General features: G+C 43.3%; 10 protein-coding genes across 13 annotated transcripts; 3 read left to right on the top strand and 7 right to left on the bottom strand.

Moving 5' to 3' along the window:
* Positions 1 to 22,033: 22,033 nt before the first annotated feature.
* On the bottom strand, positions 22,034 to 62,656 carry tyw1 (tRNA-yW synthesizing protein 1 homolog (S. cerevisiae)). Of its 3 annotated transcripts, XM_037466432.2 has the most exons (18): positions 62,497 to 62,656; positions 62,193 to 62,371; positions 61,813 to 61,940; positions 61,462 to 61,575; positions 61,070 to 61,171; positions 59,368 to 59,562; positions 58,943 to 59,221; positions 57,825 to 57,947; positions 50,948 to 51,080; positions 47,773 to 47,825; positions 47,548 to 47,666; positions 45,691 to 45,800; positions 42,140 to 42,317; positions 40,310 to 40,445; positions 37,434 to 37,544; positions 27,284 to 27,451; positions 23,352 to 23,578; positions 22,034 to 22,900 (listed from the first exon to the last, which is right to left on the bottom strand). In XM_037466432.2, the coding sequence occupies exons 2-17, from the start codon at positions 62,332 to 62,334 to the stop codon at positions 23,357 to 23,359; spliced, it is 2,313 nt and encodes a 770-aa protein (XP_037322329.2). In that variant the 5' UTR covers positions 62,335 to 62,371; positions 62,497 to 62,656; the 3' UTR covers positions 22,034 to 22,900; positions 23,352 to 23,356. The 3 variants fall into 3 exon arrangements, with proteins under 3 accessions (XP_037322329.2, XP_037322313.2, XP_037322321.2); XM_037466416.2 differs by having other exon boundaries at positions 22,034 to 23,578; XM_037466424.2 differs by lacking the exon at positions 62,497 to 62,656 and having other exon boundaries at positions 22,034 to 23,578; positions 62,193 to 62,451.
* Positions 62,657 to 63,062: 406 nt separating this feature from the next.
* Positions 63,063 to 65,073, top strand: sbds (SBDS ribosome maturation factor). Its single transcript, XM_037481454.2, has 5 exons — positions 63,063 to 63,319; positions 63,500 to 63,629; positions 63,727 to 63,927; positions 64,252 to 64,416; positions 64,541 to 65,073. The coding sequence occupies exons 1-5, from the start codon at positions 63,192 to 63,194 to the stop codon at positions 64,664 to 64,666; spliced, it is 750 nt and encodes a 249-aa protein (XP_037337351.1). The 5' UTR covers positions 63,063 to 63,191; the 3' UTR covers positions 64,667 to 65,073.
* Positions 65,074 to 66,621: 1,548 nt separating this feature from the next.
* Positions 66,622 to 67,293, bottom strand: LOC119224522 (claudin-4-like). Its single transcript, XM_062560882.1, has one exon. The coding sequence runs from the start codon at positions 67,291 to 67,293 to the stop codon at positions 66,622 to 66,624; it is 672 nt and encodes a 223-aa protein (XP_062416866.1).
* A 1,354-nt stretch (positions 67,294 to 68,647) lies between these two features.
* On the bottom strand, positions 68,648 to 85,761 carry cldnj (claudin j). The gene is made up of 2 exons (XM_037482726.2): positions 85,655 to 85,761; positions 68,648 to 69,289 (listed from the first exon to the last, which is right to left on the bottom strand). Exon 2 carries the CDS (start codon positions 69,266 to 69,268, stop codon positions 68,648 to 68,650), a length of 621 nt encoding a protein of 206 aa, XP_037338623.2. The 5' UTR covers positions 69,269 to 69,289; positions 85,655 to 85,761.
* On the bottom strand, positions 69,667 to 75,879 carry LOC119224750 (claudin-like protein ZF-A89). The gene is made up of 2 exons (XM_037482066.2): positions 75,283 to 75,879; positions 69,667 to 71,452 (listed from the first exon to the last, which is right to left on the bottom strand). The coding sequence occupies exons 1-2, from the start codon at positions 75,763 to 75,765 to the stop codon at positions 70,793 to 70,795; spliced, it is 1,143 nt and encodes a 380-aa protein (XP_037337963.2). The 5' UTR covers positions 75,766 to 75,879; the 3' UTR covers positions 69,667 to 70,792.
* On the bottom strand, positions 76,703 to 77,953 carry cldnf (claudin f). The gene has a single exon (XM_037481337.2). It carries the CDS (start codon positions 77,895 to 77,897, stop codon positions 77,142 to 77,144), a length of 756 nt encoding a protein of 251 aa, XP_037337234.1. The 5' UTR covers positions 77,898 to 77,953; the 3' UTR covers positions 76,703 to 77,141.
* On the bottom strand, positions 79,368 to 80,575 carry LOC119224854 (claudin-4-like). The gene has a single exon (XM_037482338.2). It carries the CDS (start codon positions 80,484 to 80,486, stop codon positions 79,851 to 79,853), a length of 636 nt encoding a protein of 211 aa, XP_037338235.2. The 5' UTR covers positions 80,487 to 80,575; the 3' UTR covers positions 79,368 to 79,850.
* LOC119224989 (claudin-4-like) lies at positions 81,414 to 82,383 on the bottom strand. Its single transcript, XM_037482597.2, has one exon. It carries the CDS (start codon positions 82,300 to 82,302, stop codon positions 81,679 to 81,681), a length of 624 nt encoding a protein of 207 aa, XP_037338494.2. The 5' UTR covers positions 82,303 to 82,383; the 3' UTR covers positions 81,414 to 81,678.
* A 5,693-nt stretch (positions 85,762 to 91,454) lies between the features above and the next one.
* LOC119224578 (claudin-4) lies at positions 91,455 to 92,480 on the top strand. 2 transcript variants are annotated; one of them, XM_037481808.2, is made up of 2 exons: positions 91,455 to 91,470; positions 91,825 to 92,480. In XM_037481808.2, the coding sequence occupies exon 2, from the start codon at positions 91,842 to 91,844 to the stop codon at positions 92,478 to 92,480; it is 639 nt and encodes a 212-aa protein (XP_037337705.1). In that variant the 5' UTR covers positions 91,455 to 91,470; positions 91,825 to 91,841. The 2 variants fall into 2 exon arrangements, with proteins under 2 accessions (XP_037337705.1, XP_037337616.1); XM_037481719.2 differs by lacking the exon at positions 91,455 to 91,470 and having other exon boundaries at positions 91,812 to 92,480.
* A 2,301-nt stretch (positions 92,481 to 94,781) lies between these two features.
* On the top strand, positions 94,782 to 99,388 carry LOC119224800 (claudin-3-like). The gene is made up of 2 exons (XM_037482209.2): positions 94,782 to 95,490; positions 97,669 to 99,388. The coding sequence occupies exons 1-2, from the start codon at positions 95,010 to 95,012 to the stop codon at positions 98,328 to 98,330; spliced, it is 1,143 nt and encodes a 380-aa protein (XP_037338106.2). The 5' UTR covers positions 94,782 to 95,009; the 3' UTR covers positions 98,331 to 99,388.
* The last annotated feature ends 15,228 nt before the right edge of the window (positions 99,389 to 114,616 follow it).

Raw genomic sequence — 114,616 nt, 5'->3', positions numbered from 1 at the left:
CACAATGTACCTAAAGGGGGGATTGCGGCACAACGGGTTGGGACACAAAGCGGGAAGTAAGATTGGAAATTCAAAAGACAGTCTGAGATAACGGGTGTGGATCTTAAAAGTCCAATGAGACTAATTGTTTGCATTACAAAAATATCTCAATAAGTGGGTCTGAACCCGGCAGCTCACGCACCACCACACGCACGCACACACACATACACAAAAGCTAAGAAATGCGGTCCATACTCATTTCAGTCCATCCACTTGTGAGTCATTTCACATTACAAGTGCAGTTTGCATGGTGACCTTCATCCTATGTTGAATTGCACTGCCTACAGATGGCCTTTCAGCATGGTTTGAAGGAGCTGAGAATGTGTGGAGAAGAAAATGTCAACGACTGATGTATCTGAGATAGCTCTGGCCACTGATGCTTCAGGAGGCTTTATGTCACAATCAGGGAGCTGGTGCAGGAACAGGAAGGGAGGACTCGTACGCAGAGTTGCAAACCAAGACTTCTTTTATTGAACCGAACGGTGAATAACGCCGACAGGAACCAAAAACCACCACATGTAACACGCAACAATATGCAATGACGCGACAGGGGACACCAGGCACACAGGGCACAGGGCACAAACTGAGTGAGCGCCAAAAACTACAAAATAAAACAGGAAGAAGACCCAAACTGTGACACTTGAGTATATATGAACATTTTCTTTACTTTCTTCCTGCCTGGTAAACGGAACCACGCCATTATTATTATTTGGCTGGTGGTATTTCTGCCGTGCTAGTGGATGCAGAGCATGGTTACGCCCCGTTTCTCTGTCACTGAGCCTGTGTGCACAGGCGAGCACAGAAGCTCTCATATCACAGTGCCATTCTTTTCATTTCTTTTGAAAAAATCAAGGACATGCTGAACATACTGTAAACGTACATGCATATACTGTACACATCCACACACAACAACAGCTAAAGGTTTGTTTGTCCATGTTCTTCGCTGCATTTGAATTTCTGTGTGTACAAGGTGAGCACGAATGGCCGCTATGTGAACTCTTTCTTCGCCAATGAAGCTGAACTGAGAACTAAAAAGGGGACAAGAACTTTGTTGACGCAAAGGAAATTTTGGCTGGAACAAATTAAAAGGATGCAGGTGAATTTGCAGCAGAGCACACTGAGGATTACAGGCAGATTCATTATGCTAACACGTTGCTCTCTCTAATAACTGTTTACAAATAATAAAAACACTTTCTGTTTACAGATTTGCATTGTAATGAAAGAGAATTTACATATGATACAGACAATCCATCACTGGCTGTCTACATTATTTGCATTGTGTGTTACTAATCAAAGTATCACATGTTTTTGTTTTATTTACCGATGACAAAGTCGATGAAATGTATATAACTACCCTTTCCTAAAGCTCACATATCTGACCCACACCACAATAAAGGTCCTATTGGTTCTATTTTCCCCACATTAATTGGACTGTTTAAGGCCCGAGTGACAGATGGATTTCTAGTTTGAACCGTATGAATGGTATTAGAAGAAATAGTGATATTATTGTTGTTAGCTGCTTTATATGCTTTAACCTGTTACTGAACTCATTTCCGGCAACGGGACGTTGCGGCTCTCTTCGATGGTGAAAGTGAGTACATTAAGAAGGTCTGCTTTGTTTCAACTAGCATCTAATCGGTAGATCAGATACAGTAAAACAGTTTCACCATCCCGACTCTTGCTTTCACTCCCAACGTGCCACCTGCCTGAGTTTGACTCCTTTTCAAGGGAGGTCTGTTTCTTGCTCTGCTGCATCATGCTGACCTTGGAAACTAAATTGTGATACTTCAGTAATGTTCTGGACACAACAGCTCCTCTTCAGATGCAACGAGGCACAGCACACAGCCGACCTGTTCCAACTTTCAGTCCATTACGCAAAGTCCCCGTTTACACCTCTCAGCCTTGCACGGCCCATTGGGAGGGGAAGTACGTATTTATTTTGGTATTTTATAGGTTTCATCTGCAGTGTGTGGTAGCACACAACAAGGAATAGGAAAAAGAAAATGTAAATAATCTGAAATGTGATACACAACGTTTGGTGGCTACAACTATTTTTTGCTGAAAGGCAACTATTTACTTACCATTCATAATTCCGCTGGTAACCGTGTTATAAAAGCAATAAGGTACTTGAGGCAGTTCTTTATCTTCAATAATGTAACTGTTCGAGGGTTGCTGGCCCTATTTTTCAGTATCAAAGCATTTTGGTCATGTTTGACTGGGAGGAGAAGCCCATGAGCAGCCGGAGGCTTGGCTCCTCTCTTTAGTATGCAGCCACTTCTACGCCGATCAGATTAAGAACAAAACAAATGAATGAATGGATGTCTTTGTCTTTGCTGAAGATGTTGTACAGCCGTGTTCTAAATGACAGCAGCAGTACGACCCAGTAGAAGCTGGCATAACACTGCTAATACAAGTGTTTGAATGAATTAACCTCTAATGATTGTTTGGCTCATTGGGGGCAGAAGAAGCTAATGAACTCAAAGGCGTGTCCGATTATCCCCTCATTGTTATGGTGAACGTGTCAGGGAACAGCTTCCTATTTACACATCCAGCACATGCATTAGCATTCACTTGATGTCGTGTTGCTGTCCATCTGATGAATTCACTACTATATCCCATCACTTTTTAGCTCTGGTTTGGTCAGGAGAAAAAACATCAGGCTCTTTAGCATTTAAATGCTGCACTGTGTTCCCAGCCGAGTCTCTTTCTTCAGTGCTCCTGTGTAATGGTGCTCAGGACACACGGTACACTGGGTAGGTCAGAGGTGTTGCTGGAAAGGGGATTGTTGCAAACGGTTGATTAACCTCAATGAGCTAAATGTGCTGATGATGATCCACGGATCCATCACCTTGAAAAAACTGCTTATGCTGAAACCTGCTCATTGCGTTCAGTGGCATTAAGCAGTTACCTTGGGCATTAGTGGATGCTATTATTACAGGTCAGGGTGCACACTAGTTGCAAGTTATGAAAACACGCACAAAGGTATTGTCTCGTCAGATGATCGTCAGCGTACGAAACTAGCAATCAGCATTGCACATCTGTATATGACAAAAATAGAGAAATTAAAGAAATTTTAAGATATATTGTAATGAACCATGAACGTGTTAGAAAATGGTCTCAATGTAAAACCGATGGCTCTATAAGACCTAGATCAGTAGATGGGACAATCTCACAGTATGTTGGCTCTATAAAACTATTTCTTGATTTTATGTATACTGTATATATGTAAATATATCACACAGTTTACCCAGAAACCTCTTCAGCTCAGACTCCGATGGACCTCTGACACTGACCGCAGACAGACCACATCCAGCTCAGCGCTCGGCAGCAGCAGCAGAGCTTGGTCAGAAAGGTCCTCTCATGCAAGCTGAGCGCCGACTTGTTCTTCACACGGCTAAGCGCAGAAAACACAACACAACCTGTGTAACAAAACACATGTGGCATCGGCAGCTTTTCAGTTTGAATGGCCAATCCCCCCCCCCGCCCCAAAAGTACTCTCCCTTGGAGCAGATCGAGATCTCTGACTGTGTGGATAATAATCATCTCGGTGTGATTCAGCTCACGGGTTCGACCCGGCGTCTCGCCTGCTCGCTGGACCGCTCTTCATTCATCAATCAGTGCATGCGGCCTCGACAGCGCGTCACACCCGACAGGACATAAAGGGTGCTGGGAAAACGGGCTCCGCATGACACCCGCCGATGATGTCGCTGAACACACACACACGTACACACACACACTCACTCTCTCTGCGGGACACTGAGATACCCAGATGTTGGAAGCCGAGGATTTCATTTTTGATCTTTATCCTGTTTCAGGTTGATTTTTGTCTCTCACTTGTTAGACAAAAGATCCAACATGAACATTAAAGCAACGTGCATTACTTCTTCTTCTACTACTTTGACGTTGAAAATACCAAATACCATTGCTGTTGTTTATGTTTTTTACAGTCACTAGGACACACTTCTCAATACTTAGGTCACTTTTTCAAAACTATTCACACAGTTCTCCTAACCAACTTTCAGCTTGCCACAGCAGTTCATTTCACATTCAAAATGCACTAAAACTACCAAAACACTTCATTCATGTCTCAAATCAACTCATTCTACCAGAAAACTAGCAAAGGTTGACAACCGACAAACATACTTTGTCACCCACAAAACAATGACTTAAAAAACACTAACAACATGTAGCATTATACAATGTTTTCTTGTGTAAAACAAGGACACATCTCTGTTAATAGTTCACTGTAATATACAGTATGTTAATGATGCAGAATGCTTCAATATATTTGATGTCTTTTATTAATTTTTTATTCCAAAATACAAGAATTTGTATCCACACCATCCACTGATACAGATAGAATAGTAATGCTAATCTACTCGGCCCTCTCTATTTGGCCACAGGTTCTCATCCACATCACATCTTATGTCATCTAGGGCAATACACCTAGGAAAGATCATGTGGATGGTGGTCATAAACCTTCCACCTCCATGAGGAACAGAATTCCTCTATGGGGTTGAGGAATGGAGAGTAAGTTGGGAGGAAAAGTGACACCCTTCTGGGATGGGCTGCAAACCACTTGGTGGTGAAATGCCACATTCTCTCATACAATTATAAATGTTGGCTGATTTCTTCTCTCTGCATCCCTTTCCTCACCCAACATAACCCTTTCATAGAGATCATGCAGGAACGCAAGGAGACGTTCAGGGTTGTATGGCCCAATTAGTGCTTTGTGTAAAAGTGCTGTTACACATTGTGATGTTAGCACCCCTCTGGCCCGGGACATCCACTTTAGTAATGAAATTGAAAGAGTAACACCTGTGTAGATGTTCATCTACAATGAGAATCAGGTGGGGTTGATCCAATTGTCCACATTTTTATAGCATTTCATTTTCATTTTACAGTAAAATATGTTTCATTCAAATAATACTTTAGAATTGTAGCAAATTGCTGTCTTATTCAGTTTTGTATTATATTATTGTTTTGAACATAAATTTAACAGAAAACAGTATGTTATCATGTGCAAATTGGCCTGTAGGTACGCAGAGTTTTGGCGGTTGTTGTGTCTGAGTGAGAAAACAAATGATGTAATTTGAAAGATGTAGTCATTAAATACATTTTGAGAAATGTGTCCTAGCGACTGTAAACTGAACAGGGTCATCAGTGCACAGTAGGTTTAAATTCCTCATTGAGCTCAATTATGACCAAAGCTTACTAAATGTCTCACTGCCCCTCAACACCCTGAAGATAAGAAGGGAACAAAGTCGTTGCTATGTCACCAATTGTTTTATGTCCTGCCGTTTTTTAAGCTGTGATTTGGGGGTTTTGGCTGTGCCATATTAATCAGTGATTAGAACTCTGTGGTATAGAAAATGTTGTATAAGTTCGTACCACAGTGGAGCAGCAACCTGTCAATCACAGAGAGCCCGCCGCTTCCATTTAGCTGGCTTGCAGTTGAAGTTATCTGTGTGAAGTTGATACGTAAAAGCATAACACAGACACTGAAGAAAGCGAAGGCCTAAACGCTTAAACTGATATCTTAATAGCTTCCGAAGGTGCAAAGCAAACCGCTCCCCTTTATTCAAGGAGGTGTGAAACAGACAATATGACAGCTGAACCCGTGAAGGGAAAGAGCGAGCCAAGACACGCAGCAGCCAATTAGCACATATTTCTCCTAATCTCTCTGCATTTCAGCACTCATTACCCAGACAGACGCATCGCAGTGTGATGTATAAAGCAGTAAAATCTGTTGTCAGGAGAGAATTCATTACGTCGTTAGAATGCAAATCTTCATTTGCCCTTTGTTAGGCGGCCATTTGATTGATGGAGTGACATATGAACTATGTTGCTCCAACTTCTATGGGAACAGGGGCGGGTTAAGTGTCACAATTGATCAAGTTGCATTTCGAGCCAAGTGAGTGAGCTGCTATATTTCGTTGTTTGTTTGTAATCACAGTTCAGCTCCACTTTAAGGGTGAGGAGTGGAGGCTCTCCTTAACTGAGAGGCATCACCACAGCTGGAACAGGACCAGATCGCAGAGACATTATCAGCTGCAGCTTTTCTTTTCGCTTTCTTTTCAAAACCGTATTCATTATTCAACACATCAAACCTAAGCAACAGGGAGTAACATCCAATGAAGTCAATGTGTTCTAGTTTGTTTCTGGGATGTTGATGTTATTTTCAGCAAGTTCCTCTTCGGCGGAGGCAGCGTAAAGCTTGGCTCTCGATGTGCTCACATCTGTTGCTTTGACAGAATGCCGACAAGCAGTTCCGTCCACGTCTGAATGCGTTTGTGTGTGAACGATCAGCCGAGGCCTCAAATGCATCATTGTAAAGTTGATTATTTTTAAGGCACGGAGGTTCTAAGATGCAGGGCTATTTGAGCTGAAATGTCCTGTTAGTGGTACTTAATAATAGCCCAAATGCATTGGCTGATGCCATTTGCTGATTGTGTTGAGTTTATTTCCTTATCTATTGGATGCAAACGGTTGGTATTTGTGTTTTCATGTATGAAATTGTTATGCTGCTGTCTTGAGCAGTCTTTCTACAACGATCTGTAATCTGAATGGGACTCAACTCATTAAATAAAATCAAATAAATGAATATATGGTGGTTAAAATCAATCTGGAGACTAACAATAGTAGTCAGAAATTGTGAAAATAAATGAATGAATTAGAAATGCATTGAGCATTGTTTTTAATGGTAATTACTGTATAAGAAACTATAATAAATGTCCCCGTGTTATGCTTTTCATAAGAAATTCTTTCCACAAAGGTAATTAAAAAGGTTTTAAGGTTTTAATATCAGTAATTATACAGTATACAGTGAACATAAAATAATAGCATTGCTAATATTACTACGAACTGGCAGATTTTGCGAACTGAACACATTGAATTTGTCTCTGCAGAACACCTGCATTTAAAGATGTAGTCACGTCGGTCACAGCCAACTTGACCAACTTGATTCATTATTCTCAAGCTGATATGAAAGAGAAATCTGCACAGCCGGATAAAAGCTGTGGCCTCCAGGTGAGTGCACCTAGATCAAAGCATATGCTGGGGCTGCTTTATGAATGCCTGTAGGGGGCGCTATCAAGCCAAAATGCTATTTGGAAGATTACTGTAGGAGCCATATTCATTTGGTATTATTTAATTTAATTTTGCTCTGTGCCACTAGGGGGCTGTATGTGCTTTGTGGCTCAGCTGACCTCGGATCAGCCCAGGTAGGCCATTTAACCTGCAGGAATCCCAGACACAGGTGTTGCTAATTTGGGAAGCAAACAGTTTTCGACTGTGCCAGTGTGCGTGTGTGCCTTTGTGTTGAGCAATGCGGTTTGTTATTTTGGGGTAAATGTATTATGAGCAAAGTTTGCCGCTATATAAAATTGCATGTAAAATAAACATACAAATTAATTGGAACAACCAAAGAACTCTCCGTTTTTGCTGTGTACGAGCGCACCGGGCGCACGTCTAAACCTATCCGCCTTATTAGTAACCAGTACTAGACTTCGTTTAGGACTTCGTCAGTACACTTTAGGTCGAAAACTGCTTCGACTTGGATAACTATTCATCGAGACGACGTGGACCTGTTAAACTGTGGATTAACGGAGTTCGTTTGGAAACCACGGATGTGAGGTGGGCAAAATGTTTGGAGTTGCCGATGGTTGAGTGAAGCTGCACCGGAGCGAGCTGCAGGGGCAGAAATACCAGCATCAGCTGACCGGGACAACATTCATCAAAGCCGGCCAACGCTCGACTGGGGTATGTGGTGATCAGCGCTGATATTATGAATGGCCATGGTAATTTGTGTGCACACATTCGCGTAAATCCAATGCATTGGTAGCAAACGCGCAACCGTCTAAAAATAACTTTACGCGTCTAGACGAGTTGTTGCGCAACACAAACAATTTTGCGGGCTTGCCAATTCACTTTGCGTGGTCATTATGGCCGAAGAGCAAAAGGGCCAACTGGGACTTGAGACTGAACTTGTGGGTGCAGGGGTAAAATCTGTAACTGAAAAACGTGTGGTTAAATTAACACCCAAAGCTTTGTTGGAAAAAATAAGCATTTTAGAAAAGGAAAGAAAGTCTAAATTTTGTAAACTGTCGAATGCAAAGGAATCTATTGCTAAATTGATGGGTGATAAAGAGAATGTAAGTGAGGTTGAAAATGAATTTAACATGTTTAATGAGTTGAGTGGCAAAATACAGCAGGTGCATACATCTTTATTGGGTTTATTGCCTGCTGATGAAGCAAGCAAACATGAAATATGGTACCAGGCTAAAATGTTGAATATCCATGAGTTTATTGTGGGTACAAATCAATGGTTGTATGACATTAAAGGATGTCCAGCCACCAAAGTAGGTGATGATGATGATGATGATGATTATTTGCCAGGTCAAACTGAAATTCAAGCTGAGCAAACTGAAACTGTGCAAAGTCAAAATGTAATTGGACCAACAGAAAAACACACAGTTGTTGACAACACTTTAAAGGAGCATGAAATGGATGGTTCTCAAACCGTTGCTGGCAATGCTGGAAGTGGAAATGAGGCAGATGCCAGCAATGGAATTGGAGTTGCTGGTGGAAAGGATGAGGAAGAGGAAGATCAGATTCAACCTCATGATAGCATTTCAAATGTGCAGTCAAGGCACCATGGCTCAAAGGGCGGATCCTCAAGCAGCAGATCCTCCACTTCTTCAGCCAGATGCAGGGCGAAGGCGGAACAGGCCGCACTCATGGCTCGAGCTGCCGCTTTAAAGGATAAGCATGCATTGGAGGAGCAGGAGCTCATCTTGAGGAGAAAAAGGGAGCAACTCGAGCTGGACACTGAGATAGCTGCCACTTCTGCTAAGCTAGCAGTGCTACAGGCTGGTAGCAGCGTCCATTCAAGGCAATCTAATGGAATGGCTTCCTACATCAGGAAAGTGGCTAGACCTAAGCTCCCGTGCACCCCTTTCAATCCACAAGCCTCGATATTTGTGTCTCAGTCCTCACAGCAACACACATCTCTACCACTACAAAGCAATGCTTCACAAGTAGCCATGCCAACTATCATGCCAAAGCCAACCGTCATTCAAGGCTCTCAACCCCCTCCGTTACAAGCAAAGACAACCTTCAGTCAAGGATTTCAACCCACTCTAAGCCAACAAGTGTTTCAACCCCTGCAAGGCCAAAATCAGACAACAGATCTCTATAATCTGCTGCAACAGCAGAATGACATAACAGCTCTCCTTGTTCAAATGCAAACCTCGCAACTGCTGCCACGCCGAGAAATTCCAATTTACGATGGAGATCCTCTAAGGTTCAATACATTTATGAAGGCGTTTGAGCACTGCGTGGAAGCAAAGACCAGCTGTAAAGGAGACTGTTTGTACTACCTTGAGCAATTTACTAGGGGGCAGCCAAGAGACATTGTGCGCAGCTGCCTTCATATGACTGCAGATAAAGGATTTGCCGTTGCTAAAAAATTGCTCAAAGAGCACTTTGGAAATGAGTTTAACATAACAGCGGCCTACATGGAGAAGGTCACAGGATGGCAAAGTATCAAAGCTGAGGACCCCAAAGCGCTGAAAGCTTATGGACTTTTCCTCCTTGAGTGTTCTAACGCTATGGATGATCTTCAGTACTTGGAAGAACTTAACATGCCAGCAAACATAAAGATTCTGAGTCAGAAGCTTCCTTATAAACTCAGAGACAGGTGGAGAGCAAAGACATGTGAGATACTGAAGAAAACTAGTCGAAGAGCACAATTCTCAGACATTGTGAAGTACATCGAGCGCCAGGTCAGAATCACTTCAGATCCAGTCTTTGGTGACATACAGGACACTTCACCTGTTATCAAAGGAGCTACCAAAGCAAGCAAGTTACCGGTGAAACAACAGCTGAGAAGAAACCGCTTTGCAACACAGGTGGTCATTGAGGATGGATACAAAGCAGATGCCCACAAGATTGAGGATGGATGCAGCAAACCAGATGGTAACAAGAAGGAAAAGGCTCAGAACAAAATGACATCCTTTGCTAAGACTGATTCTATTTCCTGCCTGTATTGTGCTGCTGGTAATCATGTTTTGGAACAATGTTTTAAACTGGGAAGAAAGACACACAGGGAGAAACTGGACTATCTAAAGGAGAAAGGTCTGTGTTTCAGTTGCTTGTGCACAGGACACTTAAGCAAGAATTGCGACAGGCGCATAATATGCAACAAGTGTAACCGAACGCATCCCAGTGTTTTGCACATAGAGAAGGAAAGGATTATCCGAAAGCTCAGAAGGATGGCGAGCAGAAGAATACTGACAAGTCGAATACTTCAGACAGCTGTACAACATCCTCCGCTTGTGGTCTTACAGGGGCTGGCCACTGCAATGGAATTCTTCCCATTTTGCTTGTTAAGGTGAAGTGCTCAAAGGGAAACAAAATTATTGAAACCAATGCTTTTCTGGACCCAGGGAGTACAGGAACTTTCTGCACCAGGAAGCTCATTGACAAGTTGAACGTGGAAGGACGCAAATTCAAAATTCATATCCGCACTTTGGGCCATAATAACGCAGTAGAAAGCTCTGTTGTTGACAGTCTGGAGATTTTAGGTATAACTGGTGAGTGTTTCTATCCACTTCCCAAAGTGTGTACCCAGAAAGAGATGCCTGTCTCTACAGCCAACATAATCAGCGAAAGGGAGCTGAGAAAATGGCCTTATTTAGATGATGTTAAAATTCCCCGCATAAACGCTGATGTTGACCTGTTAATTGGCACAAACGCCTCCAAGTTGATGGAGCCTTGGAAGGTGATTAACAGTCGCGATGGTGAAGATGGACCCTACGCGATCAAAACCCTACTGGGGTGGGTAATAAATGGTCCGTTACGGGGAAGTAGCGACTGTGGAAGTGAACACCCATCCGTTTATGCCAACAGAATTGCCATTGACAGAATTGAAGAACTGTTAACTAGCCAATACAATTATGACTTCAATGAGCGAGCTTCTGCAGAACAGGAAGAAATGTCAAGGGAAGAAAAGAAGTTTGTGGAGAAAATGGAAAGCTCTGTTCAGCTTCAGAATGGACACTACGTGTTTCAAATGCCTTTTAAAGAGAAAGATGTTTCGATGCCGAACAACCTCTGTGTTGCCATGCAACGTGTTCGTGGGCTGAAAAGGAGACTTCAGAAAGATGCTAGATTTCATGAGGAGTACAACAACTTTCTTGCTGATGTCATTGGCAATGGCTATGCCGAAGAAGTACCGCAGCATCAGTTGGAAACGCCAACAGGAAAGGTGTGGTATATCCCGCACCACGGCGTGTACCATCCACGGAAGGGAAAGCTACGGGTGGTGTTTGACTGTGGAGCAGAGTACCAAGGGATCTCGCTCAACAGTCAGCTTTTGCAAGGACCGAACCTCACCAGCTCGTTAGTTGGAGTTCTTGTGAGGTTCAGGGAGGAACAAGTGGCCATAATGGCGGACATAAAGGCTATGTTCCACCAGGTTAAAGTGGCAGAGGAACACCGGGACTACTTAAGATTCTTATGGTGGCCTCAAGGTACCCTGGAACAAGATCTTGTAGAGCATCGCATGACTGTCCATTTATTTGGAGCAGTTTCATCACCCAGTGTTGCCTGCCTTGCTCTTAGAAAGACCGCTGAAGACAATCAGGCCAACTTTTCAACAGAAGTGATTGAAACAGTTAACCGAAACTTCTATATGGACGACTTATTGAAGAGTCTACCCTCTGAAGCGGATGCAGTTACCATGGCTAAGAATCTTACAACCATTTGCGATAGAGGGGGGTTCACCCTCACTCAATGGATTAGTAACAGTCGAAGAGTGCTTCAAAGCCTCCCAGAGGATCTCCGGTCCAAGAACCTGCATGGGCTTGATCTGGACAGGGATAAGCTGCCATTGGACAGAGCTTTGGGTTTGCAGTGGTGTATCGAGACGGACACTTTCAAATTCAAGCTGATAGTCAAAGAGAAGCCGCCAACCAAGCGAGGCATGCTATCCATCATCAGTTCCGTCTACGACCCATTAGGTTTCCTGGCACCTCTAATACTCCCGGCCAAGCTGCTGTTGCAGGAGTTATGCAGGACAAAGTGTGATTGGGATGATCCAATACCTCCAGCTTTCCAGCAGAAGTGGAAAAAATGGCTGACAGATCTTGAGAAGGTGGCATATTTCAAGATCCCTAGATGTGTGAAACCTGAAGGATTTGGTAGGACTGTCAGTGCCCAATTGCATCACTTCGCCGATGCAAGCGAGAACGGCTATGGTACAGCTACTTACCTTAGGATGCAGAACATGGATGGGAGGGTTCATGTTGCTTTCTTATTTGGCAAAGCCAGAGTGTCCCCCCTGAAGCCTGTCACCATTCCCCGGCTGGAGCTCACTGCTGCCGTTGTTGCAGTACGAGTGGACAAGATGTTTCGATCAGAGCTCCAGCTTCCACTGAAGAAGACCTGCTTTTGGACTGACAGCACATCAGTTCTTAAGTACATAAAAAATGAGGACCGAAGATTTCAAACCTTTGTAGCAAACAGGGTAACCACCATCAGGGACAACTCTGAAGTTGATCAGTGGAGATACGTTCCCACATCCCTCAACCCTGCTGACGATGCTTCACGTGGATTGAAGGCAGAAGATCTTGTGAAGCAAAGATGGATAGAAGGCCCGGAATTCCTACGGGAACCTGAAGAAACATGGCCAACATTTCCTGTGGATTCAAGTGTCACTGCCGACGACCCAGAAGTAAAGCGAAGTCTGACGGTCAATGCAATACTGGTTGACAGCAACGCCACATCACAACTGATTACCCATTTCTCTGATTGGCAAAGATTGAAGGTTGCAGTTGCGTGGCTCATTAAGCTAAAGGGAACTCTGCTCAAACTAAGGATGAAAAGAAAAGAGTTAGAGTGTGCAAACACCAGTGCTACTGGAGCAGCCAGGGTTGATGTGCAAAAGGAGATGCAAGCTTTCTCAACATTACTTGGGAACCAGAAGGTGACACTGGAAGATCTCTTGGAGGCTGAGACCTCCATAATAGCTTTTTGCCAGCAAGAGAGATTTCCCACTGAATTTGCTGCACTAACCTCTGGCAAGCCACAAGTGCCAAGAAGTAGCAGCATCCTCAAATTAGATCCAGTTCTAAAAGGAGGAATTCTACGAGTTGGGGGACGGTTGAATAAGGCAGCAATCCCTGAGGACGTTAAACACCCCCTCATCTTGTCAAAAGACCAACACATCTCCGACCTTATCCTCCATCATGTCCATTTGCAGCTTGGACATGGAGGCAGAAATCATGTTCTTTCTGCTATAAGGAGAAAATACTGGATCACAAGTGGACCTACTGCAGTGAGGAAAATTATATCAAGATGCCTCATCTGTAAGCTCCATGGTAGGAAAACCGCTGAGCAAAAAATGGCAGACCTGCCAGAAGAGCGAGTGGTTCCTGATCTTCCGCCATTTACTAACGTTGGCGTAGATTACTTTGGGCCAGTTGATGTGAAAAGAGGGCGTAGCATCGTGAAAAGGTATGGAGTAGTATTTACTTGCATGACAAGCAGGGCCGTTCACCTAGAAGTGGCCTATTCTCTGGACACAGACTCATGCATTAACGCATTGCGAAGGTTCATCTGTCGAAGAGGACAAGTCTCGCACTTGAGATCCGACAATGGCACCAACTTTGTGGGTGCAGAAAAGGAGCTGCGAGAAGCCTTAACCTCTTTGAATCATGACCGCATTGAAAAGGCCTTGTCCAAGAAGGGAATCAAGTGGAGCTTTAACCCTCCAGGTGGGTCACATCACGGTGGTGCTTGGGAGCGTATGATACGGATGATCAGGAAGATTTTGTGCTCTGTGCTCCGTCAGCAAACCTTGGATGACGAAGGGTTCCATACTGTGCTCTGTGAGGCTGAAGCTATGCTCAACGATCGCCCTATCACAAAGCTGTCAGAAGACCCCAACGACATTGAGGCGTTGACGTCGAACCATCTGCTACTCCTCAAAGGGAAACCAGTTCTCCCACCAGGACTGTTCGACAAAGAGGATGTTTACGCAAGGAGAAGGTGGAAACAAACACAGTACATCTCGGATCTCTTTTGGAAAAGGTGGATCCGCGAATATTTACCACTTTTACAGGAGCGTCAAAAATGGAACCAGGAAAAGAGGAGTTTTCTTCCTGGAGACCTGGTCATGGTTGTGGACTCCACAGCACCACGTGGATCATGGATGCTAGGAAGAGTCCTGGAAACCTTCCCTGATAAGAGGGGTCTGGTACGTGTGGTTCGTTTGAAGACCAAGACAAACATCAATGAACGACCCATAACCAAAATATGCTTGCTTAATGAAACTAAAGAGTAATTGGTTCTATTGGTAACCATTTTTTTGTGTTTTGTTCATGGCTCTTTTGATTTGTGGTAATTGCTCTGGCAGACGCAATTAGGGGCTGGAGTGTAGGAGCCATATTCATTTGGTATTATTTAATTTAATTTTGCTCTGTGCCACTAGGGGGCTGTATGTGCTTTGTGGCTCAGCTGACCTCGGATCAGCCCAGGTAGGCGATTTAACCTGCAGCAATCCCACACACAGGTGTTGCTCATTTGGGAAGCAAACAGTTTTCGACTGTGCCAGTGTGCCTTTGTGTTGAGCAATGCGGTTTGTTATTTTGGGGTAAATGTATTATGAGCAAAGTTTGCCGCTATAAAATGCCGCATGTAAAATAAACATACAAATTAATTGGAACAACCAAAGAACTCTCCGTTTTTGCTGTGTACGAGCGCACCGGGCGCACGTCTAAACCTATCCGCCTTATTAGTAACCAGTACTAGACTTCGTTTAGGACTTCGTCAGTACAGGAACTATTAACTGTAATGTGTTTTCCAAATTTGGTAAAGATTGGAGCATATTTAATCCCTCAAAAGCACCTCCTTTTTGACAATGAACAAATAATTGTCATGGCAACACAAAAACACTTTTTTTAATAACTTAATCACCAAGGCCTTGTAAAATAATAGAGGGAATATTCAGACAAAAAAAGGACTTCTTGTTCATTTTAGAGCATGTCCCAAGAGACCTTCATTTGAGTCTCCGTGATATACATATGTCCATAAATAAAAAAAGTCAAACATGTTGGTCCACCAGGGCGCTGGGGCTACTTCATTGAAAATTTCCAGGGGGCGCTATGGAGGCAATTTACCACTTTTGAGCCAAAACTCCACATCAGCTTTGTAATGGTATTACCTAGGACACTGACATTGCTTTTCAAGAGTTTTTGAATTTGCCAAGGCACCGAAATATCTGCTTGAACTTTCATGCGAAGACCGTGTTGTCAAGGCAACAATGTTTTTCAAGAACTCCCAATTTTCACTGTGAACAATCATCAAAGTCTGAAGGCTTATCAAAGTGTAAAATGTTTGCATTTGCATATCATTTTTTTTAATCAGTGCATGGAAGAACTTTAAGGCCTACACAAGCATCATAAATAAGACATTTTGGCCAGAAACAAAAATTGAAGTCATAACATTTTACATTTTCAAGAAAATCAACCAAAAAGGATGCCAGGCCATGCCGAATTAGTTGCATGAAAACTCTTGATTTTGATAACTTTTGACCACACCGGTGTCAGCATCAATTTGCCCGAACCTGAAATCAATCGGGTTCAAACTCTCGGAGGAGTTTGTTAATTTATGAATCAAAAATAGGAGGGAAATTGTAAAAAAAAACAAGCAAAAACATATGACTGCAGCCCCCCCCCCCCCCTAATGTTCAGATATTCTGAAAGAAGTAGGGTAGAATTTCACAAAATTCAAAATGGTGGAAAATTTTGTTGGGTGCATTTGCATACCATGATTTACTTTTTGTAGAGCATCTGTTTGCACCTGTTTGCAAAATTTCAAGTAAATCGGTGAAACTAGGAAGCACTTGCAAGGGGGTGCTAGAGAGTCATTTCTTCATACCCAAATGCGCGACCCCAAATACATACATTTTTTGCATTTCAGATGCACACCTCAAAATTCAAGATATTTGAAAAAGATAAAGGCCTCAAAAGGGAGCTGAGCAAAAGACTACCCACAGTCTGACACGCACATGCACGCACGCACGCACGCACACAGGTAATGGTTTGAACACTCTTCATTTACGCCCCCCCCTCCATCTCTCTCTGTCAATATCCTATCCCCAGCTATGTGCGAGAACCATTATCACTTTCACGTTTAGCTTTGGGCATATTTATTATGACGCCCGCATGAGAACATCATACTCCTCATGAAGTGGACAAGCTGCTTTTCTAGTGAAATATGACCGAGCTGACCTCTGCTCCGCAAACCTGACCTGTGAGAATACAAGGTGCACTTTGATGATTTTACCTATTTTGATATTTTGCTCTTATTTTGTAATTGATCCAGGTTATTGGACATGAAATAAAATCCTTCCATTTCCTAGACATAAAAAGGTCTACTTTAGGTTCTTGCTTTCAAATAGAATTTAACACTCAAAAAACACAACAAAGAATTTTGGATTAATGGAAGCCATTTAAGTCTCCATCTGTTGTTGCCTGGGCACAGCCGAGTGTCTAGTTTAGCTTCCCATATGTTTGAGTCCAATGCTTAGGATCCTGTTCTTGAGGGACCAACATTTTGTAGATTTTTTCAAAGATCTCACCTTTAATAATGTTCCTGTGAACGTACTTGTGCCAACAGGATTACTAAAGAATCTGTTGTTATCCCTCGTCTGCACTCCTCTCCCAAAAAGCATGCTCTCTGTTAAAAAAACAAACTTATCTTTTCCAATTTGTTTGGTCTCAATTATTATTTGTTCTTCTCTCTGTGGTTGAGGCAGAGATGCTGAAGTATGATAAAGAAAATTAAAAAAAAAATTCACATTCGGAAAAATGAATCTAACACTTCTTGGTCACCATGGTGCACTGCCAGGGAAATGTGTGGATGAGAGTGTACAGTACGTGACAATAAGCCAGAATAGTATCAGGTTGTGAACATGTGACACTGGTCTTTATTATTATGTTCCGTCAGAATGTTTTACTCTTGTTCTATTAAATTTGTTGTTGCAATGGAATTTATTTGACATGGTCAGAGGCATTTATACATTTACACAAAAGTAATTGGAGTCGATACTCGTCTTTTAGCGTACTCCTCGAGCAGGAGTACTACCGAGAAAATCCAAGAGCATCTGTGTAATGGAGTGGTTGCCTCACACAGCTCTCAATATGGCGACGGCTGGGCCGGCGGCTGGGAGCTAACAGTGCGAATAGCGCAACGGTGAAAACAGAGCGACAGGAGGTAGTGTGTTTGGGTGTGTAAGCAACGCTTCTGCGACTTTATCGAACCGCCCAATCGAGCACAAAGCAGATATCATAAGGGGCGCTCACATTGGGTCGTGTGTACTGTTGTTATGTTCAAAAATGAAGAAACACCAGACGGACGGAAGACATCTTGGAATGAACAGTTAAAATTAAAAGTATTTAATAAAGGAAAAGGTGAGGAGGCGCTGGTCTCTGCCCTGAACAGGTCACAGGGAGTCCTTTGACCATCCCTAGTGCCTGTAGTCTCCACCAGGGAACTTGAAAACAATGGCTGCCTACAGGTATTTATACAGATCAGTTAAGGTGCGAAAGTCGGTGTCCACTCCCCCTGGGAGTGGTAAACTGGTGAGTTCAATGTAGCTGGGATTTCGAATGTCTCTCAGTCAATATCAGTTGTGGTCAAGTATTACATGCATGCATCTCGGTTGATTACATTACATTGAATACAATCATAACTGTACATTGGTATTATTCTATTGATTGCAGTTTCAAAATGAGAGGTTTTACAATATTCTCATTGCTTTTTTGAATACATTTTACCAGAATCATGGTTTTATTCTGGTGAACACTAAATGCATTTTATTTATATTTAATTTATGAACCTGGTCGTTAATTTATTTCTAATATCCTACAGTACCGAAAGGCCTGTGTGATGTAAACTAAGCACAGAGAAGCTCAGATTACAACTCAAAATGTAAGAGAATGACTTTGCTCAGGTGAACATCACTCCAGTACATCCTTACATACAGAGAAATCATCTTTGGATATTGTATATGTCAAAATTGGTACCTTTCAACACACGTGGAAATGTATCTGTTTAGCGTTTTGAAGTTGAAGACAGAAAATCAGTGGACAAAAATCGCAGCTCGACACATTGTGTTGGAAGCGGCACTCACTGAAACTAATCAAAGATGGAGAAGAAGCGCCAAAAACTGGAACAAAGTGCTAGAAAGCTGCAGGTCTGAGCAGCCTCTCGACTGCTTCAAAATAATGCCGAAGAGTTTTGCTGTTTGCCGCTGCCTTTCATTGAACCAGATTTAAGGATGAAGTGGATGGCAGGCCTGTAAACTCAGGTATGACAAATGGGGTGAAAAAGGGGACAATGAGTAGGTGGGGATTTTGAGAGCGGAGTCGAATAATCTATCTTGGTGCAGTTTGATTTTCTTTAAACAAACTTCACATTGCTGCAATGTCGCTTGGCCTCCACACCACATCCAAGTCATGTGATAAGACCTCAAGCTAACCTCAACCAAAAAATCCTCTTTGGATCTACACGATTCATGTGGATGTCATATTTTGATTTAAAAGCGTTGTCAAGTATGGTGGATGCGTTGTGGTATCCACACACACACATTTACAGGAGTGAATGTCGATCGATCATAATGCCACAATGCTGCAAGAGACTTCGGAGACATTAACAACAACTGTCAGATTACTCAAGCACTTCTGCAACCATGTGTTCTCCAGGCAGGTTCTCTCCTGAAAATTTGCAGCGTGCTCCTGCATTTATCTCGCTACACAAGCGGGAGCATCGTGGAAACACCTGCATGTAAACTGGCAGAGTCCATTTTGACCCGTAACCTTTATTCAATCAAGGAGGATTTGCATTCTTGTTGTTGTTGCCGGATCAACTCCTTCTGCCTTTTTTACAGCTGATAAAAGCAGTGCCCTCCCTGCTATAAAATCATGGTTACTTGACTTCACACCGAACAACCTCAATCATCGTGTGCGTTGTCTCTCTTGTGCTTTCTGAAATCTCAAATCACTTATAGTGGTGGGCATAGATTCATTTCTTTCATCTAGATTAATCTCACTGTAATCTTGGAATTAATCTAGATTAATCTAGATTAAAATGGCTCATTTGAATTCTGCCGAAGGCATTCAGAATATGTGTGCTACCCAAATAATTACTAAAAGTAAGTCTTTGAGAACATGTTTCTCAAGCCAGGTGGCACATTAGATCAGGGGCTCATCTCCTGTTTCCAAAATGCATCACAAACTGCTTGAGAAAGCTGTTCTACTATGATAATTGGTGATGAAAATAAATCATGCTCAATAAGATGTACTTGTGTTTACTAACTGTTAATTCAGCGAAGGAGTGAAGTTCCCAGCTGGCATCGATAAGGTGTACAGTAGTTATTGTTTTTGACAGATGTCCAATGGTCCCCAGCCAGTGCTACACACCTCGCCTCTACCATTTTCTCATCTTTTGCGCTTTCTCTGCTGGTCATGTATTCTCCTCATGATAGTTCGCCTAGCAGGTATTTTTTAAGATGGAGCACCTGTGACTGCCTGAAGATCAAGCTCGAGCCCGTCATCTTCTACCACGCTGAGGGGCCGGCAGCTGGTGGCAATCCACTGAGCGAGGAGATTCGTTAGCCTGGCCGATAGAGCTGTGCTGACGGGCTTCTTGCCTCGGTTGCACTCAAACTCTGACTCTTCCTCTGCGCTACATCAAAGCGTTTAGGTGGTATTTGAGACTTGAAGAACTTCTACAGTAAACTAATTCCTCTTTGCACACCTTCGTCTTGTCGAGGTTTCCATTGGGAAGCTTCTTAAAAATAATTTTTCCCTGAAGCAAACCCGGTGACTTCGTAGCTGCATCCATGCTAGCACGTCTCGTTCTCGCCCCCTACAGTGCAATTTGGCTAGGTAAACATCCGCGCTCGTATGTATACATCCGCGCTAGAATATCAAGGTGAAAATCATCATAGCTTGCGTAGTAGAGACCCAGCTCCCAACCCAACATTGAGAATAGATTATCGGCGCTATTTTTTCTTTATCGCCGATAAGTCTCACCATAATGCAGCACGTTACCGCCGATAACGGCCCACCACTAATTTAAAGGTTTATTAGTTGCTAAAGAAAAAAACGTAAATCCAAAAACCAATTGTATTCCATCTTGTTGATTAAATTGCACAAATAGAAGTGAAGTTTAAATTGCACAACAGCCTTGATTAACACATGCACAGCAGACATGCCAAACCTCCCGATATTTCCGGGAGACTACCGAATTTCAAAGCCACTCCCGAAAATCTCCCGGACCGACCTTTCTCCCGAATTTCTCCCGATTTCCACCCGGACAACAATATTGCTACACCATCCGTCACTGGGCGCGCCGTTTCAGACCGAACAATAATAAAGGTTACACCTTAAAGTCAAGCGCGGCAATTAGAACGGAAAAAGATGAGACTGGCGCTGCAAAGAAACCCCCCCCCCGTCGACCGCTAGCACCCCCGGTCCTTTTGAATATCTCCCTAATTCTGAGGTCTCAGGGTTGGCAAGTATGCTGCACAGTTGAATATGATAGTTCTGCTTTTTTTAACTCAATAATTAGTCAAAGATGAGAGAAATTAAAAGAACTAAATCAAAATAAATCAATAAAAACAAAGCCAACCTTGACACAACATTTATCATAAATTTAAAGCACATTTAATGCCATCAACACTTTTATGTTCGTAAAAAATCAGCTTTGCAGAATTTTGTTGTTGAATTCACCAGTTGTTCAGTAAGTCACTTAAAGTAATTGTATCTAAAACTAGAAAGGATCAAACTACCCTTAAAGATGCTAAAGGATCAAACTACCCTTAAAGATGCTACAGTATGTCGCTTGAAGTATTGTGCATCCTTGTTTTACTTGAGCAGACGTGAATTCAAAGCACAGGTCAAACAAGCAAAGTTCTCATTGAGAGAAAGGAGTTGGGATTTTAGAACAACATTTCTTTCATTTGAATTCACAGAACAAAACAGGATGGTGAGCTCCAATACACCTGGGCAATCAAACCTTCCTTTGGTATTGATAAAATTCAGATAATTAGTCAGTCGGTCTGTGCCTCCACACCTAACACAGGATATGTTGCATCCTGAATCCTTAATAACATCTGTTCAAACACCATGACACAATTTAATTAAATCAACCATACAGGCCTAGATGACATTATGCAAAATCTTCTAGTCATCTTTCTACTGCTTAAATATTGCTCCAACACACTTTTTCAAAAATATTTCGAACTGCATGACCACTGAGCTACAAATTGTAAACACATCCCTCCTCTCAGATGTCTTCCCACAAGCCCTAAAAACTGCTGTTTAAATTAAACCACTCCTAAAGAAGGATAATTTACACCCTGTTACAATAAAAATCGATAGGTCAATATCAACCCTGCCTTTTAAGAAAAATCATTGAAAAAGCTTTTTTTTTAATTAGCTAAAGCAGTTGTCCACAACCTTAGTTTCAATCATCAATGTTCTTTACTGTTTTAAATCTCCTTGATTTATGTTTGGATGTTGTTAATGGTAAGAAGTACTCTGAAGTTCCTTGTTAAAATGGGCTATACAAATAAACTTGCCTTGCCTAAATCTGTAAATCCTGTACATTTCACTGCCCATTTGGGATTATTTTATAGTACAAACTAAAATGGATAAAAGGCTGCTGTACAGCTGTATTCCTTTTGAACTTTACCACCGTCTCCATCCTTGTTCAATTAGGGCTCTGTTGTTGGCTGGAAGTGCATCAAAGAAAGCTTTCACCACAATTATTGTGATCTTAAAATGTCAACTTCCCACTTTGTCGCCAGTAAAAAAAAAAAAAGAGAAAAGGAGGAAAATGACAAGACACTGTCTTCCAAAAATACAGTATGACACAGCCAGTGTAAACCAGTGTGTACGTGTGCTGCATAGAAAATTCACAAAATCACAAAGCAGCTGAATCCACAAACATTTATTACAGCGATATATCACCACACCTGCCGTTTCCTTCAAAGGGAGTAGAAAACAATCAAAACAGACTTAACGGTTCACATCTGAATTTACATTCAAATAAAAAAAAGAAATTAAATTTTTTTACATCTGGATTTACTAAAATATCAGGCTTTATTCTAGCATGCAATATGAAGCCACATCTCCCCCTCATGATGCTGTTCTTCATATTCACACCTGATCCTGGATGGACAGCAGACATTTGGGAGTTGCGTGACCATATAAAAAAACTGCAGTACGATAAGAATTTATTCATCTGTGTGCCTGAGAGCCGATACAACACTTGACTACCTGAGAATATGTGCATCTCAATTTTGTGTTCTGGGAGGAATTCTTGCAGGGTGAACCGCAGAACAAAAACGTGATGAAATATTTTCCCTTTTAGTGGCCCCACTACCGTATTTCACGAGAGCGACCGATGACGTAGTTTTTTTTTTTAACGTCATCCTTAGGTATGTGAGCTCAAATATCTCAAAATCAGTAACAAACATAAGCGACGTGTTCTCATATTTTATTACATCATGCTACTCATGAAAAGAGTAGAGTTGGGATGGCAGAACTAGTAAAAAGCCAAAGTACAGTCTGAAACCCAGCAAAGCTGACAGCAAGGAATGTGCAACAAAACCCAAATAAAAATAGCACAAAGGCAGCGATAAGAAGCCTGAGTCTCCCAGCAGAGACGCCCCTCTTTCACCGGCAAATACCACCAGGGTCCTAATGAGGAAGTGTCGATCCCACCGACGACACGAGGAGGAGAGCTCCTCCTTAACCGCCAATCAGGTTGCGGGACTTGGCGTCACCTTTATTAAAAAAAAAAAAAGAAATGACAGAAATAATGACTCGGATGAACACCACTCCCAAGTTCACAGTCAGCTGTGTAAACCCTCCCAAGTGCTGCCTGATGGCTCTACGGATCAAAGCCGTCGCCATTAATAATAACGACCCGTAGGAGGACAGAGAAGGGAGTAAACAGCTCTATGCACATACGGGAAGCAGGAGAAGCACTTAAAGAGAACGCAAAGGGGGAATGTCAAGAAAACGATGGATTTTTGATTAGTCTTCGGCTGTTCAAGCCAAATGATGGATCCACATTGAATACACAATGAAAAGAAGTGTTCGAGCAAGAACGAGGTCAGCTGAGGACGGTACAAAAAAGGAAGGAGGATAAAGAATAAACCCTTCCCTCAGATTTTTTGTTTTTTTTTCTGCTATAAGGAATTGTGCTGGTCCTATTTATCCTGCCTCTCTCACATGGATTAGCATCCTGAAATGTCTTTGGTTTTGTTGCGTCGTTGGAAGCGTGTGTCGGCGGGGTCGAAGCCTTGCTCGTGGGCCCCAAACAGAGCCCAGCCGGGGGTCTTGGCCATGTAGTCCAGGGCCGAGAAGCCCAGCTGTCCCCCGCTCTCCTCTCGGACCTGGACGAGCTCCTGGAAGCGCTCGTAGTCAATCCACGTCCACCACTCGCCGTCCACCTTAAACTGGAAGCACACACAAAGAAGAGGGTTTGGGAGGGGGGGGGGAGGGGGAGGGGGAGGGGGAGGGGGAGGGGGGGGGGAGGGGAGGGGGAGGGGAGATGAGTGTCAGTGGGTCTGCTAAAAAAAAAAAAAAACAGTAACAGAATAAAAGACACCAACGTTGCTTCTATTGTTCAATTAGGCCTTGTGGTTACTGAAAGATATCTTTTTACAAGCACATTTCATACGAGTAGATGCCTTACACAGAAGGAGGAATAAAGGGCCAACCAGAGGGATTGTCCTTGATGGCTTTCATGCCCCTTGCTCTCAAAGTTGAGGATTTTAGCGGCGTCCTTTTGAATCCTCAAAAGGACGCCGGGGGGGGGGGGGAATAATGTTTCTAGTCACAAGAAGGGAATATATTAGTTTGGCCGCCCCTCTTGGCAAACAATTTCGGTCTCCAAGCAACAAGGAGAAGCTGTGGCGTCTGGGATGAGAACACCGGTGGTTTCCACCAGCGGAGCAGATCGCCAGGACGGCTTCTTCTACGAGCACCGCAAGGGGGCCGGGGGCAATGAGCCGTGCAGCGCGTTACCACACAATCACAGAACTAATGGGAGGTGCATCATCATCACCCTTCTCAGTCTTCAGGAAATGAGACTTTCTGCTGCACTGCCGAGGCTTGCTCGTGAATCACATTTCACAATCAAATAATTATATTTATTTATTGAAATACTTTGTTTTTTGTAGTGACAGCCGACCCAGTCTGTGGCGCATGTAGTTGCCATATATTTTTTTTTACTTTGAACTGTGACCTAAATTCTTCAATACTGATGTAATCGCCTAGTCTATAAGCAGGGACACATGTCTTTGTCCTTTGTAGGTGAATCAGCCACAAAAAATAATGCTGCCTTCTGCCGGTCTGCAAAGTAGTGATTCAACCAACTGAGATAAACCACTTACATAAACCACTTAGTTTCCCTTGTCAAAAGACCACAATAAATACAGTATTTCCTACAACATACAACAGCAATTCTAGGCATAATTTCCAGTTCCCGGGCAACTTTGAAGGTCTCAAAGGCAATAAGCTTAAAATAATGCATGCTCCTATTTTGTAGTAAGGATAGGTCACCCAGTCATTCGCATTGAACTGACAGGATCAATAAGGCCGCAGGTAGTTGGCAATAGAGGAGCATCAATATGTTTTCTAGTTGATGAGTCAATTCTAAGAAGTAAATTGTGGATCAACAATTTGTCATTCGTTTTTTTTGTGTAAAATTGGCAGAAAATGCTGTTTACAGCACTTTGCTTTTGGACTGAAGTTTAAAGACATTTCTTTTGGTTGACAAATGTTTAATAAAATCGGTCATTTTATTGACTATAAAACCATCAAAAATAATTTGCTAATGAAAATAATAAGTGAGGTGCAGCTCTTGTTAGGAGCGGCTTTGCTTCATCACTTTGAACAGCTTAAATAACTGAGCGTAATCATCACTCAGCTCAATTACTTATGCATCTTTAAGTAAGGGGGAACATGAATGAATAAGTCTTTCAGAACTTCTGACAGCAAAAGGGGATCACTTCATCCAACTGATTTGAGAGTCAACAGGTTTTTCAGAAGGAGCATCCACTGCGTTGCCTTAATCCCGTCCTGAGAAAAAAAGGACTGAGATGAATTAGAAGAGGAGAGAGAAAAGGGGCGAGGCAAGGAGGGACCAAAGAAGGGGAGATGAAAGAGAACAGGCCGAGAAAGTAGGACGAGGGGCAAGAGAGGTAGAGAAATGCCCATCAACAGGGAGAATGCCAGGGGTTGGAGAGGAACTAATGATGATGATGTGTCAGTGCAGGGAGGATCTATCACCCACACACACACCTCTGATGTCTTTAAAAGAACAACATCAAACGGTGATATTGTCCAACTTGAACTAGAAGATCTGAGGACTGTGAAAGCGCGCATGCACACACACACACACACACAGTTTCCTGTGATGCATTTTAAACTCTGCCGTTGTTGCACAAAGAGATGTTCAGGATGCTGAAGACAATAAAGAGAAAAACATCAGACCCACTGCTGGAGGAAGCTAGAAAGGCCTCTAGCTCCCAAACCGCTGGATTATTCATGGAGGGCCCAAAATGAAGAATACGTCAACATAAATTGTAAAACTAAAAGGAAAAATGTCGCAGTCGGCCAGTACGTGCACACAGAAAAGGGAAAAAGCTGGACGGCCCACTGTGTGTGTGTGTGTGTGTGTGTTAGTGTTAGGAATTTTTTGAATTTGAATTTGTTTATTTATTTGAGCAGTACACATGGTGCTCAAAAGGAGTGGACTGAAGCAGGAGCTTATAAGAGCCCACACCCAGGAATGAAAGCTCATCGTAAAAAGAACTTGGTGAGAGCAAAGCGCCGCCACCTTGCCTCTCCCGCTGGCTAGTTAACAGGCTGCCAGAGCACTCGCACACAGATCTGCCCGGCTCAAAGCAGGAAGCGGAAAGGTGTGCAGAGAACGAGAGGGTGTGTTAGGGAGGAGGTGCAGATGAACGGAGGGGTCTGGAGCAGCCGTGCAAGTGTACAACCGCTGCGTCAGTGTCGGTGAGAAAAGGATAGACGGAGGAAAGTGGAGACAGAAGAGGAAAGAAGCGAAGGAGGTAAAGAGGGAGAAACTTCTTTCTGTAAAATGACTTTACAACCCATCACCTCACTGTAGAACCAGACATAAAAAATTATGCATGATTTTATGTCACAACTAATGCCGCAGTGATGTCTATAAAAAAAATAAAGACGTTTGACGCATTATTTATGTCAAGTGATCTGTGTGTGTGTGTGTGTGTGTGTGTGTGTGCGCTAAGAAGGTAATTATAGTGACAATAGAGTTAATACACTGCCTACATGTCAGTTCATGGGCCCAACCGGTGCTGAAAACAATTAAGTCTGAAACCCCATTTCCTCTCAGTTTAAGGTGACTTTTTGAATGGTTGGAATTACAGAAAAACAGGATTCATTACTTCATGTAGGAAAAAATAATCCTATCTCATTTTAGGAAGATACTTTTGCAATTACAGAATCTACAGTTCTACCCTAGGTACAGGTAGAGCCCTGACTGACAAGTCAAATTCACATTTATAATTAAGATTAAAGATCAGAGAACATAGGGCTCCTGCTGTGTTCACACCAAAAGCGAAGCGAATTTTCACAACGCTTCATTCGCGCCTGAAAGGGGGCGTGGCTCATCGCCGCCATTCCACCGTGGAAATAAATACACTATTTCTGCTCTTTATTTGTTGTGTGAATTACACAAACATCGGGACCGCAAACGGGTTCATGACATCATCAGTCGCTGCACACAGCTTGAATTCCTCCAGGAAGTGCGTCTGGATGACCTGTTGTCTCTCGGTTAGACACAAACTAACTTTCGGAAGCTCAGACTCTGAGCTGTGTGTGTCTCCGGTGTGCGGAAGTTTAATAAAGGCAGTGATGACGAGCAGAGCATCTGAACGCTGATTGGCTTTTGCAAGACAGCAAATTTTTTGCCCAAAGTTGAAATATTTGAACTTTGACATATTTGGCGAAAAAGCCATTAATTCGCTTTTGTGCCGCCCGTTTAAATTACTATTAAGCTTCTTAAAGCCCAGTTTTTTCCAGTCAGGACTTCTTTGTGGTTTGCTGCGAGAGTGATGTGTGTGTGCGCGTGCGTGTGTGTGTGTGTGGGGGGGCCTCAGGCGCCCTCTTACCTTGGTGTGCGCCATGAGCAGACAGTTGGAGTGCTCGTGCTCACAGGCGATCTCGTACTCAGGCAGCATGTCGGCCAGCTGCTGGACGAAGGCGACCACTTCCTGGTGCCAGGGCACATTTGCCATGGTCAGACTGCTGGCAGAGCTTTCCCCGCAGTACGTCACTCCCTGCGCACACACACACACACAAGCACGGGGTCAGAGACCAAGCAATTAGTTCACCCATAGACAAAGAGAAACTATGCAAGTAACAGGCCTGACCCGTACGAGACCTGCGGGCCGGATAGAAACGTATCACATAGGGTTTCCGGTATCTAAAAAAGCAGTCCTAACGGAATAATTGATCACTACATTATGAACAAATATAACTAGCAAATATAATTTCTTTAGGCTATATTTAAGATTATTCCAGGTCAATGGAATGTCAATGATTGACAGAAAAGCGTCACACACAGCAGTAGCTTGAGGGTTCACATTCATCTTCCCAGTCAGTGGGTGTGAGAAATAGAGCAGGAAGCGTTAAGCCATCTGGTCTCGGCCATAAAAATCCATCAATTTGGACGCTGAGTGTTTTCAGATCAATGGCTGCCGTGCTGTGGTTACAAGCCACGAGCAGGGAAAGGCAATGAGAGGCAGAACAACAGCTCCCCCTGACAGACACAAGCTATTGACGAGTGGTGGGCAGAGAGTAGCTGTGAGGGAGCCTGTTTTGTTGCAAGGGAAGGACTGTGAAGGGGCCCCACGTCAGGACACTGATATTCAAGGGGTCAATGCTTCAAGGTCATTTGTTGTCACCATGCATCAAGAGATTCAGCCGTAGCTTCATTTGTAACACAAACAAAACATGGGCGACAAAACAGTGTCATACAACTGCCACTTCTCTTCGGCAGGCAGAAGTATTTACGATTACACCGCATCACCGAGCGCGTAGCGGTTGGAGCTGTGTATTGAGATTGAGTCATTGTTATAACTTTACAACAACGAATAGCCCATAACGCTCTTTAACAGGGTGAGAATCTGTAACACTAATAATTGTACATATAAAATGACCCCGCCGAACTGCATGCTGGGTGCAGCTCGCCCGCTATCACAAGAAGAAACTTTGTCACTACATGAAAACACAGAAAAGAGCGATGCAGGAGGACCAGAGGAATCAGGAAACATGTATTGCTATAATATGTTAGACATACAAGGAATTTGCAGTTGGACAACAAGACAACATAGAACATGGAATAAAATAAAATATTATAAAATATAATGCTATGGGTTAGTAATCTAAGGCTATGGGTTAGTAATCTAAGGCTATGGGTTAGCTCAAACGAGATGCACAAACACTTCATGTGCCCAAGAGACGAGGCTTGTACGGTTGGGAGGGTTTTTGGTTTAAAAAAAAATCAGACAAGTTATCCAAAAACTATTTAATGCAAAGTTTGTCGAGCCGCTGGTATTGCCTCTGGTGGCAACATTAGCAGCCACAACAGCGAACACGCTAACAGGCTAACAAGCTAAGTCGCCGGCCTTTTGTGAATGAGTTGGACAGCGAGCGGTGAACACTTGTTGAGGTGGCCGGCGCTCCTTTTCGGGGTCAATGAATTCATGTGTTTACTTTCATATACCGGAATACCGTCAGAATCTTACAAAATACCGTGATATGAGTTTTTGGCCATACCGCCCAGCCATATTCAGCGTGTGTGTACATACCTTCGTTGCCATGGCAAGATCATCATATCAGAGCTGCACCAACAATCATAAGATGGCTCATTACTGGGCAGTAACACTTGGATTTCTAAGTCTCAGTCCTAGAGAATCATACTAGGTCAATTCTTAAAGAACTTTAATGCTTACAATGACATTCTTCACACACACACACACACACACACACACACACACACACACACACACACACACACACACACACACACACACACACACACACACACACACACACACACACACACACACACACACACACACGGCAGCAGCTGCTACAGTGCTACCGTAATTATCTGATGTCTTGGCCAGAGAGCGCTGTCTGATCCTCACCCAGCTCACAGGAACAGTCTGTGTCTGAACAGTTGAGGGAGATGACTGTAAGCATGGTTTCGATGAAGTAAAGCATTTAGCCCGTCCCCATTTGGTCTCTCTGAATCCTCTGTGCAGCGGGTGAAGAGAAACCTGCAGAGGCCCGTCCATCGAGGGATCCGTTCAGAATCCAAACCTGGACTGCACGGCTTTACGCCCAACATACCCTATCAAATAACAGTTGTGCTTTGGAATATCTTTAGTGGAAATAAAGAGGCCTGTGGAAACGAAGAACATTCACTCCTCCTCCTCCTCTTTACCTATTTACTTGCTTTCCCTTACACGCCGAAAAAAACGTTCTTACAACTTTTTTTCTCTCTTACGGATATTTTTCATCTGCTGGAGCCTGTCCACTCAGAGCCCTAATGCGCTCTCTGCATCCAGTCTTAACCCGCAGCAGTTTCTCCAGTAATTTCACCACATGGGTCTTTGCAGGAGCTGCTTGTGAATTCAGAAAAATAAAACTCTAACAGAAAGAGAACCACATCTTTAGTGGGTTGGGAGTCTGAAAGGAGAAAGAGTGCTGCTCGGGCGGTGGAGTGTTGGACAGAATTGATGGAAGACTTGTGTTATCAGCCTCTCCCAGAGGCCCCGCTGAATACAGATTGACTCTCTGGGACTTAGGATATATCACCGGGAACCCGCCCGTGAGCAGCTAGCAGCAGGACCAGACCTCAGAGGTACAAGGTGGACTGTAAAGCCTGGGACACACCAAGCCGACGGTCGGCCAGCTTTCGACTAAATCTCCTCAGTGTGTTCCGCACCGTCGGAGGAAGTTGGTCCTCGTCGGCTTTGTTACGGCCGATTCGACATGTTGAATCGGCGTCGGGTCAGTCGGGCCATCTGATCATTCTGATTGGCTGCTGAGCCAGCGAACCAATACTGCCACCTGCTGGTACGGAAGGTATTTACTCTCACGCAGGCGCAGAACGGACGTGCTACTTGGCCGTCGGGTGTTGACAATCGGCTTGGTTTGACAGGGCAACTTTGGACCCAGACGCTGCCGACGTGAGCCGATTCTGCAGTCTGCTCACGTCGCCACTAGTTCGTCGGCGTCGGCTTGATGTGTTCCACGCTTAAAAGAGAGTGGGACACGTGAGGGGAGAGAGTAGTGCACAAAATTAGTTACAATTTCGGAATTTAGAAAGGGCCGATTGACAATGCAACCCCACCCTTGGCAGATTATTCAAATTTCGCACGACGCCTTCTTACTCTCCCCATTTCCTCCCTGTGCGAGTGAGAAGCCGCTGGAAGGTAAGTGGTTATGGATGAGACACTGACACATTGGACAACAATTGGACAGCAGACGGTAAATTGCACAGGATGAGAGCGCTCCAGCACATAAGATGATGGAGTAATAATTAATAAGTAGATAACACAAGGTTACAGCCACTGGTGACGGGGGAGACACAGACACCCAGGGGCGGTACATCATACTGACAGAGCAACCCTTCATCTCGATGAACACACGGCACAACGGATTAATAGATAGACGTGTGTGTGTGTGTTTATATATATATGACGAAGGGTTTAATCCACCTCTTCTAGAGATGGATGGATAGTCGGTGGACTGAAGTAGTCTGTTGCATATCTATGAATGGAGCACCAACCAATATTAGCCACACTAGATTTCCCTACTCTAATTCTTACCTATTAATCTAAAGAGAGAACAAACCCAACATTGGGAAAAAATGGTTCCAGATAGCAAAATTATATAAAAAAAGAAAGATTTGAGTCAATTGATCCCAAATTCCCGTCAATCATTTTCTATGTCAGCTTTCCGATGCGACTTTTTATTGGATTTCCAAATTCATAATGATTTGTTCATATTTTTTTTCATAACTATTTTCTCACCCTACAGTAAGTTTTAAAACGCCCTGGTCTCTCATCAGTCAGGGCTAATTTGAGAGCTACTGAAATGATGGTGGCAGTAAGATGGATTCCTACCACCCTTCTTCCACTGGTCTGTCTGGGGACGCTCCAATCATTAAGCCCCCCAAGACGCAGTCCAGAGCTCAGCAGGCAGTTCATCAGTAGTAATACAGTATGCCCTGCTCATAGACAGAGGAAGGGGGACGCTGTACTGTAAGAGAGGAGATGGCGACCCGTTATCTGATGCTAGTGAGTGACGAAGTGATGGCTTGTCAGGATCAAGGGGAGAGTTCATTGGAATTTTCACAGACATGAAGGTCAGACTGGGGAAGTGAAACACTAAGCATGAAGACTGAGATTAACCTTGGGAGTTTTGGACAAAGGCCGAGTCAAAAGGTGGGTGTGAAGTACGAAAAGGAAAGCAGTGCTGCAATGTTGGCAAATGATCATTCGCTAAAGAGTCGCACTGAAACGTTAACGCCATTAAGCTCTTAATTTGTTTTCCACTTATAGTTGATAAAACAGATGGGTTGGTCCATTTTGAGCTGGATATAATTATAGAGCTTGTTGGACTTGCAGATGTTTTAATGTTAACAGGCTATTGACCCAAGAGCATCTGAAAACATTCTCCCACATGACACGAAGGAGGTTTCTGCAAATGTTATCCACAAAAGCTGTTTTACGTTGCCCTCAGACAGGCCTTTCAGACGGGAAACTTAAGAACTGAAGTCTTTAAAAATACGAGAGTCCTCTGGAGAAATCTGAAATATTACCTTGCAGCACGTGAGAAAAGACATACAACCTTTCCAAACCAAGTAAATCCTTATATTTGGAGAATACGGAACCAGAAAATGTTCAGCCCTATGTTCAGTTACTCGATCATCATAGTTATTGAGTCCATTGATGAACAATAAAGCCTCATTTGGGTTTGTGGGTTTACGCTTTTCAGTTTCTATCTTCATATCCTTTGGCACATTAAAAAACAGATTGACAGGTTAGAGCTCTTGTTCTATCTTCATCTCTTCGGCAATGCACTTTTACACAAAGGGGAAAGTGGGAGTGTGGCTTAATTATGCCAACATCTCAGTTCCACTTCAAAGTCTGTGTGCGCTCCCTGCAGAGACGCATGTGATGGGTATCACTGATTTCCGGTCCGATCCAATCCGATGCTCCCTGCGGTCTTGTTATGCTCCCTCTGATATAACAAAATGCCACGTGGATCAATACTCACTCCTACAAGAAATCTTTAATAGCCAGCCAAGTCTCAGGGGAGTACATAGATTCAGAGTTTTCCTTCCACCCATTAAAAGCACAACGTAAAACGCGGCGGGGAGTCCTGTTGATTATTTAGATAGGAACAAAGCGGACCATGTAAGTAGGAAAGACTGGCGTCATGTAGAGGGGAGAAGGAGAGGAGATGGAGATGAGGATCCTTTAATTGCCACACTGTCACACTGCAAAAAAAGTAAAATTGCTTTGACATTTACAACACCTGACAAATTTGAGTGCAAGAGCAGCGTGAAAGGGATCGAACGAGGCAGAGAGAGAAAGAAATGAGAGGAAGTAAACAGAAAAGAGCTGAACAAGGATGCACCGCTAAACCAGGCATTACGTGGGGGACGAGGTTGGGGGGGCCCCCTAAATATAATATAGTCGCGTCTGGTTGCAAAAAGAAGTCTGATTGTATGTATTGTATAGAAGACTATGAGAAAGCTCCCCTACTCCTCTGTTGATTTATTCCCTCGCTAAATATTGTAAACACGAGTTTACCATTTTGAGTGAGATGGACCATAAAGCAGAAAATGCTCCAGGGCCGGCTTAAAGTGATTGACAGGTTACCTCCCGCTACCACAGGGCTTCTCCACATCCCTCCTCTGCTTTCCAAATATGGTAACTTCTATTCACTGGTTACAGAAACAACAACATGCTGGCGGCCCTAATGGTGGCTTACTACACAGCTTTGCACTTTGTGTGCAAGTTATGAACGGCGGCAAAGATATTTCCCCTGATGGGCAACGGACGGACGGGAGGAAACAAAGCCTTGGGACCAACGCAAGTCGGATTAGGGCAGATGATTGATGGGGAGGAGAGTGTGAGCCTGTTAATTTTAACATGGGAATATGCTGCCAGGCCATTAAGATTCCCCAAAACACTTCATTAATATGAAAAAGAAAATCTCTCTCCCTCTACATCTGACATTTAATTGATTTGCTATCTCAGTCAATTTTGGAAATTTCAATAAAAGGTTAGCTATCCAGTAGCACCTTAAATAATCTTTGAGTTCTCTTTGATCAGGATGTGTCCTTTAACTCTCAGTTAAAGCACACTTCAAGGACCGCATTTTTTCATCTACAAAATATTTCGAAAATCAGGCACTTTCTGTCTCAAAGTGATGCAGAAAATGTGTCATGCATTTGTTACTTCTAGACTAGATTACTGCAATTCTTTATCATCAGGCTGCTCTTATAAGTCTCTTAAGCCTCTCCAGTTGAGTCAGAGTGCTGCAGCACGTGTATTAACAAGAACTAAGAGAAGGGATCATATTACTCCTGTATTAGCTGCTCCGCACTGGATCCCAAGAAGAGAATTTAAGGTTCTTCTCCTCACCTACAAGGCACTTGCTGGTGAGGCACAGTCTTATCTTAAGGAGCTTATACCATGTTTCCCTACTAGAGCTGCACTCTTTTACACTTTTCATTCTGTACACATGACTTCTATTGTAGTCTGTCCATTCCCGGGAGAGGGATCCTCCTCTGCCGTTCCCCATCGAGGGGTTTTTCATCTTTTGGGAAGTCTTGGCCTGTGCTGATGTGAGGATTTTGGGACAAGGGATCTCATGTGTACAGACTGTAAAGCCCTGTAAAACACATTTATAATTTGCGATGTTGGGCTATAGAAAAGAAAATTAATTTAATTAAAAGATGAGATCTGGTGCTTATTAAATTTGCTTTATCAGTGTGAGCTGTGGGCTAAGCTTAACTAGAATGTTTTTTTATTGGGCTGTAAAAAAAATCATCGCGGTAATCTATCTAGATTATTGGTGCATGAGACTAATCCAATAAAATATTTTAATGCAATAAACACAGCTTTGTTTACTTCCGGTGTGCTTTGACCCCTGAAACTAGCGCGCCCCTGCAGGCAGTTAGATCGCACCAAGACAGTAGTTAAAGATGGAGAGCTTTGCATTGGAAGCAAAACAAACAGAGGTGCGACAAAAAAAGTGAGATCTTTGGAGAGGAATTCCTCTTTGTGTCAAACAGAAGGGGGACGAGTGGCAAACGGACCACTTAACGCAGTGCCAGGCCAAGCTAAGCTAGCTGCTATGCTACTTCCATCTACCCACTGCAGAGGACCATCACTGTTCCCCTAAAAGACCGTGGTTTTGAAAACGTGGCGTCCTGGCTAAATGTTGGGATATTGTTGGCACGTCAAACACAGCCGTCAAACAATAGAGTTGAGATCAAAGTGCACAAGGACAGCAGGAAGAGTCACTGGTTCAACATGTTCCACCGGATGGAATTCTGCCTCTATGATGATCAAATGTGTGCAGTTTTAAGTTTAAAAAAATACAATTAAACAACAGTGTCTAACATACCCGTTAAGTGATTACTCTTTGATTGATACGATTTTGTCTTTAGAAAAACAAACGTTTACTTGCGATAAATCTAGATTAATGAATTTCAAAATGTTAGATTAATTAGTTAATTTAAAAAAAATCTATTGACATCCCTGGTTTTTTATCTTCACTGTACTGCAACACTGGCTAACTGATGATCTGCAGATAGTGCTGAAGGGTCTATTGAGAACAGTTAAATCAAAAGGTTGCAAATGGCAGCAATATTATTACTTGCATGCGCCTGCAAAACCGACAAAATAAGTTGGGTCATAACTAATTCTGCTGTGCTGTTATTTCTGCAGCATCAGCACGATGATACAACACCATAGGAACTTGGAAAGGGAGAAAACGTTAACAAGTTTCTTCTTGCCGCTTTACAGAAAATAGATCAATGAGTCTCCTAATTAAATGCATATTTTAAATGAAATATGAATGAAAGAGTGTAATTACATTTTCTTGCAATTCAAAAAAGTGAGCTGAACCGACCCATCTCTCCAGTCTTCACTAGACTATCAATAGTCTTACTTTGTTCAGTGTCAAATCAAGTTATCCACTGACTATCCCCTAGAAAGGGGACAAATAGCATAACTCGGAAAGTATGTGTCGGTATACAATCTTGCACAGGTGCAACTACGTACAAAATGGTAAATGTAAATGGGTGGCGAAATGTAAGAAGGCAAAGGGTTTATGATGCGGTTGGACACTGTTCCTCTCTGTTAGGCTGTCTGTAAGTGAGGCACAACACCAAAAAAATGCTCCCACTGCTGGATGGGAGCGTTTTAGGGTTCTGATTTTGTAACTCCAACTGCATCAAATGTTGGAGTCAAAAGGGAAGAAACAAGTGCGATAGCTTGGAGCTACGGAACTCCGTTTCCAGATAGCACGGCAAACATGAGACGGGCTCTGGATTGTGTGAGGAGGTATTCCCATGAGAGCGCTCCGTGTGGGGCGAGGCGCTTCCTGGTATGTGCAATAGAAGTTGGGCCATATGGCACCTTTCTCATCTCGGTCCAGGGTTACACTTCGGGTGTGAGGGACACATTGAGCAGAGAAATGAAAGCGATATTGAGACAGACTTACATGCTCACTCAAACCTATTTTTTCTAATATTGGTCAAGGATCAACTCCTAGAGGGGGAGGGGGGGCAGGATGAGAATGAGCAGATCTCCCGTCTACACCAATTATCTCACACCCCCGCAGTGGAATGAAAATAGAAATCAAGTGAATCTCAGTTTAAGTTGACTTCAAAGGTCAGGCCTCTCTTATGTCTGCTATCTGAGGTAGAGACCATTAATTGGCCTTTTTTTAAGAAGTCTAGGCAACGTTTGAAAGGAGCGGAGAATAAACTGCAGCAGACAGCAAATTTACACTACCGTTTTTACAGTGAGGAGGCAGAATACTTCAAAGTACTTTAAAAAAAAAAGAGAAAGTTCTACAAAGTACACAACATGCAATAACAAAGAACGGCCCCCTAAAAGCCCACAGATATTATCAGCAATAGCAGCTAGATGGGAAGACATGCGCAGCTCAATAAAAAAAAAACACAAACAAATAAGTCACACCACAGCACAAAAAATGGTGATTATTACAACATTCTCAGGTTCCGATTCGGTAATTATGAAGGCTTTATTGTATCAGCTGCCGTACCACCGGGCTTCAGAACAGCTTCTTTCCTCTGGCTGTGAGGCTCTTTAACTAAAACTACTTCACCCGTACATTTTAATCTCGTTTTTGGGCCGTTTTTCTTAAAGAGCAAAAAAGTTAATTTCATTGGTAAAACACTGTTTAACAACCTCCACAATGCCGAGGAGGTATAGTAATTATCTGTAAACTCATACGGCCTCTGGTGCTACTAACTACTCACCCAACAGTAAACAGACAAATATAAATTTGCCCTCAGGCAAAGTTCTAAAATAATGAAGTTTTTAAATAACTAAAAAAAGTCCTTTAGTCTCTCAGTGAGAGTAATCAAGGAGTTTTATCGCACACTTTGTGGCCCGTTCTTTTTGCATGAAACTAAAATTTGAAATGATTGAAAGTGGCTGGAAAGAAAAGTGTTTAGTTGGAATAACTTATCTTACCTTTGATGTAGGAATTGATGGAGAGCCGGACACGGCGAGAGAGATGCTGCCTCAGTTCCATTGGAAATATTTTGGTTTGTTAATTGGCTCAACTAAATTAATATAAATCTCTCATTAAATTGCCATGTAATTCTACTGGAATATAGTAACAATATATGACAAAGGCGGTCCTTTACTTCATGTGGCAAGTTACTTCAGGATGTGCGGTGGGAGTCATCGCAACAATTTCCTGTCACTGATTATTGCCGTAGAAAGCAGCCAGCGCCACTGGCTCATTTGTTTTATGAAAACTCATTAGTGAGGCGCACATTGCCATTAAGGGGTTTACTCTAGACACACATCAGAGCTCAGTACAGAAGAAACAGAGCAATAGAGATATATAGAAACATTTAAATTTGGCTGGGAAGAAGACATGAGTTGCACTGGGAAAATAACTGATAAATAAGACGATACAATAGGAAATGGGATCAGACACAAAGCGACGGCCACTGAACCGTACCTTGACCTCAATGAAGTCCGGCTGGCCCAAAGCAATGAGCTCTGCGTAAGACTGCATCTCCTCCACGTTCCAGGCCTTCACCAGCGTCAGTCTGTACACCGTCCTTTGTCTCTGGGTGGTCAACAGGGGAAGAAATGAACACAGGGAATTGTTGGAGGAACAGCATGCTGTATATTCCAAGTGTTAGAGGAGTAAGGATAGGTCTCAAACAACCACATCCAGTAAAGACAGCACGTAGATTGGGAGCCAACAACACAATGGTGCAACACTTCCCGCGTAGATTTTTATAGAAAATTCGGATAGATTTTTTCACAGCCAGAATTAGAAGTGTTACAACGAGTGCTGCATTGGAATCCGTGTTTGCCACTTTGGTTTAATCATCCTAACTGCAACAACTCCAAAAACAGTTACTGTAGTTCTCTTTTGAAGAGGAACAAATCTCAAAGCTCAGTCGCCGTTCAAGATGAGGGAGATATATTCGCCAACGTTGTGGCCATTACAATTATATAAGACCACTAGTAGCAGGACACACAGCAGCTCACAGGCGACCCCCTTTCTGCTTTCTGTTGGTTAGGGGACGCTTTGCGTGTCTGCTAATGTGCAATGACTGCTGCGCTGCATTGCACATGTTGAGTAACTCTCATGCTGACCAAAGCCAATCCGGTCGATTCCATTATTGGGCGCCGATCGTCTGCCTGTGCACTTCTTCTTTTAATCTTGTATTTGATATAGTGTCCAACCTACCTGGCAAATTAATGTTTCAGATTCAAATGAGATTTCCAAAGATTTTTGTTTAATAAAGGGTCCAAAAGCTGTAAAAAATGTTCCAACCCTCATTGAAAATATACTAGATATCTAATGAATGGTTAGCGAGCAAACAGGGAAGGTAGAAAGGAAGCAAGTTATGTGAGCAGAACCACATCGGTTTTAAAAAGGTAAGTAAGACTGTTTTTTCTTTTATTATTGAACCATAGGATTCCGTCCATTCTGAGGTTGAGAGGATAGACATGAACATACTCTTTGAACCACGTCTCTCCTCACTTATGTCCATTCAACAACCATGAAAATCTATTCAAGGAAAAGAAAGCAATAGTAATGTCCAAGGGGGTGATGCTCACATTTTGCGGGCAGCCTCAATTAACTCTTGCCCCAACAAAGGATTAAAGACCCAAACAGGCCCAAAAAATCATTACCATAATAATTATTATTGTGCCCCAAAGAGTCCAGAGCAAAAAAGCTGCAAACAAGAAATGTGGTTTCATCCTTCTTGGTTGATTGACTTCAATTACAGAGGAATTCACGGCTCTGGCTCAAACCCCCGCATACATTAATATTGACTAGGTCCATTTTTTCTTTTCCTGACCCTGCTTGAGTTTTCCTTTCCCGGTTTCTCCCTCCATCTCTCCCCCAAGGCGAGTCGGGAGGAGACTGCGAGGAGTGTAGAATAAAATCAGGCACAATACCGCAGAGTTTTGACCCCAGGAGTAAACTGGGAGAGCAAAGAAGACGCTGTTTGTTTTGGTAGCAATTATAAAAGCTTTCCTCTGACTGTCAGCATGGGCCATAATTAGATTCCAGTTGAGTGTACAGGTAATGCGCTAGCTGGCTAACGTGTCAAACTCTCGCTGTCACGCCTTCTGCCCTCGGCCGGGTCAACGAGAGCTAACAACGCACCCATAAACACCAGTGTCCTGCATTACATGTACACAAAGCTGTACAACTGGGTTGTCTGGATCCTGTAAATAGCGATGACAAAAATAGATGTTAACGTCACAATGGTAGAATCCATCACCACACCATCGTTTCATTAAACTCAAACATGGCGCTGTTATTTTGCTAACCCCCCGCAGTGACCTCACATTGATATTTGCTTGTTGCTCTGTGGTGAAAAATGGAGAACGCAATCAAGAGTGCAACGATCCAATCCCCGGGCCATTTGTCTTGAGCCGCGCCGTGTCTGACACCTCAAGCTGAGTCGTAATTCATTTTTAAAGCATTGAACGAGAGAAAGTCTGCACATTATGGGCTGGTGTGGCAGAGGTTCCCTCTGAGAAGCTTCCCACGTCTTTAGCGAGCATTTCTTTCCACATCATTGGATGCACTTTCTCACTCTTAAAAGAGCATCCTGAGTGGAGGTTTTCAGTTGTTGGGTGGTGGCAGTGGAGCTACAATATAAAGCTGAAAAGTTCAAATAATGCCTAACAAGCCCCTTGTGGAAAAGCGTTAAAAGACTTCATCTGCTCCATCATTCACTGCCGTGTTGGCGTCGTCGTGCAGACATTTGGTGAATGTAGAGGACATCTCAATCTGTGCCTTCTGGAAGATCTCAATCGGTCATTTCATCAGCTGCTCTGATTCACTCAAAACTAAAAAAAGAGAGGAGTACGCACAGGACGTCACAGTCTGCCACTTCCAACAGTCTGACAGCGAGTTGGAGAAAAGAGGCCACTCCAAGAGATACCTGGAATGTTTTTAAACCTTTGGATGAATGTACTTCTGTTTCTATAAATATCAAGTCATGGATTCCAGATACAAAATACAACAGACGCTGAATTTTTCCATTTGTTTGATGCGACAATGTAGTTCAAATGTTATGATAAAAACATGCTGATAACACATTTGTATATCAATTATTTGGATTTGGGTTGAAGCTAATCGCAAGCTTGAAGAGCTCGAAGGAGCGAGTCTACTCACTCTGCCTGGGCCAGACCTAAATGTGTGGCTTTAGCGTTGAGCAACAGGAGCAACTATTTGACCTTCCTCTTGCAAGTGGATTTGACTGAACAGCATCTTACTTCACTGTCACATGGTGCTCGACCCTGGCGCTCTGCAGCGCCCGTTTCTTGACTTTGTTATTAGCTCAGTGGGCCGCTCACCTTCTCTCCCAGGGCCCTGAGGCTGTCCAGGAAGCGGGGCCAGAAGTCCTTGAAAAGTGGTCGGTCGATCTTCTTCAGACTGTCTTTCGTGCTGGCGTCCACGCTCACGTACAGCTGGGTAACCGGAACCAGGCTCCTGGAAGTATTCAACAAAAACAAAGGATTAGAATGATCCAGTTAGTGAGAGAGAGAGAGAGAGAGAGAGAGAGAGAGAGAAGACAACCTGCCGAAGGGTAGTACAAAACCACAGGATCATTAAAAAAAAGTATTTAAAACTTAAGAAGCTAGCACACCTCAATTTCATCAAGACGTTGCTGTACAGTGAAAACCAAAAGGGGCATATTGTCGGCTCTATGAAGCACACAGTAAACGCAATTGACATTTGAGTGACAGGAGTCCAAACAGTTGACATGTGATGGGAGTCCAAACAGTATGCAGTCCTGCTAAAAGCAGCTAAAGCACAGGCAAATAATGACTAAATGAGGAGCAGTGGAATAACAAGGAGTGCTTCACATCAATACGTGGCATGACCAACCAGAAGCCCTTTCATGTGTTGAGAGGCAATTATGTAAAAATAGAAAAAACAAATCAGCCAAATGAGCAATGAGACAAAGTATGGCAGTGCAGCTCTTTCTACCTCCGGTGAACGCCCACACCGCACAAAGCCGCCCTGGAATGGAGCCCATCTCCATCCAAGTCGGCTCAGAGAGAAGAGAAAAAGACGACTGCAGTCTTCGCCATGGACTTGCTCTGTGAATAATTGGCTAGCCAACTATCTTCCACTCATCAGGGGCCATTCAGAGAGGACTGCTCAGCAGGGTATTCCAGACATCCCTCTCCTCAGTAACCCTCCCATGGGCCCGCTACGCCCCCCTCTGGGCAGAGAACCCAGTCCCCCAAAGGAAAGAAGCCGATTGTGGCTTCTTGGATCCGCCGTTCCATATTTCAGTCTCCACTCAAAGCCCGTTATCCCGGGTGAGGATCAGGACTTTGATGTGCTATGGCAGGGTGGCCGCACTGTTTCGACTCACAAGCTACTTTTTAATTGACATCAAGCGCATCACCGTGATCTGCCCCATGACATCCACACATTCTTGGTCATTACATTACTCGGATGACCTGCACTGATTGAAGTCAGCCAGGGTAGCATTTGAATGCGTCCATCAATAGCCAAGCATTGCTAATCAATACCAAGTTTTCTGTTAAATCCCGGTCGACCGCGCATGCGTGGTGACCTAACGGGATTTTTTTCATTCTCTACATGCTCTGTAGTGGTACGCGGCATGCTCCATTTTAGCCTCACTGGGGAACCAAATGATACCTCAACACCTTCCTTAGGGACAGTGCCTCCTTCCCAAGCGGTACGCTGTGTGATCCAACAGAGAACCCCAGCCAAAAAGCAAAAAAAGTTGAATTTACCCATCTTCTTAGTATTGTTTGAGTAGTTTTAGTCTTTTTGTTGATGACGGCTTAAATTTCACCACATTGTGAAAGTAAATACTCACTTTTGGTCAGTTTGATGTATGTACGCTGTTGAAGCTGGATTTGACTGTCGTGCCATTTTCACATATTGAGTCAACAACTCCATTTAAAGCTGCTGCATTGTACCCTCCTTGTCAAAGGACACAGCTTCATAATTGCAGAGTATGAACCTTTGATCATTGCTACTGAGACACACTCCAACTCCAGCCATACTTTGCAATTCATCCCCCCCCCCCCCGGACTTCAAAGAAAAGTGCTTACGAAAGCATAATACACGACAGAAGTAAAACGAATTTATATATATTTGCAAAGAAATGAGGAGCGACACATGTCTCTCTCTGTTTATACCGGATTTCCTCAGGGAACTGCGCGTTGGTGACCAGGAAGCTGGAGATGCGGCGGGAGTGCAAGAGACGGATGAAGGCGTTGATTTCAGGGTACATGATGGGCTCACCCACCAGGGAGAGGGCACAGTGCTTGGCAGCCAGGCCCTCCTCGTAGCGCTCGGGTTTCACTCCGGGGACACCTGGAGGGGGGGGGGAAGAGGTCAAACTGAGTCACTACAGGAGAGGCAGGTGGTGCGCATGACAAATGAGAGGAGGAGGAGGACAGGCAGGAAGCCCAGTCTCTTTTACTTCTTCTTTCCCCTGGGTGGCTAACCATTAACCATTGACATTCACCTTTACAAGAAATTAATAATATTCAAACATGAAAATTTGATTTACTATTTATTCATAGTGAAAGTTAAATACATAACCAAAAGAGCACCGAACCGACCTTAAACATAAGAATCAAGGGTTGCTACCAAATCATTTCGATTTCCTGACCCAATAAAATTACTTCAGGGGCTTAGAATCTCAGCTTAAGTGCGGCAAAAGAAACCAGTGGCCAATTGAAAACAGTCTACATTTGGATCACAAACACAGGCCACCAAATGCACGCGCACACACGCACACACACCGTCTGCCCCCTCGCGCTCTCATTTGGACCACGGAAAACTTCAAAAACTCTGCATTCATTTTCAACAACTGCACATCTGCACAAGTTTTTGGGGCTTTATCTTCGATTGCGATGCCAAGACGCTGGCAAAAATCCAAACAGCTCCAACAGCACCACACTGCTGTAACGACAAACAGACTCCCAAGAGTAGAACGAATACAAACTCACACACAAAATGTCACAGGCTAAATAAGATTAATCAACATAACCATCTGGGACATGAAAACGAGCCAAAGACGGGATGTGTGTTTTTGAATATTTAGAGAGTATCTCGATTAAATTACAGATAAACAAGCAAACAGACCATGTTTCTGCTAACAAATGAAGTAGGAGATGTTCTGGCATAAAGTTGATGAAGGCAGGGAATAAACAGAGTGAAAGCTCAGGGAGAAACAGTTTCATCCGTTGTCATGGGTATTTAATGCAATATTGCTCTAGCTACAGCAGACAGCATTTCATTTAAGACCACATGCGGTGAATCTTAATTAAATCTAAACTTTGGACTCATGTTATTACATGCTTTATAAGACCCTCTATAAATTACTGATTCAGCATGTGTGTCTGCTACCACGTGGCCCAGAATTAAATCAAGAGCAGGGAACTATTACAGAAGACCTTAAACGTCCTCTGGACTATCGATATTAATTACATCAGGAAATGACATTTTCCACGACAACGTTCATTACAACACATCATGAATAACTGCTCTGAGAATGATATTGTCTATGAAAGTACACCTTTCAGCATTTGGCATCAGTGTTATTTCCCAGAGTACTATGTCTTGCAGTGGCTTTGTTGTTAGTGGCAGACTTTTGACTGCAAGGTTGCAGGATCAAGCCCTGCCTGGATTACCTCAGCGAAGAGATGTCCGATGTCTACTACAGAGTTTGTAAGTCAATGATTTCAGTTACATGGAAATCCCTGTTTGATAGTCGCTAAAGTGTTGGTACTGGCTTCTATAGAAGGTAAACCAGGGACACAGAACAAAAAAAGAGCTGACGTGTAAGCTGGTCACACAAATCAAGGGTTAACTTTGCACCATACCTGTAAAATAATGAATGTGGAGGTCGTGGATAATGTGGAGGCGTCAGAGCTTACTGCCGTTTGGCCAATTTCAAGGAAGAAGCTCCCACACAGCTCAGCTGGTCAAATCCATTCACGCTGTGTGTGTGTGTGTGTGTGTGTGTGTGTGTGTGTGTGAGCGTGGTGGGTAATCGGCTTAAAAAAAAATTACAAGTAATTGTGGCAGATGTGATTTCCATGTGCGTTATTTTTTCCAATGTGACTTATCTTCCTGTTTGTATTGTCAGACTGCTCAGTGTTTGAGCTCTTTTCAATTAAGAAACTAGTTTTAGGACACCCTGTTTCAAACGAGATGATTAGAAGTCTGGCGGGGTAGGGGGGGCGTGGTTGTTGAGTGTGTTGATTACATCATCTCTTTGGGGGTGAAACAATTTTTGACCGTTTTATCGTTAACCAGGTGTCTCTTAGGATTCACTCGGTACAATGTCCCCTCTGCCTTATTATATCAAGGCCACACTCCCCTTCTAAAATAAATAAATATATATATTAGTACTGTCAGTTAAATGCGTTAACGCTTTTTTTTTTATTGTTTTCTTTTTGTAAAAAATTATATGTATTTAAGATTTTTTTGGGGGGGGGTGACTGTTGTCTGAAAATGTCAACAGGCTTGTCTGTTTGAGTAGCTGAAAGCAAAGAAGTAGTAGCTTACCTTTTATTGGTAACCCCAACTGTTACGGTTCATTGTTTCTGAAATAAGGGGCCTGAATGCTTCGTTCACAACAAACTTGAAAAAAAGAAAATATTAAGCCATGGTTTAACTGCACTATAGGCGGAGTCCTTGTACCTGAAATGGGCACTTTATAATTCATAATTTTATTTATATAATTTTATTTTGTTTTTTAGTTAAATAAAACATTTGCATCAAGCAAGCCAAACCACTTTTTTATGTTGATAACAGCATTAAAATGAAAAAAAAATTCTGGAAATAAATAAATGAAGGGACATTTAGAATAGATAAAAATGTGCGATTAATTGTGAATAATTTGCAGTTAACTATGACATAAATGAGTGAATCCTAAGAATCACCTGGTTAACCATGATGTTAACGACATGTGCACGAACAGTGACTGAGATCACCAGACCCCCACCCCCCCCCCCCCCGTTTGAACATACTACTCCACCCTCCTAGAGTTAGCAACCTAGGGAAAACACTGCAGTGACTCTGCTGGGACCATCAGCTGCGAGTTGCCAGTTAGCCGTCGTCACGTTGAGAAACAATCAAATTGCTCCCAATCTTGTATGCAGAACCTTGAAATGATGTATTAAAACCATATCAATGGATTCATCTATAAAGAACCACAAACGGTAGCTGGGGTGAAGACCTTATTAAAACCTTAAAATAACTCTTTCACCAACATGTTTTGACCACGTTTCCCCTAGCGTTGTAACAGGGGGTGCCCCCCCCTCACCCTGAAAAAGTGTATAATTAAAAAAAAATTAAAAATTAAAAAAAATTAAATTAGCGGGGCAGAGAGCACTAGAGAGACTACCGCATTTGCCCGAACTGTTTGCCCGACTACTACCCCCCTGAAGTTGTAAACTTAGTGGAAACACTGAACTCTAATAGAAACCTCGAGGGATTACTCACAGGACGGTCAGTAAACTCTGTTCTGACTGAGCTTGGGCTTCCGATAAGCTTTCCTCAGCCAAAACTAGTAGCAGCCAGAGAAAAAGCGGCCCCAAAGGCCAACAGTACAATTACACACAAGTATTTACTGAGCCCAACAGTACAACTAAATGATGCACAAACAGGTGACTAGAGGACCAGAGTGATACCAAGAGGCGGAGCGGCAGGGAACGCTTCAAAAAGGACGAACCTCTGAATTGTCGAATCATGCTCTGGTGCTTCTCCATGGCGTCCTGCAGGATCTTCTCAGCAGGGTCCATCTTCCAGCGCCACTCGGTGCCCACAGGGTTGGTGTGATGTCTGTTGGTGGGTGGTGCAGAGAAGGCAAAACAGATGAGATAACCAACGCTACTATGCCAACTGTTTCGATGTCGCCACCAGTCTTTTCAAAGACAGTCTCAGTGTGTGCGTCCACTACTGGCACAATCCACCTGTCTAATCCGTTGAGTATTGAATGAATTTAATTGTCAAAACGGCAGATGGACATATTCTATTTACTGTAAATCTGTCATAGTAAAAGCTTCCTGTTATTTGTGCTGCCTTCTCTTAAAGGATTCTTTGTTTATTTAATGATAGCCACTAACAATGCTTCAGTAGTACTTTCCCCTGGCACTCCTGTGAATGCATATGCATGACACGGAAACACGTAATTTGCCCTTTTCAGTTCCTGGGACAGGCAGTCTGCACTTTCACCTCAGTGCGGCTTGTTTGTAGCTCGCCATGCTTTCACATGCATATTGCAAAACAAATACGGCTGAAGTGGGCGCAAAAGCGTTAGTACATGAGGCCCTGAGATCTCAGAGCATCCAGACTTGACAGTTAATGGGTCCCGGCATGATGGGATGTCAACAAACGAAGAAAGTGTAGTGTAGAAGTGTAACGACAGAGTAAGAATCAACTGATAGACATATAAATTATTCTAAAATCAGAGGAATATTTTATGTCAAAGAGCACCTTTCTAACAAAGCCAATAATTCTCTTCAATTTGTCCCCCTATAAAAAAAAACATTAAAAAAAGCAAAACGCTGAGCTATAAAAGCAAACGGCACCGCCAATGGGTGTGATTGACACCTTCCGACTGTCTAAGTGTGATGTAGAGGTGCAACAAGAAATCCTGAGGGCATCACAAATTTCAAACAGTCTGTTGCGTGCATATGCGCACACGCCAAAAAACACACGCATACGAGCCTCTCACATCAAATCTGATTCCACCTGTTGCTACAAAGCGTTCGCTGGCGAGATGACGGCTGTGCTCTGATTACTTTCCTGTCATGTCGCAGAGCCGTCTTAATAGGAGACTGGCGTATCCGCGGCAACCCTTTTGACGCACGATATTTCACTGTGGGGGAGGGAAAAGGGCCTCAGTCTCTCACCGCTGTCACAATGAATCAGTGTCCACTTTTAGCCCTCGTGGTTCTGCCGGCCACTGGTCATCTGTCCACCGGCTCCCCAGGTAAGGGGTTGTTGCTCAATGTGTGATTAATCTGGACTAACAATGTAAACAAGTTGCCATTATAGTGAAACGCCTTTGAATCCTGATGCTCTGGGCCTTAATTGGGCGACCGATCTAATGCAGTTGATAGGCTGTCTTAATTCACCAAGCGTTCATAGCAAATTAGTCTCTCTTTATTGTCGTGAATCAGACCGCTTTGTGCAACAGATTAATCTGACCTCTGACTAATAGCTATATGTACCCCTTGGAAATTGCCAAAATGGAAAAAGCATTTTCTGATTCATAGAGCGATGTAAAGAGATATCCAAAAAGTCCCCCGGTAAACAATATGTCAACAGAACAGAACAGTTTGGAACCAATGTTCAGATATCTATTGTAGAAATGTAAGTAAATTAGCACAGATTTAATAATATCTAATTTGTATATACACACATCCATTGTCAGAAAACCTAAACGACTGCACCTGTTGGTCAGCGGGTATTTGGAGATTTTCAAAAGGGGTTTCATCATAAAAAAAAAGGTTTTAGAACCACAAGCCTGTATTCAAGGTGACGCTCTGGGTCCCTCTGCACTGCCTTTGCTGCGGGTGCTTACCTCCAGCAGAAGACACACTTGTTGGCACAGGCAAGGCTGGGGGTGGTCTCCATGCAGCGGTGGGACTCGATGCCGTAGAACGTGTGCTTGTAACAGCCGCCTCTCCCTCGCAACATGGACTGATCGACAGGAAACAAAACCGTTCATGAGATTCATGCATTTAGTTTAAAAATAAAAAATAAAGAAAAGACAACCGCTTGGCTTGTGGAGTCAATGTCCTGTTACCTTGGTCCATCGGCACAGTTTCACTCCGGAATGACTTCCGATGAGTTTGTAGCCTGTGGGAGAGATGGAGAAAGAAGGTGTGAGAGGACGAGTGAACACCTCACGGACCAGATTCAGCAGGTATCGAACACACACGATAGAAATCCCGTTTTTGCACGAGCAGAGCCAAGCTAAACATTCACCAAGTCACACTGAGCAGAGCAGCCGTCCACCGAGGATGATGATGAACATGTGATGCAGCTCGAGGGCACGTCAGACACGTGTGTGTGTGTATTGACACAAAGGGAGGATTAAAGTACCTCCTAGGTGTGCCTCACTATCCTCTTATACCCCTTACATCCTGGGTGTTGAGAGCCACTCTCGGAGGCCTCTTCCGCACCGCCTCCTCTAGTGTGTTTGTCAGAGAGAATAGCTTCACCTGGAACGATTCACATGCTTAACAAAGATATGAACATGATACGGGGACGGCTTCTAGGGGATTCAAGCAGGCCTTGAAAACACCCAAACGTGTCATAAAAGACCCAGACGTCGAGCCACAAAGGAACACAATTGACTGAGGTCACCTTTCACTGTTACATCCTTGTGGTTGAACCTTATGAAAGAAAAAGGATAAATTTGTGTCGGTTTGATGACAGACGAGTCAAATACTAAATCATTCATCAAGACTTAGTGGTGAAAATACTCATTTCTGATCCATTTTTTTAGTTTGTAGTGCATTTCCTCTTTGTCTTAAAAAACGTTGGTGACCCGCACCAAATTAATTTTCCAGAGCGCTTTGGGGGTACATCTCCTGCAGCAACCCTGCTCGCGCCGACTGCAGGACACAAACCAAGGTGTGGAACTGGACATGCAGGCAGCTTTGTTAAGTATGGTCTCGCTCTTGTGTGTTTGTTTGGGGGAAGAAAAAAAAAATTGATTTCCAATGCACTCGCCTCTGTCGATGAGTCAACCGGAGAGGCTCGGGCCAAGGTGAGGGGGAGGTGGATCAAAGAATAAGGTAAATAACTTACTATGTCCTAGAAATCTATTGAAAAACTTTTGGCCTGATCAATATTTCAATATTTAAGAAAATGGGGGGGGGACAAATCTCTCATGAGTGTGTGTAGGAGACACAACAAGGGGTGAGATAGCGTTAACGGTCGAAGAATAACGGAGCTAGGCCCGAATCAACATCCCTGAAATGAGGGACTAGTGAAGGACGAGGTAGAGAATAGTGGGGGAAAGATTAGGCAGATAGCCACGCAGTTAGGATAAAGGGGGAGGGTTTCACTCAATCGAATGATCAATGACATGTACAAACTAATGTGTTGTTTTCTCCTCGTCAAGTGTCTTTCTGGAAAGAGATTTGTTTATTCGAGTGTGTGTTGTCCAATGAATGAAGTACCACAGATCACAGTCACCATAGAAGGGTTAAAATGGCAGCCAAAAAAAGAGAAAACCACTAAATTCAGATTAGTCCATCTTTAGAGTGCGGGAGGAGGTTTTTGACAGATTTGTAGATATTCCCATGTGTTCCTGAGACGTGGCAGATGCACAGCCCTGAAGATAATCCTGCTGAAATGGATTGAAAGGCTGTTTGTTACTCATCAGCTTCCATCAACTGCATTAGTGACCACCTGCTCACGACCCTTTTTCCAGAGGACCTCAATTTGCCACTTAAAAAAAGGTAAGCTGCTGCTACAAATAGCTGCGGAATAGAAGCGAGTCCTTAGCCACAGGCTTCCATTGGTTTTGAACAATACGCAGTACACAGCGTCTGGTTTTTGGAAATTCATACATACAAATTGATACTTTGCTACTCAGTCCTCTCAGACTCAGAGCTGCCCGAAGGAAACAAAATGAGCAGGGAGGAACTGTAAAGGGGAAATCTTGTTTGGAGAGGTCTGCAGCTTTTTTTTTTTTATCAGGATGTCATAGACAAAGCATACAGTATGGACGTGACCCCTATGCCAGGATGAACTGCATGGTTCTGATTACCATTTGAAGGACTGGGACGATGCACATTTTTGTTAACTGAGCCCGAGAGTCTATCGATTTATTAGTGAGTGGCACACTGGACATTACGAGTTTCAATGACTTCTGTTTTCATGCCAGAAAAGAAACAGCCATACGGGAAAAAAATGCCCAATATCACCAACATTATTCCAAAGCTTTCATCCTTCATTCTTTTATTGCACATGAGACGAACCGTCGAACCGGGCCAGCTGGTTGCCAACATGAAGCAGGTCAATATTTGGTCCGATGAAGTGAAGTCTTGCTCAGTTCTATTCATAGAGTTGAGAGAGCCAGCCGTGGGGCTGAACTGGCTGGCCGATGCTGTACTGGTGAACGGACCAGAGCAGAGATACTGAAACGCTTCAGACAGAACTAATGAGATTGTCCTCAGGCTTTATGGGGGGCGTCTGCACAGAAAACGCGTGGATACACTTCATGTGGCTTCACTTACTAAGACACATAGGTGCAATATCATGAATGCTGAGCCATACTCAACACTTCATTTGACTACAATACATCAAGACTTTACAAACTGTTTTTTAATATTATTTCCACCACATGATTTCAATCCAATTTAACTTAGACTTTTCTACTGATATTGCCTGTGCGTTAGGTTACACATGCACACCTGACAACCTGGGATCAATTTCTGTAAGTTAATACCTCCACGAAACAAGCAAAACTAATGGTTTTGTTTTTGGGGCCTAACCCATAACACTCCATTCCAGTCAGAGGTGACTAAAGTACGGACCACCACAGGACGTCGGATCGCTTTTTGTGAGCGCCGTATTAGCAACAAAATTCTCAGTGTGGCTAGCAGTGTGAACAAAGTCTTGTCTGTGTGTGTAAAAACTCCCTCCTGGATATTTGTTTACGTCAGTAAGATTTAATTGTGACATTTGAAAAAAATGGCATGACTCATAACTCATCTTTTGAAGTCAATTACAACTCTGCTACTTTTGGGTCAACCGAAAGGTTAAGGCTGTTTTATTGTGGAGTGCGGTTAGATAATATGAATATATTACACAGATTCTGGTGACCTCAGCAGATGTTCTTTTGGAAAGGGCCAAACAGTTCTTCACTGCTGTCAAATAGTCATCAAATCCCACAACCAGTGGATATAGAATATAGTTTCTGTAAACTCTAAAGAACAAAGTATTCAAACGTCCATTTTCCTCACCTTGTTTGGTCAGTGCTTCTCTCAGGGCAGGAGTGATCATCTCTCGTCTTTCCCCCTCATCTTCAATCTTCTTCACTCCATTCACCTTAGACAGCTTCACCATCAGGCCGTCTCCTTGACCCTCCTCTTTGCTCTGTGGAGACACAAAGCTCGTTATTTTCCGTCATGGCATTGCAACCGGCACGAATAATCAGAACTTAATAGACTGTGATCATATAAATACAAAATAATGTGTTTCAGCAAACAAAAGAATAGAACATATAATGTGTAAATATGCATATGAGCCATTATCTTGCTGCTAATATGCTAACTTTCAGTAAATCAGAGGGAAGTTGACAGGGCCAAGTAGACAAAGAGGCTAAATAAACAGTTAAATGTGCATTTCTTTCCACCAGTCGGAAAAAATATATATAACTAAGGAAAATGACTGAAAGTGTCTTGTCATTGTGAGGTATTAGCACGTAAATATTAGACCGTTAGAGAGGTTCAACCTGCCAAAAACAATTATCCTGTACTACTTCTCCCGCCATCAACGAGTTCGTCCTCTCCTCCGCCACCTGGTACGCTGCAGCCACTGCCAAGGACCAAGGCGGACTAAAGAGCACTATTCACTCTGCTGAGTAGGTGATGTAGGCTGCAATCTGCTGTCACTCCATGATCAGTAAGCCCCACAGAGAGATTGTAGCCGACCTGTAGCGTCCAAGACCAAGACCAAACACACACCTCCACCTCCCCTCCCCCACAGACTTTGGACACTTAAAACACCTTTGGACAGCTCAACTACACTTGTCTCTCTTAAAAATGTTTCCTAGTTTGATTATTGCATTTTATTGTGCATTTTAAAGTCATGTTTTTTAAATGATTTTCTTTCTCTCCATTTATTGTTTTGTGCAGTAAAACTATTTACAATTCTGAAATTTGTAATGCGTTTCAAACATAACATACGGTGTAGGTCCTACTACAAAATAAGTAATTGAACAGCACTCAGCAGAGAGGGGGTGTGCGCCTTTCAGCCATTCAATCTAAATGTGTAAAACATTATCCATGTTCCCTCTGAACCCATTGGCTCTCCTGAAGAGACATTTCCATCTTTCCACGAAACAGCTTGGAGTAAGTGAGCTTCTGTGACTAACATGACATTACATGTCATTTAGCTGACGCTTTAATCCAAAGTGACTTACAATAAGTGCATTTCAACTATAAGGATACAAACCCAGAAGAACAAGAAAGTGCAATTTCATCAAATAAGCCAATTTACAACTTGTTATAGATAAGAGACATTATAAGTACAATTTAAGTGCTACAATTCTTAGCATTCTTAGCATTCCTTTGGAGGCAAGACAGTATCCACCTGATGAATGACAATCCATTATTCCATGTCATTGTAGCTCAGGTTGGGTGTTTACCAGTCTCCTGCAGCCGGCTGACCCCCCGCAGCAGTGTCAGCGCTGAAAGGTCCGCTCCCCCATATATGCATTGCTTCCTGTGTTTGCCCAAAGGATCCAGAAGAGCAGCAGCGCTCGGGTGAACAGATGTCAGTGTGTCAGAATCTCAAACACTTGGGGATACATACGTATCAGAAATATTGAACATAACTTTTAATTTGTGAGAAGATTCCCTCAATAACTGCGCTAAGCTGTAAACTCAAGGGACGAATACACCAACCCACACACAGGTACGCATAAACACACGCTAACCAGCAAAAGAAACCTATGGTTGTGCTTGAAACTCAAGCCTCACAATGAGATTCGTCGCTGACAGACGGGGTACAAATGTCCACCTCGGTAACATGCAGGATTCTGATGGCAGGCGCGACGTGAAGTCAACGGTGCAACAAGCTGCTCCCGTGGCATTGGCGTGCAGCGCTCCACCCCCTCCCCCTCATTCGTCTGGCCACCGTCTCCAGTTCCCGCTGCTCGGCTTTTTGCCCTCTCGCTCGAGAGCTCACAGACGCGCGGCCGCGGCCCTATGGACAGCTCTAAAGTCAATAAACCCTTTCTTCTTCATCAGCGAGTGTATGCTAGAGCATCCTGCAGTTTGTTTGGACTTGTTGGGACTCACCGCGGGATGTACAGGTTCTTTTGGGTCTCTTACAAGCTGCCACTTAAACAGAAAACCACTAAAGGCTCTTTGACTTCATATCTGTATTCATTAGGCAATTCAATTAAAATAATCACAAATGCAGATAAGATTCAGGGTTTTTTTATCAAATCAAAAGGTTAAGTTAAAACATGTGGAAAAGGTATAGAGTATTTTATGCGAGTAAAGGAAGGACAGTATTACTGAAATATTATGTTATCAGTACCTGACTAAGAAGCTACTTTAATTGTCACATATTTAGCATAAAAAAAGCTTTGAAGACTCCCATAATTTTACACTGGATAAGGCCCTTTCAGTTAGTGTAGTACATCTCTGCTTCCTCCCTCTGGACACAGAGCTGAACACATCAGCACTGAAAACCCAGCGCACAAGAAGTGCCTGGTGGCTCGGCTTAATGATCCGTTCCAATAACTCCCATCTGGCAGCAGGAAGTGAACTCTGGCAGAAACAGACACCTAATGGGACAAAGTAAGAAATGATGCTGGTTGGCACTTGGCAGAGGCGGAGTACAAATGCAGCCACAGACTGCGAGCGAATGGTTGGGAAATAAGGAATATGAAACAAATAGGTTGCATTCAGCAGTAACAAGGCAGTGTCTATTTTGTCGACGAAAACCATGCCGAAAAATTTCCTTTAACAACCTTTGTCCCATGACCAAGATGAGACTAACATGTGACGAAAACGGATCTTTAAAAATAAAACCTATGACTAATTCGAAAATGTTGATGGTTGAAGTCACAGTACTATTTTTCCCCTTAATTGAGTGACGCTGAGTGTGAAAAGTGGTAGAATCCTTTTTAAGAACGATCTCCGTTGGCTATTTAGCGGCACCCCCCAGTTTTCATGGGAAGTAGCAAGTCTTCTCGAGTCAAAAGGCTCGAGTCCAGGTGAAGTCACGAGTCATCGATGTTAAAGTCCAAGTCGAGTTGCAAGTCTTTGTACATTTTGTCGAGTCGAGTCTGAAGTCATCAAATTCATGACTCGAGTCCAAGTCACATGACTCGAGTCCACACCTCTGCAACACAGCAACCCGCAAGAGGCGCATAGCCTTAAATAAAGTGATGTAACGTTATGTCTTGATGCGAGGCTTTAGAAATGAACAAAGGGATTCTGTGTTTGCTCATAAAGTCTGAAACGGGTCATTTGGCCAATGTTTTGATAACCGACCAAAGCCAGCGGACCGACTACACCCCCCTTGCCCGGCCAAACCGTTCGCCCGACCACTAGCGGTCACTGGAAGATGGGTTCTCATTTTATTTGTTTCAGGCTGGAGTCAAGCCCAGCTAACATTGAGCAGAAAGATGGGTACATCCTGGATTGGGCATCAGACAATCACAGAGCCCACACAGATACAAACAACTATTCCGCTCATAACCATACATCTACAGGCAATTTAGAGTCAGTCAGTCAGTCTTTGGACTGTGGGAGAAGGACAGGGTACCCAGAGTGAACCCACCCAAACACGGAGAGAACATGCAGACTGCACACTGAGAGGCCACTGGGCGGAGTCAAACACAGAACCTTCTTACTGGGAGGCAACAGTGCTAACCGCCACACCACCGTGCCGCCCCAGTAGCCACTCATATTCTATTTATGCTGTACATCAGCCTTACTTATCAGAACAACACAAACATCCAGGCTCCCTCATGTGCTTCAAAGCTGAACCGTAGATATAAAAGATGACCAAGACTACGGTCGATATTCTTCTAACGACCCTAAATCAATACTGACTACAGAGACGACTGCTTTTCAGCATGGTGACGGAAAAGAACACTAAACTAGTGATTACGAATCAATAGTCAATCAGAAATAATATGGCCATACTGATGTGGATTGATATTGCATTACACTCCAAACCCTCCCCAAGAAATGACCCTGGCCGACTGACTGTGGGAGTGAGACGTGAGTCTCTGTCATCACCTAGTGGTCAAACACAAACAAAGTGAGCCGCTACCCGCAGCCCCACAGTAACAAAAATCATAACCAGCCTGCATTAGAAAGAACACTGAAGCAGCAGATGACCCCGCAACATATTCAGCTCATTAAGGGCCAACCAGACGTGGTTCTACATCTGTAAATTAGCTCAGTAACATGTTGGAGTCTGGGGAATTTCCTTGTCCGCACTCAATTTGCAGCTCGGCTAAATACTTGTCTTCTCTCTGCAAACGTTCAATCTACAAACTAATTACTCCTCGCGCTGCCTGCTCTGTGTGACCAAATTATAAAGAAAAAAAACGTGAATTTGTTACCACGGAAATACGAGAAGCTCCATCGTCAGCCTGGCATCAGAACGTGGCGGTACGAGGAGCGGTGGCCCATGAGAGCAAATTGGCATGATGTGAAATGGAAATGTGCGTTTGCCCATTGCAAGAGGGGAGCATCCTCAAGGAAAAGGACGAGGAGAAGAAAGAACGTAAAGAAAGATTGAATGAATCAAACCCATCGTTAAAGTTTATGATGCCGGTGAGAAGTTGAGTCGTTAAATGAGGACACACGCAGACGGGCCTCTCCGACCCGCGCAGGCATCACACACAGAATGCTGGATCCTTCTTATCTCTGACCCTGCACCGCCAGCACATTAACTTTGGGGATTATGTTTTCATGAGAGAAAATGCTAGGGCCACACAGGCTGCAGTCAGCTGTGTCATTGTCTTGAGTAAAAATTTTACTCAGCGCCTAACGGGAGGTTTGATTTCAGGGTCAAAGCAAAAGAAGTTCATGTTTTTGTTGCAACAACAATAACTGATTATTCCCCCCATCCAATGGTAGTGGAAACACTAGTGGTGATGGTGTCCTTTTCTATGGCCATACATACATCCTCGTCTCAATACTGTAAGAGGTTAGGCGACACATATACAAACTTGGTATTAAAATGAACAATGCTTCATTTGACCAAGTAATCAATATGCTTGGTATTGACAAAGACGTTCAAAAACAACATCGTTTTATGTTCAAGTTTCTGACAGACAATGTTCCCAAATAGCCACACGACAACTGGTAGCCCTGTACTCTGAAAATCTGGCCTTAATGGAAGAGGGGCAAGAAGAAAGCTGCTGTTGAAAGTAAATAACAAAACCCATTTGGAGGTCAGCACAAGCCATGTGGGAGACACACCAAACATCTGGATGAAGGTGCTTTGGTCAGATGAGACCAGAATGGAACGTTTTGGCCTCAATGCAAAACGCTGTGTGTGGTGGCAACGAAACACAACCCGAGCACACCATCCCAACAATGAAACATGGTGCTGGTAGCACTGTGGGGATCCTTCTGTGGGGATCCTTCCCTTTAGCAGGTACAGGGAAACTAGTCAGAATTAAGGGAAAGATGGATAAAGCCAAATACAGGGCAATCCTTAAAGAAAATAGAAAAGACTTGAGACTGGGGCAGGAGTTCATCTTCCAGCAGGACAATGACGCTAAACAACCACATCTACAATGGAATGGTTTAGGTCAGAGAATGTTAATGTTTTAAAATGGCCCAGTTAAAGTCAACACCTCAATCCAATTGAGAATATATCGAAAGATTTGAAATTGTTGTTCAAAAGAATGTCTCCAGCCAATCTGACTGAGCTTTATCTTTTTTGACAAGAAAATTGAGTGAACCACATTTCCACATCTAGATGTGCAAAGCTGGTGGAGACATACCCCAAAAGACTCACAGCTGTAAGTAAGTTCTCGCATGTATAATCATTAGTAATGCAAGGCAATGTAAAAAGGCATAATAAGAATCCTGTAGGGAAAATGTGATATTGTGACACCCCCACCTCTCCATTTATTCTGATTTTTACTTTACATATTCATCAGTTTATTTCCTGCTCTGTGCTGTAGCGACACCTGATTTCTTTTCACATTTTATCTCACTTAATCACAGTATCTCACCATATCACATTTTATCTAATCTTTTTACAGTGTATCTCATCACTCTCAGTTAAGGCAAGTGTTTGAGCAGGACAAAACGCTATCAGGTAGATATGATGTAAAAGTGGACAGTGCCTTAAAGAAACGGAACATTCATTTAATCTCAGATTAAGAGGGCCTTTCTTCCAATCTCACTGTTTTTGTGACAACTCATATTTAATACCAACGATTACTGGAATGAGGTGGAAGGAAAATGTACTAAACTATCATAATATAAACAGTATCTAGGCAGTCTTCTTAAACAGTAGCCCTAACAAAAACATTTTTGATTGGATTAATTAGCGAGTCTTTCTGGGGACCAAAGGTGTTTATACAGATTTTATTTTCCCCACAAAAACCTGTTGCTCAAAAAGCATATTTAATACCTGCACGTGTTCTCTTTACCATCCCATCAGTCCTGAATATGGAAGAGGCTGACTGGGCCTCTTCCTGCTCGTTTTCCTTACCGCTTTCTTATGAGTCACGCGCTCCTCACAAGTCAGCGAGGTGGGCGTCTTCGCTCCCAACGAGCCTCCGCTTCGCGCACTCTGAGGGGTCTGGTGTCTATCAACCCATCTGCCCCACCACCTTCTCTCCTCGCTCAGATGGAGCCGAGATGGTGGAAGCTCAATAACTCGCAAGTGCCTGATCGTAGACCTCCGTGCGGAAACGCTGAAAATAAACCTGCTGGAGGGCGCCTGGAGTACCAGTTTAAGATGATGCAACACCCTCCCTGCGAAATTGTAGCGCAAGCGGCTCGATAACGCAAACCAGTACGGTTCTCGCTTTTGAATGCTTAACTTTCATGGGCTTATTTCTCTTTGTGTTGTTCGGCTAACAGCTATAGAGGCTTGTACATCGCAGGGAGGACAGGGTCTGACCTTTGCCCTTTTGGCACTGCTCATGATGTGGCCCAGATCCTCCATGTCGATCACTGAACCAGACTTCGTCCCAGCTTGCGGTCCAGACTCCTCCTCGTCACTGCTGGACTCGACCAGGTCCGTCTGAAACAAGGAAGAAGAGACGAGAGAGTTAAAAATGAAAAAGGTTCAAAATTACAACAATTTGATCCTGGAATACCGCATTTACCTGTCAGCAGTGACTGTTTACGACTTAGTCGGCGTTTCTGCTGTACACTGAATGTGCTACCATGTGATGTGGCAACACAGCAATAGCAAAAGCTGCTCACAGTAATATCAAAAGCAGGTCACACAAACCACTCTCTTTCCAAGGTTTGTCGTTACCCGGAATGTGCCCAGAGGAACACCTGTACATGCGAACTGAGCATTTATTCATCCCACATGGGAGTAAATGCGGATGTGGTACAGCAGGTGGATACATCAGGATGATGCTCCCCTTGAATCAGACCTCAGCTACTCTTAGTTTCAGTTGAGCGGCACGGCGGACGGATAGAGGAAACAGTCTTGGCTGGAGCTGACTCCGAGGAGCCCGTTGCTGCCATGACAACCGGTCATCTGCGTGTGCACACCGTGGTGCATATGGAAGCTGTTATCAGCAGGCTAAAGAAACCAGGAGGCGCCGCTGCCCTCGGGGGAAGAAGAGTCTCGCCTGAAGGACAACTTTGACATGTGGACAGGGGGAGGTGGGGATCAAAGAGAGTTTGCCATCTGGGGACAACCGCCTCTGACTGTCGTGTGAAATGAGTTATTCCAGTGAAAGAGGAAAAAACGATCCATTCTCATGAATTCCTGATAAGATTGGAAATGGCACTGCAGAAGTGCAGCGTCCAAGATGGCCGACTTCAGCGTCCCATCAAGACTGACGATGTGCAACCGTCACCATTTTGTTGTCTCATGTTTGTTAACACCATGGCTTTTGTCTTGTGTTTGATTGCTATTGAGCAGCCACTTAAACCGAGTTGAGCTCATCCTAATCTTACACAACACAAAATGTGCGCGCACACACACACACACACAAATTGTTTCGCTCGCAGTTCACTCTTCACGCCTCTCTAGTGAAATACATTTTTTTCTGTTACCTCAGAGCTGTTGTTCTCCTCTTCCTCCTCCTCCTCCTCTTCCTGCCCATCACTCCTCTGGCTCTTACAGGAGCCTCCGGTCTTATAGTTCCCGCTGCAGCTCTTCTTCTCGCCCTCAACCAGAGCCTGGAGGCGGCTCAGGAACTTGACCTTCCAGGCCACAAAGTCAGCCTGAACGCTGCCGTTACGACTCTTCACCACATTACAGTCGCCCTCTCCTCTGGTCATGACTCGCACGGCGCTCAGCATCCAGAGCCATTTGTCCACGTTGGTACCCACCTGGTTGGCCACAAAGGGAAGTAGGTTAGATGGAGTGTAAAGACCTGGAATATACTTCCAACCTTGGAGCGGTGGATATTGTTGGAGCAACTGATCGAAGCAGAGAATATTTTGATAATAAAACTGTTGTGAAGAGCAGTTCTGACCGTATTATAGTGGCCGACGTAGACAGAGTTGCCGAGGCCGAACACTGCGTAGCGGAGGCCTTTGAGGTATGTCTTCCCGTATCGGAAGTCGGTGGAGGCCTCTTGCAACCACTTGCAGAACCACTCTGCGTTCTCTGTGGGCTGTCCATCCGTGTAAGTCGCCAAGAGGAACACGCACACTGACTTGTTGGTGCACTGATCAGAGAAGTAACAGAAACGTTTTTGGAATCATAGGGGGTTTGACATTTTTTTAAATATTTGGAAACATTTTACTTTAAGCCTCTGGTGGCCATCAGTAACAACCACTTTTAAAATAAAATAAATGGGCTCCCCTAAAGATAAATCTATTTTAATATGTGTTGCATTAGTCATACTTTTACCAACCAAAGCTGTGGAACTACTTAGGAACAACTGAGCCGTCTTTATTTATTACAAAGCACTGCACAAACACATTGCTCCAGGAGACTTGCTGCCAATACGCACATTTTCAGATTTATTACTCACTGAAGTCAGCCTTCTTCCAGGCAAACATTTCTTGTGAAGGACAGCAGAAGATCAATCTGGATTAAATCTACATCATCGCCTTCAGGGTTAAGTCTACCTTTGCGTGTCTAGCGGAGTCTTAGCTGTCCAACGGACGGTGCCTTTGCGACTGATGGTCAAGGATCGGCTGTATCTAGAGAGCGACTAGTGCCTGTGGACATTTCTCCTGCACAGCTTTTCAATTGCTGAAAAATACAACAGGGCCCTTCTGAATAAAATAGTAGCTTCCTCCACTGCTGCGTTGAGCAGCCTGAGAATAGTTATTAATCTCTCAGCGCTTTACACGCTGCCTCTGGGCCATGAAAATGAATTAAAAAACAATACAGCGATGAATACATCAATCTTTCTTCAGTTAAGTAGGATTAATTTATCTGCTCTCTGTGCCGAGCGTGTGTGAGGAATCAAATCAGTGCGGGAAAAAACAGATTCACAGTTGAGCGGGAACTTTCCAGAGGCTGAGGCTGTTTGTTGTTGAGCTTTCAGTGAAACGCACACAGTGGGATTTATTTCACTTTTCTGGTCTTACTTTTGAGAGATCATCGCACCGGAGCAACTCCTCAGTTAACAAATGCATTAATGAATCCCTTATCAGGTCACGTTTAGTGGTTTTATGTTGTCACTGCGGCTGCAACATCATTGTTGTGTCGCGCAATTATCATTAAAAAAAACCTTGGGTGACGCTCTGGAAATGTGACAATCATATGTAATTGGGAGAGAATCAGAGACTCTGAATAATAATTCTTTGCGGCCCGGTAACACCCGTTTTGTATTTTTCTTTATTTTTTGTAAATTATTTATTGTTCTGACAGCTCAGGTCCCTTCAAACAAAAATCGACATCCTTTTGTGCACTTTATCAAAAAAAGCTTATATATTTGGCAGAAGCACACATGTTTATGTTTTTTGTGTAAGTTCATTTTTTGTTTAATAATTACTAACTTTTTGTTCACTTTCTGAGGCATTTTTGCACTGTGAATTTGCACTACGAGTCCAGTTTCTGAATAAAGGGATGTAAATGAATGGTTTTTGGTTTCATATTCGTTTAAAATAATCAACAAATGAATGCATTATCAAAATAATCGTCAGGCGTCTCTAGGCGGTGGATCTTTCTTTATTTAACTAAATAAGAACAAAGCATCTTGTCTTTAGACCGAGGCTTACCTCGTCGGCAAGCTGGTCGTCTGGATCGTAGTCTTTGATGTCGATCACCTCTGCTGGTACACCAGACTTCTTCACCTCTTCCGACAGCTCTACAGCAAACCCCTGCACAAATAAAAAGTCTCACTCAAAGCTGTCACCTATAAATATATTACACCTCTACAGCCAAGAATGAAATCTTGTTATTGTGAAAAAATAGTATGCTGAGATTTTGTACTTGCATGTGATTATTTTATGACATTTTGCACTATAATATTCTGTCTGCTATTCTTTAGCGGAAACAACAGTGAGGTAGAATATCATAACCACTGTCGATCTTAATTATGTCGTTCCTGTCTACATGTTACCAAAATGAGCCGGGGAGAATGTTTTCCGAAAACAGTGTCTGGTAATACCTTTGCTGTTCCGGTTTGCGAGCCATAGAAGATTTTAACTGCAGACACGTTAGAAGCAGTGTCTGCAAAGCTGTCGTTGCTTTTCACAGCTTTGGAATCTTTCGAGAAGTGTTTCTGCAAAAGCATACGGACGAAGAAATGATTAACAACTTCAGGATAATGAGTGACAGCCGGTCATAAAATGATATACGTCCAAAAAAGTATGAGCAGTGCCTCCAATACTTCCACTGAGAAGCAGCAGCCAGTGACATGGGGGTTAGAAGAGTTCAGACAAATCAGCACTTTAGAACAGGAAAGTGTGTCCACCATCACATATACCTGAAGCAGAGGGAGCAGTAAGTGACAACTCACCTTCTTCTGAGCCACCTTCAGCGAGAACCAGACCCCAAAGACGAGTGCGGCAGCTGAATACAAGTACAGCCTGTTGTGCCACAGCGACTTTAGATAGCTCTCACTGGGACTGAGGGCATTCTGTGAGACTGGAGGGAGAATTATATTGGTTGCGTCTTCACTTTAAAATTGTATGAATAGTAGGCCTAACTGTTTGCTAACTGGACTACGTACACAAATGCACAGCAGCAGTTGACGCTAATACTATGGCAGCGACCTTAAGTCACCCAGATAAAAGGCGGGTGACTAGCAATGTGTGCTAGCTAGCAATGTTACTAACAATGGCTAAAAGATGACGCCAAGTTACTTTAGTGTTTGGTTAACATGTGAAATGAGCTCACCTTTGGTGTCCGCGGCAGACATGCGATTTATGCAGAGCGTAATATACACAAAGAAGCTCAGCATAGCTGCAAATAGTGTATGAAAACCCACAGTCCTCCTGCAGCTGATGTTGTGTGCAACCTGTCCCTGGCGAACGAGCATGCTGGGAAGTGTAGTTCGCTATGTGGTTGATAGCATCCTATGAGTGTCGTGGCAAAAAACAATCGATTTCTCGTCACAAAGCACGTGGCAAACAGAGACTGGAACTTGTTTTATCTGATAATAAAGAAGCGTCATGCAGTTATGACGTATTATTGGTCTTACCACGGACGTTAGCGTCTTACTGGTTCCCTCTGGTATTGGGTGTTATTGTTGAAAAAACCAAGATTTGTTTGTTCATGATTCTTGATTTTTTCCTTGACAAAGGTATTTCACTGCACTGCTATAATTCGGGAAGCGATAACGAACTCGCAGGAAGTTAGTGTTAAGGAACTACACCATGGTCACATGACAACGTTAATATTTCAATAAGAGCGGACGACTTGTGATGACGTTTGTAGTCTCACTCGAGGAAGTTTTTACCAATCGTGTTTTGAAGATTTGTAAAAGCTTTACAAGACGTGTATGTGCTGGCGTATTTATATATTAAAACTTAACTTTGAAGTCCCTTAACCTTCTGATATTTAAGGTATCTAACGTTAAACTAAACAAATTAAAACCCGTTGACTTCAATACGAGGGAACAGGAAATGCATAAACTTCCTGGTTTTAGAACTCATTCTCGATGCACTACAGTAGTCATGGTAGTATTTCTTTTTAAATAAAATGATAATAAGAAACAAAATTATTTTAAAAAACGAAGAAATAAAACCGGAACTGTGTTACGATGTCCATGTTTCCCTGCGGACACTTCTTGATAGCGCACCCCTGGTGCATTAACAACGCAGTTATCTGAGAGCATATTTTTTTCTTGTCAACAGCAGCATTGTGACAGAGCACTCTGTCCTAACAAACACAATTATGTCTATATTTACGCCAACAAACCAAATACGACTGACAAATGTGGCGGTGGTGAGGATGAAGAAGGGAGGGAAGCGGTTTGAAATCGCCTGCTACAAGAATAAAGTTGTGAACTGGAGAGCGGGAGCGTGAGTAACATTCAATGTCAACAGCTGCAATGTTTTATTTATTATTTAACCAAATAACAACGAAATGTGTCGCCAATATTCTCTCAAAGTCAACAGACATTTGCTGTCTCCCTCTGTAAGAGGCAACGTAATGGCCATCGATGCTACAGTATCGATCCCTCAATGTATGTTTTCTTGCAGAGAGAAAGACCTGGACGAGGTCCTGCAGACTCAGTCAGTCTTCGTTAACGTGTCCAAAGGCCAGGTGGCTAAGAAGGAGGATTTGACCAAGTCGTTTGGGACAGATGATCTGACAGAAATCTGTAAACAGGTAGTAAATATGTACCTGTCCACATCTTACCCTCAAAGGCCTCGGCTGTATTCACCCTCACTTCCTGGCCCTTTTAAAAAAAATTCCCCTTGAACAGATCCTGGCGAAAGGAGAACTCCAAGTGTCGGACAAGGAAAGACATTCTCAGCTGGAGACGATGTTCAGGGACATTGCAACTATTGTGGCTGAGAAGTGTGTCAACCCTGAGACCAAGAGGCCGTATACAGTCAGTCTCATTGAGGGGGCGATGAAGGAAATCCACTACTCCGTTAAGGCCAACAAGAGCACAAAACAGCAGGTGAGGGGACGCATATTATCTGTCACATAGCTTGTGATTGTAGGCATACGCTGAATGTATTTGAACTGCATTTGTTTAATTGTGTAGACCTGAAACAAATGATCCTAATTCAAGAAGTAAGTTTGTGAATGTATGTTTCCCGCAGAAATAACGCTTCTTGACATTGCAAAGAATTAATTTGCTGTGACTGCTCCCATTGGCTTCCCCTGAAGCTAATGCCCTTGAATTCTACAACAATAGAAGAATGTATCTTTTGTCCTACCTGGAGTGTGATTTTTCTTGTCACTTTTGCGTGACTACTGACAAATGTGGTTCCCTTTCGAGGCTCTGGAGGTGATCCGGCAGCTGAAGGAGTCCATGGGGATCCAGAGGGCCCACATGAGGCTGCGGTTGGTGCTGCCAGCCAAAGAGGCCAAGCGGCTGAAGGAGAAACTAAAGCCACTCCTGCAGGTTGTGGAGAGTGAGGATTTTGATGAGCAGCTGGAAATGGTGAGGAGGAGGGGGGAGTGGAGAATAATGTCAAAATACGCACTTTTATCTTCTCTGCCTTCTGTTTTGTTACATTGAGATTCTGTATTTCTAGCCCATGCCACCTTTTTATCCTCATCCTCAGGTGTGTCTGGTGGATCCTGGCTGCTTCAGGGAGATCGATGAGCTGATCCGCAGTGAGACCAGAGGCAGAGGTTCTCTGGAGGTTGTCAGTCTGAAGGATGTGGAAGAGGGGGAGGAGAAATTTTAGAAACCACTACCAGTCCCGACTCTGTACCTTATCCCAACTAACTAAAAGCAAACTCTAAAAGTCTATATTGTTTTTGAGATTCTGTTCCTGAGTCTCTCTCTCTCTATGATTAAATGATTTGTTTAACTTAATGAAAACCTTTGCCAGATTTGCATGCTGGGTGGAATGTATTTTCTAAAGTTAGTTTGAGCATTTATAACTAAACGCGCAGGTCAGTCAACTGTTCTGGTTTGCATTCACCAACTTCTTTTTTTACTTTTTTTTATTTCCGTACCATCAACAAAACTTTTCAGACTGTGTGCCACATGCCAAAACCCCCAGTTGTATGGATAATTATCTCAACTTGATAACTTATAGTTTGTCAAAATGAATAAGCTTGCTATGGAGAAAATAAATATGTTATGACATTTCTGTTGCTGTGTAAACATCTTTCAAATGTATAGTTGACATTACATGTCATTTAGATGACTCATTTATCCAAAGCGACTTACATTGCATTTTAACCCATGGCTTACATTTTACCTGGGAAGCGATTAGTCGTTGGGTGTCTTGCTCAGGAACACTTTGACATGGCACATGGAGCAGCCTGGATTCCAACCACATACCTTACTACTACCAGCACATCACACTGCTCCATGCACCACCATCGTTAGTAGGTGATCAAATGAAAAGAGTTTGCAGCACCCCATGTGTGCTGTAAAGGATATGAAATTATAACTACTTCGTAATGTGCAGATCTCTGCCAGGTGTATCTCCTCCTCCCCTCGGTCAAGATGACAATAACGGATTCCTACATCTGGCATCAGGCTCAACTTGGGTGGATCATTGTATATTTGGTATAGTATTATCACCATATTCAAAACAATACTATTCTATGGATTTCTGTTTTTGGCCTAGGAACGTTTTAGGTTATGGTTGGTGATTCCTTCCCTATTTGGTGTCACAGTACAGTCAAGTAAGTTTGGAAAACAAAATGAACTGCAGCCAGGAAGGGTGCTTTTGCATAGTAATAAAGAACTAAAACCATATGTTAGATTAGCTGTGGACAGACATGCACACCCACTTGATTCCTACAGATGTATCATTGCAGAGGGGATGGTATACAATGTTCAGAAAAGAATAAAATACAATAGTGCAAATAATCAGTAACTTTTATTACAAATAAATGCAAAATTCCCCCCTAACAGTTTTCACAACATTACATCATATACCGGGATTTTAAAACAGTAAAAGAGGGTCCTCTGCCGTTGTCCTCTACAATTCTTCAGGGGAATTTAAAGAAGAAAGCAAAAAAGATATCAGCTTTTCCACATATTGCACTTTCCCGATTTTTGCATTAAATTATTGCAGGCACAATATCCTCAGATTCCCATACTTTCCTGAACCTTGTTTGTGTGTTTTATATTGCAATTTTGCATTTATTCTTTTATTTTATTAATGTAATTCTGAAAAGCCCATTATTGTACATCCATAATTAGTTTATAAATGCATCAACCCTCTCAATGTACTTCCCATGATGTCCTCTTCCTTATTTGTTGACATTTCCAATTAACTTGCTAACGTATGTTTTAAAATCAATGCTAACCATATTACACCAAGTGCTCTGTGTTAAAACGACTTAAAAATCAGTCACCCTTGCAATGCAATTTGCCCCACGATGTCTTTTAGTGCACAATAACTCCCCTCAAAACAAATATGGTAATTGGATTTAAGACTAATGTAAACTTAATTAAGAAAACCTTTCAGAATGATCAGTTTTAGAAACAATAATGTCAGTGAGTAAAGCAAACAGACAAGAATATCGTTCTACAGGGATACTGAAAAGAGAGTAAACTTCTACTTTTTAAAGGCTCAGTTAGATCAGTGCATCATTACTTCACTGGGGAATCCAGAAATATTGATTGCGCCTATTGATCTCCCCTTCAAATCACTCACACCCATTTAAAACGCCCCCCTCAGAGGGGCTCGGCTCTGCGCTCATACTGGCTCTGAGTGAACGCGGTCCTGTTGATCCGACTCAGCGGGTGGCTGGCCTCCTCCTCCCGGTTCTGCGCGTCGTCCCCCGGCCGCTCGGCCGGCCTCTCCCCGGTGGGGCATCTGGTGGCGAGAATCGCCCCTCCGACCACCATCAGGGCGAAGGAGACCCAGCCGAGGTACAGCGCGGGTCCCCAGGCCCTCCTCAGCGGCACGGCGCCCTCCAGCGGCTGCCCGGTGTGATGGCACGTCCAGGCTGTGGGAACAAGCAGCAAGAGCCCGGACAAAACAAAGAGGGCGCCCGCAAACACTTTGACCTGGCGGCGCGCGGGGAACCACACGGCCCCCGCCGCCCCGATCGCCACGGCGAACCCCCCGGCCCCGATGGCGGCCATGATGAGGCCCCTCCACGCCCTAAAGCTCCCCGAGAGAGTCATGAGGGACCGGTAGAAGGAGCAGTGCAGGCTGCCGTCGTGGGCCAGGTCCCAGTGATCCCATTCCAGCCACACTCCGTCCCAGTAGGCCGGCAGCGTGGCCGTGGTGTTGTCCACGGTGCCGCTCACCGTCCACAGCGCCAGGCAGCGGGTGAGGATGGCACACAGCCACCCGACGAGGGCCACACCGAGCGCGGCGAGATCCAGCTGCCACTCCATGATTCCCGACCTGCCCCCCTCCTCCTCTTCCTCCTCCTCCTCCTCCTCCTCCTCCAGCAGCCTGCGGCGGGGTGCAGGGATCGGGGAGTGTCGTTCTTTTAAAAAACGTGTTTGTGCTGGCGTGAGGCAGAGGCTGTTTTGAATGCCTGTTCATTGTGTGTGTGTGTGTGTGTGTGGGCATGGCCTTGGGTGGAGGTGGGGAATCCCTCTGTTTTATCTGCCATGGTTTCAAAACAATCCCTTTCTCCACGTTTCTACGGCACAACGGCTCCACTGTGCTGGGTCATGTATCTGAAAGGGACCCTGTTTAAAGAACTCTTACAGAGATTGGGATGCTCTGATGCTGCTTGGTGGAGAAACGTTGATGGAAAATCACTTAAAATAAATGATTTCAGGACAAATGGAAGGTGTGGAATGGAAGCAGGGGGCGAATCCACTGGTTGCAAAAACAAGTCAGATTGTATAGAAGTCCACGAGAACATAAATCTACTTCTCCCTTGATTTATCCTCAGTAAAAATTGTATACACAAGCTTCTCAAACTGTAGTTTTTTAAAATAATACCTCAAACCATGGTGGTTCACAAAATCAAGGCTACCTGTTGATTCCCAGATGCAAATCACAAGCATGCACATTTTAAACATAGCAAATGTTGTAACTCCACGTTTGGCTGTATTTGTGTACCAATCAACTTTAGCTTTATGAAATGAACTGGAAAGGCCTACCCCATAAAGACTGAAATACCCAGGTAAATCCACATTATGATTTTTGTTTCCCAGACTGCAAATGTAAATAAGCAATCAGGAGACTCTCAAAGTCTTAAACTGAAGGTTTATTGAAGATTGAATTCATGGAGAAGGGAGACACAGCAATACAAGTAAAAAAAATATATGCTGAAAATTTCTTTTTTTCTTCAGTTTTTTTTCCAATGTGTGCAGGAACTACAGCAAGAGGAAGTACCAAATATGATCCTTTCCCTTCCAACTTATACACGCGTACAGCTGCAGGTCACGAGGTTCTCCAGGTGTGTGAGTGTGTGCGTGCGTATGATGTAGACATTGCACTCTGTCTCCCGTTACGTCCCTCGTTGCAGCCTCCATGAAGAGAGACAGCAGAGCTACCAACAGTTTCTATACTGTGGGCCTCTTAGGAAGGTCAAGACCTGGTCTTCACAGCGTTCTAATCCACGTGTCTCACCCTGAAGGAAAAGACAACATAACAGAATGAATTTCATATACCTTCAAAGTCCTTTTATATGTTTATGAAATATATATATATATATATATATATGTTTTTTCATCATATAACAGCCTTCATTACATTTCTCCTTCAGCGGCGACTGGTTGGTCCTGGCCCTCACACGTAGTTCTTGATGGCGTAGCTGCTGCGCGTGGGTGTCCGGGCCGCCGTGTATCCGCCGGAGGGGAACGGGCAGCTGGTGCACAGGATGACCCCCCCGCAGAAGAGCAGGCCGCACGCCACGAAGCCAATGTATATGGCAGCCCCGAGCTCCCTCTTCAGCACCTCGGGGACATGCGGGTCGTAGAAGTCCCTGATGACGGAGCTGGCCGTCCAGGAGACGGCGACCACGGTGACGAGGGCCGCCAGGCAGAAGGTGGCCCCAGAGCCCAGAACCAGCCGCGCCTTGAGCCCCGGGTGGTCCAGGCAGTTAGTACAGCGCCCCCCCAAGATGAAGACGAGGAAGCCCAAGCAGCCCAGCACCAGGCCGATGCAGATGAGGCCGCGGGCGGCCTGCAGGTCCGGCGACAGGTCCATTAGCGCGTCGTAGAGCTTGCACTGCATCTGACCGGTGTACTCACTGACACATGTCATCCACAGACCTTCCCAGAACACCTGCATGACCACCAGGTGGGTGCCGATGAACGCCGTCACCTTCCACATGGGCAGGGCGCAGATGAGGATGGTCCCGGCAACGCCGATCATGGACAGGCTGATGCCCAGCTCCTGCACAGCCATGGGACAGGAGCCTCTCACACCCTGTGGGGGGGGGGTATTATATAGTTAATACCGCTCAAATGATCATGTTTGGCTTTTCATTTCAACGCACAACGAGGAATTGTGTCGACCAAGGAAGAAGTGTCTTTGTGCAGGTAAGCTGAGGTCTTTGATATAAGATGATGACAGAAACTGCCCATGTACTTTTCCGTAAATGTCAGGTTGTCCCCTGTAATTGAAGTCACTGGATAAATATGTGGGGATTTTTTACAGCCATGGAGGCAAAAGGCCACAAGGGTGCAGTATGTCACAATGGAATGGAATGGGATCAGGTCCCGCTTTCATCAAATGTGTTTGTTTTTATTTGAAAATATGTATCTCAAAATCCAAAGTTGAAAAGAACTCAGTGAAAAGCAAAATAAAAGATAAGAATGACCTGTAAATGAAGGGTAATCTCTTGCAGAATAGTTACCAAAGTTACAATATTACATAAAAGCATTTTGGAATATTCAATATTTTAGACAAAGGAAAAAATAATAATTTGAAATGTTTTTAAGAAGTGCCGGTAATGTCCAAGAAATAACTTCATCAGTTTATTCTGTGCATTTACTGTATCCCTCATTTTTTTGAATAGGGGTTTTATCGGGGTCTGAAATTTGTATTGTGTATTTAATGGGCTGCTAAAAGTGGTAAAAAGTATTTCACTGACCCCATACAAGAGTGGGATAAATGTGTGACGTCCAGATCTAAGCCAAACTACTGTAATGTAACATTAACACCTGAGAGGTTGTGAACAACATTTCACTTCTCAAAATTTTAAGAATTCTCCTGTGACTGTCAATTTTAGCCTCCCATCAGGCTGAATGTGAACTTACAAAAAACAACAACACCTCAAAATAAAGCCATCTTTCGAAAACCCATTTAAACCAGGTATTTTAGATAGTCAAGACAAAAAGGTAACCCTATTAACAGTTTTAATTCATTTGAATGACTTTGATCTACATGTCATTTGTTTATTTGATTATTCATCCATTACTTTAATCCGCGTAGTAGAAGTTATTCAGCAAACAATGACGTTTGAAAGCAGGCCGTGCTTTACCAAATGCATCGGCTAACATGAATGCATGACTCAACATCTTTGTTTCCTGCCCAGTGATCTCTGATAAGTACCCGTCAAACAGGTTCTCTGCTTTAAAACAACCACAGGTGCTTCACCTTTTTTCCCCGAGGTAGATAAACAGGAAGGGTGAGGCAAACAAAACATAGAGCGTTAAGTCATTTATTTTGAAAAATAAGAGTTACTAAAATCAAAAAGAGTTGCAAAGTGACATGATCATTTTTGTTCCAACTGAAACCAACTACTTTCCCAAAGTTGTAAAACCGAGAGTTTCTATGGTTTGAACTACCACCGTATACGTACACATACATACATGTGAGAAAAGTGCATATTTCCATGTTGTCTGTGCGTGTGACTTTCCTTCACAGCAACTGATTAAACGCTTATTTTACCCTCATGACAGACTTCCACTGTACCCTTTAAAAATGTCAGATATACGTCTTGTTTGGCAAAAAAGTTCCAACTTTGCCGTTTTCTCCAGACCTGTCAAGGAGGTACTTCACAGAGGTGCTTTTATCCTCCTTTGGGGGGCAGGTGGCACACAGGAGCGCTCCTCCCAAGACCAGCAGCGTCCCGGCCCCCCATCCGATGTACAGAGAGGCCCCGATCTCTCTCTTCTGAGAGTCCAACAGCGCAGGGTTGTAGAAGTCTCTTATGATAATGCTGGCGGTCCACGAAACGGCGATGAGGCAGAGGAGCCCACTGATGATCAAGAACACGCCCGCTGCCACCGAGGCCCTCGCCTTGGCCCTCTGATCTGGAATGAAGTTGGTGCACTTCCCGCCGGCGAACGCTATGAAGATCCCCGCGATGCCCATTACGATGGAAACCACCACCAGGGCCCGGGCCCCCTGCAGGTCGGGGCCCAGAGCCAGCATGGAGTCGTAAACCTTGCACTGCATCTGGCCCGTGCTCTGGTACACGCAGGCCATCCAGATGCCCTCCCATATGATCTGAGCGGTCACAATGTTGCTGCCGATGAAGGCACTGACCCGCCACATGGGGGCGCCGCAGATGATGATCACCCCGATCCAGCCCAGCAGCGCCATGGTGCACCCCGCTATCTGCAACCCCATGGAAGCCATCGTCTTCCCTCTCTGAGTGAGTCTCTCAGAGAATATTTGGAGCCGACCGGGTGCCTATGATCAACTGTGGCAGAATTAAAATTAACTGAGGGAGGCGTGAAAGCCAAGCTAAGGCACATAGCGGAGGTTCTGCCAGAAAATACCAGCCGCGCAGGATTCTTTGTGTGATGGGACAAGAAAGGTTGGGGCTACACTTATTCTCCAGGGATGGGGATCGTGTTGCATATTGTTTGTTGATGTTCTCAACAAGGAAAAGGACAGTTGTGGCAGATAACTCACTCACTTGTAAATGTACGCAGATTGAATGTGGAAAAAGGGGGGAGTGTTTGAGTAGTAGCATTGACTTGACTTGAGGGTTCAATGACAGGAAGTCTGAGATGGTCAAGACAAACAGGGACCCGGGACGAGGGTCTGAAGTCGAAATGAATCTCTCCTGGTTTTGACTGAAAGTCCATACTTATTCTCAGAGGAAATTTGTCAAACCAAAATAATAATGGGGAAAAGTCAAGAGGTTTGACCCTCTGTCTCTGTTCATTTAGCTCTACGTTAGCAGGCAAAGTATTTTTGATTCTCTTTCTGTTGACATATTTCGTAACATCTTTGTGTTGGTGACGTAAGTTGCTTTCAATTAGTTTCACTAATAACCGTAGATTCTTTTGCTTTGAACCTCAGATTTATAAAAATGATAAACATCTTGCAATCATCTGAATTGTTTCTGAAAATACATCCTCAGCTTACTTGCTATTATCTTTCCAATATATTTGGAAATAAAAAAATGTTCCATTACTGCTTTGTTACACAGTGATGTGTTGTTCCATTGTTGTCTGTGTCATCAGTGAGCTTTGCAACCGGTCATCAATCCATAACCGGCTCGGTAAGATTTTTCTTTCAGAGGACAGAGGGCAAGTCAGGAATGTGAAACGCAAAAAAAACAGGGTGTGTTCATAACAAAGACACACCTTGTGATTGGAGCAGTATTGGGCCATCAGGGCCAGCTAAGCCTTCTCTGTTGGCCTAAGCAGAATTACTAAGTTACAGCTGTATATTTTATAAATACACCACAATAATTATTATTATTTTTCCCATTAGTGTATTTTCAGCTCCTCTCTTCCTCTGTTGCTCTACTTCCAGCCAGAAGCTTGTCTTTAAAGAGAGCTTTTATCCAACCAGATTCAGCCCCTTTTTCTCTATATAAGAGAGGCCTTAGGTCCTCTAGGTGGACTTTGCACCATAAAGAATATGGGCACAATATTGTTGATTGTCTTCAGTGTGCAGTGTATTCTTTAGTTGGGCGTATTCTTTAATGTGTCAGTAGCCCTTAGGTAGCCTCATAAGTACGTCTGCATTAACATACAGGGCACCAGTAAAGTGTGATGTGATTGGTCAGTGGGCCAGCGTGACTTTTGTCAACCAGAAAGCTTGCTGGCAGAAATTAGTATTTAGATTTCCAGTTGAACTTGGTCTGTAAATAGCATTTTATATGTAAACTGCTTTTGTGTTTTTACATCTGCAATAGCATGTCAATTTGTCTATCCTGTTTTTTTATTATATTGTTTATACCGCTCAAATAACATTTCAATGGCCCATGTTCTTAAGTGTGCAGTGTTTCATTGTCGCAGTTTTTATGGATTGTTTTGTAATGATTTGTTGTGAATAAATATGACTGGTTCTTGTCTGTTAATTAAGCAGCATCCTGTCATGCGCCTATTTGTATATCTGCAGTTAGCGTATTTGAAGGAGTTGAGCTACATGTAAGGTTTTTTTCACTTTAAATGTTGAACTTTTTTTGTGAAGGTTTACACAAACAAACCAATAACCTGTAATGGTCGCGTCATAATGAGGTTTCTAGGTCATTCAACTGTAGCAATACGCCACAACTGAGAGGTATGTGTAACGTAATGCTGTTTCCTGGATGTCGTTTCCTGGATGTCACACAATGACACTTTTTAAAAACATTTTTACACGAATCCTTCAATTCACCTGATGAAATATTGATGAAGACCATTTTCGTAGCCTTGTGGTTCCCCTTCTGGTTAACGCCGTTAGCTCTGTCAGCGCTGTTGCTGCTGTTTGACTGTTAGCCACTAGCCGGCCGTTTAGCCTCCGCTGTGGTACGCACACCTGAGGTGAGGGGACCGTCGTTATGGCCACAATACGCACCTATACATTCGGACATTGTTTAGGCAATGATTGTGGTAATAATTGTTTAAAGGAACCAACGAAGAACGAGAAACACAACCGTCAGTGACACGTGTTTAAGTACTCACTGCAGAAAGCTTTGTCACATCTACATATTCTTTTGTACCTTTTTAAAAGACAATATTATTTGAACCGTTGTTCATTTTATGCATACTTATTACTTATTAACACATGCTTCTTTTAATAAAGTAAAATGTGGAATTATTTTCAATTTGAAGGCTTTTTTTCTTCAGTTTCAAAACAATCTGATAGAAAAAAAGAACAAAGCACAAATATTGTATAATATAGAGGAACGTAATTCATACCACGCTAGTCTTCACCAAATCTGGGTGGACAAACCCAGGTAAGACTTTGTAACGTTTCTGATATTCAGTATAGTATAGTCCCTAATGAATGAACATATATTTTCATGTTTGAATAATATTTGAAAAAAAAAACAATTGTTTTGATTTGAAGATGCTGTGAAATAATTCAAACAGTATACTATGCATTTGCCAACGCACTTGCAAGTGACTGAGAAAGCTTTTTGAGGCCTTTTCTTGGGATTTGTTGACAATAGTAAAAATGTACAAAAACTGCAACCTCATCCTTCTCAAAGATCCTAGTCCCAATGGGCTCCTTCATCATTTGTTTAGGCTTTTCTTTAATGCTAATCAAAGCAAATGCTTTCTACTTCAGAATGTTAAAATGCTGGTGCAGTTGACTCCTAATCTGTGTTATAACTAACACAATGCAGCCAAGTTGTGACTGCCACTTGTAAAACTGGTTGAACTAGTTGAACGTCTGCTTGAAGACTTTGACACACCTTTGAATGTTTTTGAACAAACTGTTCTTGCTCTTTCCTGCTCTGCATTGGTGACCTCTTTAATCCATGAGGATTTTATTTCCTGTTAACTGTATATTTTGCAAATAAAGGTCGCAAAAACAGAATTTAAAGTTGCTCAAGACCATCAACCTAGGACCAAAATTGTAAACGTAAACAGCAAGGAACTGGTCAGATTCTAAACAAATAGACAGAGAAAAAAGTGTCACTTAGTAAATGTTTTATTAAATATAAACAGTTAGTAGATTTTACAGACCAAAGATATGTGTATCATATTTTATATATAAATCCATAATATATATCAAGAGACACAGTACAAGCTTCCGCCTATCATAGTTCTCATTTACCATTAACATTGTTTTAGCACAGCTTTAATTTTCATTTACAAAGAAGAAGGTTTGATACAAGCGTTATAAATAACAGCTCTCCAATTCAGTCCAGTCAGCATGCTGCTGGGAGAGTTTTCTCTGCATCGTTTTTGTATTGAGTTTCTTGTTCAGCCAGAAACACTTTCTCACAACAAGAAACCACAATCTCTCCAAAAATCGGTTCTCCCTCGCTCAAAACAGAGACAGCGTATGCTGTCAGAAATTCACAACGATGGACGATTACTCATTAAAAAAAAACATAATTCGAAGTATTTTTCAAGAGAACTGTCCTCTCAGACATATTCTCGGCTGGTGGCTGTGGACCTGGCGGGGGCGTACTTGACTGGGTACTCGGGGCTTTCTTTGCGTGGACAGGAGCTGCAGAGGAGGGCCCCACCCAGCAGTAGAACGCCGGCCGTGCCCCAGCCGATGTAGAGAGCGGCCCCAAGCTCCCTCCTTTGGGTGTCGGTCAGGATGGGGTTGTAGAAATCCCTGATGATGGTGTTGGCCGACCAGCAGACGGGGATGAGCATAAGAACGCCGGCGCAAATGAAGATGATACCAGAGGCGATGGCCACCTTGGCTTTGGAGTCTTCGTTGCTCACAAAGTTGGTGCACTTGCCTCCGATGACTCCCATGATGACGGCGAAAGCGGCGACGATGATGGAGATGACCACAAGGGCCCTGGCCGCCTGGAGGTCCTGGGGCAGAGCCAGCAGGGAGTCGTAGATCTTACACTGCATCTGTCCCGTGCTCTGCGTCACACAGTTCATCCACAAGCCCTCCCAGATGACCTGCGCCGTCACAATGTTGGCTCCGATGAAGGCCGTGACCTTCCACATGGGCAGGGCGCACACAATGATGGTCCCCAGGAAGCCAATGATGCCCAGGGCAAAGCCCAGCATCTGTCGTCCCATTGACACCATGATGAGGTCTGGTTGGAGTCACTCCAAACGGTGGCAGAAGAGTAGAAGTTGTTGGTAGCAGGTAAGCTCAGCTCGGGTTTTGAAGTCGAATGAAGGCGGCTGGGTGTTTGGCTCGGTTATAAAGACGCTTTTTGTTGAGGTGGAGTCAGAATGCGTGTCGTCAGTCCCTCTTGACCAGAAACTAAAGTGCTGACTGGCCCGACCAGATTCTTGTGGTGATCTGTCAACTAACAGGGAGTAGTTTCGATGAGATCAGCTTCAACTTTGAGTGAGTATGTAAATGAAGGCCGTAAAGAGGCACGGAGATGTTAATTGGTCCAGTCACTTTAAAAGAAGCCCCAACGTGGGAGGGAGTATCACCAGGATGTCTGATGTCATCGGAAGAAGCCTCCATTTATGGTTTCATCTCTGCGTAATCATCACCATATATTACATACTTTTGCAGTGAATTATTTGTTGGTTTATTTTCAATTCGAATAAGCACACACAGGTTGACCAATAAGACTCTCATTTTTGTATTTTGTCATTATTTTCGTAATGGTCTTTCCTTTTGTTTTCTTTGTGTCACGTGCGGCTGCCTGGTGCAGGTAGGCAGGGAGGACTCAGACGCAGAGTTTCCAGGACAACTAAAAACTAAAATCAAGCTGGAAAAGAGCCCAAACCGTGACACTTTGTGTATTTGCACGATGCATGAGCTCTTTACAGTTTGCAAAACAAATGACAGTGATCAAATATATATATATGTTTTTTATATTGTGTTTATTTAAAAAAAATGTAATACATTTTTTAAATTACATTTATCTATTTACAGAGGGAAATGTATGTTTTAATAACATATATTTCCCGCCTCTCGCTCTCACAGAGAAGTAAGAGAAACCAAGCATTATAAGGTGTCATAGAACATATTTGACAATGACTCCACAAACATATGTGAATATACAACAAATATTTTATTGAAAATCTTGCATTGCAAAGATTTGCAAAGATGCATTTACAGACAACCAACATCACAAACCATCACTATTTACAAAATCTGCAGTATAGTACAAGAAAATAAATAAATGGACAGTAACTTCCTGGAAACATTAAAAAGCAATACAACTCTTGTGTACACAACCATGTCTCTTTGACATCAAGACTTCGTAAAGATCTACTTTTAGAGAACAGAATCAATCCAAAACAAACAAATAAATCATGACAAATTGATATAATCCCAAAATCTACAGGACTTGCTTGAGGGGATTCATTCAAAAAATGCATTGGAATATTTACCGTCTTCTAAAATTAAAATGGTTCATTTCATGTTATTCTACTTTCAAATGGCACAAAAATTAGCTGAAATCTCAGCATCTATCCTCCATCTGTCCAGTTTGGCTTTAGAGGTATTGTCTAGCAGGGTATCCGTTTGGTGCTGCATATGGTTTGCTAGGCAGGTATGTCCCAGTACCTGTGTACGGTTGGCTGGATGCAGCCGCATATACGGGTCCATACACTGGCTGGTTTCCCCCTGGGCCCCCGTATGGGTACATTGGTGCTGGCGCATACCCTGGGTATCGATACACGTCCTTTTGAGGAGGGCAGGACGTGGTCAAGATGATCCCGCCGATAAGAAGAAGCGCACCAGCGGCCCAGCCGATGTAGATGGCGGCTCCGAGTTCCCTCTTTTGTGACCCAATGGTCAAGGGGTTCTGGAAGTCCGTGATGGTGATGGCTGCAGACCAGCTGACGGGGATCACGACTAGCAGGGCGGACACCATTATGAGACAGCCGCCTATGATAACTACCTTGGCCTTTGAGGAATCCTTTTTTAGGGAGCTGGTGCACTTGGCACCGATGAAGGTGATCGAGAAGCCGATGAAGCCGAAGATGAGGGAGATGATGACCAGGGCTCGGGAGGCTTGCAAGTCCCTGGCCAGACTCTGAAGAGACTCGTTCAGGTTGCACTGCATCTGCCCGGTGCTCTGCATCACACAGTTCATCCATAGGCCGTCCCAAATGACTTGGCCCGTGACAATGTTGGCTCCTACGAAAGAGGTCACTCTCCACATGGGGATCCCAGTGGTCACCGCCACCCCAATAAAGCCTATGAAGCTTATGACCTGACCCGTCACCTCCTTGCCAATCCTTCCCATGGTAAACAGGCTTCTGTCGCTGCAGGAGAGAAGAGAGTCTCAGCACACGGCTCTGGTCTTCTTTCGGAGTGACTCAGCTCTGTCACTTGTTTGTCCGAGAAGCGCAGAGGAGGAGGGCTGTGTTGTTGTCAAGTGAGTTCTTCTGGCCAAACAAGATTCCGTTTCCTGGAGCTAGAGGAGTGCCACCCCTTTTTTTTTAACAATGGAAATGCGGTCTTATATGCACATCCTGCTTTGAGCATATGTCTATTGGATAGAAGGTCCAATAAAGTTGGAAGGTGGAAACGTCAGGAGAGAATATTGAGGCCCCGATTAGATATATCATGTAGTTATCCTTTCCAGATAACTACTTGTTTGAACGTTTTTTTCTTCACAGTCCATCAAATATGTCTATAACCTCACCCGTCCTCATATATCCAACATCACCCATCGTGGACATGCTCTCACATCAGAGCACATTCTTTGGGTAGTATTACGTTTGCAAACAGCAGTTTCCTTTACAACATCTTAGTAAAGAATATTAGTAAAGCTGCTGCCTGCAGAGCCATAAGAAAACTGTGCGTCGCTCTGAAACGTCTTTTAAACATTTTTGTTCCCTGGACACAGTGAGAGCCATTAAAGAGGAGTTCCACAGGATGCACCTGAATAAAATACATTATAGGTTCAATACCATTGTACCAGTTTTTACCAGCGATATTATTCTTATGATTAAATATGAGCATGGGTGTGTATTTCAAGCCTGTGTGTAGTGCATTGTAACAAACAGTGTAAAGAATGTAATTTTCTCACTGGGAATTAGCATAATGTATGTATTATGATTTGTTTGTAAATCAAATATTAACTGACAACACTACATTGGAACTTATGTGTTGACCGAAGCCGTTTCTGTCTTTTGCTGCAGTTACTTTGTTTCTAATCACGGTTCATACTCGCCGTACGCTTGCATTAACATTTCCAGCTCAATAGTGGTGACGTATGCTGACCGATTGTTTGTTGTTCTTGCCATAGCAAATCGCAGTATCATGGCGCCATTAATGCTGGCATTATACTGTGGTGGTGAACGCGCCTCCTACTTTAAACGGACCCCTGTAGTTATTACTTTTGATTCGGTGGAGATCGCCCCCCAGAAAAGGCAGCAAACAGCTTCCGTTTAGGGCAATGCTAGCTTTCGCAATCCATTGTAACATTATTGAGATAAAGTCTAGCCTTAAGGTCTTGAACCTGAACCTCACACCACTTTAAGGTGTGTTGTTTAAGAAGTTGCTTTATCCTCTGTCACTCTTTCTCCAGTGGAACTAAATCTCAGCAGTAAACAGTCATCATCCAGTTAGTATAGTTTATTTAGATCCACAGAATATTACAAGATTTACAAACACAGGCTGTGGGAAAATGAAAACAGAAAAAAAAAAATGTAATAATCACTATTAACGTTTTTAGTTAATAGTGACATTACTGTCTTTTTGAGAGAGATGCTTACTGCCATATTGTCTAGTTGTTACCATCAAAACAAAAATAAAGATAAGTCTTTACACAATTTGGTTAAAATATTTACAAAGACTAATTATAATCATTTAAAATCAGAGTTTCTTACCCAGCCACAATACAACCTGGTTTTCATTTTTTTTTAAGACTCTTTCCTTTTGAAATGTCTGAGGCGGGAACAAAAGCCAGTATCCTGATTGGTGTCGGATGGACTGTTTTCACAGCAAACAGTTTCTCTCCTTGTAGCAGGAGAAGTCAACATTAAAGATCCGATCCATCGAGGGGTGACAGTAAAAATGTCTGCATTTTGTCTTTGTTAGAAAGGTCACACGCTAACAGCAACCACAGTTTCGCATTCAGCACGTGGCAACTCAAGCTCTATTTACATTGCGGGTAAATATATATTTTTTAAATAATTAAATAATTTCTCACATTTCCTGTGGCCGTAGGTAGTAGGAAGCGCTGAACCTCTTACACGTACTCTCTTGATGTGGAGACCGACTTCACGGGTCTGAATCTGGGCGCGTACGGGCGTTCCTCGTATTTGGGCGGGCAGTTCCAACACATCAGCCCCCCTCCCACGAGCAGCAGCACGGCAGCCGCCCAGCCGATGTACAGCGCCGCCCCCAGCTCGTAACGCTGGGACGCGATCAGCAGCGGGTTGTAGAAGTTGCTGACGATGGCGTTGGCGGACCAGGACACCGGAATAAGACACAGCAGGCCCGACACGATGAACAAGACGCCGGCCAGGATGCAGGCCTTTGCCTTGGCTCGCTCCTCCTCGATGCAGTTGGTGCACTTGCCGCCGGCGATCGACAAGATCACCCCGAAGACGCCCGTCATGATGGAGATGATGACCATGGCGCGGGCGGCCTGCAGGTCCTGGGGCAGCGCCAGCATAGAGTCGTACACCTTGCACTGCATCTGGCCTGTGCTCTGCACCACGCAGTCCATCCATATGCCCTGCCAGATGGTCTGCGCCGTGATGATGTTGGCCCCGATGAAAGCGGTGACCTTCCACATGGGCAGGGCGCACACCACGATGACCATGAACCAGCCAACTATGGCCAACGATATGCCAATGATCTGAATCCCCTGAGAAACCATTTTGCCGGGCTTCGTTTCTGCTCATTAAAAATCCAAGAAGAGAGTCAGCGTGGGACAATGTGAGCTTGTATTTATAGGGTCGCTGTCTGAGAAAAGGAGGATACAGGCATGAGGGAATGTGATAACACAGTCCTCAGCTTCAGTTGGCTGAGAGAAGTTTACACACAAACAGAGGCGATGACCTTAAGTAGCGCTGACCTCCCTGAATCCAAAGCGTCAAGGTCAGATAACCGAAAAATGTCCTCATCCATAGAATGTTTATTTTGTAAAAGATCAAGACTAAGTATAACGTTTGGCTATATCACACAGAATTTAGGAAAACTATATATATATATAGTATATATACCCAACACAAGCATGAGAAAAACTGGATACAACTTCTGTGTTGTGGATTCATGTTTCAGGTCTCAGTCTTACTTAAAAAAGAAACATTTTGTTCTATTTTAAAGAATTTTGCAGGTGACAGAAGTAGAGTTCCTGTGTGCAGTGTTTGACTGACTGATAATGAACGACAAATTAGACAAGTTTCCAGTAAAGAAAAAAGTCAACTGTATTTCAAAATTCATGAGAACAGTTAAAAAAAATCGGAGCTGATTGATGTATAATACAAGTTTGGGGAATTAAAGTGTATTTTGTTGACTTTTGTTGATCAGTCTGTTGTTATAATGTGTTAATAAAGTTGAGTTGTTGTTTATTTTGTGTATTTACACTCCCGAAACATAAAAAGGTAGAGATTTTATTTTACATCAAATATTTATGATTTATTTTAGGGACAAATTAATGTAGAATATATATATATATATATATATATATATATGACCTTTTTGTAAGTCACAAAAACCTTTTTTTAAAAACTTTTTTTGCATTTTGATTAAGCTGAAGGAAATGTTAAAATCTAAAATAACACAATAAACCAAGGACTAACTCTCATTGATAAAAAACATCTTTATTTACAGTTTCAGACAGTCATAGACATAGAATACACATTTTGAGAATGAAATGATATGTAAAAGTGATGGCACTTATAAGACCAATGTTGAAGTGCTGTAAGTCAACATGAAAGCATCAAACTAAACATTGAGCACAGTAAAATCACTGTGAAATTAAAAGGCAAAATAAATCAATTTCATGGACCACAAAGCATTCGACTCAAGTCTTTTCTTTTCTCCAGTCTCTTTCGGCTCTTACTCCTTCAGACAAAGTCCTTGGGCGCGTTTGGACGGACACCGGCGTACTTAACGGTGTAGTTGTCCTTGGGAGGGCAGTTGCCGCAGAGGAGTCCACCACCCAGGATGAGGAGGCCTGAGGCCCCCCAGCCGATGAAGAGTGCAGCTCCGAGCTCCATCTTCTGAGATCCCTGCAGCAGTGGGTTGTAGAAGTCTCTAACAATGGTGTTTGCCGTCCAGCACACGGGGATGAGGCAGAGAACCCCAGCGAGGATGAAGATCACGCCGGACACCACGCCAATTTTGGCTTTTGCCACCTCGTCCTCCACACAGTTGGTGCACTTGCCCCCTGCGAGGGCGAAGAGGATGCCTATGATGCCGAGCAGGATGGAGATGATGACGAGGGCGCGGGCGGCCTGGAGGTCCGAGGAGAGGGCCAGCATGGAGTCGTAGACCTTGCACTGCATCTGGCCCGTGCTCTGCACCACGCAGGTCATCCAGATGCCCTCCCAGGTTGTTTGAGCGGTGACGATGTTCTGGCCGATGAATGCGGTCACCTTCCACATGGGGAGGGCGCAGACGACGATTGCCCCGATCCAGCCGATGATGCATAGGGCGGTGCCCATCATCTGAAAGCCGGCAGACACCATCTCTTCTTGCTAAGTCGTCCCAAACGAAAGTACCAAAAATCAAAAGAAAGGAAAGGTCCTCAAGAGTTTCTGGAAGTCTTGCTGGTGAGATCCCAAGAGTGAATGTCTAAGCGCAGGTGGAGCAGGTCTTTTATATGTTTGTGTCGGGAGGTTCTTCACACACAAACGCACTTTGTCACATGCAGCTGTGACGTAAAGACCACTTCCCCCTCTGACACAGGCATGTGTCGGCATGTCAGTATTTGTCTCACTTGGCTAATCCATGCAGGTGGAACAGTCAGTGACTCACACAATTGAGATATTTTCAGCAAAAAAAAACCATCATCAGCCATGTCATCAGTCACCCACACAAAGAAGCCGTCTAGTAATGTACTGTCGTAATAGTGACTGTAAATACTATTTTTACATATGAAGAGGTTTGTACTTTGAAGTTCAAGGTAGTTCCTACATGTTTTCCTAAATGTCCAAAGCTCCAAAAGAGCAGGTGTTTTCATTTCAGACCATCTTAAATTTTAAGATTTTTCATCAAACATTTGAGCCTCTTATGTCAATAAACTTGTGTCAGTAAAGTCGTTTGGGACAAAAAGGTGGAATACACAAACAACCTAAGTCGCCCAAACGCACCGACTGAAAATTACAAAAGGTCAAATGTATGCAACAGCATATAACTATTAGTATCTTATATGTCTTAGTCATATGATTAAATAGTTTGTACACAGGATTTAATAAGATACACATGACTGGATTTTATTGCAGCTATTATATTAACCCTTAATGCCACGGAAACCTTTGTCCATAATAAATACAATACTTTGATGAACTATGAACTCAATCAGTTCCTAATGAATCAGTCTTACAACCCAATAACTACAATTTTGAAATCCAACTCTTCCACTTGTCTCCTGGATCCGATTCCAACTAAGCTGCTTAAGGAAGTTTTTCCGTTAATTAGCACATCCCTACTGGATATTATGAATCTGTCTTTGTTGACAGGACATGTACCACAGTCCTTCAAGGTAGCTGTAATTAAACCTCTTCTGAAGAAACCTACCCTAGCTCCAGAGGTGTTGGCTAACTACAGACCCATCTCTAATCTTCCCTTCCTCGCTAAGATCCTGGAGAAATCTGTCGCGAATCAATTATGTGACTTTCTACAAAACAATGCTTTGTTCGAGGATTTCCAGTCAGGATTTCGAATGCATCACAGCACAGAAACGGCACTGGTGAAAATTACAAATGATCTTCTACTTGCATCGGACCAAGGACTTGTATCTTTTCTTGTATTGCTGGACCTCAGTGCTGCATTTGACACCATCGATCACCGTATCCTGCTGCAGAGACTGGAACACTTGATTGGCATCAAAGGAACTGCACTCAGCTGGTTTAAATCTTATTTATCGGATCGATCCCAGTTTGTGTTTGTGAACGGTGAATCATCGAGGACCACGAATGTTGGTCACGGAGTCCCACAAGGTTCTGTGCTTGGACCGATTCTATTTACCCTGTACATGCTTCCTTTGGGCGACGTTATCAGAAAACACCGCATAAACTTCCATTGTTATGCAGACGATACTCAACTGTATCTATCGATCAAGCCAGAAGACACCAACCAACTTGTTAGACTTCAGGACTGTCTTGGAGACATCAAAACCTGGATGACCTGCAACTTCCTGATGTTAAACTCGGAAAAAACGGAAGTTATCATGATAGGCCCAGAGCGCCTTCGAAGTCAGCTGTCACGTGATACAGTCTCTATGGATGGAATTGCTCTGGTATCCAACAGCACCGTCAGAAATCTTGGAGTTCTCTTCGACCAGGATATGTCCTTCAACTCTCATATAAAGAAGACTTCAAGGACTGCCTTTTTTCATCTACGGAATATATCAAAAATCAGGAACTTCCTGTCTCAAAGTGATGCAGAAAAACTAGTTCATGCATTTGTTACTTCTAGACTGGATTACTGTAATTCTTTGTTATCAGGCTGCTCTTGTAAATCGCTTAAACCTCTCCAGCTGATTCAGAATGCTGCAGCACGTGTATTAACAAGAACTAAGAAATGGGATCATATAACTCCTGTATTAACTTCTCTGCACTGGCTTCCTGTTAAATCAAGAATAGAATTTAAGGTACTTCTCCTCACCTACAAGGCACTTGCTGGTGAGGCACCGTCTTATCTTAAAGAGCTTGTTACACCGTATTGTCCTACAAGGCATCTACGCTCCATAGATGCTGGGCTACTTGTGGTTCCTAGAGTTTTAAAAAGTAGGATGGGGGCCAGAGCCTTCAGTTATCAAGCTCCTCTTTTGTGGAACCAGCTTCCACTTTCAGTCCGGGGGGCAGACTCGGTCAGTTCATTTAAGATAAAGCTTAAAACGTTCCTCTTTGATATTGCTTATAGTTAGGGCTGGCTCAGGTTAGCCTGGACCAGCCCTTAGTTAAGCTGCTCTAGGCTTAGACTGCCGGGGGACTTCTTAGGACACACCGAGCCCCTCTCTCACTCTCACTCTCTCCTCCCACAATCATCCATGCTTTATTAATGTACATCACTAATTAAGCTTCTTTCCGGGAGTTTTTTGTGCTTTCTCGCCTAGCAGGTCTCCGTGGATCATAGTTTCGTGCGGACCCCGGTTCTGACTCCTGGCTCATGGCTCTGCTGACACCTGCTACTGCCATCATCATTACTTTAAATATGATTCATATTACTGTCATCAAAAACCAACATCTTTCTGCTCTCCCTCCCCACAGAAGCCTCTGTGGATGGTGGTTCGATCTGATGGAGGTTGTCCCTGCAGTGGTCCTGCCGTACACCTCTTCTGCTACTTGCAATTACTTGTATCATTTCAGTTAGAGAAATTGAATGTATTGTACATCTTTTACATTGTTGATTCTGTACACATGACATCCATTGCAGTCTGTCCATCCCGGGAGAGGGATCCCTCCTCTGACGTTCTCCCTAAGGTTTCTTCCCTTTTTTCCCCATTGAAGGGTTTTTTTCATATTTTGGGGAGTTTTTCCTGTGCCGATGTGAGGGTTTCGGGACAGAGGATGTTGCATGTGTACAGACTGTAAAGCCCTCTGAGGCAAATTTGTAATTTGCGATTTTGGGCTATACAAAATAAAATGAATTGAATTGAATTGAATTGAATTGAATAACACGTTGAATGTACAAATGCATGAGAATTAAGTGAAAGTTAGATCCTACACTAATTTAAACAGGCTCAGTGACTCACAAAACTACTTTTGTAATGAGTATAAAAAAAAACAATATTAATTATAATATTATCCATTGAGAAGGAAAACAAACAATTATAAGCATGAGCAGTCGGTGAAAAAACAAAAGAATAAAGCTGACCTTGCAGTGAAGTCGGTCCTCAAGGGTTGATAGCCTTCTCCGTTTGGTGCGCTCCGCAGGGCCGGTGTCCCACTGGATTTATTGACAGGTCGTCACGGCAGGGAGAGGATATCAGGAGGGAGATGTTCGGGCGAAATGGCAGACCCTACGCCAAATGGTTCCTGCTGACACACTTGCAAAAAGAGGGAAGGCTGAGAGGGACAAAGAGAGGTAGAGAGAGAGAGAGAGAGAGAGAGAATCAGATTGTTTCAGAAATGAATGGAGGCAGTGTTTAAGGGCCAAAATATCTGTTAGGACTATAATGCCTCTATTTTATCCGAGGTAGGATCATTAAAGCTACTCTGGGCCTGGCTATGGAGATTGGGTTCCACACACAAGAAGGACGGGAGGAATTTCCTATATTACCGATCTGAGGAGAGATGGTTTCAGCGTGAGATTAGTCTCATGTCTTTGAAACATTCGCATATCGTCAACATGCAGCAACCTCAACACACCTAAAGCACCGGATGAGCCCAGGAATTAAATACATTGCATATCAGGCTGATTGTAAAATAAAAGCCATGCCAAATCCTGATGCTCATGCAAAATTGAGTTATTGAAAGTTAGGGGCATGAATAATGCATTTTGGCATGTAATATTTGAGGACATTTAGTTAGACATCAGCTAAATGACATCATCACTTTTGGCAGTTGATTGCATTATAACCCATGCATTACATTTTGCCTGGGGAGCAATTAGGGGTATGGTGTCTTTCTCAGGGCACATGAGACAGCCGGGATTTGAGCCGTCGACCTTGCGTCTCCCAGCGCACTACAGTACTCCATGCGCCACCATTGCCCCCAGTATTGCATATATTCGAGGAAACTTCGCAACGTGCAAAGCCTTGGGAAAACGCCACAGGGAGCCGAAGTGACAAGTGTCAGCAGGTTGATGGAGGCAGATCCAGACAAGACAGGTAACGGCTGGCTTTGGCGCTCACTAAGGTGACCAACCCTTCAGTCAAAACTGGCTGGGTCAGTTGAAACAAAAAATGAACTGCCATAGATCTACCGTATGTGTGTCTATGTGAGAGTGCCAATGTGTGGAAGTCATATAATGTGAGACTAGTATGAGCAAAACATAATGAAAAAAAACACCACATGGATGCTGTGCAAGCAAGGATAGACTGTGGGTTTGTAGTCTAAACCTTTGGTTCCTCATTTGACCATAGATCCTTTTTTTTCAACTGCGCTGTTCTACAGTCTATGAGGCCAACGTTAATGCAAAATGTGGGGAAGTGTCTATTAAAAATGAGAAGACGCTTTTAAACAGAGAAGCGTTGTTTGTGGTGGCTCTTATGTGAAACTAGACATTCCCTTGTATTTGATGTTAGGTGTTGACAGAATAATCCAGAATCTTGGGGTCTCAGCAGGCATCTTAAAGCTTTTGCAGTCAGAGAACCAATAGACTAGTTTATTGTAGCGATTGGAGAACTAAAAAATGATATCAAACCAATACCAAAAGATGAACATGAACAAGAATGATGTTGGTGGGTATATGTCTATACCCACCAACATCTAAGAGTTGATACATCAACAACACGATCCTGTATATACACACTCTACAACATCAGGAGAATCCGACCCCTTCTCATTCAGAAGGCGGCGCAGGTACTGATTCAGGCTCTTGTCATCTCCCGCCTTGACTACTGTAACTCTCTCCTGGCAGGTCTCCCCGCTACCCCCATTTGACCACTGCAGCTTATCCAGAATGCAGCAGCTCGACTGGTCTTCAACCTTCCGAAATACTCCCACACCACATCTCCGTTCTCTTCACTGGTTACCAGTGGCTGCCCGCATCCAGTTGAAAACATTGGTACTCACGTACCATGCTGTGAATGGATCGGGTCCAGTTTACATCCAGGACATGGTGAAACCCTACATCCCAACCCACACACTCTGCTCTGCATCTGCCAAGCTGCTTGTTCCTCCATCACTGAGAGAAAAAATGTTGACATGTAATGTAAAGATGTGGTTTCACAGTTTTCACAGTATTTGAATCTTATTGTATGTGTGAGAGGTTTTAAAAGTATTTTGATGATTTATCAAAGCGAGCCCCGAGGCCATTGTTGTCCAGGTACTCGTCACAGTTTCACTGGGTAACTGAAGCATGTGAGTGCGGCTGTGGGATCCTCAGTGACTCATGCGTCTCATGTCTGGGCATGGCATGTGATGTGATCGCTAACAGGAACCTGAAGAGACGAAAGAGACATTGATGGAGAAGTTCCCGACTGTGAAAATACCACAAGGAAAAGTCCTGAATTCAAAAGCCTTTTTAAATGTCGTTGATCATTGATCAGTAAAATGTTCCCTGGCAGTGTTGTACTATTGTATATGATGTTTGTGTATTAATATTGCTGCTGGATTATTGTGTGTGATGCCTTTTAGTGTTGTAGATGTTTTAAACTCTGCTTATCTTGTTGGTTAATTAAAGCTACAGCAATGCATATCCTGTAAGATTTAGATTATAATAACATACTGCAAAACTTTTAAAAGTTGACTTTGCTTGAAAGTAAGCTAGTATTCCCAACAACAGTTTACCACAAATACAACATTCAACACCAACTCATCTGTAGATATACCTGTATTGAACTGTAATCTGTAAAGCTACTGAAACTGTCAGTTTGCATATAATGTAAAGTAAACATACATTCTGCTTCACGTAGGACTCATTCTGCTGCAGACAATGTTTGTTATAGGGAGGAAATATAAATGTAACATAGGTGAGTAAAAGGTGAGTAAAAGCGCAAGGCGGGAGCTGGTGTGAAACTCGGTCATGTGCTACACATTTCAGGGAGGGACTGAAGGTTTGTATTTTGGCCTGAGGAACCGTTCCATTTTGATTTCTAGTATGTTAAGTTAGAGACCAGGATCAAGGCGTTTTTAGCTTTATAATTAACAGAACACAGGATACACTTTTGTTTCCATACTTGTTTATTAATTAACCCTCAAATACATGTTCTTTCAGGTGTGGTCATACCTCGTGTGAACTGAAATGAGTTAATGATGAAACACAGCATTCAACAAGAGCAAAGTGCTATCCTGCACATGGAGAGAATTTGTCTAAAAGAATAACCGGGTAGTAGTCAGTATGAAGGAAAGTTCGATGTGAGGCAAAAAAACACCCAAAGGAGATAGCAGAGCCTCAGAGAAACCGGTTGGACTCGCTACCGTTCCCACGACAGGTGACTGTTCAGCAGGTTGCTTTCAGCGAGTGACTACATGTATTTTTCCAAGTAGAGGCACCTGCAGAGACAACAACAAATGCAGAACTCCCTAAATAATGACAATGTTTGGTGCAGATAAAAAGTAGCATTTTTTTCAGAGATAATATTTTTGTAGAATTACTCCACCAATGAGTTACATCCAGCAAACAACACAAGCGTGTATAAGATAATAGAATGTGAGAATCAGTGGAATGTCTCTAAATGTCAGACTCAGTGAACTCATACTGTACAAATGACGAATGTATTACAACGTTGCAGCAGTTAGTTAATCCAAAAAGTCAACACACTGTTCCTGAACATTGGAAGGATTTAATGTTATTTTTTTAAACATGACCTCCATATGCAAATCAAGAAACCTCATACTAGGCTTCAAATGTCTAATCTTACGGGCAAGGGAAACGATAATTGCAAAAGGCGGGACCAGACCAAATTAAAATCAGTCTCTCTGCGTCAGATTGAGGGAGGAATTGTTTTGAAAAAATAAGTGAGGGTATTTTTGAACCTGCGTTGAGCAGGTAAAAACGTGTCTACTCAACTGATACTGCATGAATATGTAAAAAGGGAGCAGTGTCTCACCCTCCACGAGGGACTTCCTGAATGCATCATGTCAGCGAGTGGCGAATCAAGTTCCATCAGGTTTTATCTCGACACGGTTGTTAGAAATTCCAAGAGACGCAAACATTTAATACTTGGAAATACATTGAACACTCCGTGCACAGACAAAGCCGCAAATTGAAACTGGATGGTGATCACTCCCTTTAACCAGAAACATATTATTGAAGGGCATTTTCTACAAAAACCAAAAACATCATTGACACATCACAGAGAGAATGCAACAGTGGCTCCCTCTGTCTGTTAAAAACATGCACTTTCTGTATAATGTCACCTGAAATGGTTGTGTGAAGCCTCCAAAGTCCATGAACGAATCATTTGCATTTTCCCTCCCTGCTATCATTTGAACAGACGTTTTGACCCACCTCCTTTATTTCAGGATTTCTATAAAACCATTTTCTTTGTTTTATCTGTTTTAGTCATCAAAGGGGGGTAATGGATATGCACATTAGTGGCTTACTGAACACAAAGTCTGACTTTTATTCCAAAGGGGACTTCAAGTCTTTAAAGTCCAACTGAAATGGAAGTCACATTGTTTCCAGTTTCCGAAATTTGCTGTTCCCTCAGTGAAACTCAATACTTGGGCGGTGTACAGTTACAATAGACTGCGTAAAAGAAATATACTTAATCATCGTGACGTCACCCTCTAGTGTATCAGACCAATGGAGCAGAAGTGACCATATTAGGAATGAGTGACGTGAAGTCGCCGTATGCTTCTCTGGTAGCAGAAGCCACCTGTTAATCACAGAAAGCCTCCCCTTAAGCACACTCTACGGTCTATTTGGTCTAAATGGACAACAATTTGCATAAATCAACATCATGCTGTGTTGAAGACTTGATGACAGTACAGCGCTCCAGACAACTGTCGCTCCGCACACACATGCTGCCTTTTTTTTGTTGCATCCTATTGTTAATTAAAAAAACAATTTTGACCATGGAGGTGATGTGGAAAGGTCATAAAAAGGGCATTTTTCATTTTCTCTCAACTTTGAAACTAATGCTAAAATCGCATTCTATAAACTAATTGGAAATATTCAAAGCTGATAGAAGAAATCTGGACACATGTTCTTTGGTAAATGAATGTCAATGGGAGAATGGCAGGGTGGTTGAATGTTTGTGTGTGTGCGTGTGCATGTGAAGGGGGTTAAGCACAAGATACTCATGACCGCTGACCCCAGGTGACCTCTGTTGATTAAAGGAAAGCCTGTAATGACACAGACCTCAGAGGCCCCGTTGTCTGGTGAACAACAAGAGACTCTAGTAGTCCCACCTGTTGATTTAAGATTTGATTCAATTGGTAATCAGCCCATGTGACAATAAGGAGGAGCTACAGATTTAATAGTCAATAATTATTTAAACATCAAAGGAATTTACGGTTTGTAGGATTTACTCGCCCAGAAAGTTTGGTTTTAGCCTAAAACTTTTATCCTTTGCGGTTTCTCCAAAAATGACCATATAAGGAGGATTAAGTACACATATTGAGCCCTGGGTATGTATTTGTAGTTTGACATTTGCAATATTATGTCCCATAAAAAATCTGCTCATGTCCACTCTCAGGCTAATATTATCACTATTTAGTTTTTTAATATTTAACTAAGTATTCTCCATTTTAAATGACAACGCCTTAAACATACCCACTGACAATGAGGCTTGTTACCTCAAATCCAGAGTGGTTTTTTTCTTCCTGGTGGGATTAGGTATCACACCAGCCTAAAACAGGGCCTGTCATTGTTGCACTTTTTTTTTGATTCAGCAAAGTTCCTCAATGTTGTCACATGTCATGTACACATATACTAACATCCATAAGACATAAAATGAAATGGTGGTACAGGTATCTTTAAGTTATACAGTGTAATTAGAAATGAATGTCAACGGTAGATGTTAAAGACAATACTATCTTTAATATGTCATCCTTCACTGGCGTCAATAATCTCTACATGTACTTATTGTTAAAAAAACTTCTGTAAGAATACAATTAGTTTTCCCATGTGACAAAAATTCCAGATGAAACATCTGAAAGTATTCCCATTTGCAAGTGCAGTTTGAAGGTAAAAAAGAATGCCACCTTAAGCTGACTCCACCTTCAGTCGTCTAAGCTGTATAAGGAGAAGGTAGAATCCGTTGCTCCCTCTCTCTAAAAAAGTCTTATAGGACGTTGAGCCGAGAGATCCGATATCGCCTTCATCTGGGGAGGTTTGAGCTCACGGACACAGAGAGGCCTTCTATACCACAGAGGAAAAAGAGCCTTGTTCAGCTCCTTATTTCTCCTCAGCTCCGACAATGTACTCCGCAGGTTTGGAGATCCTCGGGATGATCCTGGCCGTGGCGGGCTGGCTGGGGGTGATGGTGGCCTGCGGCCTGCCCATGTGGCGCGTGGCAGCCTACATCGGTCAGAACATCGTCATCTCCCAGGTGATCTGGGAAGGCTTGTGGATGAACTGCTCGGTGCAGAGCACGGGTCAGATGCACTGCAGGGTGCATGACTCCATGCTGGGGCTGCCGGTGGACTTGCAAGCGGCCCGGGCCCTGGTCATCGTCTCCATGGTGCTGTGCGTCGTGGGTATCGGGCTGTCGGTGGCCGGGGCCAAGTGCACCAACTGCAGCCGTGACGTGAGCAGTAAGCCGCGGCTGGTGGTGACCGCCGGAGTGACCTTTGTGGTGGCTGGGCTGCTGCTGCTGGTGGCCGTGTCCTGGACTGCGCACGCCATCGTCCTGGGCTTCTACGACCCGCTCCTCCAGGAGACGGGGAAGAGGGAATTTGGGAACGCTCTGTACTTTGGCTGGGCTTCCTCCTGCCTGCTATTAGTTGGGGGAGCTCTCCTCTGCTGCTCGTGCCCACCCAGAGCGGTTGCAGGACCGAGCGGTAGCGGCTCGGCGCCCCCCCGGGTGGACTACTCGGCTGTCAAGATGCTGTCGGTGAACGGATACCCCAGAAGAGACTACGTATGAACACGCGAGTTGACAATGCAGATGAAGATGCGAAGAGTGGCGGTGGATGTTAATGCAGCATCGGGGGCTTGGACATTCAGTATGATGCATGTTTAATGGTGTGTTTATGTACTGGTGGGTATCTTATACTGCTTTCAAAACATTATTTCACGTGCAGGTTTTTACTTTCTTCCAATAAATATTGAGATTGTGTCTGATCTTAAATAAATACAAATGTCTATGCAATTTCCTCTGATTAAAGAAAGTTGTATTCAAGGTTTTAATCAAAAGAGAAAAACTTTTACAATGTGATTGTTGAGTCACATTATTACTTTAATATATAAATGTCCAAAAACATTTATATATTAAAGAAGATTGTTAAATTAATGTTAGTAACATTAGTGAATGAGTTCCTTCGTATGCACAAACATTGCCGGATGCCATCTGCAGAGCTCAGCAGAGTTTGACCGATACGTCAAAATTAGGTTTTGTATTTCAAAAAAGGGACAATGGGTGGCTTGTTTCAGAGAGGCACCTTATGCTTCCCTTCCATTGTAGCCCGTCCGCCATTAGCGAGAGCGAAACCGAGTCGGAGATAAAAGTCTCCTCCTCCTGGGGTATGTACCCTGGACTGTAACTGAGCCACAAAGACCCTATTGATCAGACGCCTTCCAACGGTTTACTTCGGAGCCCAGGTTGGATTCACTGTGACAAACATGCGTCGAAAGTCTCAAAGAGTCAACAGAAATGTTAATGAACTTAGAGATAAATTGACCAATGAAAAAATCAATGAAAAATACAAGCCTACGTGGCCTTTCCACACTAGTGAAGAATAGGCAATACACGGGAAACAAAAGAACAAGAAGAGAAAAATGTCATTATTTCTTGCCTCCTAAACTTAGCTTTGTCTTGAGCAATGAGGTTAATGATCTAAAAGGAGAGTCTTTTAAATATTCTTTAAAGTCACTGTGTGTCACTTCAGACCCTGCTGGCAGGATTGTGCTACTGAGTCCAGCTGTGCAGTTGCTTGCAACGACCCAGTCAGAGGTGAAGACAAGCTACAATGTCTCCCAGCATCTCCTCCCTCACAGGAGTTTCAACAAAAAAACACCACAAACACGCTATTGTTGCAACGGCACCGACATCAGCTTTCATAGTAAGACGCACCTCTAGACAAAGACGCTGAACTCCATTCAAAACGTTTTAAATAATCTCAGTAATTTGCGCATCATCATCATCAAACGCAAGCTGTGTTACAAAGCAAAGTGACACTTTAGACACCACATTGCACTCGTTAAAGAAGCAGCACATCTTCATTTCCATTCCCTTGCATTTTTGTAGGCTTTAAATAAATTAAAGGTGCAGTTTGGATTCAAAGGGAAACGAGGTGGTCCTGGTCAAACTACCAGGGGTCCATGTGTGCATGGGGGAGGGTTGTTGTCAGAGGCACTTAAATTGAGGTTGAATCCCATGATGCCCTGCGACCTTTCGGTCAAGGACACTGATAAGAGCCCGCCCTTGTGCCAACGCACACAGACGTTTGTCTGGTCCCGACTCTGGAATCATTTCTAGAAACACATGCATGTCCTGAGAGAAATACGTATGGCGTCCATTAAGGATTTTCCTGTGTGCCTTTTACATGCCGATGATGTATGTTTAGAGGGTAGTTGTCCTGTTTGTATTGCAGATCCTGCACTTGGGCTCCTTCATGAGCTTCCCATTATGACTAAAGAAAGCTGTAGGAAATATTTGTTTTTAGTATCACAGTGTAGTTCTCACTCCCAAACCTGTTACGCAATGTGTTATCATCCTGTGGTTTCGAGAGGAAAGTATTTTAAGATCAGTTTCGGGTCGAGAGGAATTATATCTTGAAACATATGAAATATTTTTATGTCTTCCCAATGCTCGCAATTAGATAAAACAAATCCGTTCTTATATTGAGTTGCTAAGTTATGAAGTTTACAGTGACTGGAAATATAAAGTTTTATGACCATTCGTCACTTTTGGCGCTCGCCAGACAGTTACAAGAACACTCTTTAGATAAGTTTCCAACGAACCTGATCTATTTAAAACCTCTATGTTTCACAACCCCTTTGTGTTCAAATCCCACACCAGTGAAAAGTATTCAATTCAGAAGGCTCCAGGCACTCATTTGTCAGAGAGGAGTACATTAAGTAAACCTCAATGCCTTCTCCTTTCAATCATTCATCCTCCGTTCTTTAGCGTGTCTGTTATTCTTTAACTACTCCACCTGAGATACAGGGCCTCTGTTTACTCTCCCCTCACCCAAATACGAGGGAGCGAGGGAAGTGAATGATTAAGCTGAGCCCTTTCACATCATCATACCGTTTTTTTGGACATTCAAACAAGGTGGGACAGAAGACGATTTGAACTCCCCTCTGGCCAATAACCAAGCGACCCCACCCCTCTCCGCGCTAAAGAAATCTACTGCTTATATGAGCAATCAGCAGTCCCGAGAATGCTCATTCAATCTACACCCCACCAGATTAAGAAGACCTCTGTGCATTTTTTCTCACACAGAGTTCAGACATGCCGTCAGTGGCACTTGAGATACTTGGAGTAACTCTGGCTGTACTGGGATGGTTCTTGGCCATTGTATCCTGCGCATTGCCCATGTGGAGAGTGTCGGCCTTCATCGGGGTCAACATCGTCACGGCGCAGACCACCTGGGAGGGCATCTGGATGAACTGCGTGGTGCAGAGCACGGGCCAGATGCAGTGCAAAATCCACGACTCCATGTTGGCTCTGAGCTCGGATCTCCAGGCCGCCCGCGCCCTCACCATCATCTCCATCTTGGTGGGCATGTTAGGGGCCCTGGTGGCAATGATGGGGGCCAAATGCACCAACTGTGTGGACGAAGAGTCGACCAAGGCTCGCGTGATGATCGCCGCCGGGGTGGCCTTTATCCTGGCGTCCTTGACCCAGCTGATTCCCGTGTCGTGGTCTGCCCATAGCATCATCGTGGAGTTTTACAGTCCGATCATACCTGAGGCCCATAAGAGGGAGATAGGTGCGGCCCTATACCTGGGCTGGGCTGCAGCAGCATTTCTGCTCATTGGTGGAGGCATCCTCTGCTCCAGTTGCCCGCCGCAACCTGAGATAAGGTACGGGCCCCCATCAAAGATGATGTACTCCCAACAAACTAGGTCGCTCGCCCCGAGCGTCTACAATAGGAGAGACTATGTCTGAGGTGGCACCTGCACTTTTCTCACACCCCAAGGGGTGGGGGGAAATACTGCTCAGAGAGAGCTGGAGAGGACAGTCATTGTTTTTATAACACGTATTTCTTCATCTTGAGATGGAGGAGTTGTAATGTTCACACCACCATACAGAACAGAGCCCACAACTAACTTGTTTTTCCTGCATTGAATATTTTGTGTGCGACACTGGGTCTGCTGGGAGCACCGATGCTGAACAACTCTATGTTGGTGCAGCAGTGCGCCCTGTGTTTTATACATGATCACAATGATTGTTTAATTTGTCAATCAATTCATGTGAAATGTTTTTGTATAAAATTATACTTTCATTAAAAAAATGATTTCTTTAGGCTGCTGGTTTTATTATTGTCGAAGTTGAGAGGGTGAAACATGGTATTTCAAAGTTTCAGGGAAACGTAAAAGATACATTTCCTCTCAAATGAAATATCAGTAAAGATATATTTCAATGTCTTGATTTTTTTTTCGTACTCCCAGGTGTGATGAGAAGTCAAGTTGAGAATCACTACCACGCAGTAATCATTGTGTCAAACATTTCAATGGGTCTTCAAGTGACTGTAGGTCGCACATTTGACTATACTGTTCATAACATAACTAACACACACAGAAATTGCAGCAACACATTCCAAAATAGATTATGTAAAATGTTTGATTTTCATGTCAACAGGTGCAAAGAAAAATCTGGTTCTGTGCACCCTGCATACCGAAACTTTAGGCTGACGGCTGGTAGTGGCTATCACAGCATCCACCTGGCTGTCTCCCGTATGTCTGTTAGCTTTGTGATAACAAGAACCTTAACTTTATCTGCTTCCCCACATTCAACTATCTGAGCTGCCCTCTCAGACAATAGACCTGTTTCATGTCAGAGGGGGAGAGACTGTCAACACTGGGGGGTTGGTAGGGGAATATCTAGGGAGACAGGCCCAACCCTGAAGAATTTCAAGGGCATTCTTCCGAGTCATTACGGCCCATCAAACAGAACACTGTCAGGTGAAAGCCGTTGTAACTCCAACCTAAAGGTGATCCTTAAACTGAAGGATCTGTAAGGTGTAAAGGGCTCAGTGTACATACAGCAGTTTTCTTTCTTGTTCCAATCAGGGAAGAACGTACGCGGCCCGCCAAGAGATGAACCACCGCCCCCAACTTTGTTTCCCGGAACGCTCAGATTATTCTGTGCTTCGGTCTGCGCTTAGTCTCCTTTCTTTTTCCCTTAGTGTGTGTGCAAGTTTAATTCAAGTTACTAATTCAATCCCCCTAATTACACGGGCGTTTGAGGCTGCCAAACGAAACGGAGGTTTCTGCTCAGCTCTCTGGGTCAGAGCTCAACATCTGTACTTACCTACCAACTTACTACCATCTGTTACAACTTTTTCGTAACTTTGTGTTGACACATTCTAAAATAAACTGAGAGCTAATAGCAAAATGTTTTTTGCTTCTAGAAGTGCTGGGGTTTTGGAGATTTCATTACACAAGTAAGGTATTCCTAATTTATCATCATCAGACCAACAAGATCTATTATAAGCAATTGATCTACTGGTTACTAAGGCCCTTGAATGCTCTGCTCCTTGACAAATTATAAAGGCTGTCCATGATTTCTGTGAGCATAATAAAAAGTTTCGGAATATAATTCTACTTTTATTTTTAATCAAACATTAGGCCTTATCCAACTATTTCTTTGCTCATAAAAACAAGAGTTTCGTGCCCTTTCAGCCGTGAAAGGCCTCTTTGTGGCCCATTGTGAAGCTGGCCATGTAAGCCGATAGCAGAATGTATCCAGGTCCTTCCTCCCCTTTTGGTGATGTCAGCTCCTTCAAGGACTCCTCCCCTCCACCCGATCTGCCTTATAAAGGATACTGGTGAAGCTGAGGCAACAGAAAATCACACACTCACAGAATATTACTTGGGTCTCCTTTTTACAGATTTATTTTCTACCATCTCCTCTCAGGTGTGACACAAACTCAGCTGCAGACAAGGAAGGTATTTCAGCATGTCTGTAGGATTAGAGTTGATAGGCATCTGCCTGTGCATTTTGGGATGGATTATTGCCATTTTGGCGTGCACCCTCCCCATGTGGAGGGTGACGGCCTTCATCGGCAGCAACATTGTGACCGCTCAGATCATCTGGGAGGGCCTATGGATGACCTGCGTGGTCCAGAGCACGGGCCAGATGCAGTGTAAGGTGTACGACTCCATGCTCGCCCTCTCCCAAGACCTCCAGGCCGCCCGCGCCCTCACCGTCATCTCCATCCTGCTCGCCATCCTCGCGGTGCTCATTGCCATCGCCGGGGCCAAGTGCACCAACTGCATTGACGACGAGGCGTCCAAGTCCAAGGTGATGATCATCTCGGGGGTGTTCTTCATCATTGCCGGAGTCATGCAGCTCATCCCCGTGTCCTGGTCGGCCAACACAATAATCAGGGACTTCTACAACCCGTTGCTTACCGACGCTCAGCGAAGGGAGCTGGGGGCCGCGCTTTACATCGGCTGGGCGGCGGCTGCCCTCCTGATTCTTGGCGGCGGACTGCTCTGCTGCTCATGCCCGCCACGCGAGACCAGGTACAATCCTTCGCGAATGGCCTACTCTGCCTCACGGTCTGCAGGTGGGCCAGGGTTGGAAAGGAAAGACTACGTATGAATGACGATCGGAGAGGAAAATAACTTGAGTCCCAAACCGGGTCTCCAAACTCAACTGAAGGTATACTGAGGAAGAGAGCTGAAGGGAACGAGGAGACCGCGTAAAGACGGATGTGCGTGATTTTGTCTTCGACGTTGGGTCGCTCTGTTTGGCTCTGGCTGTTTTTCAGAGACCGAAAATCCTAAAAAGGACTTTGGAGAGTAAATCTCCTTTAATTATGTTTCAAATGGGCAAAAAAAATGATGTTCTGTCTTTTTTAAAAGTCAACACGCTATATCTTACTGTCACAATCAAGACCAAATCATATATGCTTTTTATACAGTCATGGCCTCTTAATGTTTACCAGTGAATTTTTTTTTTTACAAAAATTGCCATGACTGCTTTATGAGTCACATTCATAGAAAGCCAGTGCTGTTAAGGGAACGTAGGAATTGGATGTGTTAAATGATACGAGTCATCAAAGGGTTTGGGTGTGGTGTGTAAATACTGCAATATGTGTGTCATTATTCCCCTGAAACTGTCAAGGCAAGTGATGCATGTATTCAATGCAGTTCTTAATGTATTGTGGGGTTGGTGGTGGGGGTGAGGACTTTGAGTGTCTTAAAATAGGGACAGAGGGAGAACCAAACCAGTAACAATCTTTGTGTGCGATAAACGACTGCAGTAAATATATATGACAAGATTTTTTTTTTTAATAAACATGACCGCTTTTTTTAAACACTGCATATATGTTTCATTTCAAACAAATGAATTAAAACTTCTGAAGATCGAACACGTTCTCTTAGCAGAGTTAAACTGGAGACAATACAAAATGACGGCATGCGTTCCATCCAGGAGCCTTCGTAAGAGCACCGACATTCGATCCCAGGAGGCTCCATTACCCACCACTGGCAACTTAACCACACACGCTCTCAACAATTAGCCACAGGATCAGTTAACGGTCAGAGGTGGGAAGTGGGAGTGCGCAGCAAAGGAGGCATTTCAGACAGGCATGATTTATTTGTTTTCCTCACAGACTTCTTTAATCATTGGTGGTTCTTTCCAACAAGCTTTGAAATACTAATACAATTATTCATTTGTGGGAGCGGCCCCGTGTGACCACCAACTTCTCCTTTTGGCCACTGAAACAGGTGTACTTGTTAAATTAGAAATACACAATGTATCTTTTGATTGAGGCCCATGGAAGACTCCAACCTCCCTTTAATCTTCCACCACCACCTGTGTTATTTTTACGTAAGGATGAGATGCATCAGCGCAGATCACAGTTCTCTAGACTATATTTCATCAAACCAGCCAGAGTTTGCGTTATAGACATGAGTGAAGTCTTTCAGCAGTCCAGCTACAAAAATACATGCAACCATGCCTGACAAAAGAAGCTAATGAAAAATGAATGCCCATCTTGAAGTTAATATAGAAGCGATACCTTGGCGGTATATCACATAACTTTCCAACTGTTGTCTCTTACTCCCATATCAATGTCGCCTCTAACAAAAGGACAAGAAACGGCTTGACATCTGGTCATGGTGACGGTAAGTACTGATCAGCTCATTTGAAATTCTAATGATTATTTGAGAAGATTATATTCATATTTTTCAAATGAGAAAATGCCACAGTGAGCCAAGTGACAAGTGTCAATGGAGGCAGGTCCAGACAGGACAGGTAACGGCCGGCTTTGGCGCTCACTCAGGTGACCAGTATGAATACAATGCAGAGGTTAAATAAAAAAGGAACATCAACCTGAGGTTCAAAAAAGCATATTGAGTATGTTTACACTACAACTGTGTTTCTTTGGCTTCAGAGTTTTATCTTATCTCTGCCACAGATTCATCAAAAGAAAATAAAAAAAAATGATTTCAGAATGAAACCAGTTTTGTGTGGTGATTTTATGGATTTCTTTTGTTGTGCAAATCTGAAAGCCATAAAGTGCCAATACCGATGGTTGATCGTTGAGAGTGAGTATATTATTGTTGTAGTCATTTTTAAAGTGTGAAATCTAAAGAGAGTTGACAGGACAGGACTTTTATATGATATTAAATAAATACCAAAGAAACAACACTCTCTACTCCTGCAAAAATGGTGTACAACAGAGCTAAAAGTGAGTATATGAATATTAAGAGTTGATAGTACATAGATAGTACAGGATTTAGAAGAATTTTCAGTTATATTGTTTTGGCAAAAAAAAAAAAATACATAAAAATGTTTCGCGTCTTATATCAAACTAATAGGATATTGTTTGAAACAATATGACAACTGAGAAAATATCCTTTTAAAATCTCTACAGGTGTCTACCTTTAGCATTAGTATGCATTATTTGAGTATTTTTACAAATTAGGTTTTAACTGATGTAAAACCATTATTGTTCAAATCGGTTTAATTCTCCTTAAATCAAATAATCTGCTACATTAAACATTGCTATGAACATTCTTTTGTGTTGTTCCAGTGGCTTGTTTAAGGCCCTCGGGCATGTTTGGTCATTGTTAAGCTAATTATTTATTCTGAAACAGGTGATCTCTAAAGCCGCCCAAAAATACATGTAGAACATGCAGCAGAAATGCCCCATTTATTTAGGGAGGTAGGAATGAGATATTCACATGGGGACTAACAAGAAACAACTACCAACAATATAGCACACTTAGGTTAACCAAAGGTTCCTCATGGCTGGATCTAACTGAATCTCATCAAATACCTAAACTTAGCTGACAAAAAAAACACTCTGCATTCTGTGAGACTCTTTGGTCATGCTCCGCTGGTTCTGGCCAAACTCGGGTCACATGACCGATACTGGGGAATGTGAAGGGCAGAGAGGTTGCCTGGCACATGAAGTAAGAAAGAGAAAGCAACCCCGCTCCCTCCCTGAAAATAACACAGACTCACTCTGTCCTCTCAGTGGAAACAGCATTGCACTCCTATGGTTTCTTACCTGCAACACCAAGTTATCTAAATCCCAACCTGAACCACAACAGACCCACAGAGGAACTGATTCAACAAGAATGCTTCCCTGTGAATCAGAGTTACTGAAACATGAATGGTTTTCAGTTTGAAAATGTCAGTCAGAGCATTTTCTTCTCCTGGAGAGAGTTTAATTTCAAGTGAGTCGTACCCTTTAAATTCTTAACCCCTGGTTCTGACAAGTGAAGTCAACGTGGATGTGCAATTTCTAAATGTACAAACTCTTTTCACAACTCAAACAAGGATGATTTGAAAAGGTCATTGTGGTGGCAGGGTGGGGTTAGTTCAGCTGCAGATGGGGACAGCGGGGGGAGATGTTCAGGGAATGGTGCGGGGGAGACAGCTAACCAGTGCAGCTGATGAACATCCAGTCTGATTATCTCCCAATAAAAACAGTGAGCAGGACTCGGAGAAAGACTCTCGAAGGGAGGCTCGGGGCTAACGAGACGACCAGCAAAACGGTGCTGCAAACCAAATAAAATAAATTATAAGCCAGCAAGATCCAAGTGTGCGTGCATTTGTAGCATTGGTAGCACTATCCCGGCTACATTTGCGCCTGATGGGTCAGGATTAACAGAACAGTGAGGGGCAGACGCAGAGACACGACATACAGCAGGGAACTGAGCAGAAGGAAATCCTTTGCATGTCAAAGGTCCTGCGTTTGACTCCACCTGGTGGCCTTTCTGTGTGTAGTCTACCTTATTGCTTTTATAACACGGTTACCAGCGAAAATATAAATGGTAAGTAAATAGCTGCCTTTCAGCACAAAATGGTTGTAGCCACCAAACGTTGTGAATCACATTTCATCAGTCTAGAGGAAAAATAGTCCCCGTACGTGCATGTAAGCAGCATTGGGTCCCGCACCATCTCATTCATTCACATCGCTCGTGACGTCCACCTTAATTGTCTGGTTGCAAAAGCTTGCATTGCCTCAAACGATCATTTGTGGGATTTACGGGGGATTTACTGGGGTTTCCTGCGATTGCCACCGAGCTAAACGCTAAAATGTCAACTAACGGTCCCGAAAAAGCTAACTTTGAGTGCGCAGTGATATGGACGCTCGGGTCAATGTGAACAGCAACCGTACATTACCGCTGAATAATGCATCCCACGTGACTCGCTCGCAACCAATCAGAACGCTGCCCGTGTTATGACGCAAAACATAGCAAAGAAGGCGATCGTCAACACACTCTACGTCAACAGACTTCAAATGCATAGATGACGTCACAGAATACTTAATCAACTCATTCCACTCTCACTCGTCATCAGTTTGCTTTTGAGAAGACTTTAGATCAGACATCAGTTTGTTTTAGAGAAGAATTTACATTAATTTGGTTCAACAATCCCCCTGACAATTCCCATGGACGGCGCACTGTGCACTGAACAAAAGAACAAAAGAACAACACAAAGGAGATAAAGTCAGAGAAAATGGAATTAAATTCCAAGGTGAGTGATTATTCAATGAACTTTTACCTAAGTTCACTGGAGGAACAAGTAAGAGCTCAGATGGAGGACAGCAAGGCAATGCTCACCGAAACCGAATCGGTGGGGAGAGTTCTCCTACAGATCGATGAGGACAGATTGCAACACTTCCTAGATCTTCTCCAGGAACACAAGAATGGAGCCAAGCACCATTGCGTCTCCAGGGCATCCGCATTTTAAACTACATCGACGACTGGTTGATTTTAGCTCCGTCCGAGCGACTGGCGGTCCAACATCCAGATGTTGTGATCACCCACATCAACCGTCTGGGACTGAGACTCAGCACCAGGAAGAGTGTGCTGTCCTCGCTGCAAAGGACCACCTTCCTGGGCGTGATCTGGGATTCGACCACGATGCGGGCACGTCTGTCTCCCGCTCGAGTAGCCTCGATCCTCTCTGCAGTCAAGCAGGCCAAGCTAGGCCAGCCACTCACTGTAAAACAGTTTCAGAGAATGTTGGGTCTGCTGGCAGCGGCATCCAACGTGATCCCGTGCAGCCTGCTGCATTTGAGACCGTTGCAGTGGTGGCTCAGAGCCAAAGGGTTCTCCCCGAGGGGAAACCAGCACCGTCTGATCAAGGTCACACGACGGTGCCTGCAGGCTCTGGCTATATGGAGGGACCCTTGGTTCCTATCCCAAGGGCCGGTGTTAGGAGCGATCTGTCACCGAGTCACACTCACGACAGATGCTTCCCTCACGGGCTGGGGAGCGATCATGAGTGGTCGCTCAGCCTGGGGGCTGTGGCAACATCATCACCAGTCCTGGCACATAAATTGTCTAGAGATGTTGGCAGTGTTTCGGGCATTGAAACACTTCCGCCCAGCCTTGATGTACCAGCATGTTCTTGTCCGTTCAGACAATACATCGGTGGTTTCTTACATCAATCATTAGGGGGGCCTGCGCTCACGGCTGCTATACAAGCTAGCCCGTCAGATCCTCCTGTGGTCCGTAGGAAAGCTCCGCTCAGTGAGAGCGGTATATATCCCAGGGTACCTAAACCAGGGGGCAGACGCCCTGTCGAGACAGGGGCCGAGGCCCGGGGACTGGAGACTCCACCCCTAGGTGGTGGAGCTCCTATGGAGACACTTTGGTCGTGCCGAGGTAGGCCTGTTTGCTTCCAGAGAGACGACACACTGTCCTCTGTGGTTCTCCCTGACGCATCCGGCCCCGCTAGGGGTGGATGCGATGGTGCAGGCTTGGCTGAGGTCACGCCTGTACGCCTTTCCCCCGGTTGCTCTGCTCCCAGGGGTTCTGGAGAGGGTCCGTCAGGACGGTGTCAGTCTACTGTTAGTAGTCCCGTACTGGCGTTACATACTTAACCGGAGACGGTTCCTTTGGATGGTGGTTACATCAGATGGAGGTTGTCCCTGCAGTTGTCCTGCCTTACACCTGGCGTACTACTCTCAATATTTGAATAATTTTTTTTTTTGTCCAATTGAAGGGACTTTTATATGTGCCGATGTGATGGTTTTGGGAGAGGATGTTGCATGTTTACAGACGGTAAAGTTCCCTGAGGCTTATTTCTTATTTTGGGTTGGACAAAATAAAATAATTTGAATTGAATAAACACATTGACCAGAGGAATCTGCAATTGAGGCGACTCCCTTAACACAAATAATCATCTGTCATCCAATTCAAGTGACTCAGAGCCAGATCTTGTTACAGAATCTGATAATGAAGTTGCAATGATTCCAAAAAATGGGCTACAAACACAGAATTCTAAACTAAAACGTCCATGTTGTTGCTGCACTTATAATTTCATAGTTTATTTTCCCAAAATATATTTTATTTTTGTATTCTGTTTTTTGTATAGGATAAGTGTTATATGTATAGTGTTATATTGATATTATAAAATACAAATGAATCAAATGTGTTGTCTTTGTTAAGAACTGTTGACATGAAAACTGTGACTAAGTATGTAACTTGTAAGTTTGCAGTGAACAATTTATCCGTTGAAGAGACGTTTAAAAGATGGCCCAACTTTGAAAACAGGTTGCAAAATTGTTTAAAAGTGAACTTTTTTTCAACGTCTGTTCGTAGACATTGAAAAGACGTCTATGTTTAAACAACGTTTAAAAACCTGAATTGATCTTCTTCAGTCTTACTTCGTACTTGAGGCCTTTTGCGGGAATCTGTGGGAGTGGGAGCACTCAATGGTCTCTTCAAAAATTGCCTGATATCCATGGCTAACTGTGGTGGGTAAACGCTATTTAGAGGTGCGTAAACCTTATTTCCAAAATTCCAGAGGTGTGTAAACGGCCTGGTTGTCACCACCAATATGTCGGTGACTTATGGGTTTGAAAACCCATTCAAAATCTTTTTCTAATTTTAATTTGTCTTCTTAAGTGCCTCAAATCCCCTGTCCGTGTGTCAAACAACATCAACCTCTGCACCTTTATGGCTAGATGTCACTTATAGTGTCTTGCTTGCCACCCTCTGATTAAAGCAAAAAGCAGTCAACCCTAAGGCTAGATAGGTTGGCTGACCTTTAAAGTGATCAAGCTTTCAGGTTTTATCCCAGCTTTGGCTAATTGAGATAATTATTAACATTAAATACCAAAAATAATACTTTTTACAAATAGCACAACAAGTAAAAGGAAAACTATGTACTTTAGGGGGGAACTTTCTTATTTAAGATAAGATGAAATCTAGTTGTCAACCCCATTAAATATTGTGGTACGTCTATACCAAAATTAAAGGACGTTAAGGGAGGATGATGTGCAGAAAAATGTGAGCTGAAGGATTTCTTGGGTCAGGGTGCACTGGCCAAAAATACCTTTATGTGTGCAGATGTGTGTGTGTGTGCATTTTGGTGTACCTAATTAGATCATTGTTCATGCCAAGGCATCCTCAAATGTACCTGCTGATAATGTTCCTAGTCAAAGGAAAGGATCCTCCCTCACATTCCAGCACAGGGAACACCCACTCTCATAACCTTCCAGTTATGCAGTATTGAATCAGGTTAGCCTTTGAGGTGACAGCAGCAGCACATTTGAAAAATAGGGGTGGGAGTGTGTAACATTAATACTGAACAGCTTCTGAAAAGAGGCACAAAAGTAAAACATAGTCTTTTCCAGGTGGAGGTCATCTCATTCAGATTCCAGAAAGTTAATGTTGCAATTTAAAAAGACAAGTCTGATTGAACACCCACATGTTTCTTTCAAATATAGTATTTTCTCCCAATTTCTCTAAGTTTTGGAACAGAGGAGCAAAATAAAGAAAGAGAACATGCCGCCATACGCGTGTTATGTCCACCGGAAATTACAACGAGCAGCGCTGGACGGGTCCTCGCTACTCACGCGCACGTCGGGGCACTGGCTGGATGGTTACAGGACAAAGAGCTGATTGCCTTTAAAATCTTTAACGAGACTACTTCTGGTCAATTTCAGGTTATAATTAAAATGAAACTATCAATATTTACACAATATTTACACTTCAGGCAGAGAGCACACATCCCCAAGGCGTGACTATGCGATAACCAGGACATTTTTATTTACCATTTTAAAATTAAAGCCTCTCAAAATGTCTTACATGAGCCAACTTTCTTCAAAATCTCATTCACTAGACTACTTTGGCGATCCTCCCACTCCTCGCCGTTTATCGGATTCTTATAATATTCACAGTGAAGCATTATCAAGTAGTGATGGGAATTTCGTCTCTTTCTAGAGAACCGGCTCTTTTGGCTCGGCTCACTAAAAAGAGCCGGCTTTCGGCTCCCAAATGGCTCTTCGGATTTTTTGGTGCTTAAATTAATTTATCACCAACAATAATGTAAAATTATGCGCAATATGAATTACTTATGTAAAACAACACTATATCAAATGTTTATTATATAAATACACTTTAATTTATACACTCTACAGAGTGAAAAAATATAAATTAGAAAGTGCAAAAACGTTTAACTTTTTAAATTTACAAATGAACTTAACTAACTTTAAATTATTTTCCACTTTAACTTTTTAATACTCAACAAATTTAAAGTGAAACAATATACAGAAGCTTATAGAATAACACAACAAAATATAAATTAAAATGTGTAAAACAAAAAGAAAAAAATCCAGAGTTTTGACTTTCAGCGAAGATTTACATTGAGAAAGACCAAGTGCCTCAGCTTTGAGGGGCTGATCCTGTTTCTTCTCTCTGTAATTATCTGCCCTGTTTTAGAGAGGATTCTCTCAGGGGACTGAAGTAGCTACAATGCACAGTCTCCGTGCCATCACCAAGGCGTTGGTACACTGAAGCCTTGGTCTCCCACCAGCTCAGTGGGTCTGCACTGCTCTGGAAAAGGGGCTCCTCAAGGTAGGATCTTGTTGGGTTCTGAAAGCCCCTCGAGGGAGATCACTCAACGATGAATCAAGAGTCACCTGACTCGAGCTTTTAAAAATCAAGAAGTATTTAATAACTAAACAAAGAATAAGGCAAACAATTTACAAAGTGAAATACAATGTGAATAGTAATATATTTCGCGAAATAGAGAAGTGCCCTGGTCCAAGTCTCATACGAACATCAATATTGGTTCACAGGAGGATTCTGCCACATCTTTCTCCAGCTCAGCTTTTTAAATCTCCCGGGGGGGGGGGGGGGGGGGAATGCCATTGGCTTCTTCTTCAAAGTGTCTCCTCCTGGTTCATCCTTTTCACATCCAGGTGTGAAACTGCCACAGTGACCTGAAACCCCTCTCTGTCTTATCTCTCCCTTACATTCCAATGCAGTCTATGTAGAAACATTTGGCTTTATGCCGCAATGAGTGAATATAACATAGCATACATAGTTTGTCTTCATCTTATAACTAGTACACTTCATTTACAACACAACATATAAGATCACAGTACTTAATGGTTTATCACAGTTTATCTGGTGCAATACTTTGCCTCACTCCGCTGTCTTTCATCCAATTGCTCATCTAATACCTGACAGGAGAAAAAACCCTCTTTGGGGAGAAAGTTGGGAGAAATTCATAAAGGACGGCAATTAGCTTCCGTCCCCAGGTTTTATCATTACATCCTGACAGGATGTTAATGTGTACAGTATTCATATGATTTACATGACTATAAATTGACTATAATGCATTCACTTCATCGAACATACAAATGTAATATCTACTATCTAACATCACACAAACTACAATTCTACACTAAGCATCAGAGGTGGGAACAAGTCACTGTTAGGCAAGTCACAAGCAAGTCTCAAGTCATTGCCCTCGAGTCCCGAGTCAAGTCGAGTCAAAGACGAAGCAAGTCCCAAGTCGAGTCACAAGTCAAAGCCAACAAGTCTCAAGTCGAGTCACAAGTCGTACCATTTTAGTTTCGAGTCATTTCGAGTCCTTTTATTATAGTGGGGACGGGGAACCCTGGGTGATGGTGCGCTGCCTCACAGACCTAGACTACGAAGGGAAGGGTAATGGTGGATCGACTGTGACTGTGTTATAGTGCTGTAACGCTCACCCCAATGCTGCAGCGTAAATAAGGAGGCGATGACTGGCTTGCAACTCCGCTGCATTTATTTATATAAAACAACTCAACTTCGGTCACTGTTGGCCGTCACCACGCCGAACGAAAACTTCCGCATACACGGCCCCCCAAAACTCGGGGTGTCTCGCGTAACTACAGCTGGTAACAGCGCATAACGTGAACACATGCAACATCTGCATAACTGATTAACTAATAACTTTAACTCGGCTCATTACACTACTTTAAAACGCACGTTGACATAATGTTGGCGAGGATTTCCATCGGAGTCTGAATCCGGGTTCAAAAATCCCGATTTTTGTAACCATGAACGAGCTGTCTCGTTGATACGGTCAAATGGACTGCAGTGATTGGATGTCGTGCAGGCAGCGCGCGCTCTCTGCACACAGGTGGCGCACATTTTTTTGACAGATGCAGATAAACAGAGCGGCGCGGTGGTGTGAAAATGTTCTCCCCCAGTTTTCATGGGAAGTAGCAAGTCTTCTCGAGTCAAAAGGCTCGAGTCCAAGTCAAGTCACGAGTCATCGGTGTTCAAGTCCAAGTCGAGTTGCAAGTCTTTGTACGTTTTGTCGAGTCGAGTCTCAAGTCATCAAATTCATGACTCGAGTCTGACTCGAGTCCAAGTCACATGACTCGAGTCCACACCTCTGCTAAGCATTGCTACATGTAATCTACTTCCCACCGCTAGTTGTGTACTTATACTTAAATTCCTAACAATCTCACTTCCAGAATCGAATCTGCTGAAGGATTCCTTCTTGTAGTGTCTCTGGAACTGACGGACTAATGAATGTTTTTATTAATTTCAGCACCAATAAGGGCTCATGTGGAAAGTTTATGTACAAAAAAGGCTTTAAGTGAAGTTTTTCCAGAAACACAAGGTTTATAATAGAACTGGATTAAAATGAATCCGCCTGAAGATTCTCAAAGCTACAGTTATTTCAAGTGGTTAATGTTTAAAATGTTATTTTTGGCGTTGCACTTTTTCTACAGTAATGAAACATATTTTTGTATTAAAAGTTTCCATGAATGCTTTTTTTAAACATCCCTCCTCACTGTCTCTGCCAACCCCAGGTACCCTCACTTGTACCACCCGCCCCCATGGGTAGCTATGATGATTGACATTTTCAACAGCTTCACATGTCATGAGACCTTCACTGACCCCTGAACTCAGTAAATCAAAAAACAATTACTAGAATCCTCCTCCTGTAAACAAAATAACGCTTAAAGTTAAAACATAACAGGTTAACATTAAACATGTTACTCGTTAAACTATCTATCTGCATAGACCTGCAGCAGAGCTCCATTATATAGCTATATATAATGATATAAAGAACATTTTGCTCAGACATTGTCACTGAGGAGGCATTGCTATGTTTAGGTATGGTTGGATAAAACATTAGAACACACAATACAAAATGGAGGTGGAGGATTCCGTGGTTGCTATGGTTCCTATGCTGCATTGTTTCTATGGTACCGTCATTTGCACATAAACAACAACTCTAGCGGTCATCAAAAGTGTTTGCTCAAGTTTAGCTCAACGATTTCTTACTAACAGCATATTCTACTGCGGACTTCCTTCATCACAAGAACTAAAGAGTCACAGAGACTGACCAGAGCGACTAAAGTAGCTCTCATCATGGAAAATGTGAGACTTGAAACCTTTGAATGTCAACAATGTTTTCTGTGTTTTACCCTTGAGACCTTCAGACTCCTGAAGGTGAAGTGACAATCGGCTTTGTCATGAACACCACTCCGCCCCGGGTTCCCACACTGGAAATATACACATAATACACTGTGTTATGGAGGATGTAGGTCCTTTTTAAGGACATGATTCACACTTGAATTAGACGACTCGTCTTAGCTGCTGTACTGTACCGGCTTGATATTATATCTATTTAGTCAAAACCAAAGAGCAAACATGTCTTCAGCAAGACAGGCTTTTTTGTTTAGTGATCACATGTTCCTTAAAACAGGGCTACAACACTAAGTGTGGGCCTGTTAATACCGAGCAACATACAACCTTCCCACACGGCGTACCTGTGTGAGGAACAGGTGTTCTCGGGGGCCCAGCAGCTCAGCCCCCTACAAACTTCATCTCCATGAACTCTTTCGATGGTTGAATGGGCTGTTGAAATACACATCGTGTTTCAGGGGAAATATCAGTTGATTTTACAGTGAATTGAGAAATGAAACGTTTCTCTTTGCTTTGACCGTACTTGTAAAGCTTCCTTCCAACACAAGTGTATGTTGTTGCAGTGTGACGTTCCCGTTCTCCTGACCAACAACCAGACAGGAAGTAGAACCTCTGCTCGCCAGAGGAGGCCCTCAGCCTGGAGACAGTGTGCATGCTGCGGGGACAAGCAGGTGATACTTGTTCTTTCAAACTGTTCACAATGTGTGCGAGAGTCACAGTGTACAAACAAGCAAAGACGTGGTCTAGACGTTGTGCGTTGATGAGACTGAATGTGTAGGGACAGTCTGCACAGTCTGTACAGGTCTATCGACCTGCTGATGGGGCTCAAATATTACTCATTCACTTTGCTTCACTCTTTTATCATATCAGGTCAATTCTTACTGATGTTGCATTTCAATTGTTCAAGTAAAGAAAAATTAATTGTATCTTAAAAATCCTTTAAAATAGAATCTGTCAACGGTCTCTGCAGTGCACGTGATGCAACACTGTAACCATGTGTTGTTCAGTATGAAGTTCACTCACACCCTTTGATGTCTTGCTGACCAGGGGCCGACTCTAAAGAGACAGCGCCGGCCTTCTCCTGCTCCCGGAGACCTTCCCCAGAAGAGGAAGCGCACCTCCGCAGCCCGTCCCCTACCTGACCATCCAGAGGTGTTGGACTGTGTCCCCGCTGTGCAGCCCTCCTTGCTCCAGAAGCCTAGAGCCACCATCCCACCTGCTGACCTGCCCCGAGTCTCCTGTGTGGCCCCCAGCCTCCAGCCCTCGACTGCTCCACCGCACCACGACGGCCCTCTGAAGATATTTAACCTTCCAGTAGAAGACTATCAGCAGCTGTACCACGAGGTTGTTGATGACATGCTAAGGTATGTTGTGTCAACAATCGGTCACATAATTAGCACATTCTTCCAATCACAACAAAATGTATCGCTTAAACTCGTGTTTCTACCTCTCAGGTTCAAGAGCGGCCGTCTGCGTCCTTACACTCTGAACCTGGGGCGCGCCATCAAGCAGAAGCTGTGGCAGAGACTGGACCGTCCCCTGTTTACCGAAACAGTCAACGGAGACGGACTGGTGCACGTGGACGTCTCCTACGGGGTCGGGGCCTACCCTCCCCTCCACCAGGTGGACGTTTTGGGGGAGCCAAGGCCGGGGAGACCACTAATGAGCTAAGAAATCAATGAGGCTCAATTAAGTTCACATCTGTATAAAATATTGTAAATGAAAAGCAAAAAAAAAATGAAAGCAAAAAAACAAAAAAAACTTAGTGTGTGTTTAAGTTAGGTATTTTAGTAGTAGGTTGTGTGTTATAGTTTAAAGTTAAGTATTATAGTGTTTAGTTAAATATTGTAGTTTAAAGGTAAGTATTATAGTGTTTAGTTAAATATTGTGGTTTAAAGTTAAGTATTATAGTGTTTAGTTAAATGTTGTAGTTTAAAGTTAAGTATTACAGAAGTAAGTTATGTGTTAAAGTTTTAAGTCTAGTATTATAATGATAAGTTAAATATTATAGTGTAAAGTATTGTATTTTAAGTTAAGTTTCCTTTATTTGTGTAACAGGTTTGTGCTGTTTTTCAATCAGTAGATGCAGCCTTTGTTAATCAGCTTTGTAATCCAGCTTCAGCCTCAACAGGGACAGAAAGCACCGCCGTGCGAACCAGCTGAAGCTCTGTACTCCACCCTTCAACTACAACTGCAACCATCCACCCGCCAGTGGAGAAACTCCTCTTCACCTCCTGCCTCCATCATTCTCTTGTAGATCCAACATCATCTACCAGCTCACATTAACTTTCTGCTGCCTCCACCTTCTGTCCGCAGCTATTACCACCCAAATGATGCCCCACAAACCACCTGCATCTGGAGGATGGTAGCTGGAGCTTTATCTCCACCTACAACGTCAAGTGTCTTACTCCAGACAAAGGCAGAACTTGCAGGTTGTGGCAGAAAGCTATAACGGATACTCCACCTATATAGCCTCTTCAACAAACCTGCAATTACACCCTACACCTGCAACTTGGGCAGAGAACTGTTTATCAAACATTGATCTACATCCTCTGCTAGATCCTGCAATCGCCGCCTCCACCTGCAGATTCTAGCACACAGCTGTCGTTCGAGCCTCCACCTACAATTTAAATTGTCTTACTCCAGACAAACTGTATCAATAACTCACATTGACACATTTCGACCTAATACACCACCTGCAATCACTACCAGGCTCCAGCTGCAACCTCTGCCAGCCACCTGTAGTTGGAGGCGGCATCTGCAGATGGCTGTCAGAGGCTGCAGGTGGAGCCGGGTAGTGATGGCAGATCGCTGTTGCTGCCTGCAACACTAGATTCTGACAGACAGCTTAACCCCACCTCCTTCTACGGCCTCTGCCAGTCAACTTTGGATGCCGCCTCCACCAGAACGCCCTAGTATAAAGCTGCCTCCACGAAAAGCCTTTGTCAGATTGTGCAGGTGCCGCCTCCACCTGCCGATTCTGGCATAAAGCTGCAGTTTAGTCCTCCATAACCAGATAAGAAGGCTGTGGTCTAAACCTGCATCTACAGACATTACAATGTACCCTTTTCACCCACCTAAAGATCCTGGAAGATAGCTAGAGCATTAACCTCAACCTATATTCATCATTGTGCACCTTCAACACCGTCCGAAGGATCTGCCAGACAACTGTATCGCCACCTACAGCCTCCTCCATCAACCTGCACCAATGCCTCCTGCAGCCTTGTGAAGATCTGAGAGTGGAGCAGCAGGAACTCAAGTCTGAACTCAAGATGTGAAGTGTCACGGTGTGTTTTGTACGTCCTTTTTTTTGTTGTAGTTTTCCGCCTTTCAAGTCTCTGTCTTCGCTTCCTTGGGATGAGGAGGTCATTCTATTTGGTTGCTCCTCGACCTAAAGACCAAATCTTATTTAGAAATGATCAATCTTGTAGAAGTCATGAATTTCAACCAATGGATGTATTTCATTGATTGTCTTAGAATAATGTCTGAAGAGTGAACTCCATTGTGTTTTTTTCCAGATGTTGTTTGGCTCAACATGCCAGATGTACTAGGACCTGATCGTGGGCCACCAGGACAATTCCTTCTACCACTAGAGCCGTGTTCCAGTGATATTTGTTCCTCCTTCAACTTTTCCACCAATTCTTGCTCCTCTCAGAACTTTGCACTGATCAATAAATTCCATCATTATTTATGGCAATCAGTGTTATTTGTGTCCACCGGAATTGAGAGAAAACAGATACATTATGAATGTCTTTTTTCTTGCTTTTTTAAATATTTAGTTGTGTAATTGTTTGAAGCTGCTACCTTTACTTGTGTTGTTTCTATGAGTCACCCTTTATGAAGCGTTAATACGAAATATATAGTAGCTTAAAGACACCTGTCTTTCTTTCAGTAAATATGAAGATGTTTGAGCTTAGCAATGTTATTAAGTCATAAACAAAGGGTCTTAAGATTCTTACTATAATCCGCAAAGAGTATCTGAGTCCACTGCAATCAAAAATATAAAAAAGAAAAGTACGATGTTATTATTAAATCATGTTCCATGAACATGTATTTTAACAGTAGTTTGAGTCTAAATCCAAAACTCTTCCAGATGTCCCCAACCGGGCTTCCATTTTTTGATCACGTTCGTTCGATTCCTTCGTTCTTTCACCCCCCCGTCGGCCGGTCCTCGGAGGGGAGAGCTTAGATCGCCATGACTTGTTCAGCATTTTGGTATTTGACATATATATATATATATATTAGGGCCGGGACTCGATTAAAAATATTAATGTAATTAATTAGAGGCTTTGTAATTAATTAATCGAAATTAATCACATTTTAATTGCATGAATATTTGACCTGTGAACAGTGAGAAGTAATTTTTTTCACATGGATTTTTATTTTTGTTCAACCAATTCCAGCAGACAAGTGTGTTGTGTTGTGGATTCCAGCCTGAGAATTTATGAGAATTGAGGTTGGATTCAAAAGCATCAACAGGTGTGTGGTGGAACAGTGCAGGGAGATAGCAGGAAGGCTGAAGTGTGGAGGATCCTCAGTTCAAACCTGCTCTCTCAGAAGGAGGGTTTGGTTGCAGTCAGGGCTTCAAACTGTAAACTTTGAAACAGTTTTGAGGTTTATTAAACAATCCCAAGGTCTAATATGAGAAACGGACACAATGAGGCATGTGCTTGAATAGCACAAGGGAAAAACAGA

The sequence above is a fragment of the Pungitius pungitius genome, chromosome 3, assembly GCF_949316345.1.
Source record: "Pungitius pungitius chromosome 3, fPunPun2.1, whole genome shotgun sequence".
Taxonomy (NCBI): domain Eukaryota; kingdom Metazoa; phylum Chordata; class Actinopteri; order Perciformes; family Gasterosteidae; genus Pungitius; species Pungitius pungitius.
This window is presented reverse-complemented; position numbering and strand designations above follow the sequence as displayed.

What these genes read in the sequence shown, in the direction of transcription:
- tyw1 (XM_037466416.2), bottom strand. Translation starts at nt 62,334, where the DNA reads ATGCTCGTTCGCCAGGGACAGGTTGCACACAACATCAGCTGCAGGAGG. An exon ending in ACGTCGGCCACTATAATACG is followed by an intron (nt 59,222 to 59,367) that starts GTCAGAACTGCT and finishes GTGGCCAACCAG; the next exon opens with GTGGGTACCAACGTGGACAA. An exon ending in AGAAGCACTGACCAAACAAG is followed by an intron (nt 47,826 to 50,947) that starts GTGAGGAAAATG and finishes TCTCTCCCACAG; the next exon opens with GCTACAAACTCATCGGAAGT.
- sbds (XM_037481454.2), top strand. Translation starts at nt 63,192, where the DNA reads ATGTCTATATTTACGCCAACAAACCAAATACGACTGACAAATGTGGCG. An exon ending in GTGAACTGGAGAGCGGGAGC is followed by an intron (nt 63,320 to 63,499) that starts GTGAGTAACATT and finishes GTTTTCTTGCAG; the next exon opens with AGAGAAAGACCTGGACGAGG. An exon ending in ACAAGAGCACAAAACAGCAG is followed by an intron (nt 63,928 to 64,251) that starts GTGAGGGGACGC and finishes TTCCCTTTCGAG; the next exon opens with GCTCTGGAGGTGATCCGGCA.
- LOC119224522 (XM_062560882.1), bottom strand. Translation starts at nt 67,293, where the DNA reads ATGGAGTGGCAGCTGGATCTCGCCGCGCTCGGTGTGGCCCTCGTCGGG.
- cldnj (XM_037482726.2), bottom strand. Translation starts at nt 69,268, where the DNA reads ATGGCTGTGCAGGAGCTGGGCATCAGCCTGTCCATGATCGGCGTTGCC.
- LOC119224750 (XM_037482066.2), bottom strand. Translation starts at nt 75,765, where the DNA reads ATGGTGTCAATGGGACGACAGATGCTGGGCTTTGCCCTGGGCATCATT. An exon ending in CCCAAAGGAGGGAGCTTGGG is followed by an intron (nt 71,453 to 75,282) that starts GCCGCTCTCTAC and finishes CAGAGAGGGAAG; the next exon opens with ACGATGGCTTCCATGGGGTT.
- cldnf (XM_037481337.2), bottom strand. Translation starts at nt 77,897, where the DNA reads ATGGGAAGGATTGGCAAGGAGGTGACGGGTCAGGTCATAAGCTTCATA.
- LOC119224854 (XM_037482338.2), bottom strand. Translation starts at nt 80,486, where the DNA reads ATGGTTTCTCAGGGGATTCAGATCATTGGCATATCGTTGGCCATAGTT.
- LOC119224989 (XM_037482597.2), bottom strand. Translation starts at nt 82,302, where the DNA reads ATGGTGTCTGCCGGCTTTCAGATGATGGGCACCGCCCTATGCATCATC.
- LOC119224578 (XM_037481719.2), top strand. Translation starts at nt 91,812, where the DNA reads ATGTACTCCGCAGGTTTGGAGATCCTCGGGATGATCCTGGCCGTGGCG.
- LOC119224800 (XM_037482209.2), top strand. Translation starts at nt 95,010, where the DNA reads ATGCCGTCAGTGGCACTTGAGATACTTGGAGTAACTCTGGCTGTACTG. An exon ending in GGCCCATAAGAGGGAGATAG is followed by an intron (nt 95,491 to 97,668) that starts GTGCGGCCCTAT and finishes GCTGCAGACAAG; the next exon opens with GAAGGTATTTCAGCATGTCT.